General features: G+C 46.0%; 1 protein-coding gene across 1 annotated transcript; it reads left to right on the forward strand.

Moving 5' to 3' along the window:
* Nucleotides 1-35141: 35141 nt before the first annotated feature.
* Nucleotides 35142-109607, forward strand: MGAT5 (alpha-1,6-mannosylglycoprotein 6-beta-N-acetylglucosaminyltransferase). Its single transcript, XM_069732838.1, has 17 exons — nucleotides 35142-35334; nucleotides 61067-61448; nucleotides 66994-67161; nucleotides 75167-75243; nucleotides 76528-76617; nucleotides 78749-78820; nucleotides 79646-79807; nucleotides 82865-83034; nucleotides 84701-84835; nucleotides 86595-86728; nucleotides 90560-90693; nucleotides 94572-94721; nucleotides 101624-101770; nucleotides 102363-102479; nucleotides 103230-103304; nucleotides 104118-104275; nucleotides 105770-109607. The coding sequence occupies exons 2-17, from the start codon at nucleotides 61208-61210 to the stop codon at nucleotides 105966-105968; spliced, it is 2229 nt and encodes a 742-aa protein (XP_069588939.1). The 5' UTR covers nucleotides 35142-35334; nucleotides 61067-61207; the 3' UTR covers nucleotides 105969-109607.
* Nucleotides 109608-121896: the final 12289 nt, after the last annotated feature.

A 121896-nucleotide genomic window follows, 5' to 3' on the forward strand; every position in this document is an offset into this window, starting at 1 on the left:
TGTGCATACAGCCTCTATGCATTAAAACAATTTATTCTAAAAAAAAAAAAAAAAAAAGAAAAAATATCAAACAGGAGACGTACGGTAAGACCTTGTTCACACAGGACAGATTTTGTGAATTGTGTACGTGCATACTTTTAGCCATAACCATTTCTGCCAACCAAAATGAGAACTCTCTTAACCCTTACAAGGCCAGCTGAGCAGCTGTCTGATCAGAAAAGGTGGGCACATTGCACTAACCTGGCTGTGATGTCTACTGGCGAGGCCCCAGACAAGATGCCGGATAGGCACGGCTCTTTACTGGGAGCTCACAGGACACTTTCTACATTTTTTTATATTTAACTGACTTGCACTGTTTCTAGGGTAGATCTCTGTCTGTCACTGTTACTAGGGAAACTTTCTGCCACTATTTATGGGGGTATTCTTAGGCTGCCACTGTTTATCTGGGTATTCTTTATCTCATACTGTTACTCATACTTTAGGCACTCTCTGTCTTGCACTATTTATGTGAACATTCTGTATGGCACGGTTTCCGGGGGAACTCTCTGTAGGACGCTGTTTCCGGGGGAACTCTCTGTAGGACGCTGTTTCCGGGGGAACTCTCTGTAGGACGCTGTTTCCGGGGGAACTCTCTGTAGGACGCTGTTTCCGGGGGAACTCTCTGTAGGACGCTGTTTCCGGGGGAACTCTCTGTAGGACGCTGTTTCCGGGGGAACTCTCTGTAGGACGCTGTTTCCGGGGGAACTCTCTGTAGGACGCTGTTTCCGGGGGAACTCTCTGTAGGACGCTGTTTCCGGGGGAACTCTCTGTAGGACGCTGTTTCCGGGGGAACTCTCTGTAGGACGCTGTTTCCGGGGGAACTCTCTGTAGGACGCTGTTTCCGGGGGAACTCTCTGTAGGACGCTGTTTCCGGGGGAACTCTCTGTAGGACGCTGTTTCCGGGGGAACTCTCTGTAGGACGCTGTTTCCGGGGGAACTCTCTGTAGGACGCTGTTTCCGGGGGAACTCTCTGTAGGACGCTGTTTCCGGGGGAACTCTCTGTAGGACGCTGTTTCCGGGGGAACTCTCTGTAGGACGCTGTTTCCGGGGGAACTCTCTGTAGGACGCTGTTTCCGGGGGAACTCTCTGTAGGACGCTGTTTACGGGGGAACTCTCTGTAGGACGCTGTTTACGGGGGAACTCTCTGTAGGACGCTGTTTACGGGGGAACTCTCTGTAGGACGCTGTTTACGGGGGAACTCTCTGTAGGACGCTGTTTACGGGGGAACTCTCTGTAGGACGCTGTTTACGGGGGAACTCTCTGTAGGACGCTGTTTACGGGGGAACTCTCTGTAGGACGCTGTTTACGGGGGAACTCTCTGTAGGACGCTGTTTACGGGGGAACTCTCTGTAGGACGCTGTTTACGGGGGAACTCTCTGTAGGACGCTGTTTACGGGGGAACTCTCTGTAGGACGCTGTTTACGGGGGAACTCTCTGTAGGACGCTGTTTACGGGGGAACTCTCTGTAGGACGCTGTTTACGGGGGAACTCTCTGTAGGACGCTGTTTACGGGGGAACTCTCTGTAGGACGCTGTTTACGGGGGAACTCTCTGTAGGACGCTGTTTACGGGGGAACTCTCTGTAGGACGCTGTTTACGGGGGAACTCTCTGTAGGACGCTGTTTACGGGGGAACTCTCTGTAGGACGCTGTTTACGGGGGAACTCTCTGTAGGACGCTGTTTACGGGGGAACTCTCTGTAGGACGCTGTTTACGGGGGAACTCTCTGTAGGACGCTGTTTACGGGGAACTCTCTGTAGGACGCTGTTTACGGGGGAACTCTCTGTAGGACGCTGTTTACGGGGGAACTCTCTGTAGGACGCTGTTTACGGGGGAACTCTCTGTAGGACGCTGTTTACGGGGGAACTCTCTGTAGGACGCTGTTTACGGGGGAACTCTCTGTAGGACGCTGTTTACGGGGGAACTCTCTGTAGGACGCTGTTTACGGGTGAACTCTCTGTAGGACGCTGTTTACGGGTGAACTCTCTGTAGGACGCTGTTTACGGGGTAACTCTGTGACTGACCCTGCACTGTTTCTTGAGACATTCCCTGTCTTGAGCGTTTTATGTGGATACTTTCTCACTGGCATTGTTTATGGGGAAAGTCTTTTTCCCTTTCTGGAGGTACTCTAGACGATATTGTTTGTGAGGACACTCTCTGACACTGTTTATGGGGTAACGCTGTGTCTGACACTGACTCTGGAGGTACTCTGGTTGGTTCACCATATTTGGGCACTCTCCGGCTAGTACTTTTTTGTGGACCATCTCTGTCTGCTATGGTTTATGGGGGAATTCTCAGGCTGATGCGGTTTCTGGGGCACTCATGGCTTGTTAGAACACTTTTGGGCTCCAATTGTTTCTAGGGGCATATTGTGGCCATCATGCTGCCTATTGTGGCCACTGGTAGTTGTATAAAACTAGGAGTGGATACAAAAAGTAACATTACATTTGCTTCGTTCTTTTTTTTTAATTATTTTTTAGAATGCTCTACTAATAGGTCAATCAAACAAATCTTTTTTCCCTTTGTTAATCATCTTTTTTTTCCGGATGCACAAAAGCATGAAATGTGCTGTGAACTCTATTGTGTGAAATGGGGTTAAACTAATAAAATTGCAAGGATGAACTCTGGAACCCAATGATGTATTTTGGGTGGAGTCATTCATAGTAATGACACAACCCTTCTATGGACATGTGATCGGGAATCCACTGCGGCTGGATCAATTCCCGTTTTTTGTCCTAGTGGCTGGAAAAAAAAAATAGCAGACGACTGTTTTTGTAATTAATTAAGTGCAAATCCCGTGTTCGGGGCACAGTTGTCATTTCTGGTTTCTGCGGTCTAATAATAGAAGTGGAACCGTCTGCTGAAGCTCGGCGCGAGTTTTCTCTTCTAATAATAGGAGTGGAACCGTCTGCTGAAGCTCGGCGCGAGTTTTCTCTTCTAATAATAGGAGTGGAACCGTCTGCTGAAGCTCTGCGCGAGTTTTCCCTGTGTTATTCATTGTTTGAAAACATTTGCAAATCATTAAAAAATGTAAAATAAGAAAATAAAATGTTTTTTTTTTCCTCCAACAGTTTTTTTTTTTGCATTAAATGCTGATTTTTGTACTTCAGAGGTGTAACCTGAACTTCTGGGCCCCTCCTATAAAATCTCTAACCACGGCCGCCCCATCGAGGACGACGTTTATAATATTCATATCTTCTTATGTGGCCTTATTGTGATCATACACCTGAAAGTGAGAGCGTCTCTTCCCTACTCAGATTGGTTGGCCGATTCTGCTGAAATTTTCGAGTTTGGCCAACTTTATTGTAAGGCACGTTGCACATGGGGTCACCAGGGACCCGGTGCATATCCCACCATAGATAAGAACCTGTAACATGGCACTGGACGTACCAAATATTACTTCTCTACAGACAATGTGTTTTTATATGGCCTGTTATATGCATAAGTATACATACCTCCCAACTGTCGCAGATCCAATGGGACAGTTCCAAACGTGGTGAGCGGTCCCACAGTCCCGGAAGGTTAGGGGCATGTCTTGACTTCAACTGTTTCCAGTTAAAAACAATGGTGAAGCAGGGAGCTGTCAGATCCCTGCTCCACCATTCTGTCTGAGACTTAAGGACCTGCAAGGACCTTCTGAGCTTGTGAAGTTCTCATGTAACATAACTGGGCAGCAAAGACCAGCTCAGCACAGGAGCAGGGATGTGAGAGGACAACGTGTCTTTCTGCTCAAACATAACGTGACCTCTGCAGCCAATCATCAGCAGTATTGAGGGATGACAAGGGTCCTTTAAATTTTTGCTTTTTTTTTTTTCTATTTAAGCCCACGAAGGGCCCATTTGTAAAATTATTGTAAGCAGTGGACATCCCCTTCAAGGGTAAATTCCCACCGGTATTTTAGTAGGTTAGTTAATGTTTAGACCTTCGATCTAAATAATCTACAGTTGCATACCTATGTGTACCTACCCCCTACCCCCCCTTGCGTTGGAATGTCTGTTTTCTTATTGTATTATTTTTCTACTCTGCTCTGTTTGCAGAATTGTTGTGTTTATCTGTTTAATCTGAATTTTTTTTTAATAAATATGATCCAGTAAAAAAAAAAAAAGGGTAAATTCACATGTAGCTTTTTTTATGCTTTTTTTCCTTTTTAAAAGGTTTATGAACAGAAAACTGCATGCAATATCATTTTTATTTATGTGTGTGATTTTGGTGCTTTTTTTGGGCTTGGCTGCTAATCCATTTGGGTATTAGTGGGAAAAAAAACTCTAGTAAAATACATTGAAGAATTGACATGAACAGTTTGAAAGAAAAAGCACCAAAGGTCAAAAACAGCGGGAAAAATGGACCAGGTGAATAACAGTATTAGAAATATGATTCATTTAGCAAGTTACTATAAAAGCGTTTCAATATAAATAAACAAATGGAAAAAAAAAACGCTTCAAAAAAGCAACGTGTGAACTAGCACGGATTCTCCATTTAGGCTTTCTGTGGAAAGGGCTTGTCCTATCTGATGCTAATACTTTTTTCTTCTTTTTAAAGAGAAAGAGCCCAGTGAAATATAATATATAGATATTATTCGTGCGTTGTTAATACAAAGAAGCTTTTACGCACAGTGAAGTATCCTGTAAGATGTTCAGCGTGCGACCTCAGCGGAAATCTAGAAGGTTCTCAATTCTAAATATTTTTTAGAAGGTTTTACGCAGTTTTCTTTATGGCCCTGATATTTGTAGATGGCAGCTTGTTTCCTTCATAAATCTTTGCCGGTCCTCGGCCTTTGTCGTTCTCGCCGTTAGCGCCGCGGAGAAGGCGATTCATCTCCTGGTGAATTCTGTGTCTTTTATTCAATGTGTAACGAGAAAAGAAGACGAGGAAATGTTTTAATTGTGAGGTTGTGGGGATTAAAATGGCAACGTGGAAAATAAGTCCGACTGTTGAGTCATGTTATTAATTAGTGCGCCGTATGAGAAGACACAGTTAATTATCCTCGGAGAAAAATAAGAGCAGATTTGGTGAAGACGTGTAAAGCCGCGCTGGATCAGCCGCGATAGTCTGCTTAATGCCGCACTTGTATATCAATCGTAAGTAGATTTCCTTGCAGCGAGGGGCTAAATCTTTAATAATGCTGTCATCTCAAAGTGACTTATACAATGCACAATCTGTGCGGAAAGAACTGCGAGACAACAGAGTCGTGGAGACGAGACTCCGCGACGGAGATTCAGATGTCTTCCGCAGCGCTAGTTAACCGTCGAGCTGCCAACACTACAACTGCGGAACACAATTATTTTTTTTCTGAGTGGATCCAAAATTCTGTGTTAAATAACATCTTATCATATCTGTATAGCAGTTACAGCTTACTTTGTATTTCCTGATACAGAGCTCTACAAGCCCTGCATAGATATAGAATTATAAAAAGAATTTCTAGCTGCTTGAAAACACCACCAGGGGGAGCTCAGGAGCTTACTGCATACAGTGTCTACATTGAACTCAATAATAACTCTGTATACAGAGAGCTCTCTCTACTAGTGATGACTGTAATCAGAATTTTAAAGCGTACCTAACTTATTTTTTTTAAAATATATTTTCTCCCTTTACACCTGCTGCTGATCGGTGGTGATCCAGGTCCTGAGACCCCCCACTGTTCAATTAAAAATCCGCTTTGAAATGCTGTCCAGGATTCTGAAAAGGAAGCTCTTACATGCAGCGTGCACAAAGTGGTGTGTGGGCGCAATAGGAAGATGATGAATATGATGATGAGACAAAGACCCTGATTCACTAAGACTGGAGATTAGCACCCTGGTCTTAATATGGGATGTGCAGGAATAAGATGCGCCGAATTCATGAAGAGGTGCACACCACTACATTAATTTGGAGCCTCTTATCCATGCACTTCGCCAGAAATGATACTCCGGTCAGAGACTTTAATATTTGAATCTAGACAACCCCTTTAATTTATTACAGTAAGTTGGACTTAAAGGGAAGTAATCATCAGGAAAAGACTCTGTGTCAATCATATACTTTTTAAAATTCTTAGCAATTCCACCGCCTTCCATATCACAAACTGTATTAAAAATGAAAAAATAGAAATCTTGTAATTCTCACACTGACCACTAGGGCTATTTTAGACTTGCACATGTACATTAGCTGCAATGAACAGATCCTGGACCAATATTTTGTACTGAAGCATCTAATGAGCGTGTGCAAAGGTCATTGTGAAGGGGGGGGAGCAGTGACATCACCAATTGTGATTGATGGATCCTGTGTTTTCAGCGGTGTATAAAGGTGTTACCTGTGATTGTAATCCTGTCTGTGATGATAAGGAGTTTGCTGAAAACTCTTCCTAAAGTATGAGCCTAAAATAGCCTCAGTGGCCAGTGTGAATATTTTAACAACACTAAATCTGAATTTTAATTAGCATTGTCATATGAACTAAAAAAAAATGTGACAAAATACATGGTTTAAACAATAGGTAATTTTCTGATGACAGTCTGGATGTTGTTATAGGACAGGAGGAACAGATCAGATTGATTTACTTATTTGTGTTAAAAGTTTCATTAAGACTTGTATTTTATTCACTGAAATCATTGGTTGTTTGTATTCATAAGAGTCCAGTGGGAGGTCCTACTAGTGACTGACAGCCCTCTCTCCACCCTGCATGCATAATCATACGGGGGAGATTGTCAATCACTGAATAGGAACCGCCCACTGGACTCACCAGGGATTTCAGTGAATTAAATACAAGTTTTACTGAATCTTTTCCCACAAAAACATAAATATATCTCAATCTGATCGGCTCCTCTTGCTCTGTAACTTCCCGCCTGCAGATCAGATATAATTTTTGCCATGATGGCAGGTTCCCTTTTATTAACAAAAACCAGAGATGTTGAAAAACACAAAGTCATACAGAAAAATGTAGTGATTTTCCATTGCGCCAAGATCGACACATATTGGCTGATACCAGCATACGCTTATAGGTGTGATCAGTGTTGAACTGGGGTGCCAGGGGCCCACCAATAACGTCAGCTCCAGGGCCACACTTATCAGCTACAAGCAAATATGACTTTACCCTCATTCACAAAATTCCATAGCAATAAATACAATGAATAAGATACTGCCATTGTCTGTACAGTGTGAATCAAGTATATTGTGCCAAGTACTGCTCATATAAGGGGGTGGTGGCCCACCAGAGGATTCTCCGTGTTCTCCTGTGGGCCAGTCCGAACCTTGGCGTGATAGACACAAATATAGCAAGAAACATCCCAAAGTAAAACAGCAAGTACATTGAGGGGGTCACATCTCGCTGCCCCCCATTCCTTCCTTGTAATTTGTGGTTCTATACTTCCTTGAGAACCTCCGTTATGAAACTGGCAATTAACATAGTCTTTAGAACGGATCTTTGGGACGTCCTCCATCATTGAGTAAAGAGGCAAAAAGAAATATATCATGTAAAAAAAAAAAAAAGGCGAGGATCAATGAGGGTCTTGGCAGTCGGACCACCTCAACGTGGAAGTGATGGAATCTCGTAGCCTCACCGTCATAGAGGATATAAGCTAATTGCCAGGACCCCACAGCCCAGTGACCCCACACGCCACCACCCACACACCAGCTGTGGATTACATTCGCTGTCAACCATTAACCTCAAGGTTACAGGAATCTGCAGGAGAAGGATTAATACAATCTTCTTACTGGGAGTTATCTTATCGGTTGTGTGACAATTCCAGGTGTCATGGAAGATTTCAGGGTGTGTAAATGAGCACATAACACCTGATATCTGACACCAGGTGAGCAGCACATTTCCGTTATTAATGGAACCCGAGAGTTGCCGGATCATCGGATATCCTACATTATTGGATTATTTAAAAAATGCACAGAGCGTCATGTACATGAGATTAATAGCCGTCAAAATGGTTGATTTGGGTTGTGGGTTAGGGTTATCTCCAACTTGGAAAGTTACTGTATGGATAGGTGACAACTAACTGATTGCCAGGGATGCCGACCATCCAAACATGTGATATAGTTTGCAATGTTAGTCTACATTATTCCATTGTAGACAATGGAAACTCAAACGGGTAAGTCAGAAATCTATTTTTTGGTAATGTAAAGTATTCGTCTGCTGAACCCTTTGAGATTGACTAATGTCAAGCCGAGCATGTCACCAGAAGCAAAGATCACCAAGCTACGACTGGCGTACAGAGCAATTTATGGAGAAGAACATCATGGTCAGAAGGATAGAAGGACCAAGGCGAAGAAGAAGACCAGCAACCCGATGGTTTGCTACTATCAACATAACGGCGGAGAAGACCCTTGTGGACCTCTCTAGGCTGCACAAGATCGATCTTCCTACAGAACGTTTATCCACCAAGTCGCCTAGGCTCGAGGTCAAGCTGAAGGCCATTAATAACACAATATGCATGGGGGGGGGGGGGGGGTCTGGCGATTCTCTTCCACAGAACATGTCAGGAATGTTGAATTTCAATGTCTGACACTGTTTATGGACCTGTGACACCGTCTAAGGGGTATTTTGCCAATTTTGATGAAGACATGACCAGGATTTGGGATGCGCAGCTTTGTGCCCAACATTTCCCGACAGCACAATATCTAAAATCTCCTTGACAGCAATTATCAGGCCTGATTTTGGTCGTTCCAATATTTCATGCCACCGGAGACCGAACAGTGAATGGATCCATTAAATTCAGCTTAGCGGAGAATTAACGAAAACTTTATCAAGGGAAACATTTCCTGCAGCCGCCCATGAGAGCCTGCGTCTCATTTTTATGGAATACAATCATTTTATTTTTGTTCAAAGGCACTAAAAAAAAAAAAAAAAAAAAAGATAAAATATAATATAGTTTCTATTTCTTTCGCAGTAAATCGCACTCCGGAGTGCTATAGAAACTGTAAACTGCGGCTAAATAGTTTTTTACTAATATGAAGCCAATTAAGTTGAAGTGTCTTTTCAGGTGTTCGGAAATGAGGATATTGAATGTTCTGCTGGAAATCCTGACTAGAGCGAATGATAAAAGAGCGCGCTAATCGGGGAGAGCCGCTAGTGGATCGCCCCCCGTATAGGGCAGTGGGGTACTCGTATCCGGGCCCTTCTGTTCTCAATGGGGATGTCACGGTGGCTGACCCGGTCCGTGGCCCTAGGGGACGTCCGTTGAAAATGAGGGGGAAAGGTCTTTAAAGGGATAGTGTTCATGACGCCACCTGTGGTGACCGACGCTGCTTAGGGGACCACTGGGGTGATGTTTTGGCAGCTAGATGGTATACCTTCCCACAGGTGAAGTATATCCCCAGGGCTTCCCAGAGTGTAGATGGTGGATGGTGATAGGCGCAGTGAAGGACGAGGACACAGGGGTTGCAGTCTCTATACCTTTACTGAAGGCTTCAGCGTCCTCAGTTCAGAGCACCGGATCGCCGTGCTGGCAGAGTCCGGCCAGTCTGAAGGCAAATCCAGAGTCCCCTTATCCAGGTGGAAATCAGTAGCCTTCCTCTAGCGCCCGAGTGTTGTAGTATCTCCCTGCTGAGCTTCTCGGTGAGGTCCTCACAACTGATGCTGGTGTTCTAGATGTTTTTCTCTTTCTCTTTGTCCCCCAGATGGTATGGATAGGATAAACTCGTATGACTGATGGCCTGAGGCTTTTTAAAGGGACCCTACGATGCCCCAGCCCCCACAAGTTGCCACCGTGCCTCCTGGGTATGGGTCGGGCAACTAATATGGAACTAGCTGTCCTGCCAGTCTCTGAAGCAAGGCTTGGAGACGATTGCTCCCTCGGTGTTCTGGCTACCGGCTTCTGCGCCTCAGAGGGAGGCAGCCTTTTACAGGGCAGAACTCCTTCTGGTTTTCTCTCCTTTCGCTATGACTTTGTTTCTCACTCTCAGCAACACAATTCCCTTCGTGTCCTTTCTTAGGATGCTGCCGCACGTGGGGCAGGCGCAGCTCCGTGGCCTTCTATATAGGCCTCTGACAAGATCCAACCCGTCAGGGACCTCTCTGTCTGCAATGGTTTGATGTTCCTCCTTTCCCCTGTCTACCTGACAGGAACTGCCTGGGTGATGCCCAGTCAGCTTCTGGCTCAGTCAATCCCCAGCCAGCTTCTGCCTGGGTCAATGCCCAGTCAGCTTCTGCCTAACTTCCTATCCAAGCCACCAGTTTTACCCAATTGTGAGGAGTGCCCTACTAGATAGGAGCATAGCTCCCCCTGGTGGACTGGAGTGTGAAGTGTGTTTTGTGATACCTGGTAAGGTGATCTCCTTTATTGCCATCAGACGTAACATCACTCCCCCTGGTGGAAGAATTACATTACTGCAACGACCAGGACCCTGGGGCCGTGGGCGGTGTCTATTTCTTTGTCTCCGCCCGCCATTGAGGATCAGGAAGCGGATCTCGGCTGCTGACGGACACATCCTCAAGGCGCAAAGATATTTAGACTGGGCGGCCATTATTATTTTTCGCGGTTCTCAGTTCGTTTACGCCCACAACGCCACGCCTTTCTTCTCCTGGGCTCCTCGTGGCGCGGTAATGGTGGCGATTTTGGCTGGAATTTTTGGCGGCAAATGGCAATACACAGTCTTTAAGCACAAACAGTTCAAATACGATTCTGGCACAGTTCTTAGGCGCACCTTACCCGATTTTCAGACTTAAGTAGATCCTGTTCGTGATGCCAAAGTTGGATCGCCCCCCCCGTATAGGGCAGTGGGGTACTCGGATCCGGGCCCTTCTGTTCTCAATGGGGATGTCACGGTGGCTGACCCGGTCCGTGGCCCTAGGGGACGTCCGTTGAAAATGAGGGGGAAAGGTCTTTAAAGGGAACCTGTCACCCCGTTTTTTCAGTAGGAGATAAAAATACCGTTAAATAGGGCCTGAGCTGTGTTTTACAATAGGGTATCTTTTGTCCCCTGATTCCCTACCTATGCTGCCGAAATACCTTACAAAAGTGGCCTTTTCGCCTGTCAATCAGGCTGGTCAGGTCGGATGGGCGTGGTCACAGCGCTGTTTCTCCCCCACATCTTGCTTATGTTCCCGTTGGTGGCGTAGTGCTTCTCGCATGCGCAAGTGCCGAACGCACTGCGCAGCTGTAGAAAAGCATTAAGCTACTTACTGGTAGCGGCATTTTTCGGAGGCCCATGATAGCACTACGAGAGAGGGGATCCGCCCTTCAGGAACAGGAAACCTACAGATACAAAAGGGCGGCACCTCTCCCTATGCATCAGTTGTATTTCAGAGCCTGAGAGGACTACCGCGGTTAGTAGCACACAAATATACATTATATACAGTTTATGTACAAAAAAAATAGAATTATTCTTACCGTTAATTCGGTTTCTAGGAACCTTCCACGACAGCGGTACTGGAGGATGTCTCCCCGCCCTAATGGGGGACAGGTACACAAAGAGGTTAAATACCCTCCCCTTCCTGCCATCTCCAGTGTTTTTTCTGGACACAGTAGTATGTATAGTTACCACTTAAGTGCAGGAATCATCCAATAAAATCATCAGATAGGGAGGGAAATTAGTGCTGTCGTGGAAGGTTCCTAGAAACCGAATTAACGGTAAGAATAATTCTATTTTCTCCAGTCACCTTCCACGACAGCGGTACTGGAGTAGTACCAACAAATAATTTTTAGGGGGGGGACAACCGCCTGCAGAACTGTTCTGCCGAAAGTTAAATCCCGGTTGAAATCAAGCCTGTAGTGCCTGGTGAACGTATGTACTGATGACCAGGTGGCAGCTCTGCAAATCTGCTCCGTAGAAGCGTCACCCCTCTCTGCCCATGATGTTGACACCGACCGTGTAGAATGGGCTTTCAGTGATGGAGGACGTGGTATATTCTGGGATGAGTATGCCAGAGATATGGCTTGTTTAATCCAGTTGGCGATAGTATTTTTCGTAGCCTTTCTGCCTTTGTTCTTCCCGGAGAGTTGAATGAAGAGATTTTGGTCAATCCTCCAACTCTCTGTTTGTGAAAGATAATGTAACACCACTCTGCGGACATCCAGAGTGTGGAAGGACTCTTCCTTCACATTAGAAGGATCTGGGTAGAACGAGGGCAACACTATGTCCTGACCTCTATGAAAGTCTGATGTTACTTTAGGTAGGAAGGTAGGATCTAGACGCAGGATTATACTATCAGATGTTACCCTTAAGTAAGGCTCTTGTATGGATAGGGCATGCAGTTCTCCTATCCGTCTGGCCGAGGTAATAGCCACTAAAAAGACCGTTTTTAGGGTAAGAACCTTTAATGAAATATGAGATAAAGGCTCAAAAGGATCTCGAGTTAGACTCTTAAGGACCAGATTAAGGTCCCAAGGAGGAGTATTGTTGAGAACTCTGGGACGGATTCTAGTTGCTGAAGTAACAAAGCGCCTGATCCACCGATGTTTGGCTAGATCCTGATCGAAATAGGAGCCAAGTGCTGAAATTTGTACCTTTAAGGTGTTAGGCTTAAGACCCAACTCTAGACCCTTTTGCAAGAAGTCCAGAATCTTGGCAATATTTGGATGAAATGGATCAGGAATGTCTGGCAGATACCACGATGAAAACCTCTTCCAGATTTTGGCATAAATGGCATTTGTTATGGGTTTTCTACTGTTCTGGAGAGTATGAATTACTCCATCTGAGAGACCTCTTGCCTTTAGTATCTCGGCCTCAGAAGCCATGCTGAAAGATTCAATCTGTGAAGGTTTGGATGCAGCAATGGACCCTGACGAAGAAGATTTTCCTTCTGAGGTAGACACACTGGACCTTCCTGGGCCATGTCTAACAGGGCGCTGTACCAACTCCTCCCTGGCCATGTTGGCGCTATCAAAATCGCCGTAACTCGTTCCGATCGGATCTTCTGTAGAGTTTTCGATATTAATGGGATCGGAGGGAATGCATAAACAAGGTCGAACCTCCACGGGTGAGAGAACGCATCCATGCCCAGTGCTCTGTCTGTCATATTTAAGGAGAAATAAGTTCGCAGCTTGGCATTCTGACTGTTGGCAAAAAGGTCCACCTCTGGGATCCCCCATCTGGAAATCAGGGAGAGAAAGACCTCCTGGTCCAGACACCATTCTCCTGGATGCACATCCCTTCTGCTCAAGAAATCTGCCTGGGTATTGGCTGACCCCTTCAGGTGAATTGCTGAGATAGAGAGAACGTGTCTCTCTGCCCAGAAAAAAATGTTTGAGGCTAAGGTCTTTAGTTTCCTGAATTTTGTGCCTCCTTGATGACGAAGGTATGCTACCGTGGTCATGTTGTCGGAATATATTCTGACATGGTGTCCTTGAACAAGGGAGGATGCAGGTCTTAATGCTTCTTCTACTGCTTTCAGTTCTCTGAAGTTTGAAGAGCTTGCTCTGATGTCTGGGCCCCAGGTGCCCTGGAAATGGGTTCCCTCGACTATAGCTCCCCATCCCCTTTGACTGGCATCCGATGTTAGTGTCTTTAGTGGGATCTGATCCCAACTGACCCCCTTTTGGAGGTTTCGAACCCGTAGCCACCATGCCAGGGATGCCTTGACATGATTGGGAAGGCAAACTCTCTTGGAGAGAGAACTCTGCTGACCGTCCCAGGATGATAGGACATGGGTTTGGAGGATTCTCGTGTGGGCTTGTGCCCAAGGTACCATCTGGATACAAGATGTTAGAGATCCCAGCACAGACATGGAATGTCGTAGAGTAGGAGCCTTCAGGGTTCTGAATGCCGTTATCTTCTGTACCAGATCAAGTTGACGTTCTCTGGGCAGAAAGGATCTCCTCGCCTCCGAGTCCAGAAGGACTCCTAGGAACTTCTTCCTCCTGGAGGGATGAAGGTCCGATTTTTCTAGATTTGGGATCCAACCCAATGATTTTAGGATTTCTAGAGACCTTGTTAAGTCGGCACTGAGGCGGGAGACTGAGGGAGCGACAATGAGAAGATCGTCTAGATAGGGTACTATGCAGATCCCCTGAAGACTGATCAATATAATGGCTTCTGTCATGATTTTTGTAAAGACTCTGGGTGCTGAGGCGATTCCGAAGGGAAGGGAGTTGAACTGATAGTGTACTATCTCCCGATCCTGAGATATTGCAAATCTTAGGAACTTCCGGAATTCTGGATGGATTGGGACGTGGTAATAAGCGTCCCTCAGATCTACTGTAGCCATCACCCAGTCCTGTCCTATCAGAGGGATCGCTGTCTTGACCGACTCCATCTTGAACCTCCTGTAGGTTATTACTTGATTCAGGGGCTTCAAGTTGATTATTATTCGGTGCTTCCCCGAAGGCTTCTTGATCAGAAACAGATGGGAATAGTGTCCTCTGCCAATTTCTTGCTGAGGTACTGGGGAAATTACTCCTTCCTGGAGTAAGTTCTGTAGGCCGGAAAGGAATGCGCCCTGAGGGCTGAGACTCTGTAATGAGGTTATCCTCATGTGATGAGGGGGAGGGCTCTCGAACTCTAATTTTAGTCCATTCTGAACAGTGTCGAGTACCCACTGGTGCGACGAAATGGACCTCCACTGGTTGATAAAGTTCGAGAGACGCCCCCCAACGCCCTGGGCGTAGTCACTGCTTTTCTGGGGTCTGCTGGGACTGGGGAACCAGGATGTTCCTACCTTTTCCCCCTTTAGGATAGCTCCAGCGTCCTGATTTGCCTTTCCCTTTGAATTCCCGTTGGAAGGGTTGCTCTTTTGAGGGACGAAAAAAACGTTTCTTCGGATTTCTCTGTTCCGGAAGCGCTTTCTTTTTGTCCGTTGCTTTATCCAGAATATCATCCAGGGCCTGCCCGAACAGATAGCGGCCCTAAAAGGGAATGGCACATAGTTTTGTTTTGGACGTTATATCCCCACTCCAAGACTTGAGCCATAGAGCTCTTCTGGCTGAGTTAGAGAGAACTGCTGATTTGGCAGCCACTCTTACGGACTCTGCCGAAGCATCGGCCAGGAAGCCCGTAGCTTTCTGGAGAAGCGGGAGAGAATCTAAGATTATTTCCCTAGATGTTCCCTGGGTAAGGTGGTCTTCTAGCGTGCGGAGCCAACGAAATAGGGATCTAGCCACGCAGGTGGACGCAATGTTTGTTTTAAGGAGATTGGTAGAAGTCTCCCACGATCTTCTTAGTAAACTCTCCATTTTGCGGTCCATAGGGTCTCTGAGTTGGGAAGAATCCTCGAAAGGGAGGGTTGTCTTTTTTGACACTCTAGAGACCTGCACGTCTACCTTAGGGGTATCCCACAGAGAGACATCTCCATCGAGAGAAAAACGATTTTTAAGTTCAGAGGGAACAGAAAGACCTTTTTCAGGTGAGTCCCATTCATGAAGGATGAGACTCTGTACATTCTCATGTATAGGGAACCCTTTCAATTTTTTAGGTTTCAACCCACCGAACATCTCATCCTGCACCGATGGCTTCTCCTCCTCCTCCTCAACACCCATTGTCCCCCTGACCATACTGATTAACTCCTGTATGTCCTCTGAGGAAAAATAATATTTTTTACTCTCCTCTCTGGGGGTGGAAGTGGAGCCCTCATTCTCCCACAAATCCTCCGAGCCGGAGGAATGAACTTCACCAGAATCTGAATCAGAAGTAACCACCGTCGTCTTCCTTTTTTTAGGAGGAGGTGGCGGAGGTAACAGAGACTGGGAAAGGGCCGATACCGAGGATTGCACTTCCTGTTTAATGAGGGATTTAATGCTCTCAAACAAGGATGGCTGTTCTGAGCGAATTATTTCATCGGTGCAGGGCTGGCATAGTCTCTTCTTGTAAGAAGAAGGTAGTTTTGATGCGCAAACACCACATTTACTATCTTCCGATTTTGTCTTGGAAGATCTGTCCTTCCTAGGGGCAGAGGCCTTGTCTCCCTAAAAAAGAGAGAGAAGGGGACTAAGTATATGGCACCCTAAGGAATACAGGGGTAAAGGGACCTTAACCCGCTACTCACGGTAGGAGGGAGGACGCAGGGCTCGGCAGAAGCAGAGATAGATCTGTCACCCTCCATGGTCAGTCAGCACTGTAGTCCAGTCAGTCAGACAGGGGGCCTTACCTGGAGGTGACTACCAGGGTTAAATACCGTGGAAGTTGCGTCCCATGTTGTGCTCCTCCTCCCGGTCCCAGGCGTAGGGGAAAGACCGCTATGCCGCCAACAGAAACTGCAGTCCGACGCGTGTGCGTTCCACCGCTGGAACGCACATGCCGAGAACCGGAAGTTCGGGTACTTCCGGTTCGCGCGTCCACTGTGCCATGAGGAGAGGAGGAAATGCCGGGGAGCCGCGCGGGGACCCCGGCCGCACCACAACGCTCCGCTTTACTCCCGAAGGAGCGCGGGAGGAGCGGAGAAAGGGTCCCGAGTCCGCACCATGTGGGGAGACGGGAGCAGCGCCGCAGGGAGGAGACACATCCCGACCCAGGCTGCCTGGCTAGGTAAGACCTGAGTGCTCCGATCGCCGGCCACGGCAGCACTACCGCAGGACCTCTTCATGCCCCAATAGGGGACAGGAAAAACACTGGAGATGGCAGGAAGGGGAGGGTATTTAACCTCTTTGTGTTTCCTGTCCCCCATTAGGGCGGGGGACATCCTCCAGTACCGCTGTCGTGGAAGGTGACTGGAGAAAAAAATCCATCATATTGAACTATATACCACACGTGAGATCTATCTATCTCATTATATATACTATAGGAAGTGCAACCCCCACGTGAATAGGGAGGGAACTAAGGGTGCTGTCATGGGCCTCCGAAAAATGCCGCTACCAGTAAGTAGCTTAATGCTTTATTCGGATTCCCATGACAGCACTACGAGAGAATTACAGAGATGTAAACTACCTTAGGGAGGGACTATAGCCTGCAGCACCCTTAACCCGAAGGTGAGATTAGAAGAGAACCCCAAGTCCAACCTATAGTGCTTGAAAAAGGTGGAAGGGGATGACCACGTAGCTGCCTTACATATCTGGTCGATCGACACTCCAGATCTTTCAGCCCAGGATGTAGCCATGGCGCGGGTGGAATGTGCCCTCAGATTCTGCGGAGATGGACCTCCACCTGCAGTATAAGCCAGAGAGATAGCCTCCCTAATCCACTTCGCTAGCGTGTACTTTGAAACTCTAAGACCTTTCCTGGGACCTTGGAAGGATAGAAACAACGCATCCTCTCTCTTCCAAGCATCAGTGACTGATATATATTCTAATAGACATCTCCTAACATCTAATGTATGGAGTAACTCCTCTTTGGAATTAGAAGGATTAGGGAGAAATGACGGTAACACTATCTCCTGAGATCTGTGAAAATCTGAGGCCACTTTTGGTAAATAAGCTGGATCTGGTCTGAGGACTACTCTGTCCTGTAGAAATTCTGTATAAGGGGACAGCCTAGAAAGAGCCTGTATGTCTCCTACCCTACGAGCAGATGTAATTGCCACCAAAAACGCTGTTTTGAGGGATAGTAATTTAAGTGAGGCTGAATGTAAGGGCTCAAATGGTTCCTTAGTCAAGGCTGAAAGGACTAGATTGAGATCCCAAGGCATTGACCTATTCCTGTGTATAGGTCTGGATCTACTAGATGCTTTGATAAACCTTGATACCCAATAATTACCCGCAATGTTACAAGAAAATAGAGCCCCCAGGGCTGATACTTGTACTTTTAGTGTACTTGTGGATAGATTTAGCTCTAGCCCCCTCTGCAGGAATTCTAGAATCTGGTTGACTGGTATACCCTCTTCAATATTAAAATTTGAAGAGGCCAGAAACTTCCTCCAAGTTCTAGAGTAGATCTTAGTTGTTATGTTTTTCCTACTCTTCATAAGGGTATCAATTAGGTTTGGAGAAAAACCTCTGCTTTTTAACAATGACCTCTCAAAAACCATGCTGTCAAATGGAGACCCTTCACTTGTGGATGGTTGATCGGACCTTGATGAAGTAAGTCCGGAATGTCCGGCAGCACCCAGGGGTCTTTCACGGACATGGTCCTGAGCCAGGAAAACCAAGCTCTTCTGGGCCAGAACGGAGCGATCAGTATGACTCTCGCTTGATCCTCCCTTATCTTTCTGACCACCAGCGGCAATAGATTGGCATATGCGTTCCCCCCGCTCAATCGGAAATCCCATTTGATCAGGAAGGCATCCACTGCCAGTCGATATTCCCTGGGATTTAAGGAACAGAAATTTATCGTCTTTCTGTTGTGCTTGGTGGCAAATAAGTCCACTTCTGGATGACCCCACATGCGGACAATCCGGTTGAAGATCTTTGTGTTCAGAGACCATTCTCCTTGTTTTAAGGTGCTTCGACTTAGAAAGTCTGCTCTTATATTCTCTCTCCCTCTTATGTGAACTGCGGATAAAGATAGAAAATGGGTTTCTGCTGTCTGGAGCAGGCGATCCGCTACTTCCATCAGGGACTTGGAGCGTGTTCCACCCTGGTGATTCACATAGGCCACTGCCACCTGGTTGTCGGAGAGGATTTTGACATGGTGACCCTGTAGATATACGAGGAGTTCTTTAATTGAGAATTCAATTGCCATTAACTCCCTCTGATTGGAAGAGGCTGATGTTTGGGGATCCCATAAACCCTGGACTACTACGTCACCCATGTGTGCCCCCCACCCCGTGGGGCTGGCGTCCGTCGTAATTACCCGAGTCACTCAGGGAACTCCTGCTGACAGATTGTCTTCCTTCAGCCACCATCTAAGAGATGTCAGAACCTCTGGACTCAACGTCAACTGACCCTGCAAGGAACCTTGTAAGACTATCATAATTCAGTACGTCAAATTGTAAAGGTCTGGAGTGGAACTGTGCCCAACGGACGGCCGGAATACAGGAAGTTAGGGAACCTAATAAAGACATAGCCTGTCTAAGAGTCATGGTTGGTTTATTAATTGCTTTTAATACCTGTTGTTGGATATGGAGCAGTTTATCAGGTGGAAGACAGCATTGTTGGGACTCGGAATCTAACAGCAGCCCTAGAAATCTCTGGGTTTTTAGGGGTTGTAATCGGGATTTTTCATAGTTTATAATCCAGCCCAGATGCTCTAGTTTAGACATAGCTGTTTTTACCTGAGCAAGGCAATGGTCTGCTGAGTTTCCAACTATCAGGAAATCATCCAGATAAGGGATTATGAGGATATCAAATTCACGTAAGTGTGCCATGACCTCCGCAACAACTTTAGTGAATACTCGGGGAGACGTTGAGAGGCCGAAGGGAAGGGCTCTAAATTGAAAATGTCGAACAATACCCCCCATAGACACTGCCACACGTAGAAACCTCTGAAAGTTCTCATGGATAGGAACATGATAATACGCATCATTTAAGTCCACAACTACCATGAAGCAGTGTTTGAACAACATTTTTATTGCAGAGCTGATTGACTCCATTTTAAATGTGGCCTTAACCAGGTATTCATTAAGGGATTTAAGGTTAATAATAGTCCTAAATAACCTGTCCGGTTTTTGAATCAGAAATAGAGGAGAGTAGAATCCACTCCCTCTTTCTGACTCTGGGACCTCAATCAGCACGTTTTTAAGGCATAAACTCACAACTTCTGCCTCTAAAGCCGTCTGTTCAATAGTGGAGGAACGTAAGGGGGTTAGCATAAACTTATCCCGAGGCCAGTGAATAAATTCCAATTTCAGGCCTTCTGAAATAATACCTCGGACCCAGTCACTATTTGAGATGTTAGTCCATGTGGAAGAGAAGGCTGACAATCTCCCTCCCACAGGGATTGCTAGTCATTGGTCCGGTTTCTTACGTTCTTTTGAGGAACGGCGGAACATGTAACCCGTACCTCTCCTGCGTCTATCCTCCCATCTAAAATTCTCTCTAGAGGGCGAGGATGCGCGCTTCCTTCCGCGACCAAATCTCCTCCTGTTGAATGGACGCCGATAAGAGGCTGATGACAAACTAGGGAATTTTTTCTTGTCATCTCCAGCCTTTTCAAGCAGCTCATCCAAGGTTGGCCCAAAGAGATATTCCCCTTTGCATGGAATAGCGCATAATTTGGACCTTGATTGAATGTCACCCGACCAACACTTCAACCACAGGGCTCTACGAGCCGCGTTGGAGAGTCCTGCTGCTCTGGCCGCCATTCTGACCGAATCGACCGACGCGTCCGACAGGAAAGCTGCAGCATCTTGAATCACCGGAAGCGCACTTGGAATAGAACTTCTGGAAGCGCCTTCTTTAAGCTGGGATTCCAACTGTTCCAGCCAGACCATTAGGGATCTGGCTGTACAAGTCGCAGCCACTGCCGGTCTCAAGGATCCGGCTGCCATCTCCCAAGTACCTTTAAGGAAGGTATCCGCCTTCCTGTCAAGAGGGTCTTTAAGGGATCCCATGTCCTCAAAAGGTAATGCGGCTCTCTTTGATGCCTTTGCCACCGCGGCATCTAATTTAGGGGCCTTGTCCCAGGTATCCACAGTCGTATCCTCAAAGGGATACCTGCGTTTTAAAGCTGGTGGTAATGAGCCTTTCTTCTCCGGTTTCTTCCATTCTCGGAGAATCAGGTCTTGAATTTTATCATTCACCGGGAAGGATCTACGCTTCTTGTGTTCCAAGCCACTGAACATTAGCTCCTGACGGGAAAGCTGAGTCTTAGGTTCTTCTAGGCCCATCGTACCTCTGACCGACTTAACTAATTTATCCACCCGGTCCAGAGGCAGACAGAATCGGCCAGATTCCTCTTCTGATGACGAGGAAGAGAGATTTGAGCCATAAGAACCTTCCTCTTTATCTTCCTCTGACAAATCAGAGATCACCGAGGCTCTCTGTTTTGAACTTCCCGCCTGGGACATAGACCGCAGGGATTCCCTTACTTCTGTACGGATCATCTCACGTAGATTAGCCGTAGAAGCAGATTCTTCCGCTACCTAGGGGAGGACAATAAGGGTGATACCATCTATCTAGCCTGATGTCACTCAACCCCTCCACTCCTGTAGACCTCACCGTCTGTTGTATACAGGAGGCGCATAATTTTTTAGTATAAGAATCTGGTAACGGGACTTCACACAGGGCACACTCCTTATGTTTCGACTTTGCACTTTTCTTCCCCTAGAATGACAAAGTATAAGGGGCCCGCGTCACTGAGTGAGCATTCACGTAGATCTCTTACCAGTGTACGCCAACAAAGGTACCGGAACACGAGGGGGTTCTTTGCCAGTCGATGCTCTAGATCCCTGCTTGGACGAGCTTTTACGGCTGGACTGGTCACTCCTGGCATGCTCCTTCTCCATGATGTGGATGTGACCAAAGGCAGAGCTCTAAATCCAGCTCCTGCTTAAATCCCCCTCAGATCCGGTCAGCAGGCTGCCTGGCGCCACTCTCATTGGTTCCTGCTGATGAGGCTACAGCTGGGGGGTCAGCGCAGTGTGTGAGGAGTCCGGCGTTCAGGATCGATGGGCGTCGCCATCTTGGATGAACTGCGCATGCGCAGTTCCCCAGTGACCCGGAAGCGCCTGCTGACTCTGCCCCCTCGACGTCACTGCACCCGGAAACGCTCCAGCTAACGCTGAGAGCGATGCAGGACGCCGAAGAGCACGCAGCAGCGCTCCGGATAGCGTTCCCCTCCTGGCACCGCTACCTCACCACCGTGCTGCACCACCACATGAACCGAAGGAGCCCTATACTTACCGGCGCTGAAGGAGATCAGGAATCCTCCGGACTCTGCTCCCTGCTGTCTACGTCACTGACGTGCAGTCCAGCCAGGACCACCGTGACGTCTTCCAGGGGCTTCCGCACCGGCCGAGGTAGGAGACCCCCCCGCTACCTGATTCGGTCCGGCCGGCCTGGGATCCATTACGAGATTCATCTGTAGGATCCTGTCCCTTCAGGAACAGGAAACCAACTGATGCATAGGGAGAGGTGCCGCCCTTTTGTATCTGTAGGTTTCCTGTTCCTGAAGGGCGGATCCCCTCTCTCGTAGTGCTGTCATGGGAATCCGAATAAAAGAGCGCGCTCACCGCTATTCAGCGGTTTCTCGGTGGGCGCGGCCATCTTCCTGAGGCCGCGCGTGCGCAGATGGAGTCTCCTGCTTCCCGGGGCTTCAGGAAAATGGCCACGGGATGCCGCGCGTGCGCAGATGGACATGGCAGCGGCCATTTTCCTGAAGCCGAGTTCGAAGCCGAGAATAAAGGGGTCATTGACACTATGTCCCCTTCTAAATTTGCCCCTAATAGCGGCACCTGGCTATGCATCTGGATATTCTCTGCGATTCCGGACACAAGGACGCTGTTGTACTGTATAGAGAAATACCGGTAACGGGGAGATAGCGATGTGACACCAAGGAGGTTGGACCCCCACCGCTTATTAAAGTGGTTTTCCAGGATTTTTAAAAAATGAGCAAAGAGTAGGGGATGTTACAAAATAAAAAAAACAAGTTGTTCCTTCCTTGGGGAGTTTTTGGAAACATTTCCTGAAGAAATTTTGAAAAGTTTTCTTTCTGCCTTCTGATTGGACAGTGGCTAGTTTGGAACAGATTTCACCAGGATCCGCTTCAGAGAGGTTACATGTGCTTTTGTTTCCCACAAGTTAAAAAAAATGAACGTATGAGCAACAAAGTTGTTTTAGAAATGAATAGGATGAATCTTTCAAGAGTTTTTTTTAAGTGATTTTTTTGAGTCTTTCTGGAACAGACTTACTCCAAAAACTTTCTTAATAAACTCTGTGTGCACATAGCCTTACAAGGCAGAACCCAGGAGGAGCCAAACACAGTTTTAGGGCAGCAGATTATATTTACAGGACCAGAAGGTTAAAATAAACTAAAAATACCAACCCAAAATAGACCCAAGGCTGTTTGTCTGTGTGCCGAAAACTTCCATATTGTTCAAAATTGACAATGAGTAATTTTGCTTGGTGGAAAGAAATATAAAAGAAAATTAAAAAATGAAAATATATGTGGAAAAAACAGAGGCAGCCCACAGGTAGGTTCAATAAAGTGAGACTGTATGATTGATATTTAAGCAGGCACATAGGACAAAAGAAAAAAAAAAAAAAAAACCCTTATCCCTTTATTTGCCATGTGAGCGCTTCAGACGATCATTGGCGCGGACCTCGCTGGAATAACGCCGCTGCAGGAGAGGAGTATAAACGTTTCTTATTTTACTCAGGAATTTAAGAAGTAGCTGTCCTATTGGGGGGCCATCCCTTTAATGGTTTTTTTTTTAAACATTTTTCATTAGTCCCTTTGGGCCCTTGAAGCTGTGATCGGTTCACCATCAGAGTTCTGACATAGCAGACGGGGCCTTCCACCAGCTCCGATCACAGCAGATACTCTCAGCTGCCGGCTGTATAACACAGATGGCACCGGTGCTGTACGGAGCGGCGCTGTACGGAGTGGCCTCAGCTGTGCGCTTGCAGATATTGCTAAGGGAATGTCCACGGGGGTCAGATATGCAGCAGATTTTCCAGACGGGTATCATTACGCAGCAGCAACATTGCAGATTATATTTTACAAAATCTCATCTAAGTGCTGCAAATTTAGACAGCGGATTTAATACTTTAGAATGCCAGTGATGAAGCATAAAATAATTTACAGGATGCATTTAAAAATCCTTTTTTGCATTCAGTTTTGCTCTTACCAGCTGAAAAAACAGCAAAATAAGGCAGAGATGCTTACCTGCCTGGGCCTCAAACAACTGCACTATCAGGATGCAGTGGACCCATGTGGTTAAGATAGAAAAAACACAGGTGCAGCATAACCGATGAGGCAGCCACTCACAACCTACCAAACTAATGGAGGGGGTGGCTGCTTGGCACAATGCTGCACATAAAGGACTTGTATGCGGCGCTGTTCCATTGTGTGAACAGCGCCGCATACAAGTATTTTAAGTGCATTTGTTTGAGGCCTAGGCAGGTTTCACACGTCAGTGGCTCCGGTACGTGAGGTGACCGTTTCCTCACGTACCTAAGACACTGACTCACGTAGACACATTAAAATCAATGTGTCTCTGCACATGTCAGCGTGTTTTCACGGACCGTGTGTCCGTGTGCAAAACACGGAGACATGTCAGTGTTCATGGGAGCGCACGGATTACACGGACACATTAAAGTCAATGGGTCCGTGTAAAACACGTACCGCGCACGAACGTTGTCCGTGTGCCGTGCAGGAGACAGTGCTAGCAGCCAGCTGAGCCATGTATGACAGCTGTTACTATAGAAGCACTTCCCTAGCAACCAGCTGAGCCATGTATGACAGCTGCTACTATAGAAGCACTTCCCTAGCAACCAGCTGAGCCATGTATGACAGCTGCTAGTATAGAAGCATTTCCCTAGCAACCAGCTGAGCCATGTATGACAGCTGCTACTATAGAAGCACTTCCCTAGAAACCAGCTGAGCCATGCATGACAGCTGCTACTATAGAAGCACTTCCCTAGCAACCAGCTGAGCCATGTATGACAGCTGCTACTATAGAAGCACTTCCCTAGCAACCAGCTGAGCCATGTATGACAGCTGCTAGTATAGAAGCATTTCCCTAGGTACCAGCTGAGCCATGTATGACAGCTGCTACTATAGAAGCACTTCCCTAGCAACCAGCTGAGCCATGTATGACAGCTGCTACTATAGAAGCACTTCCCTAGCAACCAGCTGAGCCATGCATGACAGCTGCTACTATAGAAGCACTTCCCTAGCAACCAGCTGAGCCATGTATGACAGCTGCTACTATAGAAGCACTTCCCTAGAAACCAGCTGAGCCATGCATGACAGCTGCTACTATAGAAGCACTTCCCTAGCAACCAGCTGAGCCATGTATGACAGCTGCTACTATAGAAGCACTTCCCTAGCAACCAGCTGAGCCATGTATGACAGCTGCTAGTATAGAAGCATTTCCCTAGGTACCAGCTGAGCCATGTATGACAGCTGCTACTATAGAAGCACTTCCCTAGCAACCAACTGAGCCATGTATGACAGCTGCTACTATAGAAGCACTTCCCTAGCAACCAACTGAGCCATGTATGACAGCTGCTACTATAGAAGCACTTCCCTAGCAAACAGCTGAGCCATGTATGACAGCTGCTATTATAGAAGCACTTCCCTAGCAACCAGCTGAGACATGTATGACAGCTGCTATTATAGAAGCAATTCCCTAGCAACCAGCTGAGCCATGTATGACAGCTGCTACTATAGAAGCACTTACTTAGCAACCAGCGCATTTGTTTGAGGCCTAGGCAGGTAAGCATCTCTGCCTTATTTTGCTGTTTTTTCTAGTTTTTGGAGGATCTCTGAATCCTCTTTGTGCTTTTGCCTCTTACCAGCTGAACCTTGTTTGACAACCTAGTTACTATGGAAGCACTTCCCTAGCAACCAGCTGAGCCATGTTTGACGGCTGCTACAATAAAAGCACTTCCCTTGCAACCAGCTGAGCCATGCATGACAGCTGCTACTATAGAAGCACTTACCTAGCAACCAGCTGAACTATGTGACAGCTGTTACTATAGAAGCACTTCCCTAGCAACCAGCTGAGCCATGTATGACAGCTGCTACTATAGAAGCACTTACCTAGCAACCAGCTGAGCCATGTATGACAGCTGCTACTATAGAAGCAAATCCCTAGCAACCAGCCGAGCCATGCATGACAGCTGCTACTATAGAAGCACTTCCCTAGAAACCAGCCGAGCCATGCATGACAGCTGCTACTATAGAAGCACTTCCCTAGCAACCAGCCGAGCCATGCATGACAGCTGCTACTATAGAAGCACTTCCCTAGAAACCAGCTGAGCCATGCATGACAGCTGCTATTATTATTATTATTATTATTTATTTATATAGCACCATTGATTCCATGGTGCTGTACATGAGAAGGGGTTACATACAAGTTACAAATATCACATACAGTAAACAAACTAACAATGATGGACTGATACAGAGGGGCGAGGACCCTGCCCTTGTGGGCTTACATTCTACAGGATTATGGGGAAGGAGACAGTAGGTTGAGGGTTGCAGGAGCTCCGGTGTTGGTGAGGCGGTAGCTTCGATAGTGATGAGGCAGCAGCGGTGTCAGTGCAGGCTGTAGGCTTTCCTGAAGAGATGAGTTTTCAGGTTCCGTCTGAAGGATCCGACTGTGGTTGATAGTCGGACGTGTTGGGGCAGAGAGTTCCAGAGGATGGGGGATATTCGGGAGAAGTCTTGGAGGCGATTGGATGAGGAGCGAATAAGTGTGGAGGAGAGAAGGAGGTCTTGGGAGGACCGGAGGTCTCGTTAGGGAAGATATCGAGAGATTAGTTCAGAGATATATGGAGGAGACAGGTTGTGGATGGCTTTGTAGGTCAGTATTAGCAATTTGAACTGGATACGCTGAGGGAATGGGAGCCAGTGAAGAGATTTGCAGAGAGGGAAGCGGAGGAGTAGCGAGGAGAGAGATGGATTAGTCGGGCAGCAGAGTTAAGGATGGACTGGAGAAGTGCAAGGGTGTTAGCAGGGATGCCACAGAAAAGGATGTTGCAGTAGTCAAGGCGGGAAATGATGAGGGCGTGCACAAGCATTTTAGTAGATTGGGGGTTGAGGAATGGACGGATCCTGGAGATATTTTTGAGCTGGAGGCGACAGGAGGTGGAAAGAGCTTGGATGTGTGGTTTGAAGGACAGGGCAGAGTCGAAGGTTACTCCGAGGCAGCGGACTTCGGGTACAGGGGAAAGCATGATGTCATTGACTGCGATAGATAGGTCAAGTAGGGAAGATTTGTGGGATGGAGGAAAGATGATGAGTTCAGATTTGTCCACATTGAGTTTCAGGAAGCGAGAGGAGAAGAAGGAGGATATGGCTGATAGGCACTCTGGGATTCTGGACAGCAGAGCGGTGACGTCTGGGCCAGAGAGGTAGATCTGAGTGTCGTCAGCATAGAGGTGGTACTGGAATCCATGGGACTTTATGAGTTGTCCCAAGCCAAGTGTATAGATTGAGAAGAGTAGGGGTCCGAGAACAGAGGCTTGGGGGACTCCAACAGAGAGAGGGTGGGATGAGGAGGTAGTATGGGAGTGGGAGACGCTGAATGTGCGGTTGGAAAGGTACGAGGCGATCCAGGATAGGGCGAGGTCTTTGATGCCAAAGGAGGAGAGCATCTGCAGTAGGAGGCAGTAACATAACATAGTAACATAGTAACATAGTTAGTAAGGCCGAAAAAAGACATTTGTCCATCCAGTTCAGCCTATATTCCATCATAATAAATACCCAGATCTACGTCCTTCTACAGAACCTAATAATTGTATGATACAATATTGTTCTGCTCCAGGAAGACATCCAGGCCTCTCTTGAACCCCTCGACTGAGTTCGCCATCACCACCTCCTCAGGCAAGCAATTCCAGATTCTCACTGCCCTAACAGTAAAGAATCCTCTTCTATGTTGGTGGAAAAACCTTCTCTCCTCCAGACGCAAAGAATGCCCCCTTGTGCCCGTCACCTTCCTTGGTATAAACAGATCCTCAGCGAGATATTTGTATTGTCCCCTTATATACTTATACATGGTTATTAGATCGCCCCTCAGTCGTCTTTTTTCTAGACTAAATAATCCTAATTTCGCTAATCTATCTGGGTATTGTAGTTCTCCCATCCCCTTTATTAATTTTGTTGCCCTCCTTTGTACTCTCTCTAGTTCCATTATATCCTTCCTGAGCACCGGTGCCCAAAACTGGACACAGTACTCCATGTGCGGTCTAACTAGGGATTTGTACAGAGGCAGTATAATGCTCTCATCATGTGTATCCAGACCTCTTTTAATGCACCCCATGATCCTGTTTGCCTTGGCAGCTGCTGCCTGGCACTGGCTGCTCCAGGTAAGTTTATCATTAACTAGGATCCCCAAGTCCTTCTCCCTGTCAGATTTACCCAGTGGTTTCCCGTTCAGTGTGTAATGGTGATATTGATTCCCTCTTCCCATGTGTATAACCTTACATTTATCATTGTTAAACCTCATCTGCCACCTTTCAGCCCAAGTTTCCAACTTATCCAGATCCATCTGTAGCAGAATACTATCTTCTCTTGTATTAACTGCTTTACATAGTTTTGTATCATCTGCAAATATCGATATTTTACTGTGTAAACCTTCTACCAGATCATTAATGAATATGTTGAAGAGAACAGGTCCCAATACTGACCCCTGCGGTACCCCACTGGTCACAGCGACCCAGTTAGAGACTATACCATTTATAACCACCCTCTGCTTTCTATCACTAAGCCAGTTACTAACCCATTTACACACATTTTCCCCCAGACCAAGCATTCTCATTTTGTGTACCAACCTCTTGTGCGGCACGGTATCAAACGCTTTGGAAAAATCGAGATATACCACGTCCAATGACTCACCGTGGTCCAGTCTATAGCTTACCTCTTCATAAAAACTGATTAGATTGGTTTGACAGGAGCGATTTCTCATAAACCCATGCTGATATGGAGTTAAACAGTTATTCTCATTGAGATAATCCAGAATAACATCCCTCAGAAACCCTTCAAATATTTTACCAACAATAGAGGTTAGACTTACTGGCCTATAATTTCCAGGTTCACTTTTAGAGCCCTTTTTGAATATTGGCACCACATTTGCTATGCGCCAATCCTGCGGAACAGACCCTGTCGCTATAGAGTCACTAAAAATAAGAAATAATGGTTTATCTATTACATTACTTAGTTCTCTTAGTACTCGTGGGTGTATGCCATCCGGACCCGGAGATTTATCTATTTTAATCTTATTTAGCCGGTTTCGCACCTCTTCTTGGGTTAGATTGGTGACCCTTAATATCGGGTTTTCATTGTTTCTTGGGATTTCACCTAGCATTTCATTTTCCACCGTGAATACCGTGGAGAAGAAGGTGTTTAATATGTTAGCTTTTTCCTCGTCATCTACAACCATTCTTTCCTCACTATTTTTTAAGGGGCCTACATTTTCAGTTTTTATTCTTTTACTATTGATATAGTTGAAGAACAGTTTGGGATTAGTTTTACTCTCCTTAGCAATGTGCTTCTCTGTTTCCTTTTTGGCAGCTTTAATTAGTTTTTTAGATAAAGTATTTTTCTCCCTATAGTTTTTTAGAGCTTCAATGGTGCCATCCTGCTTTAGTAGTGCAAATGCTTTCTTTTTACTGTTAATTGCCTGTCTTACTTCTTTGTTTAGCCACATTGGGTTTTTCCTATTTCTAGTCCTTTTATTCCCACAAGGTATAAACCGCTTACACTGCCCATTTAGGATGTTCTTAAACATTTCCCATTTATTATCTGTATTCTTATTTCTGAGGATATTGTCCCAGTGTACCAGATTAAGAGCATCTCTAAGCTGGTCAAACTTTGCCTTCCTAAAGTTCAATGTTTTTGTGACTCCCTGACAAGTCCCCCTAGTGAAAGACAGGTGAAACTGCACAATATTGTGGTCGCTATTTCCTAAATGCCCAACCACCTGCAGATTTGTTATTCTGTCAGGTCTATTAGATAGTATTAGGTCTAAAAGTGCTGCTCCTCTGGTTGGATTCTGCACCAATTGTGAAAGATAATTTTTCTTGGTTATTAGCAGAAACCTGTTGCCTTTATGGGTTTCACAGGTTTCTGTTTCCCAGTTAATATCCGGGTAGTTAAAGTCCCCCATAACCAGGACCTCATTATGGGTTGCAGCTTCATCTATCTGCTTTAGAAGTAGACTTTCCATGCTTTCTGTTATATTTGGGGGTTTGTAACAGACCCCAATGAGAATTTTGTTACCATTTTTCCCTCCATGAATTTCAACCCATATGGACTCGACATCCTCATTCCCTTCGCTAATATCCTCCCTTAAAGTGGACTTTAGACAAGACTTTACATAGAGACAAACCCCTCCTCCTCTCCGATTTTTACGATCCTTTCTAAACAGACTGTAACCCTGTAAGTTAACTGCCCAGTCATAGCTTTCATCTAACCATGTCTCGGTTATTCCCACTATGTCAAAGTTACCTGTAGATATTTCTGCTTCTAGTTCTTCCATCTTGTTTGTCAGGCTTCTGGCGTTTGCGAGCATGCAGTTTAGAGGATTTTGTTTTGTTCCAATCTCCTCACTGTGGATTGTTTTAGAAATGTTCTTACCTCCCTTCTGAGTATGTTTTCCTGGGTCGTCTTTGTTCGAGTCTAATGTTTTTCTTCCCGTCCCCTCTTCTTCTAGTTTAACGCCCTCCTGATGAGTGTAGCGAGTCTTCTGGCGAATGTGTGTTTCCCAGGTTTGTTGAGGTGTAGTCCGTCTCTGGCGAGGAGTCCATCATACCAGTAATTCACACCGTGGTCCAGGAATCCAAATCCTTGTTGTCTGCACCATCGTCTTAGCCAGTTGTTTGCATCAAGGATCCTGTTCCATCTCCTGGTGCCATGCCCGTCTACTGGAAGGATAGAAGAAAAAACTACCTGTGCATCCAGTTCCTTTACTTTCTTCCCCAACTCTTCAAAGTCCTTGCAGATTGTCGGTAGGTCCTTCCTTGCCGTGTCATTGGTGCCAACATGTATCAGAAGAAATGGGTGGACGTCCTTGGAGCTGAAGAGCTTTGGTATCCTATCGGTCACATCCTTGATCATCGCACCTGGAAGGCAGCATACTTCTCTTGCAGTTATGTCCGGTCTGCAGATGGCTGCTTCGGTGCCTCTCAGTAGTGAGTCTCCCACCACCACCACTCTTCGTTGCTTCTTGGCTGTACTTTTTGCTGTCACTTGTTGCTGTGTGCCCTTTTCTTTTTTGCTTGCTGGTATTGCTTCATTCTTAGGTGTGCCATCTTCATCCTCTACAAAGATTTGATATCGGTTCTTCAGTTGTGTGGTTGGTGATTTCTCCATGGTCTTCTTGCTTCTTTTGGTCACATGCTTCCACTCATCTGCTTTTGGAGGTTCTCTGACACTTTTTGCACCTTCTGTGACCAGTAGAGATGCTTCTGTTCTGTCTAGAAAGTCTTCATTCTCTTTGATGAGTTTCAAAGTTGCTATTCTTTCTTCCAGACCCCGCACCTTTTCTTCTAAAAGGGCCACTAGTCTACACTTCTGACAGGTGAAATTGGATTCTTCTTCTGGTCGATCTGTGAACATGTAGCACATGCTGCAGTGGTCAACTGTGTCGAAAGCAGAGGACAGGTCTAGAAGGAGGAGTACAGAGTATTGTCTAGTAGCTTTGGCGGTAAGTAGGTCGTTAGTGATTTTGGTCAGGGCAGTCTCAGTTGAGTGATGGGGGCGGAAACCAGATTGTAGATTGTCGTACAACAAGTTAGGTGAGAGGTGGGAGGTGGGAGGTGGGAGGTGTGTGTGTGTGTGTGTGTGTGTGTGTGTGTGTGTGTGTGTGTGTGTGTGTGTGTGTGTGTGTGTGTGTGTGTGTGTGTGTGTGTGTCCGGGATTGGCATCTGCACCGTCGCAGCTACAGCCACACGTCTGGACCCCGAGAGCGTCATAGGCTATATTGTGAGGCGAAATTTTAACCCCGCGCGTTCCAATTCACCAAACAGTTTTGCCCCTATCTACATAATGGGGAAAAAAGTGAAAGGAAAAGTGTTGGAGGCGTCGCAGCTACAGAAACAAAATTTTGCACAGTCACACGTCTGGACCCCGAGAGCGTCATAGGCTACGTTGTGAGGTGAAATTTTAACCCCGCGCTTTCCAATTCACCAAACAATTTTGCCCCTATCTACATAATGGGGAAAAAGTGAAAGGAAAAGTGTTGGAGGCAAATTGACAGCTGCCAGATGTGAACAAGGGGGACTTAAAGAGTGAGAGCGATGGCGCCAAAGAGTATATACCGTACACTAGCTGAGGTGGGACCCTGACATGAGATACTCACCACATACGGGGATATGAGCACACACACAAAATGCGTCACACACTACCACGTGCTTGAACACATATACCACCCTCAGCACACATTTCACCACACATACACCAACCTCGCCACATAAAAGTCGAAACACAAAAGTCGCCGCGCAAAACTCGCCACGCGCAAAACTCGCCACATGCAAAAAATAGGCTCACGCAAAACTCGCCACAAGTGCAAAACTCACCTCATGGAAAACTCGCCACGCGCAAAACTTGCACATGCGGAAAAATTGCCACATGCACAAAATTTGCAACACATGCAAAAGTTGCCTCACACAAAACTTGCACATACTCAAAAGGCACCAGACATAAAACTCGCCACGCGCAAAACTTGCTGCACACAACTTGCTACACTAACCTGTTACATGCAACTCGACACACAAAAAGTTGCTACACGCATGTTGCCACACAAAACTCATCTCACAAAAGTCGCTACATGCATGTCGCCACACGCAACTCAACACACACAACTTGACAAACGAAACTCGCCCTAAAACACACACAAGTCTGGTATTAGCCTTCAAAAATAAAATTCTGATTAATAAGCAGACAAACTACAAGAGCAACAAATGTACCATATAGGAAATACGGCAGCTGTCAGTCACATGACCTGTCTATTATGTGTATGTGTGAGCTAATATATACTGCCAGGGGGAGGGCTTCCTGTTGGCTAGGGATTTATCAGGCTGCCAATTTATCTTACAAATACTGAGGTAAAAATACTGAGCAAATAACGTGTTAACGAGGTCTAATACAGGAGATCACACAGGTATATACTATAAACAGGGGAGATGACACAGATATATACTATATACAGGAGAGATGACACACAGGTATATACTATATAAAGGAGGAGAGGACATACAGGTACATACTATATACAGGAGGAGATGACATACAGGTATATACTATATACAGGAGGAGATGACACACGTATATACAGGAGCAGATTACCTACAGGTATATACTATATACAGGAGGAGATGACATACAGGTATATGCTATATATAGAAGATGACATACAGGTATATACTATGTACAGGAGGAGATGACACAGATATATACTATATACAGGGGAGATGACACACAGGTATATACAGGAGGAGATGACATACAGGTATATACTATATATAGGAGGAGATGACATACAGGTATATACTATATATAGGAGGAGATGACATACAGGTATATACTATATATAGGAGGAGATGACATACAGGTATATACTATATATAGGAGGAGATGACATACAGGTATATACTATATATAGGAGGAGATGACATACAGGTATATACTATATATAGGAGGAGATGACATACAGGTATATACTATATATAGGAGGAGATGACATACAGGTATATACTATATATAGGAGGAGATGACATACAGGTATATACTATATATAGGAGGAGATGACATACAGGTATATACTATATATAGGAGGAGATGACATACAGGTATATACTATATATAGGAGGAGATGACATACAGGTATATACTATATATAGGAGGAGATGACATACAGGTATATACTATATATAGGAGGAGATGACATACAGGTATATACTATATATAGGAGGAGATGACATACAGGTATATACTATATATAGGAGGAGATGACATACAGGTATATACTATATATAGGAGGAGATGACATACAGGTATATACTATATATAGGAGGAGATGACATACAGGTATATACTATATATAGGAGGAGATGACATACAGGTATATACTATATATAGGAGGAGATGACATACAGGTATATACTATATATAGGAGGAGATGACATACAGGTATATACTATATACAGGGGAGATGACACAGCAGGTATATACTATATACAGGGGAGATGACAGCAGGTATATACTATATACAGGGGAGATGACATACAGGTATATACTATATACAGGAGATGACATACAGGTATATACTATATACAGGAGATGACATACAGGTGTATACTATATATAAGGGAGATGACAAACATGTATATACTGAGGTGAAAATGAGAGGTGTGAGGTGAAAATGAAAAGGTGTGAGTGCAAAATGAGAGGAGTGAGGGAAAATAGTGTAGTGATCGGAAAATGACAGATGTGAGGTCGAAATGACAAGTGTTAGGCGGGAATGAGAGGAGTGAGGGAGAAAATGAGAGATGTGATTGGGAAAATGAGAGGCGTAATGGGAAAATAAGAGAAGTGACGTGCTATAACTAACCACAGATATTTACTATGCCCAGGCAACGCTGCTACTATAGAAGCATTTCCCTAGCAACCAGCCGAGCCATGCATGACAGCTGCTATAACAATAATAATAATTTTTATTTATATAGCGCCAACATATTCCGCAGTGCTTTACAAATTATAGAGGGGACTTGTACAGACAATAGACATTACAGCATAACAGAAATCACAGTTCAAAACAGATACCAGGAGGAATGAGGGCCCTGCTGCTCGCAAGCTACAAACTATGAGGAAAAGGGGAGACACGAGAGGTGGATGGTAACTATATATGGAAACTGCTACTATAGAAGCAATTCCCTAGCAACCAGCCGAGCCATGCATGACAGCTGTTACTATAGAACTACTTGCCTAGCAACCAGTTGAGCCATGCATGACAGTTGTTCCTCTAGAAGCACTTCCCTAGCAACCAGCTAAACCATGTAGGACAGTTGTTACTATAGTAGTACTCATGTACAGCACCATGGAATCAATGGTGCTATATAAATAAATAATAATAATAGTAGCACTTCCCTAGCAACTGAACCATGTATAACAGCCGTTACTATGGAAGCACTTCCCTAGCAACCAGTTGAGCCATGTGTGACAGCTGTTCCTATGGAAGCACTTCCCTAGTAACCAAGGTCTCTTACAGCTCTATCTTCTGCCGTAATTGAGGGTACAGATAGGGCCAGGCCTATATGTGGCCCAGTCACAGTGTAAAGCACACATTATTCTTACTCACAAGCCATTTAGCTTCGTACTTTCATACAACCTACATTATATAAATCTGACTGGACGGTAGATGTATCCAGGCAGCGTCTCTACGGCCGCCTCCATGCGCCAGGAACACACTACATGCCCGTCTGTCCTTCACACATTGAATGAGCTGAGCTTCACAAAGCCAGACTACAACCAGCGGCGGGCCCCGCCCACACTGCTGCAATTGGCTACAATCCCGCTGACTTTAGTTGTCATTGGCTATTCCTTCTGTCAATCTGTCTGTCAGAGTCTACCATCTAGCTGTGTTAGTAGGGGCGGACGGACGTGCTCCTGCTACTCTGCCCGCACTTCAGCGCGTTGTGTTGTTGTGTCCGCCCCTCTTGTGTGCTCTTGGTTCGCTCTCACACTGGTGTGAGGTGCGTTGGTCCCGCCCTCGCTCGCCCTAGCGCTGTGCAGGGTATGAGGACGCAGGGTGGCGGTGGTCGCTCTGTTGTCGGGGATTGTTCGGCTCCGGACCGATGGGCCATGGAGGCGACGTCCACTACGGATCGTGATCGCTGCAGCCCGGAGAGGAGCTCGTCCTGCAGGTTGAGGATGCGACAATATCGCCCTGACGTGCCAGCGAGCAGCAGGTAACAACCCGGCACAGACGGCTGCCCGCACAGGAGCGCCACCCTACACCGGAGAGCCGGGCACACCGGGCCGAGAGCATCACTGACCCTGCGGCGTCCTGTGCCCGCTGTCACCCGGCACACTGGCCTGCACTGCCCACATCACACAGCACACTGCCCACATCACCCTCATCACACAGCACACTGCCCACATCACACTGCACACATCACACTGCCCATATCACACTGCACACATCACACTGCACACATCACACTGCCCACATCACCCTCATCACACTGCACACAGCACACTGCCCACATCACACTGCACACAGCACACTGCCCACATCACACTGCACACAGCACACTGCCCACATCACACTGCCCACATCACCCTCATCACACTGCCCACATCACCCTCATCACACAGCACACTGCCCACATCACCCTCATCACACAGCACACTGCCCACATCACCCTCATCACACAGCACACTGCCCACATCACACTGCACACAGCACACTGCCCACATCACACTGCCCACATCACACTGCCCACATCACACTGCCCACATCACCCTCATCACACAGCACACTGCCCACATCACACTGCACACATCACACTGCCCACATCACCCTCATCACACAGCACACTGCCCACATCACACTGCACACATCACACTGCCCACATCACACTGCCCACATCACACTGCCCACATCACCCTCATCACACAGCACACTGCCCACATCACACTGCACACATCACACTGCCCATATCACACTGCCCACATCACACTGCACACAGCACACTGCCCACATCACACTGCCCACATCACACTGCCCACATCACACTGCCCACATCACACTGCCCACATCACACTGCCCACATCACACTGCCCACATCACCCTCATCACACATCACACTGCCCACATCACACTGCCCACATCACACTGCCCACATCACCCTCATCACACAGCACACTGCCCACATCACACTGCACACATCACACTGCCCATATCACACTGCCCACATCACACTGCCCACATCACACTGCCCACATCACCCTCATCACACTGCACACAGCACACTGCCCACATCACCCTCTGCACACAGCACACTGCCCACATCACACTGCACACAGCACACTGCCCACATCACACTGCACACAGCACACTGCCCACATCACACTGCACACAGCACACTGCCCACATCACACTGCACACAGCACACTGCCCACATCACCCTCATCACACAGCACACTGCCCACATCACACTGCACACAGCACACTGCCCACATCACCCTCATCACACTGCACACAGCACTGCCCACATACCCGGTGCAGCCCCCATAGCACACTGCCCATTTACCCAGTGCAGCCCCCCCCCCCATAGCACACTGCCCACATAACCGGTGCAGCCCCCCCCCCATAGCACACTGCCCACATACCCGGTGCAGCCCCCATAGCACACTGCCCACATACCCGGTGCAGCCCCCATAGCACACTGCCCACATACCCGGTGCAGCCCCCATAGCACACTGCCCACATACCCGATGCAGCCCCCATAGCACACTGCCCACATACCCAGTGCAGCCCCCATAGCACACTGCCCATTTACCCAGTGCAGCCCCCCCCCCCATAGCACACTGCCCACATACCCGGTGCAGCCCCCCCCCCATAGCACACTGCCCACATACCCAGTGCAGCCCCCATAGCACACTGCCCACATACCCGGTGCAGCCCCCATAGCACACTGCCCACATACCCGGTGCAGCCCCCATAGCACACTGCCCACATACCCGGTGCAGCCCCCATGGCACACTGCCCACATACCCGGTGCAGCCCCCCCCCCATAGCACGCTGCCCACATACCCGGTGCAGCCCCCCCCCCCATAGCACACTGCCCACATAACCGGTGCAGCCCCCCCCCATAGCACACTGCCCACATACCCGGTGCAGCCCCCATGGCACACTGCCCACATACCCGGTGCAGCCCCCCCCCATAGCACGCTGCCCACATACCCGGTGCAGCCCCCCCCCCCCCCATAGCACACTGCCCACATACCCGGTGCAGCCCCCCCCCATAGCACGCTGCCCACATACCCGGTGCAGCCCCCCCCCCCCCCCATAGCACACTGCCCACATAACCGGTGCAGCCCCCCCCCCATAGCACACTGCCCACATACCCGGTGCAGCCCCCATAGCACACTGCCCACATACCCGGTGCAGCCCCCATAGCACACTGCCCACATACCCGATGCAGCCCCCATAGCACACTCTCCACATACCCGATGCAGCCCCCATAGCACACTGCCCACATACCCAGTGCAGCCCCCATAGCACACTGCCCATTTACCCGGTGCAGCCCCCCCCCCCATAGCACACTGCCCACATACCCGGTGCAGCCCCCATAGCACACTGCCCACATACCCGATGCAGCCCCCATGGCACACTGCCCACATACCCGGTGCAGCCCCCCCCCATAGCACGCTGCCCACATACCCGGTGCAGCCCCCCCCCCCCATAGCACACTGCCCACATACCCGGTGCAGCCCCCATAGCACACTGCCCACATACCCGGTGCAGCCCCCCCATAGCACACTGCCCATTTACCCGGTGCAGCCCCCCATAGCACACTGCCCACTTACCCGGTGCAGTCCCCCCATAGCACACTGCCCACTTACCCGCTGCAGTCCCCCCATAGCACACTGCCCACATACCCGGTGCAGCCCCCTCCATAGCACACTGCCCACATACCCGGTGCAGCCCCCCCATGGCACACTGCCCACATACCCGGTGCAGCCCCCCCCCATGGCACACTGCCCACATACCCGGTGCAGCCCCCCCATGGCACACTGCCCACATACCCGGTGCAGCCCCCCCATGGCACACTGCCCACATACCCGGTGCAGCCCCCCCATGGCACACTGCCCACATACCCGGTGCAGCCCCCCCATGGCACACTGCCCACATACCCGGTGCAGCCCCCCCCCATAGCACACTGCCCACATGCCCGGTGCAGCCCCCCCATGGCACACTGCCCACATGCCCGGTGCAGCCCCCCCCCCCATAGCACACTGCCCACATACCCGGTGCAGCCCCCCCATGGCACACTGCCCACATACCCGGTGCAGCCCCCCCATGGCACACTGCCCACATACCCGGTGCAGCCCCCCCCCATAGCACACTGCCCACATACCCGGTGCAGCCCCCCCATGGCACACTGCCCACATACCCGGTGCAGCCCCCCCATGGCACACTGCCCACACATATCATGCTTGCTTTACTCCTTGTCACTGCACATCACACCGCCGCCCTGCACGCTGGCCTGTAATCCACTCCTGTCCCTGACACTGTGCAGCTCCCACCATTTCTCCGTTACACTGCACACTACCCCCAGCCAGTGCAGCCCCCCATATCATGCCGCATCCCATCCTCTGACTCCCACACCTTCACCCACTACTGTGACCCTCCTGCATATAAAACCAATCCCCTCTCCCTGCACGGAGCCCCCCACCTGCCTCATGCCTAATTATACCGCCCCTGACCCCACACCTGCCGTCACCCCCTCCATGCTACCGATGCACGTGCTGCGGGGTCAGGACCTTCATGTTGCAGGCGGGTATCTGCAGGGGTCCGGGTGAATGATTGTGGACCCCACGGCCCAGAGATTTCTCAGTTTAGGCGCTGAGTTGGGGTGAAAAACCTGGTGCAAAATCTACATGCGAGTGTGAATTTTCCCTGATTGTGGGGTCTGATCCTCAGGACATTCTGTATGTGTGTGATGGACGTCGCCCGTCTTCTGGGGGTCCCGGACTATTCATGGCTCTCCCGATGGTGGCGCGCCCGGCGTCTCGTGAGGATGTTCATCCTTGGGGCGTCTGTGGGTTTCTATTTCTGTTACATTTTGCTATTTGTTGTTGCTGATTGCACGGCGACATTCGTCAGATGATCTTGGATCAAATTGTTGTTTTTTTTTTTTTCATATAACTTAGGTCGTGTTCCTACTGGCAAAACCGCTGCGTTTTTCCCCCCTTAAGTGCTTTCCCCAGAATACCCCACAGCCGTCCGCTCTGGTTCCTGCAGCAAGTATCCCCCCCTTTTTTTTTTTTTTTTAGATGGTTTTTGTTGCAGATTTCAGTGTTTAGTAACTCTGCAGGGATTCTCCACTTTGTAAAAATATATTCATTTTTTTTTATCGCCCCATAAAAAAACGCACCGAAAATCCCCTGGTTGAACGGGGTCTTGAAATCAGAAGGCTGAAAAGAAGCTTCAGGAAACGAAAACTCACTTCCAAAAACTCCCAAAGAAGTAGCTTTTCCTGAAGTGGTTTCCACTAGAAAACAATCTATTTTCTTCTTTGTGTATATGGTCTAAACACAGTCCTCCCCCCCCCCCCCCAAAAAAAAAAAATAATTTGAAAAACTGCAACATTTAGGCTATGTTCACATGTTGCATTTTTTCTGCAGGCAAAACCTGTTCTCTTCTAAGTAAAGAAGCTGCTTACAAACATCCAGTTTTTCTACATTTCTGCTGCCTTTTTGTGCAGATTGTCATTTGTCTCCAGTACATGTTTTTGTAAAGTTAGCAGCGTTTTTTTGTAGCGTATTTGCACTCTATATTATTTTTTCGGGGTGAAAAAACTGAAAATTCACCCGCTGCAGATTTAAAAAACGCAGTTTTCCATTTCAGTCAGAGAAGTGTGTTCACGACATTTCTGAAATCTCTTAATAATAATAATAATAATAATAATAATCTTTATTTTTATATAGCGCTAACATATTCCGCAGCGCTTTACACACATTATCATCGCTGTCCCCGTTGGGGCTCACAATGTAAATTCCCTATCAGTATGTCTTTGGAATGTGGGAGGAAACCGGAGAACCCGGAGGAAACCCACGCAAACACTGAGAGAACATACAAACTCTTTGCAGATGTTGTCCTTGGTGGGGTTTGAACCCAGGACTCCAGACTGTCGAGCTAACCACTGCGCCACCGTGCGCTCTTAGGCTCTGTGCACACATTGCGGATTTTGCTGCGGATCTGCAGCAGTTTTCCATGAGCTTAAGGCTATGTGCACACCTTGTGGATTAGGCTTAGGTATTTCTGGTGCGGATTCTGCCTCTCCTGGCAGAAAACGCACCTGCGGATTTGTCGCGTTTTTTGTGCGGTTCCGCAGCGTTTTTTGTGCGTTTTTGCTGCGGTTTTCTTGCGGATTTGCTGCGTTATTTACCCCTGCGGTTTTCTATAATGGATTGGGTACAAAAACGCTGCAGATTGACAAAAAAGTGACATGCTACTTCTTTTAAACTGCAGCGTTTTCGCAGCGGAATTTCCGCAAAAAGTGCACAGCATTTTTTTCTCATTGATTCACATTGTACTGTAAATCAATTGCGGATCTGCAGCGTTTCTGCACCTCAAAAAACGCTGCAGATCCACAGAGAATCCGCAATGTGTGCACATACCCTAAAGTACCATGTAAACCTATGGAAAACAAAAACCGCTGTGCCCATGCTGCGGAAAAAGACGCACGGAAACGCTGCAGTTTACATTCCGCAGCATGTCACTTCTTTGTGCGGATTCCGCAGCTGTTTACACCTGCTCCTCTATAGGAATCCGCACAAAATCTGCGGTAAATCTGCAGCTAAAACGCAGTGCCTTTTACCTGCGGATTTCTCAAATCTGCTGCGGAAAATCCGCTGACCTCAAGAATACGTGTGCACTTAGCCTTTGCTGATGCTGTAAAAAGCAGCAATTAATTTGCATAAAAAGCTTCCAAAATGCAATGTTTCTCCACCTGGGAGCTTACACGTAGGTTTGTGCACACGTGTATTTGTAGCAGATTTTTCTGCAGGAAAATTGCATAAAATTGCTACATTTTTGATAGTTTTTCACTTGCTTTTTTCCGTTCATTAGAATGGGTGGAAAAAGCTGAAAGAATGGATGTGTCCCAGACCTGAAAAAAATGCATTAATAGCTAAAAACCACAAGGAAAAAAGAATAATTAGTACGAGATGTCAGAAATCTCATTCACTTTGCAGGTACTGTCTAATGATGCGCGTGAACAAGCCCCAAGGGGGGTTTCCAGCATAGTGGGGTTTTTTTTTTCCCTAGCTTGAAAGTCTATAGAGAGAAGCGCTTAAAATTGTGCAATATTTGTGATCCATCTCTCCCTCCCCCCACCCTGTAGAGACATTTTGGCCAAGTATGACGCTCCACCTTTTCCGGTAGTCCCGTAAAGAGCAGATAAAGTGGCGGTGCGCTTGCCGGGGCGCCACTGTATTCACTTAGGGCCATGCTGAGATCCGTGCGATCGATGGGTTCCCAGTGGTTGGACCCCAGCAATCCGCACATCCTCGCCTGTTCTATAGATAAAGCGGAGGATAAGAGTCGTGCCAAGATCGCCTCTTCTACCTGTGCACGGGCTCCGTGGTCCCAGCTCCACTCGTCTGAGACTGATGATGATGATGCGTGCGCTGCAGCTCGTCCCATAGACTTTACCACCAGACACCAGAGTCCACCAGATACTTCTTGCTTTAAGAAGTCCACAGGCTTAAATGGTCGGATAAAACAGGTTTTAATAGTCTGCTGAAAAAAAAAAAACAAAGAAAAGAAAAGACAAACCCTGTAAATCAAGTTTAACCAGCGCTCACAATGTTGCCCACGTCGCATGCACTGTGACCAATAACGGCGCCACTTGTGGGGACTGAAACGACGCCTGTTATTAGTCCGTGTGCCGCCTGTATGGACGGCGGGCCAATGTGCAGTGCAGGCGGTCGTCAACTCATTAACATATATGATCTATTTTAATTACCATAGTTGACAACCATATGGATAAAAAAAAGTGTGTACGCAATATTTTTTATTTAGTTGAGACATATTAATGTAAATAAATGCACACATTCCAGTAATGTAAAAAAAAAATAACTTAAATGGACCGGAAAAAAAAATGTAATATATACCGTATGTATGCATGCGTCTCCCTGGATAGAAATGTATATCCATCCATCCATTGGAATGTGTGCACATATATATTATTCTTTGTGTGTGTGTGTATCTTATTGGGATGTGTGTATTTATGTATGTGTATAAATAATTGTCTGTATGTGTATATACAGTACAGACCTTCTCATTTAAAGATTTTTCTGTATTGTCATGACTATGAAAATTGTACATTCACACTGAAGGCATCAAAACTATGTATTAATGTATCAGTCCGTCATTGTTAGTTTGTTTACTGTATGTGATATTTGTAACTTGTATGTAACCCCTTTCTCATGTACAGCACCATGGAATCAATGGTGCTATATAAATAAATAATAATAATAATAATTAATAATTAACACTTGGAATTATATACTTAACAAAAAAGTGTGAAACAACTGAAAATACCGGTATGTCTTATATTCTAGGTTCTTCAAAGTAGCCGCCTTCTGGCATTCTCTTGGTGAGCTTCAAGAGGTAGTCTTTGAAGAACCTTTATTAATATACATAAATACACATATGATTTTATTTATTTTTAAACTAGTCGGCAAACTTTTTTAATGAAAATATTTTTTGTTTTTCACCTCTGATGTGAAGCCTATTGTGACACTGATGGGATGTGCTGGTTTTTTTTCTTGCACCAGCAGAATTCATTTTACCCCGCTGGTGTTTGCGCAGCATCCGACCGTCCAGCCGGCTGTTTCCGTCCGCAGCAGGTGTATACAGGCGGCCGGTCTGTGGCCCGTATTCAGTCTGTATGATGGGAACGCTGGTCTCTAATGATGTTTACAGAAAATTGAATTATTTGCACCCAACACCTCCAATAACATGTATGGAAAATGAAAAAAAAAAATTCAGATCTCAGAAGTTGGCGGCACAGTCTAACTTTTTATATAATCAGAATTCCACATCACTTTTGCTGCACAATGAAAGGTGTAAATATAAATCACAATGATTCATTTTTATTCACTTTATTTGCTCGATTTCATCACATTTGGATTTTTCTTCCCAGTATACATTTTATGCACAATGTCAGCGTGGCAGATGAGTGTAAAATACAAAATATATGATCTGTTAGAAAACGAGTTAAAAAACAACTGTTTGCAACAGGAAAGCTGTGGTTGTCGGGTCGTGGAAACGACACTTATTTCTTTGCGATGTTCTCCTCCTGTGGTTAGTGAGGTGTATGTATCTCCTGAGATGCGTCTCCACCCAAACATCAAAGACGTAAATACTTCTATGTGCCTCTGTTCTAAATTGAATCATTATATCTTAGATTTTCTCACTTGGCAGCACTTAAAGGGGTTTCCCAGGATTGTGTCTGGTTTTGCTACTCTGCTCCGTCAAGTTAAAAGGGTTATTTCCCATTTTCATAGATGGATATCGTCGGATAGTGCTGGGAAAGTCAAGTATTTTTGCAATTTACTGCATGTTAAAATTTGCAGCCGTTCTTGAGCTATTCACACTTTTCTTTTGTTTACAGCTCGTTACCTGGGAGACCGACCGCCACTGCTCTCCAGCTTATAAACACTGTGCTGAAGCTAGCCTGGATTAGGAGGTAACTGCGCGCTCCACAGATCCTGGCCTGCTTCAAAACAGTGTTTACAAGCTTAATAGAAAAGAGCTTGTAAGCGCTGCACATGTTCTGCTATCTATCAGCGGTGGTCGGCTTCCAAGGCAACGAGCTGTAAAACAAAGGAAAATGCTAACCAATTTACAGCTGTTCTTGAGATTGCAGAAGTGCTTGTACCGTATTCATCAGCCCTATCTGGCCATACCCATTTATGATGGGGAAAACCCTTTAAATGAGGTACAGCTGCAGTACCAGACACAACCTGAGGACAGGAGTGGAGCTCTTTTAGATGCAGGTAGTTATGGGTTTCTTAAAAAGAAACGCTGGTGAGTCTTCATGTTTTCCATTGTAGTAATTTAGAGTTCTGCATTACCTGATTACAGGATGTCCTAGAACTCCATGATCATGTGGAGAATAACAAGGCAACATTCTGTTTTATGTTCCTGACCTGTAATTCAAGGACAACTCCGCACAAAACTTTAAAAGTCGACTAGTAGTAGTGCGGTTAAAAATGAAAAATGCACCTTTTGGCTAAGTTCTTGGAGCCTTCTTTTTGCTACTTAAGAAAAGGTGCCTGTGTGAAATTATAGGGCGCGGAACTGGAGTACAATTGCACAAAAGAGAACTGGGAAACACACATAAAATAGACGGGGCATGAGCGCAAAGTAAACATAAGAGGTTAATAGAAAAAAGGTGAAAAGCACCAAAAACCAGAAAAAGTGCAAATGCAATAATAAGAAGAATGTATGTACAACAGCGACTGCACCAGCAGAATAGTGAGTGCAGCTCTGGAGTATAATACAGGACGTAACTCAGGATCAGTAATGTATGTACACAGCGACTGCACCAGCAGAATAGTGAGTGCAGCTCTGGGGTATAATACAGGATGTAACTCAGGATCAGTGATGTAATGTATGTACACGGTGACTGCACCAGCAGAATAGTGAGTGCAGCTCTGGGGTATAATACAGGATGTAACTCAGGATTAGTAATGTATGTACACAGTGACTGCACCAGCAGAATAGTGAGTGCCGCTCTGGAGTATAATACAGGATGTAACTCAGGATCAGTAATGTAATGTATGTACACAGTGACTGCACCAGCAGAATAGTGAGTGCAGCTCTGGAGTATAATACAGGAGGTAACTCAGGATCAGTAATGTAATGTATGTACACAGTGACTGCACCAGCAGAATAGTGAGTGCAGCTCTGGAGTATAATACAGGAGGTAACTCAGGATCAGTAATGTAATGTATGTACACAGTGACTGCACCAGCAGAATAGTGAGTGCAGCTCTGGGGTATAATACAGGATGTAACTCAGGATCAGTAATGTAATGTATGTACACAGTGACTGCACCAGCAGAATAGTGAGTGCAGCTCTGGGGTATAATACAGGATGTAACTCAGGATCAGTAATGTAATGTATGTACACAGTGACTGCACCAGCAGAATAGTGAGTGCAGCTCTGGAGTATAATACAGGATGTAACTCAGGATCAGTAATGTAATGTATGTACACAGTGACTGCACCAGCAGAATAGTGAGTGCAGCTCTGGAGTATAATACAGGATGTAACTCAGGATCAGTAATGTAATGTATGTACACAGTGACTGCACCAGCAGAATAGTGAGTGCAGCTCTGGGGTATAATACAGGATGTAACTCAGGATCAGTAATGTATGCACACAGTGTTTCCACCAGCAGAATAGTGAGTGCAGTGATCATGTCTTTAGTGATCGGATTTTTCTTGTAGTTGAATGCTGACGTTTTTGGTTTGCTCTGTAGTGTTTATTGCGGTATGACTTTACTCTTTTGGATGGCTGTTTTCCTATGGATTGTGTAGATCTTTCGCTTTCCTTGGTCCTGACGGGTTTCCTCCTAGATGTATACGGACACATCCACCTATCGCTCCCGGCAGGGATTTTTCCATGTGATGTTACAATCTGTATGATGCTGACATTACCGCTGCCCTAATTTAAAGGGACAAACCTTATTTATTTAATCATTAGCAATTTGTCACATCCTTTATTGCATTATTCCCAGGAGGCCGCCGCCTATTATTGGGAAATACACAGCAGTCGCCGCGTCATACGCTGCAGGTTGTAAATCTCCGGATCGTGACACTCGAAAGTTCTCTCTGTGGGGAATTAAATTCACTTAGAAAGCTGCAGGCGTAAGATGGCGCGATTCTGAGCCTCGTCCTGGTGGGAACAGGTGTCGCTGCGGGCACAGAGGGGAGCGGGCGCCGCTGCCGTCCCCCAGGTAGGAGACATAGGGGGTAACGCACACGTCCTCTTGTGCTTGGCTCCTTTTAATTACACGCTCTGCTTTTATTGTAGAAAATCTCCTTCCGGTTTAACCCTTTCAGATACCATTTAAATGGCCGGTAATATAGGCTGTTTTCCAATTATTCTTCCACGTTGGATAGAACAATCCCCCACATATCAGTATGTTGAATGCGCCCGCAGTCTGCAGCAAATTCTTCATGCAACGTTGCACTGTTTTGCTGCAGGAAAAAAAATTACATTCTGTGGATCTAAAAATCTGCACAAGTAAATTTCCGTGGAAAAAAAAAGGTTCTTATCCGCATGGCTGGCATTGTGAGCTGCTGCTGATTTTCCACGTGCAAAACTGTCTGGAAAATCCACAATTTTTATTTTTTTTTTCTGTGGATTTTACCTGCTCGAATTGTTGCTGCGAGGTCCAGTAACAGCACGGATCTTCTGGACCACGGATTTAACGTCTGCGGCGTGCCAATTTCTGTGCTGACATCACGTAATGCCAAAAGTGAAATACGCTGCAAATCTGCATCGGAATTTACTGCTGCAGGTTTCATGTTTTTATGATGCTGTTTTTTTTTTTTTTTTTTTCCTCTTCAAAGATTTGGAAGCCGAAAGGACCCATTGGAATTTTTTTTTTTTAATTTTTCACATTTTTGGTTGCAAATCTGCAACTCCTCCTGTAATCCACTGTGGAAAAATTCACAGCGTTTCCTCCACGGCTGCACATATCACTTTGACTATTTTATTACAAATCTTTCTTATCACTGTAAAAATTGATTTTTCTTTTTAGTAGCTTGTGAAAGATGCGAGATAAGCCCGGTGGGAACCTGAAAAGGGTATGTCCGCACGGCACGAAAATGCTGTGAATTTCTTGCAGAGAATCAGCAGCAGATTCCAACAGATCTCACTGCACTCTGCAGAGTTTTTCCGCACGGAAATTGACCAGCGCTGCAGAGTTTGAAATCCTTGTAATTTCTGTTCTGATTTTTGATGCTGATTTTCGCAGATCCCTTGTTAGTTTATTTGCAAATCCGCAAACTGGTCCCCAAGTTTCTCAATCCACTGGATTGCAGTAGAATTTTCTGCTCCATTTCTGGCTGTCACCCACTTTTCTGAAATATGGCCCTAGACTAAATCGTTTCCAAGAGAGTTCGGTGTTGGTAATTTTGGTCAGTATTACAGCATTTTTATCAGAAAACTCATAATTTTGTGCCGCATTACCGCCTCAAGGAGACTGGACGGGAAGCGCTGCAGGGAGAGGGATTGCGGTGATATTTCTTGTTCCAACAGGGCGGATTCTTCTGAACTTCTGGTACAACCACCGGAGCAGATATTGTGATGGATGACTTGTTTGTGCTGTCATGTTTTATACTTTGTACAACCGACATAAAAGCCCCGTTCTTATGTTTGTACAATATTTCCGGGTGTTTGACCTGAATTACACAATTGTCTGACTGCTCAGGGTGTGCACGATTAATCTGTCGCCCTGCCACTTCTAAATTACGGTAGTCTGACACTTTTTTTTTTTTTTTTTTGGCAAAAAATCTGAAATTTTAGGAGCAGAAGCAGAGGCTTAAAAGGGTTGTTCAGAATTAGAAAAACATGGCTGATTTTTTTTTTTTTTTTTTTTTCATGAAACGTCTGTTTTGCGTCTCAGATCCATTAAAGTAAATGAGGACCTGCAATATCGCACACATCCTGTAGGCATGGGAGGCACTGTTTTGGAAATTGAGCTGCCATGTTTATCCTGAACAGAGCAGAGATTTTGGACCCACTGCTAGTATATAACATAACTAGCTGTTTCCAGCCGGCTAACGCTCGGCACGCTCATTGATATCTAATTAACGCTGCTGGTGATTATGCAATTAAATGTACGTTTACCTTGGCTGAAGTGGTTGAATTACATAGAAAGGAAGTGCTGCGTGTGGTAATGTGGGGGGACGGAGCCTCGTGTGGTAATGTGGGGGCGGAGCCTCATGTGGTAATGTGGGGGCAGAGCCTTGTGTGGTAATGTGTGGGGACGCAGCCTCGTGTGGTAATGTGTGGGGACGGAGCCTCGTGTGGTAATGTGTGAGGACGGAGCCTCGTGTGGTAATGTGTGGGGACGGAGCCTCGTGTGGTAATGTATGGGGACGGAGCCTCGTGTGGTAATGTATGGGGACGGAGCCTCGTGTGGTAATGTGTGGGGACGGAGCCTCGTGTGGTAATGTGTGGGGACGGAGCCTCGTGTGGTAATGTGTGGGGACGGAGCCTCGTGTGGTAATGTGTGGGGGCGGAGCCTCGTGTGGTAATGTGTGAGGACGGAGCCTCGTGTGGTAATGTGGGGGGACGGAGCCTCGTGTGGTAATGTGTGGGCGGAGCCTCGTGTGGTAATGTGTGAGGACGGAGCCTCGTGTGGTAATGTGTGGGGACGGAGCCTCGTGTGGTAATGTGTGGGGCGGAGCCTCGAGTGGTAATGTGTGGGGCGGAGCCTCGAGTGGTAATGTGGGGGGACGGAGCCTCGTGTGGTAATGTGGGGGGACGGAGCCTCGTGTGGTAATGTGGGGGGACGGAGCCTCGTGTGGTAATGGGGGACGGAGCTACTGTGCAGGGGGCGGGATTAGCGAGTAGTCACAATGCTATATATATATATATATATATATATATATATATATATATATATATATATATATATATATATATATATATATATATATATATATATATATATATATATAGCATTGTATAGTGAACTTCCTGATTTTCGCTTATCACCCAGCACTTTTAGGCTGTGTGCACACGTTGCAGATTTTTCGCTATAAAAGCGTGAAAAAAAAGCATACATTATACATCCCATCATTTAGAATGCATTCTGCAATTTTTGTGCACGTGTGTTTTTTTTCCACGAAAAAACGCATCGCGGTAAAAAAAAAAACAGCATGTTTATTATTTTTGCGGATTTCCCATTATATTATTGCATTGGGAACCTCCGGAAAAATCTGCAAAAAAACGCACAAAAAAAACACGAGAAAAACGCATGCGGATTTCTTGCAGAAAATGTCCAGTTTTGCTCAGGAAATTTCTGCACATGGCCTAAAACGTTGATATGGCCGTTATTGTAGTCTGCAGCTGCCGGAGAGGGAACGGCTTGTCTGACATCATGGCCGCCCTCTCCAGAGAGCAGGTGGAGAGGGTTTGCTGTGGTGCCGGTCTTCCTAATCACCGGATTCACGCCACAAGCGCAGTGGATACCGTTTGCGGTAGTTGGCGGTAATGTTGCTTTCTGTTCCAGTCCTGGTGATCGCGTGATTGTCAGGTGCCGTGTAGGAGCCCCGCCGTGCATAGTACCTGCTGTATTCTGTTACTGCAAAAGTGAGAAATAAAAAAAAACAAAAACTAATATATGTAAAATAAGTAGATGAAGACTTTACTAAATAAGAAAAATTTGCTAAAAAAATAAAATAAATCCCACCTCTGTTGCTTCTAGCCCCGCCCCCGAGGACCCCAAACCACACAGTTCTTGTATAAAAATGATTGCATTGGAAAAGAATCGGCAATGTAAAATTTATTTGTGGCATTTTGTGATGTGAAGGAGAAAAAACAGGTATAGTGAGAAGTTTTATGCAATTTATGTGAAGTCGTGAAGTTTACATTTTTAGATTGTTTCATAAGACAACAATGATACCAGACTTGTTTCTCCAGATCAAACCAGTCCTGAAGTTATTTTGCTTAATTCACAAACTTGGAATTTGCCTTACAATGTAAGTGAACCATGTTAGCAATGCCCCTTAGAATGTCGCACATATAAGGTATATTTATATCATGAACCTCCCTTTTTCTGGATTAGACCCGCTGGTCTACAGTCCCATACACTTCACCGGTGGAAACGTTCATCCTTTGATGCCGCGGACTCTGGATATCGGATCATCACTCCCTCCTGCTTACGGTATTCACTTTTAAGGAATGCGAATTGTCAGACAAGCTGCTTAGTTTTAGATTTTAAAATTTTTAAAAAGCTGCTAAATAACATTAAGGCTATGTGCACACGTTGCAGATTTGCAGCTTCTTTCCCCGCGCAGAAACGCTGCAGATCTGCAAGTGATTTACAGTACAAAGTAAATCAATGGCAAAAAAAAAAAAATGTTGTGCTAATGGTGCGCAACAATCCACATGGAAAACGCAGCAGATTCAAAAAAGGAGCATGTCAATTCTTTGTGCAGATCTGCTGCGTTTCTGCACCCATTCCATAATAGAAATCTGCAGAGGTAAAAAAAAAAAAGGAAGAAATCCGTTTAAAAATCTGCAACGTGTGCACATACCAAAAAAAGGCACAGATTCTGGCCTCCACAGCAAAACCGCACAAAAAACGTGTCAAATCTGCTGGTGCGTCTTCTGCCAAGAGATGAAGAATCCGCACCAGAAATTCCTAAGCCTAATCTGCAACATGTGCACATAGCTTTAAACTTCCCCGTGGCCCCGGCCCCAGCACTGGGTAAATTCCGGTACCAGTTCCATCAGGTGACTTTGGGCGCTTTGTCTGGCTCTGGCTGCTTTTGCATTTTCCCTTGAATTATTCTGATAGAGAAGTTTATTGCCCAACGATTCCTCATTATTTTGGTTGCTGACTCACTTGTCCGACCAGTTATTTGTAATCTTTCAAAAAGCAGAAGGTCCCCCCTCCCCCCCCCCCCCCGAAATAAAAAAAAAAAAAATAATAATAATAATTCAGCTGTTTTCGAACATGTGGATTTCGCCGGTTACTTTTTTTTATCCGCTTTTTTTTTTCTTCATGTGTATTTATTTATATCATTTTCTTTATTTTGTCACTTTTCCACCGCAAAAACTAAAGGAAACAAACCCCATGTTTGCTCATGAAAAATGGTCCAAAGAATTTACATGATGATACTTTTTCTAATATGATGCAAGCAGATTGGAAGCTCCTTTCTTTATTTTTTTCTTTTTTTTTTTTTTTTCTTTTTGATTCTGGTGATTTTGGTTTGTAATGTAACCACACATAAAAAGGTGCCAAATAATTGTGTGAACATGTCCCAGATCGGGTCACCTCCTGTTTTCCATTGTAAACAGCCCTTTTCCTTTTTTTTTTTTTCCCCCCCCCGCTTTTTCCCCTTTTTTTTTCTCCTCCCTTACACCAGGCCAAAGTGTGCAGTGTTCTTCTGTTGTCGGCCTGTATACACTGAAAACTGACCCTCTGTTGTTCCTCTTGGAAATGTATAAATAAGCTTACAAGTGGATGCGGCCATGAAAAAATCCAATCAATCATAATCAATAAAATAGTATATATGTAACATTCCAGTGACTTGCATGGCTGGGCGATTTCGGTTGGCAAGTTGGCCGCGTCTCGGATGACTGGCGGCTGCTCCCAGTGCTGACTGTTTAGGGCCTCACGGTTACATTGATTTATTCATGAATTTCCAGAAAGAATAATCGTACAGTTACTCGGGGGCTGCAGGTATTTACCACAGTATAATATTACATAATATTACAAAGTGAATTAAAGACAAAAAATTGCTCCTGCCCCAACCCCCTTTAAACGCCTTTTCACTTTTGCACGATGTGTTATGATGTCCTGGCGGGGCAGGTGCCCGTTGTGTTATACAGCCGACACCTGCCTAACGGCACCGACCCGAGCTCGCCCCGATCACAGCTATTTAACCATTTAAGTGCCACCCTCAGTGATTGTGTGTTGAGGCCTCTCGTCGCCCAGTGATCGCAGGGTGTCGGTGGGAATGCCCAGCAGCCGGGGACCTGAAGAATGACTTCAAAGGAGACTGTGATTTGTGATCAAACGATCGCTGGTTCAGGTCTCCTATTGGGCCTGAAAAATAAAGTCCAAAAGAATAAGAATAATTAAAAAAGTTAAAAAAAATAAATAAATTTGAGAATATAAAAATTAATAAAATAAAACGTATTGTTTACTCATCCCCCTGCCACCCACCACCACCAGTTTCCCCATGTTAAACCAGTTAAAGCAAACAATGAACATATATTTTTTTATCGCCGCGTCAGTAAAAATGTAAAATTATAGGAAAAAGGGGGAAAAAAATCAAAATGCCCAAATTTACATTTTTTGATTGCTGCACTCCCACAATTTAAAAAAAATAACAAATTTATCAAAACATTGTTTTTTTTGTTTTGTTTTTTTCTTTTGCTGGAAACCGGGAAAACAATGTTTTTTTTTTTTGTTTTTTTTATCGCCCGCCAACTATTTTTCAGCACAATTTTAAGGTAATATGATTGGTGTTGTTGGAACTGAAACTTGTCCTTTAAAAAACAAAAACCCCAAGCCCTTATGCTGCAATGACGACGGAAAAATGAGTTCTGGCACTTGGGAGAAAAAACGAAAGCACAAAAATGTAAAGTGGCAGAAGTGAACGTAGAAAATAGTGTTCGGACGGTGGCGCCTGTCCTCTCGTTTATCTTGTGGTCGATCTTTCGATGATCGCGGAGTTTTAGGGCCGGGATCACGCAGATTATGAACAGTAAGGGTATGTGCACACGTTCAGGATTTCTTGCAGAAATTTTTCTGACAAAAACCAGACATTTCTGCCAGAAATCCGCATGCGTTTTTTTTCGCATTTTTTGTGCGTTTTTTCCCAAATGCATAGAATAGCGGGAAAAACGCAGAAAACCCTGAAAATTAATGAACATGCTGCTTTTTTTTTTTTACCGCGATGCGTTTTTTTTTCGCGGAAAAAAAACGCATCATGTGCACAAAACATGCAGAATGCATTCTAAATGATAGGATGCATAATGTATGCGTTTTTAATGAGTTTTTATAGCGTTTTTGTCGTGAGAAAATGCGGGGGAAAAAACGCGAAAAAACCTCAACGTGTGCACATACCCTGAGGGTGACATATCCCGGGCCGTCATTTATAGCGTCTATTGTGGTGACGTGCTTGTGACCCTATTCTGTAGCGTCTCGCCCTCTTCTCTGCCGCGTGCGACCTTTTCAGGTCGTGTAATCGCGGCTGGCAGCTCCTGGCTGATCTGGGACATTACCCCGCTCCTTTTGTTGGGGGCTCCTGTGTACTCAGCTGCCGCACAGCGCCTCAGATTGACTTGTCGGGAATATTGATTTCCACATGGCAGCGGGGCTAATATTTCACACCACACGGGAGCCCTGGCCCTGCTACCAGACTCCTCTCATTCTTTGGATTTTTTTTTTTTATGGCGATTGTTACGAAACTTATTTATTTTTTTGTTTGCTTTTGTTTTATTCTTTTGTCTCACAGTAGATTTGCAGCAATCGGTAAATTCTAAAATAAAATCTGTTATGTTTAGTTCTGTTCATGGGCTCAGACTCGCTGACAATTTCATTAAATGCTTCAGATTTGCCATTATGGGGAAAAAAAAAACAAGTGAGGAGAGAAACTCGGCAAATCTTCCATTGTTTTTCTTAGGTTTTCGCTTTGTGCGGTAAAAATAGCTTGGCAATGTAATTTTGCAGGTCCGGATAATTATGGCTTCACCAAGCCACAATTATTTTTTGAGTTTTGATTTGTGTTATTGCCATTTTGGGGTACATAGTGTTTTCATTGCTTTCATTGGATTTATAGGGGGTGAGATGAAGTGACCAAAAAATGGCAATGTTTATTATGTTAATCCAATGGATTAAATGAATGTGAAAGGTCAGACTGTTATGGACGCATCTATACTGTATATGCGTGAAGTGATTATTTATTTTTTTTATGTCTGGAATGGGGTAAAGGCTGTGATACAAAATTGTTGTGTGTGTATATGTGTATATATATGTATATGTGTGTATATATATATATATATATATATATATATATATATATATATATATATATATATATATATATATATATATATATATATATATATATATATATATATATATACACACACTAGATGGCAGCCCGATTCTAGAGAATCGGGAGTCTAGAATCCATATATACTTTATTTATTCAAATGTAAGAATAATACAATTAATAAATAATAGTAAGAAAGAACAAAAATAATAGGCAGTATATGGAGAAAACACGAAACAAAAGTTCAAAATTGGTGTGAAAATGTCACTGAACCACTTCACAACTAAATATATATAGTTTTGGTAAATGGTATTATCATTTTTTTGACGAAATTCGGCAGGAGCTTGAAGAGCAACGTCACTGGGCCCGCCTCCACGCAGTAGAAACTTGCTGTGAGGTAAAAATTCAAAAATCACACCAAAATGGCGGGCGGAGTGTGTCACAGTACGGCACGTTTCTGATTGGTCGCTCGCAGCAGGCGGCAACCAATCAGACACTGGACACTGTTGACGTCACTTAGCTCCGGACATTAGCTCCGGACATTAGCTCCGGACATTAGCTCCGGACATTAGCTCCGGACATTAGCTCCGGACATTAGCTCCGGACATTAGCTCCGGACATTAGCTCCGGACATTAGCTCCGGACATTAGCTCCGGACATTAGCTCCGGACATTAGCTCCGGACATTAGCTCCGGACATTAGCTCCGGACATTAGCTCCGGACATTAGCTCCGGACATTAGCTCCGGACATTAGCTCCGGACATTAGCTCCGGACATTAGCTCCGGACATTAGCTCCGGACATTAGCTCCGGACATTAGCTCCGGACATTAGCTCCGGACATTAGCTCCGGACATTAGCTCCGGACATTAGCTCCGGACATTAGCTCCGGACATTAGCTCCGGACATTAGCTCCGGACATTAGCTCCGGACATTAGCTCCGGACATTAGCTCCGGACATTAGCTCCGGACATTAGCTCCGGACATTAGCTCCGGACATTAGCTCCGGACATTAGCTCCGGACATTAGCTCCGGACATTAGCTCCGGACATTAGCTCCGGACATTAGCTCCGGACATTAGCTCCGGACATTAGCTCCGGACATTAGCTCCGGACATTAGCTCCGGACATTAGCTCCGGACATTAGCTCCGGACATTAGCTCCGGACATTAGCTCCGGACATTAGCTCCGGACATTAGCTCCGGACATTAGCTCCGGACATTAGCTCCGGACATTAGCTCCGGACATTAGCTCCGGACATTAGCTCCGGACATTAGCTCCGGACATTAGCTCCGGACATTAGCTCCGGACATTAGCTCCGGACATTAGCTCCGGACATTAGCTCCGGACATTAGCTCCGGACATTAGCTCCGGACATTAGCTCCGGACATTAGCTCCGGACATTAGCTCCGGACATTAGCTCCGGGACATTAGCTCCGGACATTAGCTCCGGACATTAGCTCCGGACATTAGCTCCGGACATTAGCTCCGGACATTAGCTCCGGACATTAGCTCCGGACATTAGCTCCGGACATTAGCTCCGGACATTAGCTCCGGACATTAGCTCCGGACATTAGCTCCGGACATTAGCTCCGGACATTAGCTCCGGACATTAGCTCCGGACATTAGCTCCGGACATTAGCTCCGGACATTAGCTCCGGACATTAGCTCCGGACATTAGCTCCGGACATTAGCTCCGGACATTAGCTCCGGACATTAGCTCCGGACATTAGCTCCGGACATTAGCTCCGGACATTAGCTCCGGACATTAGCTCCGGACATTAGCTCCGGACATTAGCTCCGGACATTAGCTCCGGACATTAGCTCCGGACATTAGCTCCGGACATTAGCTCCGGACATTAGCTCCGGACATTGCCACGGAAGTTGGCACAAATTGCAGGAAGTAGTATTCTAGGCAATTATATATTAGATATATATATACACACATACACACACAACAATTTTGTATCACAGCCTTTACCCCATTCCAGACATAAAAAAAAATAAATAAATAATCACTTCACGCATATTATCACTTCACGCGTATATATATCTAATATATAATTGCCTAGAATACTACTTCCTGCAATTTGTGCCAACTTCCTGTCCGGAGCTAATGTCCGGAGCTAATGTGCGGAGATAATGTCCGGAGCTAATGTCCGGAGATAAGTGACGTCAACAGTGTCCAGTGTCTGATTGGTTGCCGCCTGCTGCGAGCGACCAATCAGAAACGTGCCGTACTGTGACACACTCCGCCCGCCATTTTGGTGTGATTTTTGAATTTTTACCTCACAGCAAGTTTCTACTGCGTGGAGGCGGGCCCAGTGACGTTGCTCTTCAAGCTCCTGCCGAATTTCGTCAAAAAAATGATAATACCATTTACCAAAACTATATATATTTAGTTGTGAAGTGGTTCAGTGACATTTTCACACCAATTTTGAACTTTTGTTTGGTGTTTTCTCCATATACTGCCTATTATTTTTGTTCTTTCTTACTATTATTTATTAATTGTATTATTCTTACATTTGAATAAATAAAGTATATATGGATTCTAGACTCCCGATTCTTTAGAATCGGGCTGCCATCTAGTTATACATAATTGTCTAAGGGTCACTTCCGTCTGTCTATGCAGCATCAATAGTAAAAATGTCATGTTAAAAATAATTTAAAAAAAACCAGCCTGCTATACTTGCAAGCGGCAGGTTCCGCTCCCGTCCCAGCGCTGGTGTGCGACAAGGACCTGCCGTGACGTCATCATAGGTCCTCCTCACACCAGCCCTGGGACGGGACCGGAAGCTGCCGCTTGCAATGGAGCGATCCCGGGAGCGTGGCGAGGAGCGAGAAAGGCGGCGGAGGGTAAGTATAGCAGGACTTCAACGGGCTATAGGTGAGTATGTTTATTTATTTTTTTTTTAAGTCTCTATACTACGTGGCTCTGTGCTGGGCAATATACTACGTGGCTCTGCTATATACTATGTGGCTGGGCAATATACCATACTATGTGGCTGGGCAATATACCGTACTACGTGGGCTGTGCTATATACTACGTGGGCTGTGCTATATACTACGTGGGCTGTGCTATATACTACGTGGGCTGTGCTATATACTACGTGGGCTGTGCTATATACTACGTGGGCTGTGCTATATACTACGTGGGCTGTGCTATATACTACGTGGGCTGTGCTATATACTACGTGGGCTGTGCTATATACTACGTGGGCTGTGCTATATACTACGTGGCTCTGTGCTGTATACTACGTGGCTCTGCTGTATACTACGCGGCTCTGTGCTGTATACTACGCGGCTGGGCAATATACTACGTGGCTCTGTGCTGTATACTACGCGGCTGGGCAATATACTACGTGGCTCTGTGCTGTATACTACGCGGCTGGGCAATATACTACGTGGCTCTGTGCTGTATACTACGCGGCTGGGCAATATACTACGTGGCTCTGTGCTGTATACTACGCGGCTGGGCAATATACTACGCCGCTGGGCGGTATACTACGGGGACATGCATATTCTAGAATACCCGATGCGTTAGAATCGGGCCACCATCTAGTGTATATATATGTGTGTGTGTGTGTGTGTGTATATATGTATATATGTGTATATATATATATATATATATATATATATATATATATATATATATACATACATACATACATACATACATACATACATACATACATACATACATACATACATACATACATACATACATACATACATACATACTATAATATAATATATATAATATTTTTTTTTTTACGTTTGTTTAATTCTTTAGTCCTCCCCACTCTGGGACCTGCAATCGTTTTGGTCACTTTTTTTTTTTCTATATACTGAGGTATTGCAGCAAACCGTACAAGTCGTGGTCTCCTATGAAGCTCACATGGGGGCACCAAGATGGCGGCAACAGGGTTGCGCAGGCACAATGATTGCCATGGCAACCCAACATCACCATTCCCTGAATATTTGCCATATCTGGTGCTGGCAGTCGTTGTTAGGTTTCCATATACACACACTCCATGACCATGACCGGGTTGTTATGGTAGAGGAAGGCTGTTTTGGTTTCACATAGCAACCAATCACAGTGCAGTTTTCATCTTACCAGAACAGTTTAGAAAATGAAAGCTAGTTTCTGATTGGTTGCTATTGGCAACAAAAACTTTTTTTTTTTTTTTTGTAATAGAGGCCTAATGGTTTCGTCCATGTGGAAACAAGATACTAGGCCTCAGTCATCCAGACTGTTTGTGGTCCATAACAACCAATCAGGGCTCTGCTTTTATGGCTGTAAACATGAATATCTACGCTACTGCAATACTCTGCACATGGGGTAATCAAAATGGCTAATCAGGAGAACTATACATTTCTAATTGGAAGTATTTGCTAATATTATTATTATTAGTATTATTATTATTATTATTATTATTATTATTATTATTATTCCTGATAGATGTTGGAATAACATCTTGGAGATGGAAATACTTTTAAATTAATATCTTGGCAATAGAAGTAAAAACTTGATATAACAATGAAGTGAAAATGCTGCAAAAATTTAGCATATTTTCTGCCTGAGCGCCTCCGTACCATTGTCTGTAATTTTTATGAAATCTTCTCCAATTTTTCATGTCCCCAGTCTGGTTTTTGATGCAGTTTTTTTACTGGAGCCTCTGCGGTCGCTGCGTCGTTGTCCAGCTGTAATCTCGCAGGAAGGAAATGTGGTCACTTATGTGGCGCAATCTGTGCTCGCCCGAGAGAGAGATATAGAGAGAGATGGAGACATATTACATAAATTATATATGCATGGTTTGTTTGTTTTTTTTCTCTTCTATTTTTATAGTATACACTTGTATACATTTTATCCCTTTCATCCCCTTCCCAAACTTTCAGGGAATTCGCCCTAGGGGGAAGCGCGTCACTTCTGGATATAAACGGAGTGGAAGAAGTTGGCACCTGATGGAGATCGGGCATTATTGAAGATAGATGTGGCCATTATGCCGCTACTTAGATGCTTGTGTTCAGTCACTATGGGGCGTCCTATGTCCCGCGATTCGGGTCATTTCCCCCTTCTGCTCCTCTGCTGGGATAATAGCCATCGACCATTGGGGATACATTGGCGAATGGATTAATTGCGAGCACTTATTAGCGCCATGAAGGGAAGACGTTACTTTGGCGGATATGCCTTTATCTTGCTGTGCTAGCCTTCCTCCTTCCAGCCCGCGTCTTGTGACTTTTTTTTTTTAATTGCTGGATTTCCACTAAATGTATGTATAGTCTAACAACTACTCCGTTCCACCCCCATTGGGTCCCTATGCCGTGAGCATTGATTATCCAACCCATTTGACAAGGGAATGGTAATACTGGTTGGTTAATTTGTGCATACATTTCCAGGAGGAGCAAAAAAGGAGCAAGACAGTGCAAACTTCTATGAAAGGATGCATATGGAATTTTCTTATGGGGCGTACAACAATTTATTAAAAATGGACATGTCAGGAAATTCGCGTAGAGCAGACCTTCATAACTAGCACCGTTGGGGGGGGCTCTATTTAAACCTTCACTCTGCGGACCCCTTCTGCCCTATTCTGTATCTCCTGTTTACTTGCATAGACTCCGCACTTATTCATGCATCTGTTCTTTAGAACTCCGATCAGTTACTGAAAAACAAAATGTACACAAAGCCATCCCCCTGAGAATTGACTAAGAAGGGGGCAGGCTTGGCTACTGACATGAGCCATAAAGCCATCCCCATTCCCACCCAGCATTGGTCACGTGCTGGTAAAGGAGACTGCCACTTCTGTTGAGCATGTGACCAACAGTGGAGTCGGAGAATGGGGGCAATCCAGGCCATTGAATTGGGGAATGTGGGGCATGGTCAAAGTACATTGTTTAAAAAAAAAAAAAAAAAAAACATAATTTGCTTAAACTTTTTATTTTAGCTGACATGGACAAAACAGAATTCATCATCTTTCCCCCATCTCACTCTACCCCTCCAACAGACCTATCCATCAATGTCAATGGCTGCTCATTTTCCCCAGTCCCACACGCCCGGTGCCTCGTGTTGATCCTCGACTCTGCCCTCTCTTTCAAGCCACATATCCAAGCTCTTGCCTCCTCCTGCCGTCTCAAACTCAAAAATATTTCCCGGATCCGTGCTTTCCTTGACCGCGACACCACAAAAACGCTAGTGCATGCCCTTATCATCTCCCGCCTTGACTACTGCAACTTCCTACTCTCTGGACTCCCCTCTAGCACTCTGGCACCACTCCAATCCATCCTATACTCTGCTGCCCGACTAATCCACCTGTCTCCCCGCTATTCCCCGGCCTCTCCCCTATGCAAAGCCCTTCACTGGCTTCCTATCGCCCAGAGATTCCAGTTCGAAACCCTCACAATGACATACAAAGCCATCCACAGCCTGTCTCCTCCATACATCTGTGACATGGTCTCCCGGTACCTACCTACACGCGACCTCCGATCCTCCCAAGACCTCCTTCTCTACTCCCCTCTTATCTCCCCTTCCCACAACCGCATCCAAGACTTCTCCCGTGCTTCCTCCCTACTCTGGAACCCTCTACCCCAACACATCAGACTCACGCCTACCATAGAAACCTTCAAAAAGAACCTGAAGACCCACCTCTTCCGACAAGCCTGCAGTGATCCTGAACCTACTGAACCGCCGCACAACCTGCCCTACCCTCTCCTAGTGCATCCTCACCCATCCCCTGCAGACTGAGCCCTCGCGGGCAGGGTCCTCCCTCCTTATGTACCCGTGTGCCTTGTTACTTGTTCATGTTTAATGTATTTGTCTATATTTGCCCCGTATTCACATGTAAAGCGCCACGGAATTAATGGCGCTATAAAAATGTAAAATATATATGCATAAAATTCATGGAATTGTAAACCTAGAAATAACTAGATTTATTGTTTGATAATTTCTCCTCATTTGTCCTTTCGTCTAACTTCAGTCAGGGCAGAGGGGAGAGGCTCCTGCTGCAGTCAATCTTCTAAACGTTAGATACAGGAAATCAAACCAGAAACTGCTGGCATTTTTTTTTTCTTTTGGTGTAAGCTGTTTTCTCGTATATTTTGCATACAGGGTGATCAAATATTATTTATTTCCTTTTTTGTTTATTTCTAGCATCACGGAGCTGAAACGCCTGGTTTTGAGCCGCAGGATCTGGTCTCTCCAGGCACTCTTATAACCGCCTCTGCCATGGATGTGCACTTTTTCTGCGTCCTTTGAGATAACGCACTGACCGATATCTTTGCTGGGAAGGTCATGGCTTACTTTACGCCTTGGAAACTTTCGTCTCAGAAGCTCGGCTTCTTCCTGGTGACTTTTGGGTTCATATGGGGCATGATGTTGCTGCATTTTACAATTCAGCAGAGAACTCCGCACGAGAGCAGCACCGTGCTCCGCGAACAGATTTTGGATCTCAGCAAAAGATATATCAAAGCTCTGGCAGAAGAAAATAGGAACGTAGTAGACGGCCCATATGTCGGCACCATGACAGCATATGGTAAGTGCAAAAAAACGTGCGGTATTGTCTGTGGCCCTGAGGGAATGGATGACATGTCTTTATTAAGGCTTTGCTTCAAAGAGGAGCGTGTTGCTTGTTTGTTTGTTTTTTTTTGCTTGTTTGCATTCCAATTTCTCTGCTATTTTTCCAAAAAACGTGCAGATTCTATCATGGATTGAACCATCTGGCTGAAAGCAGTGCAACATTTTTTTTCTTTTTTCTGCTAGACTTTTTTGCTGCACTTTTTCTTTTCTCTGTTAAGAAAGTTTGCTCTTACCAGTTGGTAGGTAGTTGTGATAACATGACAAAAGTCTAATTTACAAGAATATAACTACTATAATACTGCTCCTGTGTACAAGAATATAACTACTATAATACTGCTCCTGTGTACAAGAATATAACTACTATAATACTGCTCCTATGTACAAGAATATAACTACTATAATACTGCTCCTGTGTACAAGAATATAACTACTATAATACTGCTCCTGTGTACAAGAATATAACTACTATAATACTGCCCCCTATGTACAAGAATATAACTACTATAATACTGCCCCTATGTACAGGAATATAACTGCTATAATACTGCCCCTATGTGCAAGAGTATGACTACTATAATACTGCCCCTATGTACAGGAATATAACTGCTATAATACTGCCCCATGTACAAGAGTATGACTACTATAATACTGCCCCTATGTACAGGAATATAACTGCTATAATACTGCCCCTATGTGCAAGAATATAACTACTATAATACTGCCCCTATATACAAGAATATAACTACTATAATACTGCCCCTATATACAAGAATATAACTACTATAATACTGCTCCTATATACAAGAATATAACTACTATAATACTGCCCCTATGTACAGGAATATAACTACTATAGTACTGCCCCTATATACAAGAATATAACTACTATAATACTGCCCCTATGTACAAGAATATAACTACTATAATACTGCCCCTATGTACAAGAATATAACTACTATAATACTGCTCCTATGTACAAGAATATAACTACTATAATACTGCCCCCTATGTACAAGAATATAACTACTATAATACTGCCCCCTATGTACAAGAATATAACTACTATAATACTGCCCCTATGTACAAGAATATAACTACTATAATACTGCTCCTATGTACAGGAATATAACTACTATAGTACTGCCCCTATATACAAGAATATAACTACTATAATACTGCCCCTATGTACAAGAATATAACTACTATAATACTGCTCCTATGTACAAGAATATAACTACTATAATACTGCCCCCTATGTACAAGAATATAACTACTATAATACTGCCCCTATGTACAAGAATATAACTACTATAATACTGCTCCTATGTACAGGAATATAACTACTATAGTACTGCCCCTATATACAAGAATATAACTACTATAATACTGCCCCTATGTACAAGAATATAACTACTATAATACTGCCCCTATGTACAAGAATATAACTACTATAATACTGCCCCTATGTACAAGAATATAACTACTATAATACTGCCCCTATGTACAAGAATATAACTACTATAATACTGCCCCTATGTACAAGAATATAACTACTATAATACTGCCCCTATGTACAAGAATATAACTACTATAATACTGCCCCTATGTACAAGAATATAACTACTATAATACTGCTCCTATGTACAAGAATATAGCTACTATAATACTGCTCCTATGTACAAGAATATAACTACTATAATACTGCCCCCTATGTACAAGAATATAACTACTATAATACTGCCCCTATGTACAAGAATATAACTACTATAATACTGCCCCTATGTACAGGAATATGTGTTTTTTCTTTGCTCTCCCACATTGTGTGGATTGCTCTCTGTACTTTATACTCTTTCTCTGCAGTGTGATGTCCCTATCTGGTAACGTTTGGGGTCTGTGTTTTCTAGACATGGGGGTTTATTACTATGGAGCCGCTGCTGGATCGCGCACCTTGGTCAGCTGCCCAGGAGTTAGTCTTCGCTTTCTCCTTCCTATTAATTCTATTTTTCAGTAGTGCTGTTGGAGCAGCGTGAGATGTTTTTGCCAATTTTTCTTTTTTTTTTTTTTTTTTTTTTTTTTTTAGTCTTGAATCCCCTCCAAAAGAGTAAGTCCATGAATTAGGATTGTGCAGCCAGTTTCAACAGTGCACCTCAGCTGTACAACTTGACTGCTTAAAAATTTGTATTAATCCTTTTTTTTATTTTTTATATATATTCTTTACTGTTTTATTATAAGGACGTGTAACACTAAAACCTCATCACTTTTCGTGTTGACGGTTTGCCTTCTAACTGGTCTTTATCCTCATCTACAACAACTGTGTGCTCTGTTGCCAGTAGTTGTAGTTTGTCTACCGCAATATTCCCCAACCTGTAGGCCCCTAACTGGGGACAAACAAACAACTCCTGGCTGCTAGGTGGCACCCTACAGGCACTTATCGTTTTGTATCCACAGCTCTATACAGACCCATGGGTCTCCATGGGAACGGTAAACAAAGCATTGCAGTAGCCTGGAGCCGGGTAGCAGTGGTCTGGTGGTCACAATTGCATTTTTCCTCTTTATGCCACATGAATCATATTTTGCCAACTTTCTCGAAACACCCAGAAGTCCCGCGGCAATATGGAAAGACTTCATGGAAGAATCAAACTTGCCCACAACTTCCCACAAATCGGCATTTTTCAGAAGCCTTTTTGTGCCCTTGTTTCTGAAATTTACAGACGGCGGTTGAAACATGATGGGAGAGGAGTGCAGCGTCTAAAATGGGCCTGTCTGTGGTCGAAAATGTCCTCCTGGGCCACGACGGGTGACATTTGGCAGATCTGATAATCCGGTGGTTGTCACACTGCAGCTATAATGTTCTAGTAGTGGGGTATGTAAATGTGGCTTCATTAGATTTTTTTTTTTTTTTCCACCTTTTCTAAAGTCCAGAAATTTGCAAACCCTACAATCACTTGTCAGCCGGAGGGTGATTAATAGTCCTCCAGATGTCTGCGTGACCGATGGTCAGCGACTGTACGTAATCCCTGCTTACACAGGTGTAGAGACTCCTGGCATGAGGCCGAAATGTTCAAAATCGGCAAAATATTAACTCTGACACAATACACAGCAATCAGGTGTATATTAGAGTGTGTTTTTTTTTTTTTTTTTTTTTTTTTTTACTTTTTGTCCAGTTTTTTTTTAAAAGATGTCATTCCCTTTTACCTTACCTATTATTGTATTACTTTTCATAGTATGTGCACATCTATTGTTAATATACAGAAACTTTTCTTTTTTGCCCCTTTGTGCATCCATCTTCATAGAGATTAATGGTCAGTCCATTTCTTACATTGCTGAAACTACATTTCCCATCAGCACCCTGCTCCTCCTCAGTGCTGCAGACTCCTCCCTCATTTGTCCGAGGTACAGTCCTATCTCTCTGACTTGGTGACTGTGGCTGATGAAAGCTCTGCTATACTGTTCTCATTTCATCTGCATCCAACAAAGAGATTTGACACATGTCATCAAGCCAATTTATGCTTAGAATACACGTTATTCTTCTGTGCACTGTATGATAGTCTGTCAGCTCGCTTTTTATAATTTACCATCTACACCCTATGTTAACTGGTTTTCAGCAGGGAGCAACAGTCCTGTACTCCTCTCTGCTTTGTCTGTGCAATGACTGGGCACAGCAGAGCTGACACATGAAGGGCTAGGCTGTGTTTGATGCTTTCTGCTGACAGTTCAGTAACGCACCACTGCAAATGCTTCTGTGTTGATGCATATGGCAGAGGATTATCTTCTGCTATAAGCATTAACAGAGCAACATTTGCAATTTGACATCACTGTTCTGTCAGCAGTGCTGTTGATTTCTGCTGGAAACCATCAAAGATGTAAAACACAATGATCTAGATCAGAATAGTGTGTATGCTAAACTTACAATACGCTCTCAGTAGTGGGAAGCAGCACTGAGACACTGCTGTCAGGAATAGTGGAGCTATAGCAGGACTGGCACAGCGCAGTATTTGGAGGGTAAATAGAGTGCGGAGGGGTGTCCTGTGGAGGGGATATGTACATAGTTATTCATTTGTTAAAGCTATATGTAGAATGTTATAAGGCCACTTTATTTTGGGAATAATACTTTACATATTTTATAGTTAAACTATCTACCTGCTCCCCCCCAAAAAAGTTCAACCAAGATAATTGCTGCAAGCAGCATCTAGGCCACCTGTTTACGGGGTTAATTTAAACACGCAGTTATAAATATTTAGCAGATGAACAAACACATCCCTTGTGGGTTACACTGGAGGATTATCATCCAAAGAAAATAATTCTAGGTTGCTAATGATTTAATTACAGGCGTGCACAGACTCGACTGCTGTGTTGTTTTCTATTTTTTATTTATTTTTTATTTTTTTTTGTCAGTAGCGTCAATATTTCAGAGCGTGGAACACACACCGTAAATATTTTTGTTGAGTAAATTACTAGTTTTATAGCTTGTTTTTTATCCATACATGGAAAGTTACAAGGTTCTGCGATACCTCTAGATGCAGGGGGACGTTTCAAGATATGGCAGCAGTTGGGGGAGTGGGGGTCCTACTAGTGGGCACGTTGTGATATTTATCCTCAACTCGAGGTTCTGCTGCAGCTTGGGTTGCAGGTGGTGGTGGAAGGGGCTCATTACAAGATTCTGCTGCATTTTTAAGGCAGGTACGTGTGAGGTTCTGCAGCAGCTCAGGGGGTGGTGGTGAGCACGTTACAAGATTTAGTCGCTGTTTGATCTGGTCACATTACGAGGTTCTGCAGAGCCTCAGGGTGCACTGAGATTTTTACTCAGCTTGAGGGGGGTTATGTTACGAGGTTCTGCAGCAGCTCAAATATGGTAACTGCTGAATGACCACCTAGTCCCGATCACTGGTTGAGTTGGCTCAGGACAAAGACCCCGGTAGAGGCAATCTGTGACCTCTTCTGCAGGATGAGATAAGCGGCGCCTCTTTTCTCTGCTATGCAGAATGGTTATTTTGTAATAATAAAAATAATAATAAAAATAATATAATAAAATAATATAAAATATAAAAAATAATAAAAATAATATAAAAAAATAATATAATAAAAATAATATAAAAATAATAAAAATAATATAAAAAATAATAATAATATAATAAAAATAATATAATATAAAAAATAATAAAAATAATATAAAAAATATAAAAAATAATATAATAAAAATAATATAAAAATAATATAATAAAAATAATATAAAAAATAATAAAAATAATATAAAAAATAATATAATAAAAATAATATAATAATATAATAAAAATAATAATAATAATAATAATAAGATTATTATTATTATTAACAGACATGGAAAGTATCCATTTACATGATAGAATATGATTAACTTGTCGATTTTGGAGAAGATCACTCATGAGGCATCTCTACGCTGCGGATACTGAGAAGTATGTGGTTTGTATGTATGTAAGAAAACTCAGATCTCGCGTAACCTTGTCCAATTCCTTATTTTTAAGACCTAAAGAAGACGCTGGCAGTTCTTCTGGATAATATCTTGCAGCGTATTGGCAAGCTGGAGTCTAAAGTGGATACACTGGTTGTGAACAGTACCGGATCCAATTCTACCAATGGTACCACCACTGCGATGCCCAGTATGGCTGCGGGAGAAAAAGTCAATGTTGCAGGTAGGTGGAGAGAGTTGTAATTTGTTTTTTCTTTGCCAATTCCTGTTTGTTTGATCAGATTAACGTAAATGTGATGGCATGTTAGTTATTCATGCCTGATGCTTTTGTCATCTTGGGAAATAGTTGGTTTTATCTGTACAGAGATCTCCCTATGACCCGGCAGAAGGGAGCTGGAGAAGAAAAGAGCGCATGGCGGCTTCATTGCCTATTACTAAAAGGAACTGGCTGCAAATAATTCCCCAACTTTCTGCTTCTGAAGATGGTCACTTTAACGGCCCCCGGGGGGTCTGGGGGAGTGTGCCCCCCTTCCCCGGGGGTCTGGGGGAGTGTGCCCCCCCCCGGGGTGTCTGGGGGAAGGGGGGAGTGTGCCCCAACCACCCCCTCCCCCCCCCCCCCCCGGTAGGTCTGGGGGAGTGTGGCCCCCCTCCCTCCCCGGGGGGCTGGGGGAGTGTGGCGGGGGGGTCTGGGGGAGTGTGGCCCCCAGGGTCTGGGGGAGTTTACTGGGAGAGTAATCCAGAAAGCAGGCAAGTGCATGCCATGGAGTATGCACAATGCCCAGAAATATCAAGTTTGCATGCCAAAATATGGCATGAAGCAAAAGTCGTAACCGTTCTTGAAGGTTCGTATAAACAAAATCCATCACCGACTTCATGGGTTTCAGGCAAATTTAGCGTTTTGCTCTCGGTTTCTGTGTGGTCTCTGTGAGCTTCGCCCACCTCCTTCATGGAAATATTCAGCATTTGGTTTGATGTCACAATGTATTTGGATAGGAATAAAGCGCTTCCTTTTTTTTTTTTTTTTTTCTCGCTCTCCTTGTCTCTCGGCCTCAGTGAACATGTACAGAAGATCTGTACAACAGCGAGATGAAAGGAGCGTATTCCTGCAGGTAGTTTATACAAGAGACCCTGAAATGTAAGAATGCTGGAATTCCACCAAGGGTCCCGGTAGCAGAATGAATCCCCTCTATCTGCCCGCTTCATCTTACCGGTGTTCAGTGGCACTTGGCCCAGGTCAAGCCCCGGGATTGTGTAACTGTCGTTAGATTGTCAGGAACAATTGGACTGTTGCAAAGACTTATAATGTACGAGGATAATCTCTGATCAATGCACTTATTGTGTCGGCTAATTTTTTGTGTGTACCGAGCAATGATAATCTGCATTCACAGGATAAGAGGCAGACACTTAACAACAAAGAAAATGAGACATTTATTATCGTAACCGTGAGGCTGAATCTATCCTGTGCTCAGCCTGATCGTCAGCGTACTCTATTCCAGAGCTGTACTCACTGTTCTGCTGCTGCTGACTATAAACTAGTTATAGTCTTGTACATAGGGGCAGTATTATAGTAGTAATATTCTTGTACATAGGGGCAGTATTATAGTAGTAATATTCTTGTACATAGGGGCAGTATTATAGTAGTTATATTCTTGTACATAGGGGCAGTATTATAGTAGTTATATTCTTGTACATAGGGGCATTATTATAGTAGTTATATTCTTGTACATAGGAGCAGTATTATAGTAGTTATATTCTTGTACATAGGGGCATTATTATAGTAGTTATATTCTTGTACATAGGGGCAGTATTATAGTAGTTATATTCTTGTACATAGGAGCAGTATTATAGTAGTAATATTATTGTACATAGGGGCAGTATTATAGTAGTAATATTCTTGTACATAGGGGCAGTATTATAGTAGTTATATTCTTGTACATAGGGGCAGTATTATAGTAGTTATATTCTTGTACATAAGGGCAGTATTATAGTAGTTATATTCTTGTACATAGGGGCAGTATTATAGTAGTTATATTCTTGTACATAGGGGCAGTATTATAGTAGTTATATTCTTGTACATAGGGGCAGTATTATAGTAGTTATATTCTTGTACATAGGGGCAGTATTATAGTAGTTATATTCTTGTACATAGGGGCAGTATTATAGTAGTTATATTCTTGTACATAGGGGCAGTATTATAGTAGTTATATTCTTGTACATAGGGGCAGTATTATAGTAGTTATATTCCTGTACATAGGGGCAGTATTATAGTAGTTATATTCTTGTACATAGGGGCAGTATTATAGTAGTTATATTCTTGTACATAGGGGCAGTATTATAGTAGTTATATTCTTGTACATAGGAGCAGTATTATAGTAGTTATATTCTTGTACATAGGAGCAGTATTATAGTAGTTATATTCTTGTACATAGGAGCAGTATTATAGTAGTTATATTCTTGTACAGTCATGGCCAAAAGTATTGACACCCCTGCAATTCTGTCAGATAATACTCATTGTCTTCCTGAAAATGATTGCAATCACAAATTCTTTGGTATTATTATCTTCATTTAATTTGTCTTAAATGAAAAAATACAAAAGAGAATGAAGCAAAAAGCAAAACATTGATCATTTCACACAAAACTCCAAAAATGGGCCAGACAAAAGTATTGGCACCCTCAGCCTAATACTTGGTTGTACAACCTTTAGCCAAAATAACTGCGACCAACCGCTTCCGGTAACCATCAATGAGTTTCTTACAAAGCTCTGCTGGAATTTTAGACCATTCTTCTTTGGCAAACTGCTCCAGGTTCCCTGATATTTGAAGGCGCCTTCTCCAAACTGCCATTTTTAGATCTCTCCACAGGTGTTCTATGGGATTCAGGTCTGGACTCATTGCTGGCCACCTTTAGAAGTCTGCAGTGCTTTCTCTCAAACCATTTTCTAGTGCTTTTTGAAGTGTGTTTTGGGTCATTGTCCTGCTGGAAGACCCATGACCTCTGAGGGAGACCCAGCTTTTTCACACTACATTATGCTGCAAAATTTGTTGGTAGTCTTCAGACATAATAATGCCATGCACACGGTCAAGCAGTCCAGTGCCAGAGGCAGCAAAGCAACCCCAACACATCAGGGAACCTCCGCCATGTTTGACTGTAGGGACCGTGTTCTTTTCTTTGAATGTCTTTTTTTTTTTTTTTTCTCCTGTAAACTGTTAGTGCCTTTGCCCAAAAAGCTCTACTTTTGTCTCATCTGACCAGAGAACATTCTTCCAAAACGTTGTAGGCTTTTTCAGGTAAGTTTTGGCAAACTTCAGCCTGGCTTTTTTATGCCTCGGGGTAATAAGTGGGGTCTTCCTGGGTCTGCTACCATACAGTCCCTTTTCATTCAGACGCCGACAGATAGTACGGGTTGACACTGTTGTACCCTCGGACTGCAGGGCAGCTTGAACTTGTTTGGATGTTAGTTGAGGTTCTTTATCCAACATCCGCACAATCTTGCGTTGAAATCTCTTGTCAATATTTCTTTTCCGTCCACATCTAGGGAGGTTAGCCACAGTGCCATGGGCTTTACACTTCTTGATGACACTGCGCACGGTAGACACAGGAACATTCAGGTCTTTGGAGATGGACTTGTAGCCTTGAGATTGCTCATGCTTCCTCACAATTTGGTTTCTCAAGTCCTCAGACAGTTCTTTGGTCTTCTTTCTTTTCTCCATGCTCAATGTGGTACACACAAGGACACAGGACAGAGGTTGAGTCAACTTTAATCAATGTCAACTGGCTGCAAGTGTGATTTAGTTATTGCCAACACCTGTTAGGTGCCACAGGGAAGTTACAGGTGCTGTTAATTACACAAATTACAGAAGCATCACATGATTTTTCGAACAGTGCTAATACTTTTGTCCACCCCCTTTTTTATGTTTGGTGTGGAATTATATCCAATTTGGCTTTAGGACAATTCTTTTTGTGTTTTTTTTTTTTTCATTTAAGACAAATTAAATGAAGATGATAATAACAAAGAATTTGTGTTTGCAATCATTTTCAGGAAGAAACTGAGTATTATCTGACAGAATTGCAGGGGTGTCAATACTTTTGGCCATGACTGTACATAAGGAGCAGTATTATAGTAGTTATATTCTTGTACATAAGGAGCAGTATTACAGTAGTTATATTCTTGTACATAGGAGGCAGTATTATAGTAGTTATATTCTTGTACATAGGGGCAGTATTATAGTAGTTATATTCTTGTACATAGGAGCAGTATTACAGTAGTTATATTCTTGTACATAGGAGGCAGTATTATAGTAGTTATATTCTTGTACATAGGAGCAGTATTACAGTAGTTATATTCTTGTACATAGGAGGCAGTATTATAGTAGTTATATTCTTGTACATAGGAGCAGTATTACAGTAGTTATATTCTTGTACATAGGCGCAGTATTATAGTAGTTATATTCTTGTACATAAGGAGCAGTATTATAGTAGTTATATTCTTGTATATAGGGGCAATATTATAGTAGTTATATTCTTGTACATAGGGGCAGTATTACAGTAGTTATATTCTTATACATAGGAGCAGTATTATAGCAGTTATATTCTTGTACATAGGAGCAGTATTATAGTAGTTATATTCTTGTACATAGGGGCAGTATTATAGTAGTTATATTCTTGTGCATAGGAGCAGTATTATAGCAGTTATATTCTTGTGCATAGGAGCAGTATTATAGTAGTTATATTCTTATACATAGGAGCAGTATTATAGTAGTTATATTCTTATACATAGGAGCAGTATTATAGTAGTTATATTCTTGTACATAGGAGCAGTATTATAGTAGTTATATTCTTGTACATAAGGAGCAGTATTATAGTAGTTATATTCTTGTACATAGGAGCAGTATTATAGTAGTTTTATTCTTGTGCATAGGAGCAGTATTATAGTAGTTATATTCTTGTGCATAGGAGCAGTATTATAGTAGTTATATTCTTGTACATAAGGAGCAGTATTACAGTAGTTATATTCTTATACATAGGAGCAGTATTATAGTAGTTATATTCTTGTACATAGTGGCAGTATTATAGTAGTCATATTCTTGTACATAGTGGCAGTATTATAGTAGTCATATTCTTGTATGTAGGGGCAGTATTATAGTAGTTACGGTATATTCTTGTACATAGGAGCAGTATTTAATTTCTTTCCCAAAATGACAGTAATAGTGTAACCATGTTTTGCAGCCTTTCTGCTACAGACATTAGGGCATCTGATGGGGAGCGACTTGATGCTCTCAGATGTGAAGGCACAAAGTGGGTGTATCAAAAGATCAACCACACAATAAAATCTTTGTCTCCTTTGGGTTAATCTTGCACAACTGAGCCCTTAGGGCAAGTGATGATGTTGTTTGATCAGTTCTCTAGGGATTAGTCATTTGAATGAAAGCCTGATTATTATACCCTGAAATCCACAAGTTCAAAGCCAACTAAACCCACAAGACAGTCTCTCATATGTAATGGTTTCTAGTGGAAATTAGATGGACTGGTTTTTTAGTTTTTTTTTTTTTTTCAGGCAGACCAGTGTTGTGATACTTCAGAGCTGCACTCACTATTCTGCTGGTGCAGTCACTGTGTACATACATTACATTACTGATCCTGAGTTACATCCTGTATTATACTCCAGAGCTGCACTCACTATTCTGCTGGTGCAGTCACTGTGTACATACATTACATTACTGATCCTGAGTTACCTCCTATATTATACCCCAGAGCTGCACTCACTATTCTGCTCGTGGGGTCACTGTACGTACATTACTGTACTGATCCAGAATTTGCCCTGACTTTGGCAATTTCTTTTTTCTTCTGAACTTGCGTGATCGATTCCATCTAAAGTCGATCTCTTCTTTTTCAGCAGTTGTCGGACAGTGCAAAAAAATTGTTTATAGAGAACGATACATCTGCATCTGATCAATTAATGACAGCTGTTGGGCAGCACGGTGGCTCAGTGGTTAGCACTGCAGCTTTGCAGCGCTGGAGTCCTGAGTCCTCTTTACTGCTCTAGAACACCAGGGATGTTGGCGTTCATTGGAAATCCGTTTATTCCCACATACTTACTGGCCCGGCCCAGTCATGGAGATGGTGGGAATCTCCCACACAGTCACGCTGGCTGATTTTACGCTCCATTGATGGCTTTATGACGAGCCTTTTCAGGCCGCAGCTGGCGTGTGTGCAGTGAAGTGAACTGACGATACTTGCTCTTCATATTGCGCATGCTCCAGGTACAATAAGTGGTTAGTAGACACAGAAATTTGCTCCCGGGACTATTTTTTAATGACCTTGTTCACATGGTGAAGCTGCCCATCCATGCGAGATTTTGATTGGCTGCTCTAGACCACCAGGACTGGTTGCATCAGCTGCCCTAGACCACCAGGAATGTCAGAACTCAGCTGAAATCCTGTTATACTCTTCTTCCTTCCCACCCCCTCTTTTTTTTTTTTCCTTCAAAATGTTGTCCAAAAATAAGCTTTAAACCTTCCGTACCCATTTTACGTGTTTGTGAGGGCGCCTCTGATCTTATTTGTACACGTCTTAAAGGCACAAGTCACACCTTGCACAAGGACACCTGGTCTCAGAGCTTTATAATGGGCAGCTTTATGTTGGCCCTTGTTTACGCCAGCTAGGTTGAAGCCTGTTTTTGTCCCTGGAGGTGGACGGCACAGTTTGTGTTGGTGGGCGAGCTCCAAATCCTCCCCGTAGTATCGGACCTGGGATCAATAGAGCATCTGTTCTTCCTCTGGAGCCGCTTTATAGGATAGAAAACCTTTCTCAGTAGACTTATAAGGAACCGAAGGCCAGGAGGACATGGCACCGACTGCGGGGTGCGTAAATCAGAGCCAAATATTTGGCCGTTACGTCAAGTCCCCCCACCTCATAGATGGAGGGAGAGGGGATGTCACTGCTAGAAGCTCGTTCCATGGAATAGTCAGCGATGGCGCAGACTCAGAAGCTCACGATTTATTACACCTTTCCAGGCCGGTGATTATAGGACGGAGCTGCCACAGCCGATCACTGCCGTACAAGATGGAGCCGAGTCCGGGATGGCTTTTTTGGGGTCGTAAGGGATAGTTGGGCTAAGTAATTAATTTCATACTTTACACTATTGTGTTTTGTTTTGTTTTTTTAAGTGCAGTTTTTGCAAAAGCTATACAAAAATCTATTGCACCGCACCTGAAAAAGTTTCATCTGCTGCGAACGCAAAAAATGCATCAAAAATGCATCAAAAAGGCACAAAAAAAACCTTCTGTTTGCCTCTTCGGCTATAGCGGGGTAGACACAAAAACTGAAGGCAAAAGTCCCAAGAGGAATAACAGCGATGTGTACAAACGTCTTGTCCGTTCGCCGAGCTGCCGTCCTCTGCGTTCATAGTCGGACCTCTCCAGGTTTGTCGCTCTGTTGTTGCCTCCTGAGCAGGTAGTACATTCACCACCTGGCGCAGTAACTGACTTCTTTCCGTCCTTTGGGTCCAGCAGCTGCCGCCTCTTTGCCAGTCGCATGCAGCTCATGCCCGCCCTGGCTCTTACTGGGCAGACATTCATCCTGAGAGGTGTTTAATGACAGATGTAGACTGTGACGCTCTTCTGTACCCAGCAACCAGCCTAATCCGTGCCTGCAGATAATACCTGCTCACAGCAAGCAGAGGTATTGCCAGAGTCGCCAATATGGTATCACATTAGATGTGATAAAACATTTACTGACTGCTAGCTATTAATATATACATTTACTAACTGGTTATTTAGCTGTTATTCTAGTGTTTGCTTCTTTTCTTAAATACTTTGTGCTGCTGGGGGACCTTGTTTAGCTCCATTCCTCTCACCCAGGGTCCACTGATTGCTGAAACAAAGTAGCAGATGAGATCTGTGGCTGAAGATTGGCCCAGGAGAGGGTCTGAGCCCGCCATTCACCCTTGGAGAAGCACAGTGATGGTTTTGGGGTCCATGAAGAAGTGGGTTTTCAGCACCTGGACCCCCACTGACCAAAACTCCTGTTTTTGACACTTTGAAAAGTTTTCTGAAAGTTCAGTTACACTTTAAATAATCGACATGTCAGCACTCTGAAATCCTCTGTGCTGCTTAGATGACTTGGTTTCCTTCATGATCAGTGTCCGTGTCGTCTGCTCTGGGGGTATGAAGACTTTGCTCTGTGCTGCCGCAGATCTGTAACCTGTAGGATTCTTTATCTCCCCCCAGATCTTATTAACGGAGCCCAGGAGCAGTGTGAATTGCCTCCCATGGACGGCTACCCTCACTGCGAGGGGAAAGTGAAGGTGTGTTTTTATATACTTTTTTTTTTTTTTTTCTTTTTTTCTGTATGATCGTTCTCTGCCCGGTCGACCTTCCTGTAGGTGCAGCTGCACAGTCCTCCTCTGTATGATCGGCCCTCAGGGACGTCCGGAAGCTGAAATATTAGGGCTCAGGCTCCTGCTACAGCCGGGATAGAAAGGGGAGTCACCGCTGCACCCTACATTTGAAGGATTTTTCTGCTCTAGACCACCAGGGCTGTATGTCTTAGCCCTTTTCACTGCCCTAGACCACCAGTGATGATGACATTTAACCCTTTAACTAAATGTTGACTTTAGATCCTTCCCCAGCAGACCACCAGGGAAGTTTGGCTCTAATCCTTTAGCTAACCTAGTTAATCAGGAATGATGACTGCTCCTAACCAAATTAACCTTTTATCCCTAGTATAATCAGAATGGAGAAGTGCGTAGCCAGTGAGCCCCCTACTCCAGAGGTGTCAAACTGCATTCCTCGAGGGCCGCAAACAGGTCAGGTTTTCAGGATTTCCTTGTGTTGCACAGGTGATAATTTAATCACCTGCAGATAATGATTCCAGCACCTTGTGTAATGCAAAGGAAATCTTGAAAACAGGCATGGTTTGAGGCCCTCGAGGAATGCAGTTTGACACCCCTGCCCTACTCTACATCCCCCTAGACCACCAGGAATTTTTCAAAATGGACCCCATTCTCTGCCCCAGATCATCAGGGCTGCAGACTTTGAGTTTTTCATGACTTTATACTTCCAGAGATGATCTGAACCCGCCTAAGCGACCCTAGATCATTGTGGATGTTGTCTGCGCCAGATCACATTAACCCTTTATCTCTAGTAAAGCCATGATGGAGAAGTGCATAACACATTGACCCCAACTCTACGCTTCCGTAGACCAGGGGTGTTAAACTGCATTCCTCGAGGGCTGCAAACAGGTCATGTTTTCAGGATTTCCTTGTACTGCACAGGTGATAATTTAATCACCTACACACATAATGAGTTGGTGATTAAATTATCACCTGTGCAGTACAAGGAAATCCAGAAAACATGACCTGTTTGCAGCCCTTGAGGAATGCAGTTTGACACCCCTGCCGTAGACCACCAGTGGTTTTTAACATCAACCCAGTCTTTGCCCCAGGACTGTAGACAGTCAGCCGTATGTCTCTCTTTTTAGTACAGATGTGTAATCTCGTCCCTTTTTAGTGAGCATTGGTCTGATCTCATGATGCAATGCAGCAGTGCCGTCCATTACTGAATTATCGTTTTTTTTGTTTTTCCACCAGTGGATGAAGGACATGTGGCGTTCTGACGTTTGCTACTCCAATTACGGCGTTGACGGCTCCTCCTGCTCGTTCTTTATTTACCTCAGTGAGGTGAGTGATCCCATCAGGGGCTTTGATGGCATTTGCAATGCTTCAGTGCTTCGAAAGTAAAACAAGTAATGCAAATTGCAAACATTCCGATTTTTTTTTTTTTTTTATTTTATTTTTTTTTTATATATTTATTTTATTTTGTTTATTTTAAATATCTCAACATATTGTGTACACAGCTCCTATACTGTCCTATGTGTCTCCATGGTAACAGACTACAAACAAGCCCAAACTAAAAAAAAATGTATGACCACTGCTCCATTAATTGATTAAAGGTCTGGTTCTTGCACATGCTCAGTAGCCCCCCCATTCTCTTTTCTTAGGATTTATTGGGGGTCCCAGCAGCCAGACCCCCAGGAATCATTCATGTATCATCTATTCTGTGGATATAAAGTCGCACTCCGGCCCTTGTGTCCATCAGATCACCAGGACAACGTTTTTATTTTTTATCCCAAGGGAGTAAAGTTTCTATTGGATGTCAGTAAGCCAAGAGTTTGAAATATTATAAGAAAGTGATAAGAAAAGTTTTAGAAAGTTGTATAAGTTTTCATACACAGGAAAGCCTTCATTTGCTGAAACTGGAATGCCAGTAACAATAGAAGTGATCTGACTTCTGATTGGCCACAAATACCGCAGTTCCGTGCCCAAAACATGTGCCAGACTGCCAAAAAGCCAGATTCAAAGAATTTTACCAAATAGATTTTAACCAAGAAAATCAATACCTTGTCCTCATTTTACCAGTGGTCTTTGGATTGAAAATAAGATATGGAAGAGACACTGTTAAGCTGGTTCTTCTCTTGGCAGGCTTCTTAAAGGGATTGTCCACTACTTTAAACAAAAAAACAAAACAAAACTTTTTCAATAGCCCCAGGGTGCTTCAAAAGTAAGATTTAAAAAAAAAAATGAAGTCCATGCTCAGGATATTTATTTATTTTTTGTTTTATTGCATTCTGAGGCCAAACACTCTAGATCTGTAGAGTCATTTACTTGATCCCTATGATCACCGCTCTGTGTAGAGATGTATCTGGCGCAGTATGGAGGTAGCAGATTGCTCGCCCTGCTGCTTGCAGATGGCACGAAGGACAAGGTGAAGAGAGACTTGCGGGGATGGAGCCTGAAGGACCGGGTGGGACTCGTGTCAGAACATAAAGTACAAAATTCAGTTAAACTTGTGGGTAAAAAAAATAAATAAATAAAAATAAAAATAAATAATAAAATAAATAAATAAAAAATAAATAAATAATAAATAAAAAATAAATAAATAATTAATAAATAAAAATAAATAAATAATAAATAAAATAATAAATAAAATAAAATAAATAAAAATAAATAAAATAAATAAAAATTAATAAAGTAATTTCTTACTACTTGCACTTTTTCCCGTCTCTTCTGAATGGAAGCCTCAGGTATTAAAGGGTCGGGTATTAAAATTCTACTTTCCTGACCCTTCTCTCCCCAGACAGGTTTTTAGCTGGACTAGTAGTCATTTCCAATGTATCAAGGCACAGAACAGGTAATGCCAGAACAAGAGCTGCGTGAGATCAGTGGGATCAATTATCATTTTTTTATTACGGTAAATATTTTTAAGTGGCTCAAACTGATATAATCAAACCTCTGCCGGACGAGCCCTTTAAGGCTGCGCCTCATACAAAAGTTCAGCAAAAGGAAAACTTTGACTTCTTCACCTTCTATAGGAGGTCTATATGAAGTGGTGGTCACCCAGGCGGGAAGTCGAGTGGTCATTAAGTAACATGATCTGATATTTTCCATTTCTTGATGGTTCCCGTCACATAATCGTAAGACTGCCCCATTCGCCCAAATCTCGTTTCCGCAAAAAAAAATTGTACACGGGCGAAGATGAGTGATGTTAGAAGAATAAAAGAACAATTACACACATGATGATGATGATGATTTAGACGACTTAGTAGCATATTATAGAGGACAAGAAGCCCCCCCCCCCAAAAAAAAAAAAAAAAAAAAAAAAAAAAGAATATTTATGGGATGTTCAAAAATGGGTGTTCGACACTGGACCAGTCCAGGAGCCCAAGGTGGAACCGGTAACCGAATCCTGTATAACTGGTGTCTGTTGTCGCAACGTTTCAGCTTCCTGATATCGTCCATCATTTTATTTCAGGTTGAAAACTGGTGTCCTCGACTGCTATGGAGAGCGGCGAACTACAGAGAGGAAACTGATAAAAGGACAATGGTAAGACGACCCGACCTCGTATTATTGATCCCACAACAGGGGTTCAGAGCTTCCATCTACAGATAAAGAGTCAGGGCTAAAGAACCGAGGCCGGGGAGACGTGAAACAGTCATTGCTTTGGTAGAAATAACTAATCCGAGGTATTGCATGATAATGGTTGTATCTGACCAGTATCTGACATTTCTCTAATACAATGATGCCGTGTAAAGGGTGATTAGATAGAGATTTTCATTAAGATAATTTATAGAACTTTGATATAATCTTCTTTCCAACCCTGTAAAATATCTGCATGTGACTACTAAGCTTAGCCCAAAGCGTGCATTAAAGTCTGAGGGTTCCGCAGGGGTGGAGCCTAAAACCAGGATTCAATGAGGATTGGTGAGATTTCTTGTATCATGCCCCGCCCCCTCTGTTCCTTCATAAGGAAAATCAGATTTTGAATGGACTAGTATGCTGTTAGTGTTACCACCCCCTTACTTATTTTTTTGTTTTTTTATCAGGGGTACACCCCGCAGTGCTGAAAAATCTGTGTGGACGTACTAACTCACAGGCCTGCATGAACATATATTAGTGAAGTGTGCTGCCATTTTGCAATCTTTTGCACTCTGAAAGCTCAATGATTAAAATGTAATTCTAAGCAGAGTATGGCGGTGTACTGGAGTAAGGCTCCTTCTGCAGGGAAAATAATAAGGAGCTATATTGTTAGCTGTCAGAGGGGGAAGTAGATCTATTCTTCTTAGAAGCTTTAGAACGCCTTTAGAAAAACATCTCCAAGCATTATAAAAGCTGTATAAAAAAAAAAAAAAAATGATTTCTTGCTTTCAGACTGAAATCCGTACTGATTTTGATGAACTCTACAACGTCATGTCCAAACACGAGGAGTTTCGCTGGATGACCCTAAGAATTAAGCGGATGGACGATACGTGGATAGAAGCCATTAAATCTCTGGCAGAAAAGCAAAATCTAGAGAAACGGAAAAGAAAAAAGGTATTAGAAAATGAAATAAAATATTGTATATGCTTTATATCTCCTGAAGACAATCAGTCAGGGGGAGGAATTGAAAGTCAAGAACCACCCAAAGAAAAGTAGGTGTCTATGCATTCATGCCTTTCAAGAGTTTTTCCCTGTCTGGGACATCATTAGGATATATGGCAAATGTCTGATAGATGATGTCCCAATGTGCCGTCGAGCTCCCAATGAAAGTGCTGCCTGCACCACTCCATACACAGTGTAGTGGCCGATCTCGGGTACTGCCGCTCAGATCATTCACTTCAATTGGAGCTTAGCTGGAGTACCGAGGATGGCCACTGCACATTGCATCGAGCTGTGCTCTTCTGGCTGTATACATCCGGCCGCTGCCAGATTTACAATATATGTTTGGTTGTGGCGTCCCGTGGAAGTCCTGGACAACCCCTTTACCCATGACATATTTGTTAAACCCATGATATATGCTACCCTGACCTATCTGCCATTTTGAATACGCTCTAAAATTGCCATCTTACAATAAAGGATTCAGACTCTCGACCCTCCCCAATACGTAACCACCTGAATGACTTTCTGCCCTGCTTGTCAGAAAGGAGCATGGACTATGTGGTAGCATGCTGGTATAGTGAAAAAGGCTCATTCTGCAGGGAAAGTAAGAATCGGATATATTGTGAGCTGCCAGAGGGAGAAGGAGACATATTCTGCTCAGAGGATTTAGGACTCTTTTCGAAAAACTGAGCTCGGAGCATTATAAAGCCATATTAAAATGTAAATTTGAATGTTCACTTCAAATCTGGTTTCACACGTCTGACACTCATGGTCTGAGTATGAATTGCAACATCTAGACTGACCTCAGGTCCCCTGACCTGAACACAACGCTTCATATAAGCCAATAAGGCGGTTTAGCTCGGCTCAGATCTTCGGCCGGTCTCGACATCACGGTCTAAACTCAGACCATGACCATTGGACGTATGAAACTGGCCTAAAAAGGCCTTTTTTCAGCAATTTCTAGTTGTCCGGGGAGAAAGGAGACTGATTCTGCCCAGGGGGTTAGGAATTTGGCATCAGAAATACAGAAGCACTGTGAAGCTGTATTAAAAATATTTAAAAAATGTACTTTAGTTTACATGGAAGACTCCTTAGTGGAAGTATGTTAAGACTATGTTGTCAGCTACCAGAGGGGGAAGTAGACTGATTTATTCCAGGTGATTGAGAATGCCATTGAAATAAAGAGCTCCAAGCACTTCAAAGCTATGTTAAGAAATAAACCTGAACGTTCAATTAAGGAAAAAGACTACATTTGCTGTGGAAGTATATAGACACTATATTGTCAGCTGCCAGATGGGGAAGGAGACTGATTCTATCCAAAGGATTTGGAACTCAATCAGAAAAACTTTATACTTGTGTATTTTGCTTTACAAGGAACATTATTGGAGGCGACTATTTTCTTTGCCACCTAATGTCAGATTGTGAAATAGCCAAGGACCATTAGCATGTTATAATTACTGAATGCTGTGGTCCTCCTTCCATTTCACAGCGCTCTTTATGCTTCTCTAATTATTTTATGGAAAAATCAAGAATTTTTTTTCCATTAATAAATCATTGCTTGACGTGAGATAAGCGTCACAGTTTACCGCTCTCGTATTGTGATTCTCTGATCTTTCGCCTGTGAAATGACTTCCTTTTTAAGTCCACCTTCAAAGTAATTATAGGGAATAAAAGGCTTTCAGGGTTTCTCAGAACATCTATGGTCTTAAAGGGCCGCCCAATCATAGGTCCACTCTTCTCTGGTCCTTACTGGAAAAAATGGTCCCAGAAAGAGACCATAAATAATAATAATAATAATAATAATAATATTATTATTGCGCCATTTATTCCATGGAGCTTTACATGTGAGGAGGGGTATACATAATAAAACAAGTACAATAATCTTAAACAATACAAGTCATAACTGGTATAGGAGGAGAGAGGACCCTGCCCGCGAGGGATCACAATCTCAAACTATCTTGGGGCATTATATTTATATATTAAAAAAAAAAAAGTACAGTCCTTTTCCCCAATTGCGCCTGGTCTGTCCCATTATGTTCCACACTATGTATTTTTATAGGTCCAGATTTACAATACAGAGCTGTAAAACCCTTGTTTTCATCCAGGAACAGCGCCACCTCTGTCCACTGGTGGTGTGTAGCATTGCAGCTCGGCTTCATTGACTTGGGGGAAGATGAGCTGAAATATTAGATAAATCCCATGGACAAGTGTCATATATGTAAGACCAGTTTAAAAATAAAAAGCCTTTTAATCTTGGCGTGACATCTTTGAGTATAGGTTCTCATCAAGCCCATCTGAGCGCGCGCAGAGTTGTCTTTTTAGTTCCTGCGGTGAAAACAGCAGATACTCGGGATTTCAACATGACTTCAAGGATTTCGGTCAAGCCAGATAAGATGTTGTTTAGGATTTTGCCTTTTGTGACTTTTCTCTTTAGTGGCTACACCCCGTTGACGACTAAAATATATATATATATATATATATATATATATATATATATATATATATATATATATATATATATATATATATATATATATATATATATATATATATATATATATATATATATATATATATATATGTATATATATATGTATATATATATATATATATATATATATGTATATATATATGTATATGTATATGTATATGTATATGTATATGTGTATATATATATATATATATATATATATATATATATATATATATATATTTTTCTTTTGGTTCAAACTAGGATTGTCGTTCTTAATCCATCTGCTCCTCCTATGACATGTGACACCTTTGTGAAAGCGAGAGGTGACGTGACCGTGTTGGGCATTTTAGGATGATAAACATCTGACTGGTTACCTTTTAAGAATTGTATCAATATGCAATTTTGGAAACATTTGAGTTCACTTCATTCATGGGATGTTTTTATTTTAAGCAGTTTTTAGGGTTTTTCTTCTTTGCAAGATGATACATAATCTTTGTTTCTTTGTGGGTTTTTTTTTCTCTCCTTCTTTCTTATTCCAGATTCTTGTTCATCTTGGGTTACTGACAAAGGAATCTGGATTCAAGATAGCCGAAAATGCGTTTAGCGGTGGTCCGCTCGGCGAATTAGTCCAGTGGAGTGACTTAATTACATCTCTTTACTTACTGGGCCATGATGTCAGGATTTCAGCTTCAATAGCTGAGCTGAAAGAGTAAGACGATTACTTCCAATGCTAAACCGACCGAGATTGTAGACGCTTCTTATGTGTGAGGCAGAATCCAGGAATCCGGGCCCTAATTGCATATAAGGAGCTTATGTTTAATAGCTGATTTTTTTTCTCAATATTTTACAACAATAAGAATGTGTGATGTGAATACATAGGATACAGATCAGTTACTTTTAATTCAGCGGCAAAGGGAGCAAATCCGTTTCTGGATTATCAGATATTCTGGTCCTAGCAAAGTGTATAAAACACCCCTATATGATCATGTTATGCAAATACTAATGCATCTGTTACTGGAAATTAGCCACAGGCGATGATTTTATGGATTATTGGACCCTAGATTAAAGGAATTTCCTGCCTTCCTTTTCTAACTCCATCCTTCCTGCCCTTTAATTAATTTTGTTCCTTCCCTTTCCTTATCATTCCCTTTCCTTATCATTTCCTCACCCTTTCCCTCACCCTTTCCCTCACCCTTTCCCTCACCCTTTCCCTCACGTGTGTAGTTTGCAGCCTTAAACAGGTTTTTCTCTTGTGGGATTGCCCCTCTCAGTAATACAGGCTGGATGTGAGTGTTGTGTATCCAGTGTGCTGCTGTCTCTATTGGCTCATATTTGATTGCTAATTTTCACTGCCCGACTTGACTGTACATGCTTTCTCCCATCTCTGAACCCATGAGATCTGTGCACAACACCCCACTCACCCCAACCTCCCCGCTGTTATCTCAAAAACTGAGCGAAGGGAGGGAGAGAGGGGCAGGACCAGGACCAATGTCTCTGATGGATTTATAACGTTTTTCCAAAAATTGCTTTGCACTTCCGAAGAGCAAAACAAATCTGAGAAAATGTACAGCCCTTAAGGATGTTCCAAGATAAATCTTCTTGTTGAACCAGATTGAGCAGTGCGCTTATAAAAGGTTATTCCCATCTTGTATATAGGATATGCCGTCACTATAGGATCGGAAGGGGCAGCAGCTCTATCCCCCCTGATTTCACCCAGATAGGCATCACCCTGGCCACACGATGCAGGCAACAGGCTTGGGCCCCATTCATATGAAGGTGGAAAAACCTGGAAGGGGATGTGTTGGTGCTGCTCCTTTATCTCCTGGTCAATGGGAGTTCAAAACTTCAGATTCCTACTGATGATAAAGTCCTAGCCATAGCCCTTTAAGTTGTCTTCTGTAATTTATTTCCAGATTTCCTTCTCATTATGATTTATAAGTCATGCCTGTTAGACCGAGCTCATCCACGGGCCATTATCCCATCCTGCGCGTCTGCTGAGGATGTAATGATGTCCCTCTCTAAATGCCTGTGGTCCTCCGAGGTCCGACCTCCTTAAGGTTAAGTGTTTGGCCACAAATATATATTCCTCTCCTTCCTCTGAATTCACTCCAAGGCTCCATTACCTGCAATGATAAAGTGTAGACTCTAGTTCCTTGGACGTCTACATTCTGGGCTGTCTACAGCCAAAACATAATTCAGAAGAACTTCACCTCTTAATCACTGGGGGAAAAAAAGGAAGCCGAGAGTGGAAAAGGGATCAAAAACCCGAGCGTCCGGACTAATTAGTAACCTTCATTACGTATTCTAGATACGTATTGTCTGCTTATTGATAATCTATGTCTGAAGGAACACTCATTCGTTTTCTCGTCTATTAGGATCATGAAAAAAGTGGTGGGAAATAGATCGGGATGTCCTACCCAAGGAGACAAGGTGGTGGAACTCATCTACATCGATATTGTGGGGCTCGCCCAGTTCAAGAAGACCCTTGGCCCATCCTGGGTTCATTATCAGTAAGTGTCAAGCCAGAGATGGTCTTCAGAACCCCAAAACTGTGGTCCGTGGCAGACAGAAAATGCAAGGAGCTTTTTTGTATCAGCCAAGAATCCATAGTGCTGTTTAGGCTTTAGCCTGACCTTGAGAACCCAAGGTCTGATATGTGGACACTACTGCCTTTAACGGGGATCGTAATGCAATGCTCGTACTGGCTTGCGGCTCTCCCGACAATAGAGACAGCATACACTTCTATGTGCTCTGGTCGGGAGAGCCGCCAGCCAGTCTGAGCATTGCAAAGCCGTTTTCCAGGACTGAGATACTGATGAATTGATACCAATTCTAAGATATTGATAGCCGGCATCGATCAGCTATTTGCAGATGCAGCCACCAAAAGTGTAGAGATCCGCACCTCTGTACACTGCGCATCCGCCGTTCTCTAGTTCTGCAACTCTGCTCCCATTCATTTCAATGGGCCAAAATTATGACCAGAGATTTCCAGGTCTCAGTTTCAACCTAAGATGCAATAAGTTTAAGAGGCGGTGTGCTTTTAATTAAATATAATGCATTTTATCTAGTGATCTATTGATTGGGACGGGTGCTGAACTGTTCTGTGAAGGGAAGGGGGCAATGAACATTGTAAATACTTTGCATAGAAAACAGAGAAGCTAGCCAGGATTCGCGTTTTGTTGCAATCTCATTGTCGGCCTCTGCGTTCCTCTTCAGTTCCGGCCACATGATGGTTTACTTGCTGTAGGTTTAGAGGAAGTGATATTGGGTTCTGGTAAAAGGTGTCGACATGTACGTAAGAGAAGAAGTTGAAGTCTGCTCGAAATCTTGTGTTTCATCTTTAAATCCGCGGAGTCGTCTTTTTGATGCCGGCATGAATCGTGGTCTGATGTGAGATGTCGGCATGGATCCAGGGACCCGAGCTGTCAGCCGCGCCTGCGGTAGTTGTCTGTATCTTTTGACAGCTCGGTCTACTCCGTCATAAGTCATTTCCATCCGCTGCTCGCTGATGTGGCTCAGGAAAGCGTTAGAACAGCTTTATGCACACTTAAAGGGACGCGATCGTCAGAAACCTGACCCGTCGTTTAAATCAAGATCATGTGTTAAATGTATATTCATCTTTGGCAATGGTGTCCCCCTCATATTACAATCTGTAATGTATATCTCATACAATTTTCACACCGGCTGCTAGGGCTTTTTATATTCTAGCTTCTGGTTTAAAGAAACAGCACAAGTATATTAGTCACAATGAACCAAAACGGACACCGTTTTGGATTTAAGGATCTAATAGTTTACCTGGGAGGTGGAGAAAGTCATCTTTGACATAGCACAGAATCAATCAATCACAATAGACTTATCAGCTGTATGTAGAGGTGTTATCATTAATTATAATCCTGCCTCTGATGATAATGAGGCTGCTGAAAACGCTTGATATAAAAAAGGGAAATAAATGGCTTTTTTTTTTACATACATGTGATGCAAAAACCTGATTTTAAACGAGATCTATATTTATTTAATAGATTCTAGATACAGTAAACTGTAATATAAAATGTACTATCATATTTAATGTATGTAATATGTAAAAAAAAATAAAATGGAGCAAGTATAAGCAGAAAATAAATATAGATATATATATTACCAATATAACTAATATAATATATAATTCTATTGTTTCCAACATGCGCAGGCACAAATGATAATCTTCCATTGGGTTCTGATGGAGGGGTAATCGGGTACAATACTATTGTATATATTGTCTGTGTTTTTCAGGTGTATGCTGCGGGTTCTGGACTCGTTTGGAACAGAACCAGAGTTTAATCACGCTCACTACGCTCAATCCAAGGGGCACAAAACTCCATGGGGAAAATGGAATCTGAACCCTCAGCAGTTTTACACCATGTTCCGTAAGTTTCCTTGTTTTTAGTCTCTAGCTATAGTTGTATAGATTCTGCTGACTTGAAAAACATGAACCAAAATGAGAAGAAAATTTGACTAATAAAGCCGTTTTGAAAGATGTCTGTTGGGCGGCTTTTGCTCTGTCTGGCACCTGTCTAGCCTTGAGCTGTTCTATAGTTATTTAAAGGGTTAATCCCATCTTCATAAATGGGCACTGTCTGATTGTGTTGGGGAGTACAAGCAATTTTGTAATTTACTGCTTGTTAAAATCTTCATCCGTTCTTGAGATATTAACACTTTTTCGTTTGCAGCTTGTTGCCTTAGAGACCGACCACTGCTGACTGAGAGTAGAACATGCGTCGTGTTTCCAAGCTCTTTTCTGTTGAGCACTGTTGTGAAGCTGGAGTGCGCTATTACCTTCTAATCCCCAACAGCTTCAGCGCTTTCAAGTTAGACAGCAGCGGTGGTCTGTTTTTAGACAGCAGCGGTGGTCTGTTTCCTAGGCAACGACCTGTAAATCAGCATTAATCTCAAGAACGACTCAAAATTTTAATAAGCTGTAAATTGCAAATGTGCTTGTTCTTACACGCTCTATCTGACTATATTCATCCATGAAGATGCGAAATATCCCTTTAAATAACTATAAAGCAGAGTTCAAAGGCAGAGTGGCCCTGTAGCCTGCCAGTCCCCTATAGAAGTAAGAAGCGACAAGGAGACACGATAGAATTTTGCTTTTCTTCCTCCCACTGGCACGTTTATCACATTTTTGTTAAAATTTAAATTTAGGTTTGGAGTCCCTTTAAGTGTTAAAGTCGTACACGCGGCGACATTTGCAGCCATATTCCGTCAGGCAGGTAACACCGGCATCTCGGGAGGACTCGTTTGTTATTTGATAGCCGGCCCCTCATCCTCGGGGAGCCGTCCTGATTCTTTCTGCCTTTGATACATTAATTTTAATGAAGTACTGTAGATTTCAGTTGACTGTAAAAAAAACATCCGCTAAGTGAATACAAATTGCTTATTGATCCCCGCAGCTCGTTTTTTGGTTTTATAGATTTGTCTGAAGTTTCTGTAGACACAAATGCCGGAGACATCAGACAGTTTAGCAACAGCGGGACGTTTCGTGTCATCACGGAAATATATAAAGCTTTAGAATCCCGGATTTATAGTAGGTTTGTGGGGAACGACCTGCCGGGGAGGGTCTGCAGCGGTGAAGCCCCCCATACTGTAGATGGCGGGAAGTGTAGATTGAGAATTGTCAGATCTCGTTTCCACTTTCACCCCCCGAGGTGAAGATCGGAGAAGTCTGTATAGTAACAATCAGGATTTTTCCAAAAATAATCTTAATACGAAGAAAACTCCCTTTTGCTCCGTATCAACCAGTCTGGATTGACGTGACTCTGATTGTCCGCAGGGAAGGAGAAAACCATTTCATAGCGGTCACATTCTCATTGCATTATTAATCAGATTTTTCCAAAAAGAAACTGAAGCAGAAAGTGTTATTTTTTTTGTTGTTCTTTTTTTTGTACTACATAGTAACAAGTTTGTCTGGAATGACTTAAAGGGGCTGTCCAGTCTTCTGAATCCTCACAGCCCACACATTGCACGCGGTCAGAATTTCCCATTCTTGCCCGCAAGAGTGGTTGGTCACATGAAGACTAGTCGGGCTCGATACAAGACTGAGCATGTCTAGTTGGAATGTGGCCGGAATTATGCAGATCACATACTTGAGGTCACATGACGGCCCGTTCTCGCAGGCAACACTGGAGGATACTGATAGCTTGTGGTGCTCTCACTATAAGGGTGCAGTCAGACGGCAGTATAAATCGTAGAGATGGACCCCAATGACTGGCCGCGGCTTTCCTGACCCTAGTATGACATCTGTATGAAGCTGTCGCACTCTGGTCATGACAGCCGCCGGCCAGTCCGTGCATTACGGTCCGATCTCGGCCTGACTGTGCCCTAAGTATTCGGAATTCTGCAGTCACAGTGTTTGCAGACGTTCATCAGAAGAACTGGCCGGCCCCTGCGAATTGATGACCGTCGACCGAACAATGCTTGTCGATTCCTCGGCTGTGAGCGGTTCCTTTCTCTTTATTATCGATGAGTACAAACTCTGTTTTTTAGCTTTTTTCTTTTTGTTTTGTTTTTGGCCTTTACAAATCCTGTTGTTTTGCCTCCAGCTGGCAGGAGATTTCTCATAACTAATACGGACAGGTAGATGCAGAAACATTATTAATATTCCTCCGCGCTCTCCAGCCGGGACTCGCGAGCTCTCTGGCCAGTAATTCATTTTTCAGGAAACTTGTTAAAGTACAATTTACCCTTGAAATTTATATTCTCCGTCCTCCTGAGGTCACAGGAAACCTGCCTGGAGCGCTGACAGCCGAAAATTAATACCAACTGACAATCGAAAGAATTTTCTTTCATTTCATCATAAAAGTGGAAATAGATTTTTTTCTTTTTTTTTCTTTCTAGTTTTTCTGCTTTTGACCTTCCCAAACACAAACAGCGGCAGCCGCAGAGCGCGGCCGAGCCTTCACCATCTCCTGTTCTTCTTCTTGTTCCACAATGAGTGGATGTTGGGGAAGTTGTCCACATGTTAGGAGTTCTCTGTAAATTATACTGCTGTGATTAATGTGGTAAGAAGAAATGGCTTTTCTGGAGGGTAGAGGAAAGGTCCAAGGATGAAGTACCCGTCTGGGCTGCAGTGGACCGCGGGCACTGCTGTGACTACTGGGGGGGATGAATACTGCTGTCATTACTAGAGGATGAAGGGGGGGATTACTCATGGACTACTGGAGGAGACAACCTTGTGACTACTAGTGCAAGTGGGGAACAGTGTGGTGACATGATAATGGGACTTCTGGGTGTAAAGTGCAGGACGATGTAGTGATTGCTAGAGCAAAGTTGGAGATAGTGCTGTAACTCCTGGGGGAACGTGAGAGACCATGCTATAACTGCTGGGGGTAAGGGCAGTAAGTGGGAGGCCATGCCATGACTGCTGGGGGGCGCGAGTCTGTGACCATGCTGGGGAGAAATGAGGGATGGATGGTGCTGATGGGTTATGTGGGAGACGATGCTGTGACTCCTGGGAGGAGGGAGGATATAAGACCGTGCTGTGACTGTAGGTGGGAGCGGCAGGAGACAGTGCTGTGACTCCTGGGGGGAGGGAGGATGGGAGACCGTGCTGTGACTCCTGGGGGGAGGGAGGATGGGAGACGATGCTGTGACTCCTGGGGGTGGGATGTGAGAGAGCTGTGCCTGTAGATGGGGGGGGGGGGGAGAATGAGTGATCATGCTGTGACTCCTGGGGGTGGAGTGGAGGACAAGGCTGTGACTCCTGGGGGTGGGATGTGAGAGAGAGCTGTGCCTCCAAGGTGGGGAGTAGAATGAGTGATCATGCTGTGACTCCTGGGGGGGCGGAGTGGAAGACAATGTTGTGACTCCTGGGGGGTGGGTGTTAGATGGTGCTGTGACTCTTACTTATTTAGAGCACAGGTGCATACGCCTCCACATCTCTTGCACCTGTGTGCTGCCCCCTGCTGGTGGCATGGTGTTCTGCGGGATTACCTTCCAGTTACCTCTCCTGTACAGCACATGGAGATGTATTTTTCTGCATAAATGAAATGTGTTGGGGTATTACAGCTAGTGACTTAATAAATGACGAGATGTCTTCTCTGACTCCCCTGCTTCTATAGTCAGTGCTGCGTTCTGCATGGTGTTCAAAGAGAAGTGCTAAACCGTTTTGCTGTGAGATTCCCCGTAGAGCAGAATGAAACGTCCTTGGAGCGACTGATATTCACTGCGCCGTGTCTCCTCTTTTCCCCGGGGTACAGCGCACACACCTGATAACAGCTTCCTGGGGTTTGTGGTTGAGCAGCATCTCAACGCCAGCGACATCAGACACATGAATGACATCAAACGCCAGAACCAGTCGCTCGTCTACGGGAAAGTCGACAATTTCTGGAAGGTATGTGGATTTTCTTAATTTCATTGTGCTTTTCTTAGACAAATTTGCAGCTCCTAAAAGCCTAACATATGTTTCATGGGATTTTACTTAGGGGATCAATGCTGTGACTACTGGGGAAAGTGCGGGACTATGCTGTGACTACTGGGGAAAGTGGGGGACTATGCTGTGACTACTGGGGAAAGTGGGGGACTATGCTGTGACTACTGGGGAAAGTGGGGGACTATGCTGTGACTACTGAGCAAACTTGGGGGACTATACTGTGACTACTAGAAAAAGCAGGAAACTATGCTGTGTCTACTGGGGAAAGTGAGGGACTATGCTGTAACTACTGAGGAAAGTGTGGGACTATGCTGTAGCTACTGGGGAAAGTGGGGGACAATGCTGTGACTACTGGGGAAAGTGAGGAACTATGCTGTGACTACTGGGGAAAGTGAGGGACTATGCTGTGACTACTGGGGAAAGTGGGGGACTATATGCTGTGACTACTGGGGAAAGTGAGGAACTATGCTGTGACTACTGGGGAAAGTGAGGGACTATGCTGTGACTACTGGGGAAAGTGGGGGACTATGCTGTGACTACTGGGGAAAGTGAGGAACTATGCTGTGACTACTGGGGAAAGTCAGGGACTATGCTGTGACTACTGGGGAAAGTGGGGGACTATGCTGTGACTACTGGGGAAAGTGGGGGACTTTGCTGTGACTACTGGGGAAACTTGGGGGACTATACTGTGACTACTAGAAAAAGCAGGAAACTATGCTGTGACTACTGGGGAAAGTGGGGGACTATGCTGTGACTACTGGGGAAAGTGGGGGACTTTGCTGTGACTACTGGGGAAACTTGGGGGACTATACTGTGACTACTAGAAAAAGCAGGAAACTATGCTGTGACTACTGGGGAAAGTGGGGGACTATGCTGTGACTACTGGGGAAAGTGGGGGACTATGCTGTGACTACTGGGGAAAGTGGGGGACTATGCTGTGACTACTGGGGAAAGTGGGGGACTATGCTGTGACTACTGGGGAAAGTGGGGGACTATGCTGTGACTACTGGGGAAAGTGGGGGACTATGCTGTGACTACTGGGGAAAGTGGGGGACTATGCTGTGACTACTGGGGGACTACGCTGTGACTACTGGGGAAAGTGGGGGACTATGCTGTGACTACTGGGGAACGTGGGGGACTATGCTGCGAGTACTGGGTAAAGCGGGGAACTATGCTGTGACTACTGGGGAAAGTGGGGGAACTATGCTATGACTACTGGGGAAAGTGAGGGAACTATGATGTGACTACTGGGGAAAGTGGGGGAACTATGCTGTGACTACTGGGGAAAGTGAGGGAACTATGCTGTGACTACTGGGGAAAGTGGGGACTTTTTGGGGGGGTTGTTTTGTTTTTTTGGACCTCTTACTTTAAAATAAAGTCTGAAAAATCATGTGCACCACTCTAATGCATTGCAGATGGTTTTATTTATTTGTGTATTTTGTATCCAGCTCCTGTACATCCCTATACATCTCCATGGTTACAGACTACAACAAAGCTCTGTGTAGTCTGATCTTGCAGTTACTTTTTTTTCTAATTTTTTGTCTTTTCCTATTTGTCCTCTATCTGTTGGTTGGTTGGACGGGGGAGCTGGGATTACCACGTGACATGGGAAGTTACATTTGCCGATTTGCTGTATATTTAATATGGTAACATGAGTATGAACAAAGTTGCCAAATGTAGATTTGTCTTTCTAGAATACAAAGGACAGTGACTTATTTTTTGATCCGTTTTTTGCCGTTCAGTCTGAGAATTATTTTTGCATCTGGTTTCTTCGTTTTTATAGGATGTGGCCCTTTAAGGCAATAACTGGGTAGATATAATGTCTTTTCAGCTGCTTTTCCTCCTGGCGAGATGAGCGGTAAACGCGATTTTCAGAGGGGTTAATATGTTCTAAATGCAGTCGCCATCTGGACCACCGCACAAGATTATTTTTGGGAAATGGCAAGAAACTCTCCTCTTGGCAGAGCGAGCTGGGATTTCATGGATTTCCTCGTCGGGCGGACGCACACGGTCACATTGTTAAACCGTTGAGATTCGCTCTTTTGTATTTTGCGAGCGTAGGATAATGGCAGAGCCCTGAGCCGTCCTCCATATGGCGCAGACACCAGCTTGATCAAGTCTGTGCGTATTAATGTCTTTCCTTCGCTGTGGCCTGAAGCGTAGAACATATGGTCTCAGTTATACGGGAGGGGGGTACGTCGTGTGAAGGTGACCTAGAAGTCTGGAGAGGGTCTTACCGGACCACCATAGACTGTGCATTAATAAAGACCCCCGTACATATACAGCGCAGCAGGTTTGCAACCAATTGCTCCAGTGCATGTTAAAATTTTCGTTAAAAAAAAACAACAATTTTTGCCAATATTCATTTTGGGTCTACAGCTCCTATGCAGATTCATGCGTCTCCACGGTTACAGACTACAAACGATCCCTGTGTAGTCTGATGCTGCATCATGTGCTACTTTTATTTTTCTCCCATCCAATCTCCTATCCTAACATTCTTGGCAAGACAGGAACATCCTCTCCATTGCAGTCCCTTATGGATATACCCTTAAAACATGAGGAACATAAGTACTGCTTATACTGACACACTGTAGCAAACCTTCACCAGTGATTAGTATTATTTCTATATACGGGAGTTCATAAATGTTCCCATTCACTGACTGCAAGCAACTTATTAGTTTAGGTACAATAGCATTATCAGTTTCCTAGACCAGGGCATGCTGGGAGTTGTAGTTCAGGGACACCTGGAGAGGCCCAGGTTGGATACCGCTGGTTCAGCCCCATACATGGGGGATGGGGGTGAGCGCTGCAAGTCTCGCCCAACGTCTGGTGCTCACGGGTTGCAACGATCACGATTCTGACACCGGCTTGTACTTTGAGTTAGAATCTCGACTGCTTTCTCTTTTTTGGACTTTTTTTTTTTTTCAATCCTTTTTATAGAGCATGGTATTTTTGGGAATGGCCTGGCGGATCCCATCATTTGCATTCTATGATTTGTACAGCAGCGTGGGAAGACTGCAGCACACTGCAAAAATCCTTTAAAGGGGTTGTCCATGAATAGACAAACACATGGTTGCTTAGTTACAAAAAAGCAAAACGGCCTTACACCTGTCCATGACTTGTCTGAGGCATCGACGCTCCGTCCCATGCGCTTTAATGGAGCTGTGCTGCAATACCGGTCACAACCTGTGGGAAGAGGTGGCACTGGTTTTGGAAGAAGAAAAAAAATTTTTTCCCATCTTTTTAGCCTGGACAACCCCTACATCTATGGTCTGACATTTTATATCTGTTCTACATGGAATTTACTCTTTGACACTTGTCATTTTTTGTTGCGTTGCAATTCCTTAGTCTTCAAGATCTCCGCTTGCTGTCAATGAATAGGAGCGTACAATGTTGCAAACATATACCGATATTTCTCACAGCTGAGGATTTGTTACAGTTGACTGCTCCATGTCCTGATACATTGTATCCATGGAAATAAATCCATTTTGTGACACTGATGTTCTAAATATCCGGGAGGATTGCAGAGATCAAAATCCGTTGAAACTGCCACTCTCATCATCTTTGTAGTCGTTGCATGATGGGAGTTGCAGATCTCTGGCTTAGACTAAGTACAAAGTGTCAGCGGAGAAGACGTCACGTCCTCTGTTTCTATTCATTGAGATATTAACTTTTTGCAACAGTTTGTAATGCACAATTGTTATCTAAACTGATGTGATTGTTTTCAATCTCTTCCTTTTTTCTTAATAGGGCTGCAATATCGGACATAGCCACTGGTCAGAGTGGCGCTGTTTTTGAGCACTAAACTACATGATATTAATTTGTTGTGTCTTCTACAGGACAAGAACACATATCTGGATATCATCCACACCTACATGGAGGTGCACGGCACGGTCCACGAGAAGGGCACAGTCCACATGCCCAATTATGTGAAGAATCACGGGATACTCAGCGGGCGGGACCTGCAATTCCTGCTAAGAGAGACCAAAGTGAGTGCTTCCTCTGATGGGGTCCGACATGGAAGCCCAATGACATGCTAAAATATTTTCTTGTGGTTTTATGGAAGCTCAGATGCTAAATCTACAGTTAGGTCAGCCTGTAGGTTGTAAAACTGCAAGTCCCAGCATGCCCTGACATTGCAGCCACTCGCGGCATGCTGGGGATTGTAGTCTCCCAACAGCTGGCGTGCTGCAGGTTCCCGACCCCTGACCTGGGTCATACATGTACATGACTGTATACGGAGGAGAAACTTCAAAGAATTAAAAAGTGATGAGAAAAGTCAATAAAGCAAATAATGTAGAAGTTTATATGGAGATTTCATCTGTCAATGGTTTAAAGTGGGAAATAATCTCTAATTATAGTAAAAGATGCAGCAAAGGGTTAAAGTGAACGCAGTCAAATTCATATAAAAAAAAGTTTGATTAAAGAATCTTTTACATGAGGGTCCAACAATCCAGAATATCAAGTAATCCGCATATGCCAGATTAAAGAAATATTTTAGATTTTTCCTTTTTGCCATTGGTTATAGAATCCTCTCCATAGTGGGATTATTGGACCCCGTGCGCACACGTGCGGTGTTACACGCGGAGGACATTTGTGACTTGCTGTCGCTCGGTGACTTCATGTCGTCTGTCGCTCACAGAGGAGCAGCTGGAATAAAACCAATATTAGTACGTGCCCATCCTGCATCTAATGCCGCGATAATCCCCGTATTTACTCCACTAATTCCCTGTAGTGCTGAGCAAGCAGCGCCCATGTCCACCGTCACCTGCACACAACATACACCCAGCCCAAACACCGGAGGGGTAAATACGGCCGATATTGTCAGCAGTAATCCCTGAAAGAGGCCGTATTCATGAGTAAATGGCCCGTGTATACCCAACATTAAAGGGAGAGGCGGAAAATCCTGATATGGCAGAATTTACTGAACCGCGCGGGACTCCTCCTCTATATACAGGGCCGCATGGGACATCTCCTCTATATACAGTGCCGCACGGGACTCTTCCTCTATATACAGGGCTGCGCGGTGACTCGTTCCCTATATACAGTACCGCACGAGACGACTCCTCTCTATACAGTACCGCCTGGGACTCATCCTCTATATACAGTGCTGCACGGGACTCCTCTATATACAGGGCCACTCGGGGACTTGTTCCCTACATACAGCTCCGCGCCGGGGGGCTCGTCCTCTGCGTGCAGGGCCGCGCCGGGGGGCTCGTCCTCTGCGTGCAGGGCCGCGCCGGGGGGCTCGTCCTCTGCGTGCAGGGCCGCGCCGGGGGGCTCGTCCTCTGCGTGCAGGGCCGCGCCGGGGGGCTCGTCCTCTGCGTGCAGGGCCGCGCCGGGGGGCTCGTCCTCTGCGTGCAGGGCCGCGCCGGGGGGCTCGTCCTCTGCGTGCAGGGCCACTCGGGGACTTGTTCCCTACATACAGCTCCGCGCCGGGGGCCTCGTCCTCTGCGTGCAGGGCTGCGCCGGGGGGCTCGTCCTCTGCGTGCAGGGCCGCGCCGGGGGGCTCGTCCTCTGCGTGCAGGGCCGCGCCGGGGGGCTCGTCCTCTGCGTGCAGGGCCGCGCCGGGGGGCTCGTCCTCTGCGTGCAGGGCCGCGCCGGGGGGCTCGTCCTCTGCGTGCAGGGCCGCGCCGGGGGGCTCGTCCTCTGCGTGCAGGGCCGCGCCGGGGGGCTCGTCCTCTGCGTGCAGGGCCGCGCCGGGGGGCTAGTCCTCCGCGTGCAGGGCCGCGCCGGGGGGCTCGTCCTCCGCGTGCAGGGCCGCGCCGGGGGGTTCGTCCTCCGCGTGCAGGGCCGCGCCGGGGGGCTCGTCCTCTGCGTGCAGGGCCGCGCCGGGGGGCTCGTCCTCTGCGTGCAGGGCCGCGCCGGGGGGCTCGTCCTCTGCGTGCAGGGCCGCGCCGGGGGGCTCGTCCTCTGCGTGCAGGGCCGCGCCGGGGGGCTCGTCCTCTGCGTGCAGGGCCACTCGGGGACTTGTTCCCTACATACAGCTCCGCGCCGGGGGCCTCGTCCTCTGCGTGCAGGGCTGCGCCGGGGGGCTCGTCCTCTGCGTGCAGGGCCGCGCCGGGGGGCTCGTCCTCTGCGTGCAGGGCCGCGCCGGGGGGCTCGTCCTCTGCGTGCAGGGCCGCGCCGGGGGGCTCGTCCTCTGCGTGCAGGGCCGCGCCGGGGGGCTCGTCCTCTGCGTGCAGGGCCGCGCCGGGGGGCTCGTCCTCTGCGTGCAGGGCCGCGCCGGGGGGCTCGTCCTCTGCGTGCAGGGCCGCGCCGGGGGGCTAGTCCTCCGCGTGCAGGGCCGCGCCGGGGGGCTCGTCCTCCGCGTGCAGGGCCGCGCCGGGGGGTTCGTCCTCCGCGTGCAGGGCCGCGCCGGGGGGTTCGTCCTCCGCGTGCAGGGCCGCGCCGGGGGGCTCGTCCTCCGCGTGCAGGGCCGCGTCGGGGGGCTCGTCCTCCGTGTATTACTCTATATATTACAGATCGAGGGTTTAGTTGTCTTTTGTGCTTTTGTTATTTCTATTGTTCCTTCTTTTCGTTGCTGTTCTGTAGAATCGACCCGTTATTTTTCCTGAATGTCGTCTGTGCCCGGCTCACACAGATTTGAGCTTGGTGACACATGCTGAGTAACCTGAGGGTCCGGATGATTGCAGCCTGGGACCCCCGTTGTTGCCGTGCACTTTGCCGTGTTCTTGGCAGTGTCAGACGTGCGGGGGTGAGCGCTCGCTGTGTACAGTCACACACAATAAATAGGAGCCGTGCGCTGCGACTAATGTGAGATCTGCTGCTTGCAATGACTGGCGCTCAGCCATTATTTTATAGTGGGTCGGTTTTGTACTGCAGCCTGCAGGGCGGACATATCAACATATTACTCATTTTCATGCCAATTCCACTTTTCCGCACGCATTGGAATTGTCTATGGTGGACTTAAAGGGTTAAATCCGCGGGTCCCAAACCTGTTTTTTTTCCCAACTTTTCATTAAATCCATCAGCCCCATCTCACTACTCTTAGCCAATCAGTGGCCGGCATTGGTTTGGGCTCTGACATTTAATGATTAGTTAGAAGCTGTGTGCAGGGACACGGATGCTGAACCCTTTTAAAGGGGACTCGACATCACGACCATCTTAACGGTGCTGCAGCCAATCGCTGATCGGCTGCAGTTCTGTTGACATTACTTCACCACTGTAGCCATTAAACGGTCACAGAAGCAGCGACGGAGACTCTGGGGAAAATGAGCAAATGCTGTGATTGTATAGGTAGAAGAAAAAAAACAAATTGCCAATTTGTCACGTGCAACTTGCATTGAAGTTTAAGGCCTGGGAGTCACATGCGGAAAAAGAAGTGGAAACATTTGCGACTCGTTAGAAGCAATGTCACAATCTGTCGCCTAAAGGAAAAATTTGTGCCAAACACACAGACAAGTGGAGAATTACTAAAACATGGCCGCTTTGTGTCCTCGGGTCGGGTGCAGTATTGACTCTCAGCCTCATTCACATCCCTTGAACTGAGCGGAGATACCAGACACACAGTATCTAAGAGAAGTGGCCAAGCTTACAATATCTAATTCTGTACCACCCCTTTAAGTTTCTTTATGGATCACTTCATTTCTAGTGCCTCCTTGGGAAACCAGTGATCCGGATCTGCCTTACTGGTTTATATTTGTTAATGGTTAAGTGACTTTAAGTTCCTCCTTGTGTAGGGAGTTGGTTGTGGTTTGTGTTCTTGGCTCTGTGTCCACAGCTTAGTGCAGATTATGCTTTTAGTTGGAGGGGGGCATGCCTGGTTGCATTGGAGGAGGGGGGAACCAGTGAGTCGTGGGGGGGGGGGGGAGGGGGGCTCGGTGAGTCATGGGGCTGGGGGGGGGCCCGGTGAGTCATGGGGCTGGGGGGGGGCCCGGTGAGTCATGGGGCTGGGGGGGGGCCCGGTGAGTCATGGGGCTGGGGGGGGGGGGGCCCGGTGAGTCATGGGGCTGGGGGGGGGGCCCGGTTAGTCATGGGGCTGGGGGGGGGCCCGGTTAGTCATGGGGCTGGGGGGGGGCCCGGTTAGTCATGGGGCTGGGGGGGGGGGCCCGGTGAGTCATGGGGCTGGGGGGGGGCCCGGTGAGTCATGGGGCTGGGGGGGGGGGGGGCCCGGTGAGTCATGGGGCTGGGGGGGGGGGGCCCGGTGAGTCATGGGGCTGGGGGGGGGGGGGCCCGGTGAGTCATGGGGCTGGGGGGGGGGGGCCCGGTGAGTCATGGGGCTGGGGGGGGGGCCCGGTGAGTCATGGGGCTGGGGGGGGGGGGGGCCCGGTGAGTCATGGGGCTGGGGGGGGGGGGGGGCCGGTGAGTCATGGGGCTGGGGGGGGGGGGCCCGGTGAGTCATGGGGCTGGGGGGGGGGGCCCGGTGAGTCATGGGGCTGGGGGGGGGGGCCCGGTGAGTCATGGGGCTGGGGGGGGGGGGGCCGGTGAGTCATGGGGCTGGGGGGGGGGGGGCCGGTGAGTCATGGGGCTGGGGGGGGGCCCGGTGAGTCATGGGGCTGGGGGGGGGCCCGGTGAGTCATGGGGCTGGGGGGGGGGGGGGCCCGGTGAGTCATGGAGGGGGGCCCGGTGAGTCATGGGGGGGGGCCCGGTGAGTCATGGGGCTGGGCCCGGTGAGTCATGGGGCTGGGGGGGGGGGGCCCGGTGAGTCATGGGGCTGGGGGGGGGCCCGGTGAGTCATGGGGCTGGGGGGGGGGGGGCCCGGTGAGTCATGGAGGGGGGCCCGGTGAGTCATGGGGGGGGGCCCGGTGAGTCATGGGGCTGGGCCCGGTGAGTCATGGGGCTGGGGGGGGGGGGCCCGGTGAGTCATGGGGCTGGGGGGGGGGGGCCCGGTGAGTCATGGGGCTGGGGGGGGGGGCCCGGTGAGTCATGGGGCTGGGGGGGGGGGGGCCCGGTGAGTCATGGGGCTGGGGGGGGGGGCCCGGTGAGTCATGGGGCTGGGGGGGGGGGCCCGGTGAGTCATGGGGCTGGGGGGGGGGGGGCCGGTGAGTCATGGGGCTGGGGGGGGGGGCCGGTGAGTCATGGGGCTGGGGGGGGGCCCGGTGAGTCATGGGGCTGGGGGGGGGGGGGGCCCGGTGAGTCATGGAGGGGGGCCCGGTGAGTCATGGGGGGGGGCCCGGTGAGTCATGGGGCTGGGCCCGGTGAGTCATGGGGCTGGGGGGGGGGGGCCCGGTGAGTCATGGGGCTGGGGGGGGGGGGGGCCGGTGAGTCATGGGGCTGGGGGGGGGGGGGCCCGGTGAGTCATGGGGCTGGGGGGGGGGGGCCCGGTGAGTCATGGGGCTGGGGGGGGGGGCCCGGTGAGTCATGGGGCTGGGGGGGGGGGGGCCGGTGAGTCATGGGGCTGGGGGGGGGGGGCCGGTGAGTCATGGGGCTGGGGGGGGGCCCGGTGAGTCATGGGGCTGGGGGGGGGGGGCCCGGTGAGTCATGGAGGGGGGCCCGGTGAGTCATGGGGGGGGGCCCGGTGAGTCATGGGGCTGGGCCCGGTGAGTCATGGGGCTGGGGGGGGGGGGCCCGGTGAGTCATGGGGCTGGGGGGGGGGGCCCGGTGAGTCATGGGGCTGGGGGGGCCCCGGTGAGTCATGGGGCTGGGGGGGGGGGGGCCCGGTGAGTCATGGGGCTGGGGGGGGGGGCCCGGTGAGTCATGGGGGGGGGGGGGCCCGGTGAGTCATGGGGGGGGGGGCCCGGTGAGTCATGGGGCTGGGGGGGGGGGGGCCCGGTGAGTCATGGGGGGGGGGGCCCGGTGAGTCATGGGGCTGGGGGGGGGGGGCCCGGTGAGTCATGGAGGGGGGCCCGGTGAGTCATGGGGGGGGGCCCGGTGAGTCATGGGGCTGGGCCCGGTGAGTCATGGGGCTGGGGGGGGGGGGCCCGGTGAGTCATGGGGCTGGGGGGGGGGGCCCGGTGAGTCATGGGGGTGGGGGGGGCCCGGTGAGTCATGGGGCTGGGGGGGGGGGGGCCCGGTGAGTCATGGGGCTGGGGGGGGGGGGCCCGGTGAGTCATGGAGGGGGGCCCGGTGAGTCATGGGGGGGGGCCCGGTGAGTCATGGGGCTGGGCCCGGTGAGTCATGGGGCTGGGGGGGGGGGGCCCGGTGAGTCATGGGGCTGGGGGGGGGGGCCCGGTGAGTCATGGGGGTGGGGGGGGCCCGGTGAGTCATGGGGCTGGGGGGGGGGGGGCCCGGTGAGTCATGGGGCTGGGGGGGGGGGCCCGGTGAGTCATGGGGGGGGGGGCCCGGTGAGTCATGGGGCTGGGGGGGGGGGCCCGGTGAGTCATGGGGCTGGGGGGGGGGGGGCCCGGTGAGTCATGGGGCTGGGGGGGGGGGCCCGGTGAGTCATGGGGCTGGGGGGGGGGGGGCCCGGTGAGTCATGGGGCTGGGGGGGGGGGGGCCCGGTGAGTCATGGGGCTGGGGGGGGGGGGCCCGGTGAGTCATGGGGCTGGGGGGGGGGGGCCCGGTGAGTCATGGGGCTGGGGGGGGGGGGGCCCGGTGAGTCATGGGGCTGGGGGGGGGGCCCGGTGAGTCATGGGGCTGGGGGGGGGGCCCGGTGAGTCATGGGGCTGGGGGGGGGCCCGGTGAGTCATGGGGCTGGGGGGGGGCCCGGTGAGTCATGGGGCTGGGGGGGGGGGGGGGCCCGGTGAGTCATGGGGGGGGGGGGGCCCGGTGAGTCATGGGGCTGGGGGGGGGGGGGGCCCGGTGAGTCATGGGGCTGGGGAAGCCTGGTTGAGTCAGTCTATTACTGTATGACTACTTTTTATATCGTGCTGATCAGCCATTCTCATGGGTCGCAAAAGCCAGAGGAAAGCCACAGCCACGTGCTGCAGCACCAATTATTCCTCTATTATCTATACAACTAAACTAAGTCCGTCTTGTTCTGATGAGATCTGTACGTTTTGTTTTCCAGCTCTTCGTAGGTTTGGGATTCCCATACGAAGGACCGGCCCCGCTCGAAGCTATTGCCAATGGCTGTGCATTCCTGAACCCTAAATTCAACCCCCCCAAAAGCAGCAGAAATACAGACTTCTTCAAAGGAAAACCAACACTGAGAGAGGTAAAGTATGGGGTGTCTGAACAGACAGATCTGAACTCTTTGTAGAATTCTGCATAAAAAACTGCAAATATAAACATATTAGTCTTGGGATCCCCAGCTTTTGCCTGCAATCTTCAGTGAATCAGCAGAGGTTTTTACCTGCAGCGCCTCTAGAGGAGGAGTGAAGTGTTACACCATCCTCATTGGACTGTTAGTAATGCACGGACATATTGGGTCCTCCAGAGAGTGAATGGCTCTTTGCCTGCACTCCTGACCCTGGGATCTTCTCAATGTGCCCTGTTAGGGTATTTAAAGATGAGTTTTCTAAACTAAACATCCCCTTTTAAGATCTATCAATGTATATTTTTGTTTGTTTTTTATTTGTTTTAAAAAAGCATGAATGTAAATGTAACTGTAAGTTTAGCTACGAGGTGTGTGTCACTCCGGTCCATGGACTTCGCCTGGGTTTTGCAGCATTTCCTTGAATGTGGACGAGCTGCAGTACCACACACTGCCCATAGAAAAGGGTGGCGCTGTTTCCGCATCTGAAGGCAATCGCTCTCTTCTTATCCTGGACATCTGTATAATTTTGATTGTATTTTTCTGTTTTCAGCTAACATCCCAGCATCCGTACGCTGAAGTCTATATAGGAAAGCCTCACGTCTGGACGGTGGACATCAACAGCCCCGAGGAGGTGGAGAAGGCGGTGAAGGCGATATTGAGGCAGAAGGTTGAAGTCTTTGTTTTTTTTTTTTTCTCTTCTCTTGCGGCACCTTCTCCTTATCTCACACATCCCTTATCACATAGCGCAACACTTCCTGGCACAACATCTCAGACACAGGTTTTCCCGTCTGGTTTTTGCTCCGTTTATAGACCATGAATTTCATTATCTGGCCAACTGCATCCTCCGGATATAAGAATCCGAGTAAAAGGAGGAATTCTGATATTGAGGATGTGGAGCGTATCCAGGATTAGTAGTCCTTGCTCCGCGACCACCGGAGAAGCCGCAGGTTACAAACTGCTCGGACATGTTTAGCGTCAGCTGCGAGCCAATGCCTTGCACCGAGAAAAGCCTCCAATACCGGTGACTACGACCCAGGTCCGGTATCCACATTGGTTCTCGATAGCCGGCATCCTTAGCGCCTCCTCTGATTACTGGGGGCCCAGACGCACCCACAGTGCCGACATTCGAGGGCCCACCACTACCGAGCTGACATAAATGCTGTAACTGGGTCCGGCGAATTTTTTTCTCGGCTCCAGTTCACTCCTTGTGGCAGCAGATTTTGGCTCCTAGTTCGGTTCCAACTTTGTTTTTTTGAACTATGTAAAAACTTTCCCCAGGAGAGAAGCAGAAGCCCCTCAGATGGGGCGCACCTAAATGTGACGCGCCCGCAGACCCTAAAACATTCCACACATTTCTCCTGAGCATAAACCTTCCCGACGCCACAAATTAACGTTCCTGGCTTTTCCCTCCTCGCAGAATGAACCGTACCTGCCCTACGAGTTTACCTGTGAAGGAATGCTGCAGAGGGTGAACGCCTTCATAGAGAAGCAGGTGAGGACGAGGACCCGACCTCCACGTCCGGGCAAGAATCAAGTCAGAACTTGCTCTCCAGCTGTTCAAAAACCACAAGTCCCAGCATGCTCTGGCAGAACGCGGGTTCTTTTTTTGCAGTACTTGGAAAGCCGCTTGTTGGAGATCACTGCGATAGAGCAATGACCCCTTAGGCTGTGTGCACACGTTGCAGATTTTTCGCATTTTGTTTGCTTTTTTTTTCCATTATAAAAACGCGAAAAAACCCGCATACATTATGCATCCCATCATTTAGAATGCATTCCACAATTTTTGTACACATGATGCGTTTTTTTCCGCGAAAAAAACGCATCGCAGTAAAAAAATGCAGCATGTTCATTAATTTTGCGGATTTTTTTGCGGACTTCCCACTATATTATTGCATTGGGAATCTCCAGAAAAATCTGCAAAAAAAAAGCACCAAAAACACAGGAAAAACGCATGCAGATTTCTTGCAGAAAATGTCTGGTTTTGCTCAGGAAATTTCTGCAAGAAATCCTGAACGTGTGCACATAGCCTTACGGTTGTCCCATTAAACACTGTTTCCCTAGACATAAATGGCTGATAACGGAGAACAATAGAGTGCATTCAGTAGCACGTGCCGTGAACACGTGGGAGGTTTAATGCGCCTTTAGATATAATCCAAGGGCGAATATTCTCGCATATAACGTGAATGCGACCTCGTCTCTCCGATCACGTCCAGGGCGGTCTTGTATCCGGAGTTTGGGCGCCACCTGTAGGCTGAAGCCTGCGTCTGCAGGCTGCACTGTCACGTCCGCTTTTTGTCCCCCGCAGGACTTCTGTCACGGTCAGGTTATGTGGCCGCCATTAAACGCCCTGCAGGTGAAGTTGGCAGAGCCGGGCAAGTCCTGCAAGCAGGTGTGCCAGGAGAACCGGCTCGTCTGTGAACCCTCGTACTTCCAGCATCTCAACAAAGACAAGGATCTGGCCAAGTAAGTGCAACCGGTGGCAGCACATTCTGGGAGTTGTAGTTTTTTAACTATTACTGCAGCATTTTTTTTAATAAGATTATTTTATCGGGCGCAATGTTCAAAACTGTCACCAATTTATCTTAGCTTTGTTTTTTTTCCACATTGTCACATAAATGGAGCAGTCACTTCTTCCCACAAGAGCAGCTTACTCATTTCCTGAAATACTCTGTGCTACTGCGTACTCTACTTCTCCCACTATGAAACTGTGTGGACCCCCCCCACTCCTCTACTTTGTCACTTTCTTATCACGGCACAGCCCCTGTTACATCACGTGACTCTATGGTCACTGCCCCCCACATAATCAGTACACTCCTGCTACTGTGAATATTGCATGGCATGAACGTTCATTGATAGATCATCAAATGAATGTACGACATTATCCCTGTTACATGCAGCCTTGTCCTAATGAGCTGACCGGTCACTGCCCCTCACATAATCTGCACACTCTCCTCGTGCTGCTGGGTATATTGAAATGAATGAGATCTCAGATCTTCAAACCAGTACATATAGTGATTGGGTGTTCATTCACAACAGCACGAGGAGAGTGTGCAGATTATGTGAGGGGCAGTGACCAATTATCTCATATTGGGTTAGTGAGGACCCGGCTGCATCTGGTACGACGGTGTCATAGATCCTCAAACCAATATGCATGATGACTGTGAGGCTGTCCCTGTTACTTGAAGCCCAATCCTTAAATCACGCAAGTATACTGGTCACTGAGCACACTCTTCTGCTGCTGCTCTGTATATTGCAATGACTGAGCGCTTAGTCATTATGTATGTGGGCATGATAATCTAGGACCCTGCCCTACAATGTTCTCACTGACCTCATATCAGATGACTGGTCACTGCCCTTCACATAATCTGCACACTCTGCTGCAGCTGTGACTATTGCAGTGAATATTGCAATGGAATAACGCTCATAATGACACTGTTCCTAATACATGCAGTGTTGTCCTCAATAACATACGTGGTGACCGGGCACTGCTCCCTACATAGTCATCACACTTTTCTCCTGCTGCCGTAAATATTATGAGTATACGTCATAGTATATATGTATATGTGGATCTATGACGTTGCCTCTATTAAACACAGCATTGTCCTCACTAACATTATGAGCTGACCGGTCATTGCTCCTCATATAATCATCACACTCTTCTCCTGCTGCAGTAAATATTATAATGAGTATACGCTCAGTCATAGTGTATATATGGGTTTGTGGATCTATGACACAGCCTCTATTATACACAGCATTGTCCTCACTAGCATTATCAGCTGACCGGTCATTGCTCCTCATATAATCATCACACTCTTCTGCCGCTGCCGTGAATATTGCAGTTAATGGATGTAATGTATATTGTCGTCATGATCTTCTGCGGTTTCTGTTCCTCACCTCAGCTGACTGTACGGCACACAGGATGACTGCCATATATCCTAATCTGGTTTTCTCCCGTAGGTTCGGGATGCACTGCCAGTCATCGGACACCGCGAACGACATTGTGGCCCCGTCAATTGATGAGAAAACAAAACACTGTGTCTTTCAAGGCGATCTGTTACTGTTCAGCTGCGCGGGGTCTCACCCCAATCACAGGAGGGTCTGTCCCTGCAGAGACTACATGAAAGGACAGGTAGCCATCTGCAAGGGCTGTCTATAGCGGCTCATGCCCTTCTTCCCATCGGGATGGGATGTATTCAGAGCCGGTGCGGGGGGCGCAGGAAGGTTTCTTGCCCCCGTTACTCATCAGCAATCCTGGAGACGGACTCGCACTTTAACGCCATTTTCCAGAGACTCTAGCGCGATGTACACAAAAGGAACGGTTCCGAAAATCCAATGACCTTCCCCAAAAGAAGAAATGGGACACAAAAAAAAAACAAAATCCCAAAGCCGTCCATGGTTTTGCCGTCTTCTGGAACGCAAGGACGCCATTGTATAGCCGGACCGCATGCTGCCGAGGAGAAACGCATAGACATCCGGCCGTACACGAACGCATGACTACTCCACGAGAGAACCTACTGATGGATCGCAACAAGATATTGTGGCCGAATGCGAAAAAATAAAAAATATTCCAGCCCTGCCGCCAGTCACGGACACTGCCAGGCGACCAGATCACAAAACGCTCCGCTCCTGCCAGGAATCCGAAAACTGTCGTGTGGTCCTAATACTGTCATAGCCAGTGATGGAGGTAGTCTAGAGAAGCCAGTACTCCAAGAGGCGTAGCATTAGAATTACAGAGAAAAAATATATATATATACAGCTTGTACAGTAAGTTGAGGGTTTTTTTTTTGTTTTTTTTAGGGCATGTCTGTGAGATAATTATGTATATATTTAACATGCAGAGTATTTTTTTTTTTAGATATTTATGACAAGGAGTTTTTTGTTTTTTTTTTCTTTTTAACGATGTCATTTTATGTTTTGGGATTCTTTTTTTTTTTTTTTTTTTTTTTTTTTTTTTTACTGTGGAAGAAATACTTTTCAGTCGTGCAGAATGAAGGCAGACATTTTCTTTTTTTTCAGGTCACCCCCCAAAAAAGATCTCAACACAAGGCACTTAAAATCTGTGATTCTTAAAGGAAACCTTTTTGTATTACACAAAGTCATTTATAGTAAATAAGTTAAATAAAAATAAAAAAATCTCATTGTGTTTGCAGCTTCCAGGCAAGACCTATGTGTCCCCACGGTAACAGACTACAAACAATGGGATTTGTTTATTGAAACTTTCTAAAAGTAAAAATACTTTTGTTCCGCGTAATAAAGAATCAGCGCTCACTGACCAAATGTAAGAAGCAGCGGACTGACGACTGTAGGATCGGGCTATGTGTCGTAGTCTGTCGCCATGGAGACACATAGGCCTGCATGGGGGCTGTGTACACAAAATGCTGGGAATTTTTTTTTTTTTTTTAAACAAAGTGTGATTAATACAAAAATGGGATGTAAAGGTTTATGAAATGATTGACTTGGTGTCTGGGAATCTGCGGGCGGCCTTAACAGATCATTGGTAAGGGGGTATACCAGTTTTGTGTGTATTGGACGGGGGTGTCCGAAGCTTGAATTTGAAGTCCCATGATGCCACCTGATGCTTTATCGGTACCAAATTTAATTATTTTTATTTATTATAATTTAAAATAGAATTGGTAGAAGAGCGAAACGTTTAAAGGGGCCAAACCTTTATAACACGCTCCCAAGTGACCGCAGTGATTGAGTCATATACCGTAATAATTACTTAGGCTAAACACTGGAATCAGATCACTATAAAAATATAAATTTGTCCTACGTTTCTCCTAAAAGTAAAATATATACAGATTTGGAAAACGCTTTTCATTAGTTTTTCAGAAAAAAAATAAATAAATCATTTGGTTGCTGCGGATTTGTCTGGCCATCTGGTCAGGACCGCCCCCGCAGAGCTCTTCTAAGCAGGGGTGGTCCTTACTTTTTTTTTTTTTATATATAGCTAAAAACCCCATCTAATAGAAACTTTATAATTTGTACATCTGTAATACTTAAAGGGATAATCCAGGTAATACCTAATGCATAACAGTGATGTAGGATAGCGCTTGTAGTGTCATTCTGCACCTTTTAGGCCCAGGTTTTTTTTTGGCTATTTCACCCCTGAAGCAGAGGACAAATGGCTTTTAAAAACTTGTAAAAGACATCCTAGAACTACAACCCATGAAGGCAGAGTAGTCATTTCTACGTATGTAAAATCTTGTTGACAAAAGGAAAAAAAAAAAAATTCATTTCTTGCTTCTGCATGTAATACTCCACATCTCCAGCAGAGGTCCTCAGGAGGAGCACAGGACAGTGGAAGATGTCTGCAGTCACCACCGCCATAACGGGCAAACCCAGGGGCTCGATGATGACCTGTAGCAGAAAGCTGTCGATTAAAACAAATACATTTTTTATTTTTACTTTCTTTTGCATTAAACTAAGGAAAAATACTTTATAAAGATCGTACGGTTAAAGTTACAAAATGTCAGACTTATCCTAAAGGGACGTGCAAGATGGCCAGTGGGGGAAAAAAAAAAATGCAAATTTAAAGGGATTGTCCAGGATTAGAAAAAAAGTTGCTTTCTAATGGGAACAGCGCCACCCTGGGGCATATGTTGTGTCTGGCATGGCGGTTTCACTTCATTGAGATGATTAGGACTGAGCTGCTATACGATATACACAACATTTCTTAGGATGTTTCTATTGGTTGTCCACCATCGGGAACAACTTTTTTTTTTTTTCTTTTGGGGCTATAAATAATTTTTTGCAATTAAGTTTCATTAAAAAAAGTTTGCACAGTTTGACTTTTTCAGTCTGTGTTGTACGGTCTATTGCTGGCGGCAGAATGAGTCAACTGAGAAACGGTCAGTCAGCCCACTATGACAATCTGATGGGGAGTTCCTAACTTTTTTTTTTTGAGTGACCACAGCAGACCACATCAAAGTTGAATGGGCTGGAGAAGAAAAAAAGCCAAATGGTGCAAACTTTGTAATGAAACCCTATTGCAAAAATGATTTTACATGGCAGTAAATAGAAAAAAAAAAATATTTCCCAAAAACGGACAACCCCTTTAAATACTACCCCTAATGCTCCCAGCAAAGCACCAGTCCGTACTAGTATGTCCACTTCTAGGTGGGGTTTACTTAAAGCTCTCAGGACTTGGTGTGGCCAGATAAGTAAATTCTGTAGGAGCCGTATCTTGCTGCCCCCTGCAGGCCCAATCCTGGCATTACAAGTCAATGATTGGCCAAACATTCCAAGCTGTATGAATCCCAGTTGAGCTGGGACACTGCCACCTACTGGTCATGTGACATATCACATTCTGCCGAGCAATCAATCGATAAATCTGATCGCAACCTCAACACGAAGATGTATAAAAACGGGCATTTGGTTCTTTATTTGTTGCACTGATATGTATTTGTTATTGGTTTTGTAAGAAATGTTATGTTAACCCTTTGAACCATTTTCAGGGGGTATAAAGTGAAAAAATATGCTATTTTTTTTTTTTGTTGTTTTTGTTAATTTCTACCTTATTCTGTTTTCCCACTGGTGAAAATTGAATACAATACACACTGTTAAGATGACGATGAGGACCTCATTATCTCATATATGCAAGTTAATTTGCACATGTATAAAATAGAACTGCTTTATTTCTTTGTTTTTTGGAGGGTGGGTGTCATGTTTGCGATTGTATCGCTGTTATTGGGGGCGTCACTTGTAAATGACAGATTGTGCTTTTGTGTCTCTTCGGAATTGTCTGTGTCCTAATTTAAGTTGAATACAAGTATGTGCCTTTTAACTCTTTAAAGGTTGTTTTTGTGATTTGGTTTTTGTTGGAACGTTTATAACACACAACAGTTGGGTATGAAAAAAAAAAATCCTATAATTCATCCTGTAGAAAATATCTTTGCAAAAAAAAATAGTGAATTCTCTGTTGTCCCAAATGTGCTCGATGAGAAAATTAATACTGATCAGTCACCAGATTTCTCAATGCAAACTGCATGCATTATTAAATAGATTCCTTCCACCTGATGAGGCTGGTGTACTTGCGATGAAAATCCAGAATGTCTAGGACTAGGTAGTCCTATCTAAAAGTTTCCTCTCGATATTAACCGGAGCTTTTTGTGAGTCCAGAGCTAGCAAATTAATATGAAGATTATACAATCCTTCTGACAAGGATTTTTAAAGTAAGTACACCAGAATTATCAGGTCTAAGATCTATTTGTTAATGTATGCAGTTTGTATTGTGAAATCAGGTGACAGATCTGCTCGAAATAATTACACAGAAGATCAGCAAAATATTAACTAAATCAGGGGCGGACACGGACAGCTTGGGGCCTCTGTGCAGGAAATGTGTCTGGGGCCCCCCTCCTTTTAAGGTGACAAAAAAAATAATAATAAATATATATATATATATAGTACAGTCCAAAAGTTTGGACACACCTTCTCATTTAAAGATTTATCTGTATTTTCATGACTATGAAAATTGTACATTCACACTGAAGGCATCAAAACTATGAATTAACACATGTGGAATTATATACTTAACAAAAAAGTGTGAAACAACTGAAAATATGTCTTATATTCTAGGTTCTTCAAAGTAGTCACCTTTTGCTTTGATGACTGCTTTGCACACTCTTGGCATTCTCTTGATGAGCTTCAAGAGGTAGTCACCGGGAATGGTTTTCACTTCACAGGTGTGCCCTGTCAGGTTTAATAAGTGGGATTTCTTGCCTTATAAATGGGGTTGGGACCATCAGTTGTGTTGTGCAGAAGTCTGGTGGATACACAGCTGATAGTCCTACTGAATAGACTGTTAGCTGCTTTTTTCTTGCCATAATACAAATTCTAAGTAAAGAAAAACGAGTGGCCATCATTACTTTAAGAAATTAAGGTCAGTCAGTCCGAAAAATTAGGAAAACTTTGAAAGTGTCCCCAAGTGCAGTTGCAAAAACCATCAAGCGCTACAAAGAAACTGGCTCACATGAGGACCGCCCCAGGAAAGGAAGACCAAGAGTCACCTCTGCTTCTGAGGATAAGTTTATCCGAGTCACCAGCCTCAGAAATCGCAGGTTAACAGCAGTTCAGATTAGAGACCAGGTCAATGCCACACAGAGTTCTAGCAGCAGACACATCTCTACAACAACTGTTAAGAGGAGACTTTGTGCAGCAGGCCTTCATGGTAAAATAGCTGCTAGGAAACCACTGCTAAGGACAGGCAACAAGCAGAAGAGACTTGTTTGGGCTAAAGAACACAAGGAATGGACATTAGACCAGTGGAAATCTGTGCTTTGGTCTGATGTGTCCAAATTTGAGATCTTTGGTTCCAACCACCGTGTCTTTGTGTGACGCAGAAAAGGTGAACGGATGGACTCTACATGCCTGGTTCCCACCGTGAAGCATGGAGGAGGAGCTGTGATGGTGTGGGGGGGCTTTGCTGGTGACACTGTTGGGGATTTATTCTAAATTGAAGGCATACTGAACCAGCATGGCTACCACAGCATCTTGCAGCGGCATTCTTTTCCATCCGGTTTGCGTTTAGTTGGACCATAATTTTTTTTTTCAACATGACAATGACCCCAAACTCCTCCAGGCTGTGTAAGGGCTATTTGACCAAGAAGGAGAGTGATGGGGGGCTACGCCAGATGACCTGGCCTCCACAGTCACCAGACCTGAACCCAATCGAGATGGTTTGGGGTGAGCTGGACCGCAGAGTGAAGGCAAAAGGGCCAAGTGCTAAGCATCTCTGGGAACTCCTTCAAGATTGTTGGAAGACCATTCCCGGTGACTACCTCTTGAAGCTCATCAAGAGAATGTCAAGAGTGTGCAAAGCAGTCATCAAAGCAAAAGGTGGCTACTTTGAAGAACCTAGAATATAAGACATAATTTCAGCTAATTCACACTTTTTTGTTAAGTATATAATTCCACACACACACACACACACGGACTCTGCTATACATAAGTGAGTACACTTAATACTAAGGAACTGTTAGACATAATAATCAACAATAACGTCTTCTTCCACCTTCCCCTGTTCCTAAATCCGCCTTCCTCCCATCTCAATCCCCCACCCCCCTCATTGTCCTCCTCTCCCCCACCCCCATTATTGCTTTCTTCCTACTACCCTATTATTGCCCATTCCACCACCTCCATCATTGCCTTCTCCCCCAGCACACCATCATTACCCTCTCCATCAATCCAATCGTTGCCTTCTGCCCCTGAATTGCCCTCGCCTCCACCTACACACACCTCTCCTCTGTGCACAGTATCCTGAAGCCCCACCAACGCCGGCAGCTTCCCGTCTGGCACAGCCGTTGCGCTGAATGATGTCATTCAGCTGCTGTGAGTCATAGCTCCAGATCCAGGCTGGCGGGCTTGCTGGGACTTCTGCTCCCTTGCGTATATGACGCCAGCTTGTAGAGGGAGGGAATTTCCAGCACATCCATCCAGTGTAGTTAAAATAACAGGATTTTTGGTTGCTTACCGTAAAATCTGTTTCTCGGAGCCTTCATTGGGGGACACAGGAACCATGGGTGTATGCTGCTGCCACTAGGAGGCTGACACTATGCAAATAAAAAAGTTAGCTCCTCCTCTGCAGTGTACACCTTACCGACAGGAAGTAGGATATTCAGTTAGTGAGAAAGCAGTAGGAGAAGCAACGTGTAAAAGAGAAAGAATAATAATATAATAAACTTTATTTATATAGCGCCAACAAATTCCACGGCGCTTCACAGATCAACAGTTTCAAACACTCAAAGAGTGTTCAAAGAACTCAAACGTATACAGTAAACAGAGCTGTTCAACTTGGGAGGGTGCTGTGTCCCCCAATGAAGGCTCCGAGAAACAGATTTTACGGTAAGCAGCCAAAAATCCTGTTTTCTCTATCGCCTTTCATTGGGGGACACAGGAACCATGGGACGTCCCAAAGCAGTCCCTGGGGTGGGAACAGCTGAAAAAAAGGTCGGAGGAATCACCACTGCCGCCTGCAAGATCCTTCCGCCTAGGCTGGCAACTGCCGAAGCGTAGGTATGGAGCTTATAACCCCTTGGCAAAGGAGTGACCGGAACACTAGGTTGCCACCTAGCAAAGATGTAGGGCGGATGCCCCAGGGTGTACCACCCAGGAGGCGCCAACTGCCCGGAGCAGAGGGAGGAGTCACTCAGTTCTTGATCCGATGAGCCTCCAGAATGGCAGGTCTGATCCAGAGAACAATCGTAACCTTGGAAGCCGGCAGGCCTCTTGGCGTACCGTCTGGAATGACAAAAAGACAGTCCGTCTTCCTAAAGAAGGCGGCCCTAGACAAATAGATCCTCACCGCCCTGACCAGGTCTAGCCTGTTCAGAGAACGCCCCAGAGAATCGATCGGAGCAGGACAAAGGTGGGAAGGACGATCTTATTCAAGTAAAAGGAGGACACCACCCTGGGAAGAAAAGGCGACGAAGGCCGTAAAACTACCCTATCCTGGTGAAAAACCAAGGGGCGACAGGAGAGAGCCACCAACTCCGAGATGCGTGGAGATGGCCACCAGCAAAGCCACCTTGCAGGACAGAGCAGACAGTGAGGCTCATGGAGAGGCTCAAGGGAGAAAGTCCACCGAGCCTCCAGAACAAGACTGAGGTCCCAGGGATCCACGGAAGTGTGGTACGAGGGAGCCGCATGCGCTACTGAAGAAAGGTTCTGATCTGAGGACGGGACGGATATAAATCTTCGTACCATGATAGCCAGTAGCGAAGGACCTCTGAAAAGGGACTTCAGAAAAAGGATGGAAAGGGTTGCTATCTGACCCTTTAGAAAACTAAGGGCAAGGCCAGCATCAAGTCCCGCCTAGAGAGAACGGCCAAAAAGGAAGGTTTCGACAGCAAAGCTGTTAACTTGAGACCCCAAGAACTCTGCGGAAGATGGGTCCTTAGTACAGAAGATCTGACCTGACTGGGGCCTCCAGTGAGAGTCCGCGAGGAGACAAACGATGTCAGCGAACCAGAACCTTCTGGGCCAATCTGGTGCGGTCAGAATGACCGGCACCCCCTCCGCATAGATCTTCAACAGTCTGGGAAGAAAGGGGAGGGAGGAACAGAAAGGTAAGTACAAATAGCGACCCAGGAATGGTCAAGGTATCGGTATCCACAACAAGAGGATCGCGGACTTGGAAACAAAATGGTGGACCCTTCCTAAGCAGTCGGGCCGCCAGGAGATCCGTGTCCGGAGTTCCTCATCCAAGGAAAATTTGAAGGAAGACCTCCTGAGTCGGGACCCCTGTCCTGCTGCAAGACCCTCGCGGCAGAGAAAACACTGCGGCCTAGTTGTCCACGCCGGGGATATGCACTGCGGATAGTGCTGAAACCGTCGCCTCTGCCCAGAGGATCCTGGATACCTCCGCCATTGCCAAGAGACTGATTCCCTCCCTGGTGATTGACATAAGCCACAGCCGAGGCATTGGACGTCTGGATTCTGACTGGCAGACCTCTGAGAAGCCTTTCCCAGGGACTCAGGGATAGAAGAAAGGCCCCTCGATCGGCGGAGAGGACCCTTGCTCCGACCAACGCCCCCTTCAATGACAGATGGCGAGAAAACGCACCCCAGCAGGGAAGGCTGGTGACCGTCGTCACCACCTTCCTTGGGGAGGACCGGACATGAGGAATGAGAGGGGATGACAGCCACCAGTTGAGAGGCTATTAGAATCGGATGGAAAGTTGGATTGGAGGGTCCAGAGACAGTACAGACGTGTCCCACTGAGGAAGGATGGCCTGCTGAAGTGGTCTCAAGTGGAACCGCGCAAAAGAGAACGCTTACGGAGCTGTCACCATGCATCACAGGACCGTCGTAGCTGAACGGAAGGAAGGCAGCCGAGGGCCCTGGAGAGAGCGAACTCCGTATGGAGAATTGCCCGCTTCTCAAGAAGAAAAAACCCCGGCGATGTCGAACAACATGCCTAAGAGGACGAGACGCTGACTCGAAACAAGACAAGACTTTGTTCTGTTGGCCAGCCACCAGAAACAGGACAGGGAGTCTAGGACGATGGTCAGACCCTCAGGGCCTGAGAGAGGGGCAGAGGCTTGATGAGGAATACTTCAAGGTATGTAATGAGCACTAAGGCCCCTGATCAACAAGGAAAATCAGGACATGGAGCAAGGCCTCTTGGATATCCATGTAGCACAGGAATTCCAGTGGGTCCATGGAAGCCAGGACTGAACAGAGGAACTTCATCCTGAAATGCCGCATGCGGAACCTTCTGTTCACTAAGTTCAGAGACAGAAAGGGTCGAACTGCGCCGCTCTTCTTCGGCACTACAAGCAGGTTTGGATAGAAACCTGGGAAGCGTACCTGCTGTGGGACGGAAACAATAACCTCCGAACAAGGAAGGAAGGAAGGTAATGGATGCAAAGAAACCTGAGATCAGAGGAGGATTTTTAGAGGGCGGGATTCAAAGAAGCGATTCCGGGCCGCTAAGCGAACCCTATCTTGTATCCAGAGGATACCACCTCCCTGATCTAGGCGTCCTCCACCGAAGCCAGCCAAGCATCCAAACATCCCTTAAAAAGGCAGGAGATGCCCACCCAAACGGGGAGAAACGCTGGGCCGTTAGCACGAGTTATTATGCCGAAGAAGATCTGCCAGGTCTAGGCCTGGTGGACCAACCCTGGGAGTTGCGGGCACACCGGGAAGGGATAGGCTTAAAGGAAGCCTTTTCTCTAGCCAGATGAAATTGCAGTCTGTGTTAGCTAGAGGAATCTTCCGACGCCGTAAAACAGCGAAGGGACAAAGGGAACTCGTGCTTCCCGTGGCGTCATTAATAATTTGTTCCCTCATGTAAACAGGCCCCCTGGAAGGGCTGTGTGTAGAGCCAAATATTCCGTCGGATGGCCACCATAATGTTGGATGTGTGAGCTGCACAAGCTGCGCATCTAGGGAGGCAGATACCAAATATTTCCCTGCATAGGAAATCCGGTCTGTCAGGTCGGCTAGCTCCCCCAGAGGAGCTCCAGGCGGGGTGCTCTTACAAGGCTGTTTGGTCCATCTATCTATGGTCCCTGAGACCCAGGTAGAGGTAATGGCCGAGGCACAAAGTAGAAGCAGCCGTTACAAAAGGCTGATTTTTCCAGCGGTTCTATAAAAGTATCCTTGGAACCCGTGCCAAGCTGGTAGACAGTCTGGGAACTGACGCGCTTCCTGCCGAGGAATCAGTCCAGTTAGCGATAAGCTCAGGAGAGAAGGAATATAGGATGCTGAGACGCTTCCCTGTCTGCAAGCATCTGGTATGGCTCGCATTTCTCCTGGGAAGTACCACCACATATTCAGTGTGTGTGGGGCAAAGATCCTGGAAGGTGATTTGACCGTCTAAACGAAAACCGCCTATTCTGCGGGTTCCGTAGAGGTATCCATGATGCTTAGGGTCTGGTTGATCGCAACAACAAGGCTATCCAAGTCTGAAACTTCCTCTGCAAATCTGACCGAGGAAGCCCGTCTCTCTCTCTCTCGATAGAGAGGAGGATCAGGAAGAGGGATCTCACCGGTCCAGATCGGAGGGCAAGATGGAGCGGGAAAGAAAGGTGTCAGACGTTCATGGGGCTGATGGTGAACGTCCTGGTCTCCTCCAACCGACAGGCTCTGGAGGGCGAGTGGGTGGGGAATGGAGCTGGGACCGAACATCTAAGCACGCTTGTGTGCTAGGATCATGGTCCTGCCGTCGGATCTATGAGGATACGGGGTGGCAGTACACGCCGTACTCATAGTCAATAATGTGGGATTGCAGGTGTGACTGTTCACCCTGTATCCCTCTGTTCTGTATCTCTTGTGGCCCAAGTTGAACAAGGCTGGACGGAGAATCCTGTGACCTACTAGTGATTGCGGACAGGCACGAATACCAAGGTCGTGACATCCTGGTGAAGTCCGCCCCAGACTGAGACAGAAGGAAAGCCCACCCAGGGATAGGGGTCTCGGCCTCACCTGGGTTAGGGACTCCTGGACAGGGAGTTGCTGCAGAAGAGGAAGCAGGAGGACGGGGACGCTCTCCTTATAGGGTTAGGCCTGGGAGCAGACCCACTAAATGATGCCCGAAGGTTAGGGGAACAGGAGAGGGGAGTAATAGGCTGCATAGCAGAGCTACTCACAGTAATAGTAGAGTCCTGTAGACTGCTCCTGGCTGTAGCTGCGACCGGCATCATGGCACAGGTCCAGGGCACCAGCGATGAGATGGCAACCTAAGGAGGATGCAGGGGACCCCGCCGGAGAAAATAAATCATCCAGATTATTACTCCAACAGCAATATTTAACCCTTTATGTTTTTGAACCATCAGCTATAAAGTGGCAGTGGTACCACACACTGGGATTGAACCTGCGACGTCTCGGTTAGTTGCTGGATTCTTGACCGCTGGGCCAGACACTGGGCTTGAAAAGGGCGCTGGAACGTGCGCCCTGCTGCGATGTGGCGCTAAGCAGCGGCGTAGAAATCAGGGGCCCAGGAGCACCAAGATGGCGCCGGTGGGCGGGGAGTAAAGAGATTGTCGGGCGGGAAAAAGCCCGCCCGATGAAAGCGGAAGTGGACGGAGCGCGGCACCGGAAGTAGGCCCGGGCAGAAGCCGGGGCCTAAATTAGCGGCCAGCGACCGCCGGAGGAGAGCCGCGGCGCCGGATCAGTGTGCCGAAGGTAGAAAAGCAGCGCGGCAGCCTGCCAAGGCTGCCACGCTGGAGAGGATGGAGCGGCTGCTATGAGACACCCGCGGCGCCAGAGCAGTGCGCCGCAGGGGGAAGCGGCGCGGCAGCCTGAGAGGGCTGTCGCGCTGGAGAAAGAAGTGTGGCCCCATTAAAACCGCGGCGTCGGGGAAGCGCGCCGCTGGCCCCATTAAAAACCGCGGTGCCGGGGAAGCGCGCCGCAGAAAGAAGGGCAGGACAGGTAGTCAGGGCTGTCTCACTGGGGGGAGTGGAGGAAGCGGCGCGGCAGGCTGTAAAGGCCCTGTGCCGGAATAGAAGGCAGAGGGGCTGCGTGGGAACAGTAATCCCAGGCCGTGCTGCGCAATCTGGGAGCAAGAGACGACCAGGTAATCTGGGAGCCCTAGCCAGAACCCCCCTTGAAAGATTTGGGATGGGAAATACTCACCTCAACTTCCCACGTCGATACTAACCTGAAGAGGAATGAGACGTCCAGGAAGCCGTGATGGACGTCCTCGTCTCCTCCAACCGACAGGCTCTGGAAGGCGAGTGGGTGGGGGACGGAGCCAGGACCGGACTTCTGAGCACGCTGGTGTGCCAGGATCATGGTCCTGCTAAGGGATCTATGAGGATACGGGGTGGCAGTACACGCCGTACTCATAGTCCGTATTGTGGGACTACAGGTGTGACTGTTCACCCTGTATCCCCTCCGAAAACCTGAAAAAGAAATGACGCACATTGAGGTAGATAAGGGTCTAATGAAAGACCCGTGTCCACCTCCTACTGACACTAAGCTAAACTGAATATCCTACTTCCTGTCGGTAGGGTGTACACTGCAGAGGAGGAGCTAACTTTTTTATTTGCATAGTGTCAGCCTCCTAGTGGCAGCAGCATACACCCCATGGTTCCTGTGTCCCCCAATGAAAGGCGATAGAGAAATCCAAGTTTATTTAGAACTTTTTTTAAAAGTTTTTAAAAAAAGAGAGAGACTCTCTGCCTGACGCGTCTCTGGCGCACCACGGCGCCCTTAGTCATAGGATCAGGGCCGTATTTGCCACCAGGCACTTGAGGGCACGTGCCTAGGGCGGGGTGATGCGGGGGGGGGGGGGGGGCGGCACCTGAGCAGGTGTGTGTGTGTGTTTATTTTTTTTAATGAAGTCCGGCCGGGGTCACCTTAAACACCCCCCTCCCCTCCCCCTCCCGCTCGCCCGCCGCTGCCTCCTTGGCTTGCCCCCTTGAAGACATCATGATACGGTATGATTGATTCATACTCACCTCACCTGTAGCTCCAGCGATGCCTGGTCTGCTCTCAGTGACTGCACGCCCTCGCCTCGTCCAGTGTGAGCGGTCACATGGTACCGCTCATTAAGGTTCATGAATATGCATGCATATTCATGAACTTAATGTGCGGTACCACCTGACCGCGGCGCTCACACAGGACGAGGGTGCTGCCCCGCCGCTGGGAGTCGGGACAGAGGTGGAGCCGGGATTCCGTTCTGCGCGGTGTGAGGTGAGTATGATGATGAAAGCCAGGGAGGACGGGGGGAGCCGGGGAGGATGAAGCAGGACCGTGGATAGGGGGCGGCGGGGCAGCCGATGAGTCACGCATTGGGGGGGGATTGTTTGATGAGTCTGAGCCGCACCCATGCATACAGAGGAAGGGGGAGATGAGCCACGCACGGGGGGGATGGGAGATGAGCCAGCCACCCCCATGCATACAGGGAGGGGGGATGAGCCACGCATACAGCCAGGGAGGGGGAGGTGGAGATGAGCCACGCATACAGCCAGGGAGGGGGAGATGAGCCACGCATACAGCCAGGGAGGGGGAGATGAGCCAGCCACCCATGCATACAGGGAGGGAGGGGGAGATGAGCCACGCATAGGGGGGGATAGGAGATGAGCCAGCCACCTATGCATACAGGGAGGGAGGGGGAGATGAGCCACGCATAGGGGGGGATGGGAGATGAGCCACGCATACAGCCAGGGAGGGGGAGATGAGCCACGCATAGGGGGGGATAGGAGATGAGCCAGCCACCTATGCATACAGGGAGGGAGGGGGAGATGAGCCGCGCATAGGGGGGGGATGGGAGATGAGCCTGAGCCACCCATGCATACAGGGGGGATGGGAGATGAGCCTGAGCCACCTACACCCATGCATACAGGGAGGGGGAGATTATACAGTATGGAGCATCATGTGTGGCCATTATACAGTATGGAGCATCATGTGTGGCCATTATACAGTATGGAGCATCATGTGGGGCCATTATACAGTATGGAGCATCATATGTGGCCCTTATAAAGTATGGAGCATCATGTGTGGCCATTATACAGTATGGAGCATCATGTGTGGCCATTATAAAGTATGGAGCATCATGTGTGGCCATTATACGGTATTGAACATCATGTGGGGTCATTATACAGTATGGAGCACTGTGTGGTCATTATACAGTATGGAGCATCATGTGTGGCCATTATACAGTATGGAGCATCATGTGTGGCCATTATACAGTATGGAGCATCATGTGTGGTCATTATACAGTATGGAGCACTGTGTGGTCATTATACAGTATGGAGCATCATGTGTGGTCATTATAAAGTATGGAGCACTGTGTGGCCATTATACAGTATGGAGCATCATGTGTGGCCATTATAAAGTATGGAGCATCGTGTGTGGCCATTATACAGTATTGAGCATCGTGTGGGGTCATTATACAGTATTGAACATCATGTGGGGTCATACAGTATGGAGCATCATGTGTGGCCATTATACAGTATGGAGCATCGTGTGGGGTCATTATACAGTATTGAACATCATGTGGGGTCATACAGTATGGAGCATCATGTGGGGCCATTATACAGTATGGAGCATCATGTGCGGCCATTATACAGTATGGAGCATCATGTGTGGCCATTATACAGTATAGAACATCATGTGTGGCCATTATATAGTATTGAGCATCATGTGGGGTCATTATACAGTATTGAACATCATGTGGGGTCATTATACAGTATTGAGCATCATGTGGGGTCATTATACAGTATAGAACATCATGTGGGGTCATTATACAGTATTGAACATCATGTGGGGTCATTATACAGTATTGAACATCATGTGGGGCCATTATACAGTATTGAGCATCATGTGGGGTCATTATACAGTATTGAGCATCATGTGTGGCCATTATACAGTATTGAGCATCATGTGGGGTCATTATACAGTATTGAACATCATTTGGAGCCATTATACAGTATGGAGCATCATGTGTGGCCATTATACAGTATGGAGCATCATGTGGGGCCATTATACAGTATTGAGCATCATGTGGAGCCATTATACAGTATTGAACATCATGTGGAGCCATTATACAGTATGGAGCATCATGTGGAGCCATTATACAGTATGGAGCATCATGTGCGGTCATTATACAGTATGCAGCACTGTGTGGCCATATTTTTTTTTGGTTATAATTATTGTTTATGAAAGTGTGATCAGCAGTGCTAAATGGGTGTGGTTGGGACTTGGATATGGGTGTGGTCAGAGGCGTGGCCTAAAACTTCCCGCGACGCACTACGTGCGCCGCAACCTTTTGTACCTCTTTCCCTTCAAAAGTTGGGAGGTATGGTACCGCATCTGCCAGATCACAGCAAGTGCCGCAAATCCCATAGGGAATGAATGAGGCCGAACGCAGTGTTGCCGTAAGTGATCCGTTACGCGGCAGATGCGAAAAAACTGCCGGATCTGCTGCAAAAGGCGACTTTCACAACATCAATTCTTGCCAAAGTCACTGCCGATAGTGTCATACTCACCAAAGGGGGAGGTAGCACTAAAAGTGCCTAGGGCAGCAGAAACTCTAAATACGGCCCTGCATAGGATCTAATACAAAATGAATGCACAGGTTTATATATGACAAGGAACCAATCACAAACATGGCAATTACATTAGAAAAATTGCAGCTGGACACACAACAAAATTTACTTTTAAAGCATATCAAAATTACATGAATATATGATTTTTTGTTACCGCATTATATCTATCAGTTTAATATATATAAAAAAGCTCCAACTTTTCCCTTTCCCCTCCTCTCTCTCCTGCTCCCTACCTGCCGCACATGAGAGCAATCTGGACAGGGCCTCCTGGAGCCTTGGGGCCGGATAAACTGGCCAGATTGCCCTCATTATTAGCCGCCCTGCAGGGGCCCCCTGGAGCCACTGGGCAGAATAGTGAGTGCAGCTCTGGGGTATAATACAGGACGTAACTCCGGGTCAGTATAGGATCAGTAATGTAATGTACCGTATATACTCGAGTATAAGCCGAGATTTTCAGCCCAAATTTTTGGGCTGAAAGTGCCCCTCTCGGCTTATACTCGAGTCACGATCGGCGGCAGGGTCGGCGGGTGAGGGGGAGAGAGCGTGTCGCATACTCACCTAGTCCTGGCGCTCCCCCTGCCTGTC

Source organism: Ranitomeya imitator, chromosome 7 (assembly GCF_032444005.1).
Source record: "Ranitomeya imitator isolate aRanImi1 chromosome 7, aRanImi1.pri, whole genome shotgun sequence".
Taxonomy (NCBI): Eukaryota; Metazoa; Chordata; class Amphibia; order Anura; family Dendrobatidae; genus Ranitomeya; species Ranitomeya imitator.

Coding starts and splice junctions, on each gene's coding strand:
- MGAT5 (XM_069732838.1), top strand. CDS start 61,208: ATGGCTTACTTTACGCCTTGGAAACTTTCGTCTCAGAAGCTCGGCTTC. Junction 103,305..104,117: donor ACGCCTTCATAGAGAAGCAG/GTGAGGACGAGG, acceptor TGTCCCCCGCAG/GACTTCTGTCACGGTCAGGT. Junction 104,276..105,769: donor AAAGACAAGGATCTGGCCAA/GTAAGTGCAACC, acceptor TTTCTCCCGTAG/GTTCGGGATGCACTGCCAGT.